Below are 144179 nucleotides of genomic sequence, written 5' to 3' on the forward strand. Positions count from 1 at the left end.
TAACGCTGTAGGACAAGTGTGGAAGTGATAACAATCCCAAGAGTAAAAACATTTTGTTGCTCTTGGGCACTCACGGCGAGTCATCTACGTAGGTATTTATTGGGTGCTGGTATTCATATAACTTTTGGTGACCGTTTTTGCTGATTTTCTTCTAGAGAATGTTATTGCGAACACGTTGGTACCAAAATGAAATACATAGCTCGAGAACTAAGGTCAGGAGAGTAAAAAGAGTATACACATTTTTGTTTTGACGCTTAATTAAGGTTATTGTGAGTACTCATCGCCTGCCTAGAAACTGGAACTAGTAATTCCATCTATCATACATATCATACAAGAGGAGCCACACATCTATGGATCATCCAATAAAATCAGTAGACTTCTAGATGTTACTACTGCTCGGCTTAGACTCGGTTACAAGTATCTCTGGGAATTCTCATTATCTGCTGATGTAGACCTGACCAAATGTAAACTGTGTCAACAAAATTATTCGCACACCCTCCGTCACTATGTGATGGAGTGCGAAAAGATACATGAATTTAGAGACAATTCTATAACCAATGTTCCAGCGATGTGTCAATATTTCATTCAAAATGATCTGCTACCAGAAATTTTAGCCAAATATCCCCAGTTTGCTAACTGTAGATAACAACTAAGTGATTGTAACCTATCCACCGCTGCCCACTGGATGGGGGACGGTGTGCAGGACAAACATATAAATTTTGATACTAGCTCTCCACATATGTCAGTTGCTTAATTTAGAACCTGTACTTGAGGTCGATCTCGAACCCATTGTTGATGTGATGACTTATATTGAATTTTGTAACTAGCTCATCAAGATTGTAACTTGCTTAGCTAAATGAATTGTGGGGTTCAGTCCCTGAGCCCATTATGTGCCTCTGTAACCCTTTCCACAACCGCCCACAAGATGGGTATGGGGTGCATAATGGGGTGGGGTGTCTTGGCCAAACGTGCCACATCAAAACCACAAGTTGACATTGAATGTGAATTAACAATGAGACAAGTAAGATTTATACTAATACATTTATACTAACTCTGTTGAGCGTTGACCATTTATACATCAAATCTGTTGATGTGAGCACTTTAGTTTAGTCTGCCGTTTAAAGAAAAAAAGAGCATATCAATGGTATATCACAGAAAACGAATTTATCATAAACTCATGTATTTGTCTTATCATATTGAACTGCATTCATATTTTTAATATATAACAATATGAATATACAAATTTCTGTAAATCCCCTACCTTGTTGGAATCTGTGGAAATGAATGAGCAAATGTGCTGGCTGAAGGCGCTGAAGGAAACCACATTGGTTTCATTTTGGATACAAATGTCCATGGAAATTCAAAATGGAAACTAATTATATAGTTGAACCTGCAGAGACGAGTTTAAGAATCTGTGTTGAGAGTGATGGACACAGCCTTCACAATTATACTTCAGAGAATGTAAACATCTAAGAGTCATTAGAAATATGTGTAGAATAATAAACCCTACATTGTTTGAGTTAGGGAAAACACCATTTGTGATATATAGATACTATAGCTGTTCCTAAAGATTCACCCTTTTTTGCACCAGCAAGATAACATATAAGATTTTAAGAGTTGACGAATGTTAATATTCTTGTTTGATAAACTGTGAACTTGAGACATAGTTAATAAGAACATATTAACACAACAAAATGTTTTCAAAATCCTTAACACCACTTTCCAGCAACTTATATAATTTATATAAATTATTTTAGAGAATAATACATAAATTATATATTTAAACATGATATAGTGTTTAGTGGAATGTATAAGGAGTCAAATTGTGTTAAAAAGAGCAATTTTTAGAAAATTTGGAAAAATACTTTTTTCTGTTCAAATTATAACTAAATGGATTATAAAGGTTTCACTCAGCCAATATATATCATTCACAATTTATTAATGAATTTTACAAAAAAACACCATAAATTTTATATTTAAACATGTAAAAACTATTTGTTTTACATTTGGAAGAAAATAATTGTAGAAAAACAATTTATAATTAAACCTTTGTGTTTGGATTTTTTGAGTAAAAGTTTCTCAAAGGCTCTCCTGCACCATTCTCAATGCAAATCATTCCCACACCTATGGCAAGAGATAGGCGAACGTTGTGTAGATGATTTGTGTTTGCTGGGTAGTTCCAGACCTCCCCCCCTTTAGTGGCAGGGGGTTGGTGCTGGACCTGAAACTGCAGCCCCCCCTCTACTGGAAGGGGGTGGGTTCTGGACCTGTAGCTCCAGTCCCCTTCTACTGGCAGGGGGTTGGTGCTGGACCTGAAGCTCCAGCCCCCCTCTACTGGCAGGGGATTAGTGCTGGACCTGCAGCTCCAGCACCTCCCCCCCCCCACTACTGGCAGGGGGTTGGTGTTGGATGTGTTGACCCAGCCCCTCTCTACTGGCAGGGGATGCTGCTGAACCTGTAGCTCCAGCCCCCCTCTACTGGCAGGGGGTTGTTGCTGGACCTGTAGCTCCAGCCCCCCTCTACTGGTGGGGGGTTGGGGCTGGCCTTATAGCTCCAGCCCTCCTCTACTGGCAGAGGGTAGGTGCTGGACCTGTAGCTCCAGCCCCCCTCTACTGGCAGGGGGTTGGTGCTGGACCTGTAGCTCCAGTCCCCTCTACTGGCAGGGGTTGGTGCAGGACTAGTAGTTCCAACCCCCCTCTACTGACAGGGGGTAGGTGCTGGACCTGTAGCTCCAGCCCCCCTCTACTGGAAGAGGGTTGGTGCTGGACCTGTAGCTCGAGCCCCCCTCTACTGGAAGAGGGTTGGTGCTGGATCTATAGCTCCAGCCCCCCTCTACTGGCAGGAGGTAGGTGCTGGACCTGTAGCTCCAGCCACCCTCTACTCGCAGGGGGTAGGTGCTGCACCTGTAGCTCCAGCCCCCCCCCCCCCTCTACTGGGAGGGAGTTGGTGCTGGATCTGTAGCTCCAGCCCCACTCTATTGGCAGGGGGGGGGGTGGGGCTGGACCTGTAGCTCCAGCCCTCCTCCACTGGCAGGGGGTTGGTGTTGGACTTGCAGCTCTAGCCCCCTCTACTGGCAGGGGGTTGGTGCAGGATCTGTAGCTTTAGCTCCCTTTACTGGCAGGGGGTTGGTGCTGGACCTGTAGCTCTAGCCCCCTCTACTGGCAGGGGGTTGGTGTTGGACTTGTAGCTCCAGCCCTGCTCTGTTGGCAGGGGGTTGGTGCTGGACCTGTAGCTCCAGCCCCCCTCTACTGGCAGGGGGTTGGTGCTGCACCTGTAGCTCCAGCCCCCCTCCACTAGCAGGGGGTTGGTGTGGGATCTGTAGCTCCAGCCCCCTTAACTGGCAGGATGGGGGGGGGGGGGTTGGTGCTGGACCTGTACCTCCAGCCCTCCTTTACTGGCAGGGGGTTTGTGTGGGATCTGTAGCTTCAACCCCCTCTACTGGCAGGATGGGGGGGGGGGGGTGCTGGACCTGTAGCTCCAGCCCCCCCTCCACTGGCAGGGGGTTGGTGCTGGACCTGTAGCTTCAGCCCCCCTCTATTGGCAGGGGGATGGTGCTGGACCTGTAGCTCCAGCACCCCTCTACTGGCAGGAGGTTGGCCCCTGGACCTGTAGCTCCAGCCCCCCTCTACTGGCAGGGGGTTGGCGCTGGACCTGTAGCTCCAGCCTCCCTCTACTGGCAGGGGGTTGGCGCTGGACCTGTAGCTCCAGCCCCCCCCCCTCTACTGGGAGGGGGTTGGTGCTGGATCTGTAGCTCCAGCCCCACTCTATTGGCAGAAGGGGGGGTGGGGCTGGACCTGTAGCTCCAGCCCTCCTCTACTGGCAGGGGGTTGGTGTTGGACTTGCAGCTCTAGCCCCCTCTACTGGCAGGGGGTTGGTGCAGGATCTGTAGCTCTAGCTCCCTTTACTGGCAGGGGGTTGGTGCTGGGCCTGTAGCTCTAGCCCCCTCTACTGGCAGGGGGTTGGTGTTGGACTTGTAGCTCCAGCCCTGCTCTGTTGGCAGGGGGTTGGTGCTGGACCTGTAGCTCCAGCCCCCCTCTACTGGTAGGGGGTTGGTGCTGCACCTGTAGCTCCAGCCCCCCTCCACTAGCAGGGGGTTGGTGTGGGATCTGTAGCTCCAGCCCCCTCAACTGGCAGGATGGGGGGGGGGGGGTTGGTGCTGGACCTGTACCTCCAGCCCTCCTTTACTGGCAGGGGGTTGGTGTGGGATCTGTAGCTTCAGCCCCCTCTACTGGCAGGATGGGGGGGGGGGTGCTGGACCTGTAGCTCCAGCCCCCCCTCCACTGGCAGGGGGTTGGTGCTGGACCTGTAGCTTCAGCCCCCCTCTATTGGCAGGGGGATGGTGCTGGACCTGTAGCTCCAGCACCCCTCTACTGGCAGGAGGTTGGCCCTGGACCTGTAGCTCCAGCCCCCCTCTACTGGCAGGGGGTTGGCGCTGGACCTGTAGCTCCAGCCTCCCTTTACTGGCAGGGGGTTGGCGCTGGACCTGTAGCTCCAGCCCTCCTCTACTGGCAGGGGGTTGGTGCTGGACTTGTAGCTCCAGCCCCCCTCAACTGGCAGGGGGTTGGTGCTGGACTTGTAGCTCCAGCCCCCCTCTACTGGCAGGGGGTTGGTGCTGTACCAGTAGCTCCAGCCCCCCTCTACTGGGAGGGGGTTTGTGCTTGACGTGTAGCTCCAGCCCACCTCTACTGGCAGGGGGTTGGTGCTGGACCAGTAGCTCCAGCCCCCCCCTCTACTGGCAGGGTGTTGGTGCTGGACTTGAAGCTCCACCCCACCTCTACTGGTAGGGGGTTGGTGCTGGACCTGTAGCTCCAGCCCCCCCCTCTACTGGTAGGGGGTTGGTGCTGGACCTTTAGGTCCAGCCCCCCCCCCTCTACTGGCAGGGGGTTGGTGCTGGACCTGTAGCTCCAGCCCCCCCTCTACTGGTAAGAGGTTGGTGCTTGACCTGTAGCTCCAGCCCCCCTCTACTGGAAGAGGGTTGGTGCTGGACTTGTAGCTCCAGCCCCCCTCTACTGGCAGGTGGTTTCGTGCTGGACCTGTAGCTCCAGCCCCCCTCTACTGGGGGGGGGGTAGGTGCTGCACCTGTATCTCCAGCCCCCCCCCCCTCTACTGGGAGGGGGTTGGTGCTGGACCTGTAGCTCCAACCCCCAATATACTGGAAGTGGGTTAGTGCTGGACCAGTAGCTCCAGCTCCCCTCTACTGGCAGGGGTTTCGTGCTGGACCTGTAGCTCCAGCCCCCCTCTACTGGGGGGGTAGGTGCTGCACCTGTATCTCCAGCCCCCCCCCCTCTACTTGGAGGGGGTTGGTGCTGGACCTGTAGCTCCAGCCCACCTCTACTGGCAGGGGGTTGGTGCTGGACCTATAGCTCCAGCCCACCTCTACTGGAAGAGGGTTGGTGCTGGACCTATAGCTCCAGCCCACCTCTACTGGCTGGGGGTTGGCGCTGGACCTGTAGCTCCAGCCCTCCTCAACTGGCAGGGGGTTGGTTCTGGACCTGTAGCTCCAGCCCCCTTTACTGGCAGGGGGTTGGCCATGGACCTGTAGCTCCAGCCTTCCCTCTACTGGCAGGGGGTTGGTGCTGGACCTGTAGCTCCAGCCCCCTCTACTGGCAGGGGGTTGGCCCTGGACCTGTAGCTCCAGCCTTCCCTCTATTGGCAGATGGTTGGTTCTGGACCTGTAGCTCCAGCCCCCCCTCTACTGGCAGAGGCGTGGTGCTGGACCTGTAGCTCAAGCCCCCCTCTACTGGCAGGGGGTTGGCCCTGGACCTGTAGCTCCAGCCTTCCCTCTACTGGCAGGGGGTTGGTGCTTGACGTGTAGCTCCAGCCCCTCTCTACTTTCAGGGGTTTGGTGCTGGACCTGTAGCTCCAGCCCCCCCTCTACTGGCAGTGGGTTGGTGCTGGACCTGTAGCTCCAGCCCCCTCTACTGGCAGGAGGTTGGTGCTGGACCTGTAGCTCCAGCCTTCTTCTACTGGCAGGGGGTTGGTGCTGTACCTGTATCTCCTGCCCCCCCCCTTTACTGGGAGGGGGTTGGTGCTTGACGTGTAGCTCCAGCCCCCCCCTCTACTGGCAGGGGGTTGGTGCTGGATCTGTAGCTCCAGTCCCCCTCTACTGGCAGGGGGTTGGTGCTGGACCTATAGCTCCAGCCCCCCTCTACTGGCAGGGGGTAGGTGCTGAACCTGTAGCTCCAGCCCCTTTTTACTGGCAGGGGGTAGGTGCTGCACCTGTATCTCCTGCCCCCCCCCCCCCTCTACTGGGAGGGGGTTGGTGCTGGATCTGTAGCTCCAGCCCCCCTCTACTGGCAGGGGGTTGGTGCTGGACCTGTAGCTCCAACACCCCCCCCCCCCCTCTACTGGCAGGGAATTGGTGCTGGACCTGTAGCTCCAGCCCCACTCTACTGGCAAGGGGTTGGTGCTAGACCTGTAGCTCCAGACCCCTCTACTGGCAGGGGGTTGGTGCAGGATCTGTAGCTCCAGCCCCCTCTACTGGGAGGGGGTTGGTGCTGGACCTGTAGCTCTAGCCCCCTCTACTGGCAGGGAGTTGGTGCTGGACCTGTAGCTCTAGCCCCCTCTACTGGCAGGGGGTTGGTGTTGGACTTGTAGCTCCAGCCCAACTCTACTGGCAGGGGGTTGGTGCTGGACCTGCAGCTCTAGCCCCCTCTACTGGCAGGGGGTTGGTGCTGGATCTGTAGCCCCAGCCCCCCCTCTACTGGCAGGGGATTGGTGCTGGACCTGTAGCTCCAGCCCCACTCTACTGACAGGGGGATGGTGCTGGATCTGTAGCTCCAGCCCCCCCTCTACTGGCAGGGGATTGGTGCTGGACCTGTAGCTCCAGCCCCACTCAACTGACAGGGGGATGGTGCTGGATCTGTAGCTCCAGCCCCCCTCTACTGGCAGGGGGTTGGTGCTGGACCTGTAGCTCCTGCCCACCTCTACTGGCAGGGGGTTGGCGCTGGACCTGTAGCTCCAGCCCCCCCCCCCCTCTTCTGGGAGGGGGTTGGTGCTTGACGTGTAGCTCCAGCCCCCCCTCTACTGGCAGGGGGTTGGTGCTGGACCTGTAGCTCCAGCCCCCCTCTACTGGCAGGGGGTTGGTGCTGGACCTGTAGCTCCAGCCCCCCTCTACTGGCAGGGGGTAGGTGCTGGACCTGTAGCTCCAGCCCCCCTCTACTGACAGAGGGTAGGTGCTGCACCTGTATCTCCAGCCCCCCCCCCTCTACTGGGAGGGGGTTGGTGCTTGACGTGTAGCTCCAGCCCCCCCCTCTACTGGCAGGGGGTTGGTGCTGGACCTGTAGCTCCAGCCCCCCTCTACTGGCTGGGGGTTGGTGCTGGACCTGTAGCTCCTGCCCACCTCTACTGGCAGGGGGTTGGCGCTGGACCTGTAGCTCCAGCCCTCCTCAACTGGCAGGGGGTTGGTTCTGGACCTGTAGCTCCAGCCCCCTTTACTGGCAGGGGGTTTGCCCTGGACCTGTAGCTCCAGCCTTCCCTCTACTGGCAGGGGGTTGGTGCTGGACCTTAGCTCCAGCCCCCCTCTACTGGCAGCGGGTGTGCTGGACCTGTAGCTCCAGCCCCCCTCTACTGGCAGGGGGTTGGTGTTGGTGTAACAAACTAGGCTGTTGTAAGAATTATCCAGAGTGGTTTATCGACAAAAGAGAATGGGAAGCTGAGCCCTCATGGTGACCTGAGAACCTGACCCCAGGGGAATTCGCGGTGGAAATAACCGACGCTTTGTTCATAGCTGCGTATAATGAACCATCCTATAGTATTCAGTAATTTAGAGAATTACTGAATTAGCCTTTATTCATTTTGCATTAAAATTGTATTGTATAATAGTACTGGATACAATATCAAGAGTATTCTAATTATTGAGTTTGTCACCATCAGTGACGTCACGAATCAGATCTAACTTGTAAGGCGGTGTGACCGGCGGTCATAGGTCATCAGGGTTGACAGGTCTACTATTTCTCAAAGTTCAATTAACCATTTTTGGGGGATCGGGAACAGCTCTGCTGTTAGATGTTTGTGTAATTTAATTTCAGTAAAATAATTCAACCAGTCTGGATCAATTCAGTACAAACAGAGGTTAATTGTTATAACTTAAACCTTGCTAGTAACTTGGTGAAACTTTGACTAAGCGGAAGGTTACAATGCTCTAGCCTGGGCTAGGCCAGACGAGGAAGAGATCAGTGTGGTCTCCAGAGCAGCTGGGAGAGGTCAAACATCTTACCTCTCCCCAAGACCAGCCCAACATCTTTAGCTGGTTGCCCAAGGTATAGTTGCTATTGTTATGTATAAGAACAGTCAATTCATTGCCATTCAGGTCAAGTAGGGAGTGTTAAAGTGACAGGGAGTGAACATATTTAGATTTTTGTTTTAGTTTTTCTTTTAATAAATTAATTAAGTTAATAATTTGCATTTTTTTGTTTCCATTTGGTTATGTGTATACTTGTCCTGGTCACGTGGTCCACACGAGACAGAGTTGGATTGGGCGCCGATTCTAACATCGATTCTAACATCGAATCATTCCCGTGTAATTAATTTCACACTCTTAAGTTTCCACGGTCATCGGTTATAGTGGGGATCAAGCCCCAAGGTTGATTAATTAGCGTGATCGATCCAGACCTCGATCATTGCTCTTGTGTTACTGGTCTGGTGGTGGCAGCGTAGAGGCGACTCTAGGGTTTTGCTCAAAGCCTAGGTCACGCCATACTGGTTGTAGAATCCTAAGTCGGTCAATCGTCTTAGGACCACGTGGCGTGGAGTTGGCTTTGGTAAACGTTTTGGAGTCCCTTGGTAGAGAATAAAAAGTAAGAATACGGGTAGAGGGAAAAGAAGGAAGTAGAGAGAGAGGAACCCTAACCCGTGTTACAATGGTGCACAGCGGTGGTTTCAACAATTTTGTTTGAAATTGTTGAAAGGCTCACGCGTCTAGCCGTTCGAACACGTGCGCGGATGCTAAGGAGACAGCCGCGGGCCAGGATTAGCAGTGCGCCCCACAACAGTGCGTTTGAGTGGGGACTGGCGAATCTTGGGTCATGCAGGCTGATATGATTAAGGTTTAGTTAGTAAGATTAGGCTGTTAAAATAGATTTATTGAAAAGGAGACCGCTCCGAGTTGATTGGACTGGGTACCATACTCGACCCATTGCAATTAATTCAGAGGTGTTGGGAGCCGCCATACTCTCAACAGCAGTTCCTTGAGGGCTGTCAGGGGCGGATATATCTGTGGGACGCCAGTAGATAGTCCGAGGGCGTTATTAGACGACCCAAAACGCTAGGAAAAACGGAAATCCGTGAAGGGCGTTGCGGCCTCCGAGGAACGGACTAGTAACCTACCTAGCAGCGATTCAACAATTAAGTGATCGCACACTTAGTGGAGGTTGAGTCGTCCCTAGTCATAATTGTTGCTGAAAGCTGCGTGTCGCTCTGTTGGAACCTAGATGGTCGAGGCCCCTAGGCTAGGTGTGGTACGGCGAGCCGGTAGGAACAATTATAAGATTAAGTCGAGTGCATTTTTGAATTAAGTATACTTCAATTTATAAAGTAATTTCAGTTCATTTTCGTTGTTCTAGAGATTAATTTTTTTTCCCTTACATTCAATCCCCGGTTAAAAATTTTTTTTTTATCAAAGTGTTTAGCATTTTCTTGCATATTAGGCTAAGTGCGTACATTAAGCTTTGCTATTCCCTGTTGTATTAGTCTAAGTCAGAGGCGTTGTTACTAGAGTGTAGTTAATCCTCTGGAATTAGGGCTATTGGTCGGTCACTATAGTAAGTGAAGGAGTTTAAGGGATAGTAAGTTGCGTGTAAATGTTATTTGTCCGTGGAATATTTCTAAGTATTTTGGGATAAGTTTTCGGCTAAGTCAATGTCGGAAAGTCGTTAACTGTAATTAATTTGTATTCGTTGGTCACGTGTATGTTCTGGGCGTCATTAGGATTCTCCAGTCGATGCGGATGATATTTTCTAGTTTTTACCAGTAAGACGGTAGAATTGTGTTTGTAGACATAGAATTCTGTTTTCAGTAGAAACGTAGGTGGAAAATTTTCTAAGTCCAGCTTGGGCTAGAATCTGACTTTTTGGCGGAAATTCTAATTTTCAGGTTTCGTGTATATCCTAGGGTCAGTATTACTCTCTAGTGCGCGCAAGGGACGTAATTCTGTTCGTAAAACATAAAACAGTGATAATTACATTTTTGCCGAATTTAGTTATTTTTCGAGAAAATCGTGTTGTAATTTTGTCAGAGTCCATTTGAGGTGAAAATCTCGGATTTTGACGAAAAGTCGAATTAGTGAGTGTTGAAACCGCCCGAAGTGTCGGTATTGTTCTGCATACAACGTCAGTAGTAAATAATAACGTATTTATATCTGGGAACGAGAAACCCAAATTTTTGTGAATTAAAGGAGTTTTGTGATATTTGGGGTGATAGAATATTTTTCCCTCGGAGTCAGGAAAATTTGGCAGAGTCCAGCAATTGAGTAAAAACGCAATTTTTTGATAAAAAGTCAATTTTGGTAAGCAAATATATGTCCTGGGTGTCTATATTAATCGCTAGAGCGGTTTATTAACGTAAAACTAGTTATTTTCCTTCAGAACAAAAATTTTGATTTTTCAGCGTTTAAGCGAAAAAGCGCGGGACTTAGTTTTTTCAGCGCAGCTGGTCCCGCTCCATCAGTCATCAGGGGCCACGCTGCTCACTTCAAGTGCGTTTAGTATTCAAGTACAGTAAATATTCTTTATTACTCCATCACGAGTGCTGCGCGTTAGTTGCGTTATCATTTAAATTGTTTTATATAAATTAGATTCTTTAATTTTTTTAACGTAAAGGACTTAGGTTTCAGCAATAGAACTGCGGGATATTTCACGGGCATTCACGAGTGCGGGGCAGACACTCATTCATTGGATTCACTTCAGCGATTCTCTCGATAAATCGTTGTATTTCCTATTTTGGAAATTTAGTAGTTTTCTCTTGGAAAAGAGTTGTGATTTTTTTTTATTGTATAAGGTTACGGTTGTAGTGAGTCCGGGTCGAGGGTGCACTAAAGGGTAGTTTAGAAGAGACGTGGCACACCAGGAATCACAGAAAATGTTTAACCCAGACAGTGACCAGTCAGTAGGGACCAGTGGGAGTGGAAGTGGAAGTGTAGAGGACAGCACCTCTTCCGACACCACTGGGGACCGCTCAGGTACACCTCATCCACCACTACAACAACCCCAACCCCATCCTCAATTCCCGTACCAACCCCATCCTCAATTCCCATACCAACCCCATCCTCAGTTCCCATACCAACCCTTCCCCCAACCCCAGGCCACTCCATACCCATTCCAACCCCAGGCCACCCCATACCCATACCCATTCCAACCCCAGGCCACCCCATACCCATACCCATTCCAACCCCAGGCCACCCCATACCCATTCCAACCCCAGGCGACCTCATACCCACCTCAACCTCAATCCACACCCCAACCTGAGGTCACCCACACCATACCTCAACCCCAACCTCAATCCACACCCCAACCCGAGGCCACCCACACCATTCCTCAACCCCAACCTCCATCCACACCCCAACCCGAGGCCACCCACACTATACCTCAACCCCAACCTCCATCCACACCCCAACCCCAGGCCACCCACACCATAATTCAACCCCAACCCCAGGCCGCCACAGCCTTAGACAGGCAGATGCGCACGGAGACGCCGGGCACTCAGTTGTTGCCATACGTAGAGGCGTTAAGTAAAGGCGAGGGAGCCAAGCCGAGGAACTGTGGCGCGGGTTCATCAGGCGGGAAGCAGCCCACAGCTGCAAGTTCGAGCCACCCTGCGCGGGGTACCAACAGAGATCCGCGGAGGTGTTACTCCTGCTGGAAGCGCGGGCATATACAGAGGGATTGCGAAGTCACTCCTACGAAAGCATGAAAGCAGGCTCCTAGTGATGGTAGGCCTACTTTTGTGGTGAAAGTGGAAGGTGTGAGATTGACAGCTTTTGTTGATACAGGAAGCCAGGCAACGGTAATTAAAAAGTCAGCCTTCAGCAATTTTAAGTATGCACGTCTTCAACGTTGCGCAAAGACATTAACAGCAGTCAATGGGGAGAAGATTGAGATCGTAGGTCAAGGTACAGTTAATTTTGAGATTGATGGGGAATTGCAGCCTCATATATGTACGATCGTAGAGAACCTTGATTTTCCTGGTCACATCTTAATGGGAACTGATTTTCTGTCGCGATTTGATTATTCCTTGTCTGCTCAAAAAGGGGCTAGGAACTGCAGGTTGCAGTTGGGACAGACTTTCTACCCAGTGGAGATGATCGACCATCCCCCAGTTGTAGCTTCAATTAAGAGGAAGCTGAAATATAATGCGCACTATCCAAAATTGATTTTTAAGTCTCTTCCAGACACAGTTAAGAGGTCATGCGCATTGCATGCATTGACCAAACAGAGTTGCCCACCACATTCTGTTAAATTTATTAAAGTAGCCGTGGGACGTCACATTCAACCAGGTACCACCCTTCAGGTGGCTGGGAGATGTGATAGTTTATTAATTCCTCATCACTTAGTTGTAGTGCTCGATAAAGGTGCACTCATTCCAGTTGTCAATCTTTCACACAAGACTTTTCGCTTCAGGGCAGGTGATAGGGTATCTCAGGGAACCATGGTGGAGGACACAGAAATCTTTCACCATGAGTCAGCTGAGACGCCAGCCGTCACTGCACAATGTAGTGCACTGAATATGTTGAACACTAAAACACCATCCAAAGTACAATACGAGACGAGAAATGTTGCACAGAATGTAGAGGAAGTGGAAAAATTAATTTCAGCACTTGATTTGCAACATGTTGCACAGGCAGATAGGAAGGCACTGAGAGGAGTTTTACGAAAATTCCCGAAATTGTTTGCGACAGAGGATGACCAGATTGGTCTCCTTGATAAGATCGAGCACACCATTCCAACTGGTGACCATTTGCCTGTGTACACAAGACAGTGGAGGTTGCCAGAACAGGCAAAGAACATTATCAGGGAGGAGTGCCAGAAAATGTTGAGACAGGGCGTTATAGAGCCTAGTACGTCACCGTGGCTCTCTCCTGTTGTGCTAGTTCGGAAACCGGACGGTAGTTATCGTTTCTGTGTAGACTACCGGAAGGTGAACGAACTAACTAAGGGTGATGTGTATCCGTTGCCCCGAATACAGGAGATAATAGATCAATTTGGTGCTGCTAAGTATTTCTCAACTCTTGACGCAAAATCGGCGTATTGGGCGATTCCGGTGGCAGAACAGGATAGGGAAAAAACAGCATTCTCGGATGGTAGGCACACTTATCAATTCCGTAGGATGCCGTTTGGTTTGAAGACAGCGCCTTCGTCGTTTCAGAGGGCCATCAACTTTATCCTTAGTCCGGTACTGGGTAGGCATTCTTTAGCGTACCTGGATGATGTTGTGATATATTCCAGGACGTTTGAGGAACACCTACAGGACTTGACTGAGACTTTGAAGTTGTTAGATCAGGCAGGTTTCAGGCTGAATGTTCAGAAGTGCACCCTGGCAGCTCAGAAATTCAAATTTCTGGGGTTCCAGGTGTGCCCAGACGGTATCCGACCTGACCCAGATTCTTGCCGCGCCATTGCTGACATGCCTACTCCAAGGACAGCAAAGGACGTGCGTAGGTTTTTGGGGGCGGCCGGATATTTTCGTCGTCATATTGAAGGTTTCGCTGGCATTTCAGCACCCCTGACTGATCTGACAAAGAAAAATGCGAAGTTTGTGTGGAAATCCGAACATGACGAGGCCTATCGCAAACTGAAAGACCAACTAATCACGACACCGGTATTAGCTATTCCCGATTTTGAGAAAGAGTGGGAAGTGCACACTGACGCCAGCGGTATAGCTATTGGCGGGTGCTTAATTCAGCGAGATGCGGATAATTTACCCCATCCAGTAGCCTATTTCAGTAGGAAGGTCAAAGGACCTGAAGTTCGTTATTCAGCTACGGATCGGGAGGCACTGGCAGTAGTAGAATCAGTTAGGTATTTCGAGCCTTACCTATTTCAGCGGCATTTTGTAATCTACACAGACCATCGAGCATTAACACACATATTTAAAAAGCGAACGAAATGCCCACGAATGTCACGCTGGTCTCACGAACTTTCGGCCCACTCATTCCAGATCTTGTACAAGCCTGGTCCAGCACATGTTGTGCCAGACACGCTAAGTAGAAATATAGCGGCAATGCAGATTAATGAAAATATTGAAACCATTCCATCGGATAAAATGAGAGAATACCAGATGAACGAGCCGAGATGGAAAGAGATTATTGAGTATTTAGAGGGAGGAAAATACCCGAAAAAGAAAAAGAATTTACTTATTCATGATTTTGAAATGAAACAGGGCGTCCTGTATTATGTTAATAGCCAGAATGATAGGGCAGTATTTCAGCTAGTTATTCCGGACGCGTTGCGGTCATCAGCGTTAAAGCTTGCGCATGCTTCAAAAATTGCAGGGCATCCGGGGATCTTTAAAACGCACTTAAAAGTAAAGTCTCTATTTTATTTTCCAGGATTACTTTCTGAGGTAATCAATTTCGTGAAGTCGTGCCCTCGTTGCCAGAGGAGGAAAGGCACCCTTAAGGTACAAGCCCCACTTCAGGAATTTCCTGAAATTCGTGAACCGTTAGATCGTGTGGGGGCCGATCTGATTGATTTACACCACAGTCATTCAGGTAACAGATATGTGTTGGTGCTAGTTGACCATCTGTCTAGATACACTACACTAGTTGCATTACCTCAGAAGGATTCTCGTACGGTTGCAGATGCGTTCTTGCGTAGGTTCGTTACTGTATTCGGACCTCCTAAAGTTTTAGTCTCTGACCGGGATCAAGAATTCAATGGGAATATATTTAGAGAAGTTTGTAAGATTTTAGAGACAACTTCGGCTTTTACAACAGCCTACCACCCACAAGCAAACGGAATGACGGAACGGACTAATCGTTCAGTCAAGGATATGCTTGCAATCCTTGCTGAACATGATGCAAACACCTGGGATGAACACCTACCCTATGTTCAGTTCGCCTTGAATACTGCCATCCACCAATCAATTAACACCCAACCACTTCATTTGTTTACTGGTAATTCATGCAATTTCCCCTCAGGTCTGCTTAACAGACATAATGTTGCATACGGGGAGGACTATCCTTCAGAGGTCCTTGGAAAAATGAGAAATGCATGGAATATTGCAGCCGAAGCGTCCAAGAAGGCACGGACTCGGTATGCTCATTTTTATGACAAGAAAGTGCGCCCTCTTGAGTTGAAGGAAGGAAGCCTCGTATTGAGAGTGAATGAGGCTGCGCCCGCCAATCAGAGCAGGAAACTAGCTCCGAGGTGGCGAGGACCCTATAGAGTAATTAAAAGGGCGGGGCCGGTTAATCTTGTTATAAAAGGAGTGTTCGAGGACCAGGTGGAAAGGACAATTCATGTGAATAAATTGAAACATTATCATGCTAGAGAGGAATTAGAACTGCCTTCAGCGGGTCTAGTTCCTGACTCAGCAGTGCTGACTCATGGCTTCACCGACGAGTCAGAAGATGAGGATGACCCTCTGTCATCGCTCATCAGTAGTCAGGTGCAGTCTCGCCACCCTATGGTGACGAGATCTCGCGCTATACAGTAAAGTAACTTCCTTGGTTAGTATAATTTAGTATTCATTAGATTTTCCTGTAAAGGCAATGAGGTGTACTATGTCTATACTTGACTCAGGTAGCAACTTTTACCGTGCTCTTGGGTTCCACCCCTACCAAACCCAGAGTATATCTATGCTTCCGCTGTGTTGTGTCTGTCTGTTCCCAGGTCTGATTGGTACACCGACCTAGTTGTTCCAGCCACACGTGAACCCTTGTCTGTAAAGACCGAGGGGGGAGGCACGTTACACAAAGCCCTCCCCCCACCAGACCCAGTAACCCATACATCAGTTACTTTGGGGATGAGTGACTGTCCAAGAGTCACCCGGCCGACGCCTCACGTCACTAACGAGGTTGTCAGGGCCAGCGAGCTGTCCACATTATAGCAGTCACCGGAGGTGCCATACAACGCCGGGGTAGCTGTCTCGAGATCACCACTACCCACCTGCTGCGTCATCAAGACTGCAGCCATTCCAGCAGTGTTGGAGGAGAGGTCAAGAAATGGAAAGCACGTAGCAGTACTCAAGAATTTCGCCGGAAGATTAATGATTACGTCATCTGAAGTAACAAGAAAGCGGAAGTAAGGCGGTCACAGGTGGAAGGCACGGTTTCCCTACAGAGTACCGGGACTCGCCAATAGAAGGTCGCAAAATTGTCTCCTTTGGCCTAAAGTCGGCGGTACGAGGGTATACACAGTTGGTGTTTACGGCCTAGTAACCTGGTGACATCAAGAAACGCCTGAGATGACGTGAGCAATGATGGAAGACGAGATTCACCTGTTCTGCAAACAAGCAACCCGCCTCTACGACCTTCTGACACCACTCCTGCTAAGAGACACCGTTGGTACATCCAGTCCTGCTCTGCTGTGGTCATCTGCGACGTCAAGTTTAACATCAAGACTGCCGTGTGAACTGTGATTGATACGAAGGCGTGTGGACTGTCGAGAGCAAGATTAATGGCCGAAGTAACAGTATTCTACAGCTGTCACTTGGCACTCCGCTCTACTACACTCTGTCGTCATTCAAGAGTACCGGATGGGAGTACAAGAGGACCAGGTATTGATGTCTACACATGGGGAGAAGCAAGATCGACACCGTCATCGTCAGCGACTACATTCAGCATCCAGCAGCATCGATTTTTTTTTCTCGTTTACTCAATATGAACAATTGATACAAACAACAAAGTGGCTCTGAACATCTGTGTAAAGAATATCTGGACACTTTTGTTTAAATGTTGAAAAACAGATTTAGAATCAATACTTTATAAATGTTGAAAAACAGATTTAAAATAATTCTGGTATAATATATGACTTTTACTCTATAAATTGGTCAGTAATCAAAATCGAAGCCCCTGTGTAATTGTCTCAGCCCAGAACAAACGGTTATGGAAAATTATGTTGTGATATTTTTGCAGAATGTTTGAACACAGGAGAGGCGGACCAATATAAACATTGATACTTCTAGTGAGTGAGAACACTTGGCTGTACAGTCAGCTGAAACCTGTGATATAGTATAGGATTTTTTTTATATTTTTAGATACATGTAATAAACATTAGGTGTGTTCCTTAACATGTCAAGGTTGACATTGATGGGGAGTGGTCAGTACACGGATGTGAACTTGATAGTTCCATAGTACGCTCCCGGATGACTGAAAGTTCAGTCTGAAGATATAACTTTAATGTTTGTTTGAGCACGGTGTGGCCGGCTCTAGAGGACACATGGACTTGGCTAGTGAAGAGCCAAGAGAGTTTAATAGCTAGTCTTTGATGGTAGAGTAGGGACATGTTATTTAGCTATGTCAGTAAGGATAGGATGTATGTTTCTTGATGTTAGACGATTGCTGTCAGTTGACAGCTGAGAAATTTATGAATTTAAACATGTTGATGTTGGACACTCAAATATTTGTCAAATTTTATCAGTTAGGTTAGCTTTTGTTTGAGGCATGAGTTGAATTGTGGGTTTGGATACTAAACCTCGTGATTTTTAACAAATTAACAAGGTTTACTAAGTGCTTGTGCAGGGGGGTTGTAACAAATTAGGCTGTTGTAAGAATTATCCAGAGTGGTTTATCGACAAAAGAGAATGGGAAGCTGAGCCCGCATGGTGACCTGAGAACCTGACCCCAGGGGAATTCGCGGTGGAAATAACCGACGCTTTGTTCATAGCTGCGTATAATGAACCATCCTATAGTATTCAGTAATTTAGAGAAAATTAGCCTTTATTCATTTTGCATTAAAATTGTATTGTATAATAGTACTGGATACAATATCAAGAGTATTCTAATTATTGAGTTTAAGTCACCATCAGTGACATCACGAATCAGATCTAACTTGTAAGGCGGAGTGACCGGCGGTCATAGGTCATCAGGGTTGACAGGTCTACTATTTCTCAAAGTTCAATTAACCATTTTTGGGGGATCGGGAACAGCTCTGCCGTTAGATGTTTGTGTAATTTAATTTCAGTAAAATAATTCAACCAGTCTGGATCAATTCAGTACAAACAGGGGTTAATTGTTATAACTTAAACCTTGCTAGTAACTTGGTGAAACTTTGACTAGGCGGAAGGTTACAATGCTCTAGCCTGGGCTAGGCCAGACGAGGAAGAGATCAGTGTGGTCTCCAGAGCAGCTGGGAGAGGTCAAACATCTTACCTCTCCCCAAGACCAGCCCAACATCTTTAGCTGGTTGCCCAAGGTATAGTTGCTATTGTTATGTATAAGAACAGTCAATTCATTGCCATTCAGGTCAAGTAGGGAGTGTTAAAGTGACAGGGAGTGAACATATTTAGATTTTTGTTTTAGTTTTTCTTTTAATAAATTAATTAAGTTAATAATTTGCATTTTTTTGTTTCCATTTGGTTATGTGTATACTTGTCCTGGTCACGTGGTCCACACGAGACAGAGTTGGATTGGGCGCCGATTCTAACATCGATTCTAACATCGAATCATTCCCGTGTAATTAATTTCACACTCTTAAGTTTCCACGGTCATCGGTTATAGTGGGGATCAAGCCCCAAGGTTGATTAATTAGCGTGATCGATCCAGACCTCGATCATTGCTCTTGTGTTACTGGTCTGGTGGTGGCAGCGTAGAGGCGACTCTAGGGTTTTGCTCAAAGCCTAGGTCACGCCATACTGGTTGTAGAATCCTAAGTCGGTCAATCGTCTTAGGACCACGTGGCGTGGAGTTGGCTTTGGTAAACGTTTTGGAGTCCCTTGGTAGAGAATAAAAAGTAAGAATACGGGTAGAGGGAAAAGAAGGAAGTAGAGAGAGAGGAACCCTAACCCGTGTTACATTGGACTTGTAGCTCCAGCCCTGCTCTATTGGCAGGGGGTGGGTGCTGGACCTGTAGTTCCAGCCCCCCTCTACTGGCAGGAGGTTGGTGCTGGACCTGTAGCTCCAGCCCCCCTCTACTGGCAGCGGGTTGGTGCTGGACCTGAAGCTCCAGGAGCCCTTCTACTGGCAGATGGTTGGTGCTGGACCTGTAGCTTCAGCCCTCCTCTACTGGCAGGGGTTGGTGCAGGACTAGTAGTTCCAACCCCCTTCTACTGTCAGGGGGTAGCTGCTTGACCTGTAGCTCCAGCCCCCCTCTACTGGAAGAGGGTTGGTGCTGGACCTGTAGCTCCAGCCCCCATCTACTGGCAGGGGGTTAGTGCTGGACCAGTAGCTCCAGCCCCCCTCTACTGGCAGGGGGTGCGTGCTGGACCTGTAGCTCCAGCCACCCTCTACTGGCAGGGGGTTGGTGCTGGACCAGTAGCTCCAGCCCCCCCCCCTCTACTGGCAGGGGGTTGGTGCTGGATCTGTAGCTCCAGCCCCCCCCCCCCCCCCCTCTACTAGGAGGGGGTTTGTGCTTGACGTGTAGCTCCACACCACCTCTACTGGCAGGGGGTTGGTGCTGGACCTGTAGCTCCAGCCCCCCCCCCCTCTACTGGCAGGGGGTAGGTGCTGGACCTGTAGCTCCAGCCCACCTCTACTGGAAGAGGGTTGGTGCTGGACCTATAGCTCCAGCCCCCCTCTACTGGCAGGGGGTAGGTGCTGGACCTGTAGCTCCAGCCCCCCTTTACTGGCAGGGGGTAGGTGCTGCACATGTATCTCGTGCCCCCACCTCTCTACTGGCAGGGGGTTGGTGCAGGATCTGTAGCTCCAGCCCCCTCTACTGGCAGGGGGTTGGTGCTGGACCTGTAGCTCTAGCCCCCTCTACTGGCAGGGGGTTGGTGTTGGACTTGTAGCTCCAGCCCCCCCTCTACTGGCAGGGGGTCAGTGCAGGACCAGTAGCTCCAGCCCCCCCTCTACTGGCCGGGGGTTGGTGCTGGACCTGTAGCTCCAGCCCCACACTACTGGCAAGGGGTGGGTGCTGGACCTGTAGTTCCAGCCCCCCTCTACTGGCAGGGGGTTGGTGCTGCACCTGTAGCTCCAGCCCCCCCTCTACTGGCAGGGGGTCGGTGCAGGACCAGTAGCTCCAGCCCAACGCTACTGACAGGGGGATGGTGCTGGACCTGTAGCTCCAGCCCCTCCCCCTCTACTGGCAGGGGTTGGTGCTGGATCTGTAGCTCCAGCCCCCCCTCTACTGGCAGGGGGTTGGTGCAGGACCTGTAGCTCCAGCCCTCCTTTCCTGGCAGTGGGTTGGTGCTGGACCTGTAGCTCCAGCCCCCCTTTACTGGCAGTGGGTTGGTGCTGGACCTGTAGCTCCAGCCCCCCCCCCTCTACTGGCAGGGGGTTGGTGCTGGACCTGTAGCTCCAGCCCCCTCTACTGGCAGGTTGGTGCTTTACCTATAGCTCCTGCCCCCCCCCCCTCTACTGGTAGGGGGTTTGTGCTGGACCTGTAGCTCCAGCCCCCTTCTACTGGCAGGGGGGTGGGTACTGGACCTATAGCTCCAGCCCCTCTCTACTGGCAGTGGGAGTTGGTGCTGGACCAGTAGTTTCATCCCCCCTTCTACTGGCAGGGGGTTGGTGTTGTACCTATTGCTCCAGCCCCCCTCTACTGGCAGGGGATTGGTGCTGGACCTGTAGCTCCAGCCCTCCTTCTACTGGCGGGGGTTTGGTGCTGGACCTGTAGCTCCAGCCCCCCTTCTACTGGCAGGGGGTTGGTGCTGGACCTATAGCTCCTGCCCCCCTCTTCTACTGGCAGTGTGTTGGTGCTGGACCTGTAGCTCCAGCCCCCCCTCTACTGGCAAGGGGTTGATGCTGGACCTGTAGCTCCAGCCCCCCCCTCCCATCCCTCTACTGGCATGGGGTTGGTGCTGGCATTGTTGTGGAGTTCGTTGGCAATTTTAAGGCTTCACTTTCTTCGTACCCAGCAGTGGTCTGATTTGGTTCGCTGTCTTACTGGATTCAACGTCCTCCCAGCGAGCATAAGAAATATTGCCGGAAGAACCGTACACATCTTCAAGTGGAAACTAGATTGTTTCTCCTAAGGAGTGCTAGATCAACCGGGCTGTGGTGGATATGTGGGCCTGCGGGCCGCTCCAAGCAACAGCCTAATGGACCAAAGTCTCTCAAGTTAAGCCTGGCTTCGGGCCAGGCTTGGGGAGTAGAACAACTCCCAGAACCCCAACAACCAGGTATACTTTTTTGGAAAGGTTGGTGGAGTGTCTCCCGGTCTCTGCGCCTCTGTGGGGGGGGGCCAGGATCGCGGGTTCAATAGAGGATCATGGGTTCAATCACCATGCAGGCCAGAAATGGTTAACATGTTTCCTGTTGCCTCTGTTCACCAACCAGTAAATATTTATCCAGGAGTTAGGCAACTATTGTGGATTGTATGTTAAGGAAAGTCAGTAGTTGACCTTGGGGAACCCCGATAAACCTAGGAACAGGCTTCCTCTCCTCAAAACTCAACTCTTTATCTTGTGGTATGACCTATGAGAGAAAATAAAAAACTTACTGTTAATTGCTTCTGAGTGATCTCTCCAGTGATTTCCTGAACTTTATCCATGATGCTGGAGGCTGAGTCTCCCAGGTGTACGGGGTCAGCTGTGGCACCTGTCTCAGTGGTCGTTATCTCCAGGGCCTCCCTGATGGTCTCCTGCACCTGTCATTACCAACACAAACATTAATGGTGGAGGCTGAGTCTCCCATGTGTACGGGGTCAGCTGTGGCACCTGTCTCTGTGGTTATCATCTCCAGGGCCTCCCTGATGGTCTCCTGCACCTGTCATTACCAACACAAACATTAATGGTGGAGGCTGAGTCTCCCAGGTGTACGGGGTCAGCTGTGGCACCTGTCTCTGTGGTCATCATCTCCAGAACCTCCCTGATGGTCTCCTGCACCTGTCATTACCAACACAAACATTAATGGTGGAGGCTGAGTCTCCCAGGTGTACTGGGTCAGCTGTGGCACCTGTCTCTGTGGTCGTCATCTCCAGGGCCTCCCTGATGGTCTCCTGCACCCGTCATTTCCAACACAAACATTAATGGTGGAACCTGGACTATAATGAAGCATCAGGCTCTGAGTAAAGTAACTGGACTATAATGAAGCATCAGGCTCTGAGTAAAGTAACTGGACTATAATGAAGCATCAGGCTCTGAGTAAAGTAACTGGACTATAATGAAGCATCAGGCTCTGAGTAAAGTAACTGGACTATAATGAAGCATCAGGCTCTGAGTAAAGTAACTGGACTATAATGAAGCATCAGGCTCTGAGTAAAGTAACTGGACTATAATGAAGCATCAGGCTCTGAGTAACGTAACTCGACTATAATGAAGCATCAGGCTCTGAGTAAAGTAACTGGACTATAATGACGCATCAGGCTCTGAGTAAAGTAACTGGACTATAATGAAGCATCAGGCTCTGAGTAAAATAATTTCACAATATAAGTAATGGTGTTTCTCTACACTGACCACAGTGTAGAGAAACACCAAGATGCAGTTGACTTTATTAATAAAAATGTTTCCTATCTATAAAGTCAACTCTCATCTTGATGTGTCTCCATGTCAAAAGTGTTTATATAGAGGCCATACTACACTCAGTTGGGTGAGAACAATGTGATCTTCGGTAGTGTACCTTCACCGAGGTGTGGACAGTGTTGACATCTGGGAAGAGTTCCTGGCACTTCCGGAGCCAATCTTCTACCTTCATCTTGCACCCATCAGCTGTGTCTATGGTTGTGCCAACCTCCTGTGGGGTGTTGACTGTGTCGAGGCTCCCCAACATGGCCTGCAGCTGAGTCTTCCCTTCCTCTCCTTGTGTTGTCATATCTACCACACTGGTATCCTCCAGTTCCAAGAGCTTCATTGCTGACTTGTTCTGCTCTACCAGAGCATAGAGTCTGTCCTGGAGCTGGAGGTGGTGGTGAGTCTTCCAGTCCCCCAGCTCTCCCCGGTACTCCCCCAGCTGAGACAGTACCTCTTCACAGCTAGTAATGAGGCTGCTGATGATGCTCTTCTGCTCCTGCACCATGGAACGTAATGTCTTACTGATGCCTCTGGCGGGACCTTCATAAGGTTTTGCTGGCACTACTTCCTCAGTTGTTAGCTGAATATTTTTGAGTTTCCTAACAAAAGCCTCCACAGCATAGCTAATTGGGAACTGAGTAGAGGCTGTGGCAGCGTGCTCGGCACGGCAGCTGGGGCAGGTCAGCTGACCATTCTTGATAGCATTGTCAATACACTGGGAGCAGAATGTGTGGCCACATGGCAGTGTGCGAGGTCGTAGCTGATTGTCATCATAATCGTTAAAACACACTGAACATTCCTCTGGCTTGTTATCCTGTGGAAAAGAATATTTAGTTTGCTAGATGTATTTACATTTAAAACTAATATTACAGTACTTTATTTACTAATACAAATTACATAATATTTACTTACATGCTTTGCATTAGCTATTTCAAAGCAGGGTTAATATTACTGACAGATTAACACATTCACAGCAAGGCCAATATTTTTTATAAACATATCTCGGAGTATGGGATAATATATTTAGGTAACATATTGCAGCAGCAGGGCTGTTTGTAAGCCATACCTGAGAGTACAGACTAACAAAACCCGTCCTTACTTTATTATGAATAATGGAAGGAAATGTATGTATCGTATGTGATAATGGGGAAAGGATCAAGTATTCTTAGTCTAAGTTGGACAATAAATACACTGTGGGTTACATCTTAACACATGGGTTTTATTGAATAACTCTGGATTATTTTACACTTACTATGGGAACACACAATTACATTACAGGATTGTTGAGATTGAGTGATACTCTTCCCCAAACATAACCATGATAGATAAATTGACTATTGGTCTCACACAAATCTGGGCTTAGTTGATTTGGTGGTGATAAGACCACCAAATCTTATGAGTTCGAACAGCAACGCAAATCGCTGTTCCAGCCTTCCTGTCCTCCTTATCAGCATCCGATGACCTTGTGAAGGAAATTCTACCTGCCCACTTACATCAGCTGGCAGGTGTACATGATCCCAATTTTACACGCTGTGCCCCAGAGTGGGCCTCTCGTGCAGGCCAATCACCTCAACCACCATCCCCAAAAGCCCACAAGCAATCCAGCTGGGATGGCCCCATTGTAGACCAAGTTGCTGCAGAGTGCCTGGGTGCTGCAACAACACAACACGACATTGCTCGCCTCACAGCAGTAGCAGCACCACATGCAGGGGATTTCCTGTTAGCAACCCCAATGTCAGCAACTGGCACGCGTCTCACACTACACGCCCTCCGAATTGCTGTGGCCCTCCGCCTTGCTGCCCCAATCCACACCAGATATAGGTGTATTTGCGGTGAGGTGGTGGCTGACAGGTACGGCCACCATGGCCTACTCTGCCAAAGCTCAGGGGGATGGCACTCGAGGCACAATGAAGTTAACGACATAATCAAGAGGAGCCTCACCACAGCTGGATGCCCAGCTGAAAGAGAGCCCCGTTACCTAACGCCCCGTAACTCTGATGCTCTTATTGGTCGCCCAGATGGTATCACAGTGAACCCCTGGAAGAATGGCAAGCAGTTGGTATGGGACTACACGTGCGTATCAACCCTGGCTAACACCTACATTAACCTCAGTGTTGCACAACCAGGTGGCGCTGCCACCCACAGGAAAGCAGCCAAATCCCGTAAGTATAGTGAACTGGATCACCACTACAATTTTGTCCCCATTGCTTCTGAGACACTCGGCGCCTGGGGTAAAAGTGCTACCAGTTTTTTGAAGGAACTGGGTTCTAGGCTCATTGAAACAACATGGGACCCAAGAGCTGCAAGCTTTCTTTTCCAGCGCCTCAGTGTGGCGATACAGAGGGGAAATGTGCACTGCATCCAGGGTTCCTGCCCGCCATCTGAGGAGCTGGAGGAACTCGACAACCTATGATAACCATCTTTGTAACCCATATGTAACTCCTTTTTTGTAACAAAGTTCAAATAGAGTAAATATATATGTGTACATACAAAAGAATGGGGGTGGTAGGAGAAGATAATATTAGTGTTCAGTGAGAAACCACAAGGTCTCCTCTGAATACTTTTTATTTTCTTCTCCGAGGCTATGGGTCCCCACATTGGCACCAGAGGTGGTACCCTCACAAACAAAAAAATATAATATTATATATATATATATATATATATATATATATATATATATATATATATATATATATATATATATATATATATATATATATATATATATATACACACACACACAATGGGGCCTCGACTTCCGATGCTAATCCGTTCCCAGAGATGGATCGTAAGTCGAAGCGATTTTTCCCATAAGAAATAAAGGGAATTGAATTAATCCGTTCCCCACCCTCCAAAATATTAACATACAAATACATTTTATACTGAATACAATGTTTTTTTCTAACTACAATACAGTACCAAAGTGTCTCTTACCTTTATGGAGGGGTCTTTATGGCGTATGGAAGATGGTGATGAGCGGGGAAGAGGAGAGTTGTACCTGTTTGGAAGGGGAGTCCCCTTCCATTATCACATCAGGCAGTGATGTTTTCTCTAGGGTACTCTCTCTCCTACGTTTTGTCTGAATACCACTAGAACCTGGTTATGATTCAGTGCTTGTTTGTCTCACTACAAATTTGTCAAGAGACATTTGTTTTTCCCTTTGTTTTAACATTTGTCTGTAATGATGCATCAGTGTCATTGAATAGGTTAAGGCAACGACCTACTGCAGCTTGATTTGGGCGAGTCGTTTCAGCAAAGGTTTGCAATTCTTCCCATGCTGCACACATTTTCTTAATTGTTGAGGAAGAGACATTCTGTACTCTTGTATCTGCTATATGCTCATCCTTACATGGGTTTTCATATGTTGAGCCTTACCACTGACTTTCCTGGGACTCATGGCGTGATATATAATAATTACTTTAATGTTCAAAATGCAAAAAATCACCACAAACGCGGAATTTCGTATAGGCGCGATTGTCACTAAGCGGGCAGCTGTAGTAAACTGAGGCAGGTCGGCCGCGTGACTGGGAACCACTCGCTCTGTCGACCCGAACGTGTACCAACAAATATCGTAAGTCGACGACACCATCGGATGTCGAGTCGCATTTTTCGATGAAATTCACATCGTAACTCGAAATTATCGCAAGTAGGGGCAATCCTATGTCGAGGTGCCACTGTATATTTTATATATATATATATATATATATATATATATATATATATATATATATATATATATATATATATATATATATATATATATATATATATATATATATATATACAGTGGTACCTCGAGTAATGAATTTAATCCGTTCCATGTTCGTCATGTGAAACGGACGTCATACAAAACGAGTGTCCCCCCATGTAACCAGTGTGATGCACTGTGTTTATTGTGAAATTCCCCTAGTATGCATGACATCAAATGTTCCCCAAAATATCATTTTTCAGTGTAAAATGAAAAATTACCTTCCCTGAACATGTCTATGTAAAAATAATTACCAAATTCCATTTACTTTGGCTGTGAGGGCATAGACAAGGTGCACTGTGACGTCATCAGGGGCTGGCCGCCCGTGTGTGAAGCTCCCAGACACGGTCACGCAGGCCATTCAAGCACCGCGTGTTGCCACAAATATATTTTCAAATATTTTTTCTATGCATTTCCAATGCGGTTTTATTTGTTTCTTTTATCGTATATGATGCATATTTGTGACCTTTACAATATGTATACAGTAGAATGTTCATAATTTTCCATGGAACTGTGATACATGTGTCAGTAATGTGTCCACAATAAATGTTTATTGTCACAATATTACATGGTAAAAATTCACTAAAATTACAATATGTACAGTTTCACATACTATTTACACAGTAACACACTGTATTACACACTCAGTACCTTGGAGGTGCATAATAGTCAACGAAGTAGTCCATGGTACACAGCGCGACTTTGCTCTCCTTGCACCAGCTACAGATAGATTTTCGTTTCCTGTTTCATCGTTCTGTGTGCTTGCAAATAACGCACTCGCGTTCACCCTTGGCTTTAGTACTTGTAGGTGGTATGTAGCCAAGCTTGTAAAGCATAAGGTAGTATTGAAACGATAATAGGAAAAGCTCAATTTTTAAGGTAGTCTTGAAAAGATCGCTTTGTAAGGTCCCACACAGGAAGAGATTCAGCCAGCCTCAAAGAGTGTCCATCAGTCAGGAAGACATTCAGGTATTCTTGAAAATATCAATGAACAACACCACCATGGAAGCCGCTAACACTGTTCATCTATGCTACTTGTATCAGATGCATCATCACTGAACGCAGACAACAATTCATCAATGTATCTATATAAATTGGAGATGGCAAGGGTGGGGCTCAGAGCTACAACTGGATACGCTCACTGTATCATCCTCATAGGTGCTGTATCACTGGCATCCGACTATTGTGTTAAGCCCTTATTGCGCCTAGCTTCACCTATGTTATGACCCTTATGTTCTTCAAACAATAGGGTCTGAATTGCACCGACTGAGCGCAGTCTTTCAACACTGTGTGGGACAGGTGTTTGAGAGCCAGAGGCACGTGTGCTACAAATGGTTGCTCACGCACTACTAACCCAGCCAGCAGCCCTTGTCTTTCATATTCATTATAGCAAAAGGTTCGTTCAGTGTTTGTTGGGTAGGCTGCTCCATTATGACAATCTTTGCTTCAAATGTGTTCCATTTGTTTTGTATTTGTCACTTACGTCTCAATAATGGAGCAGCCTACCCGACAAACACTGAACGAACCTTTATAGCATTTGTCCATTTTTCAAATTGTTTCAACAGTTCTTTTATTTTTTTTTTATTTAAGAAACATGGAGCAGCCGACCTGTAGACCACCGAACGAACCTTTTTGACGTTTGTACTGGTTTTCAAAATTCTTATTTTTTTTATTATTATTTACGTTTTTTGTATGTAAGAAACATGGAGCAGCCTACCTGATGACCACCGAACGAACCTTTTGCTATAAGACAAATGAAAAATAAATATTGAACACATTTGAAGAAAGGAAAATGTCATAATGGTTTGTTGAGTGTATATGTAAGGTAGGCTGCTCCATTATTGAGACATAAATGACAAATACAAAACAAATGGAACACATTTGAAACAAAGAAAGATTGTTATAATGGAGCAGCCTACCTGCTGAACACCGAACGAACCTTTTTGACATTTGTTGTATATCAGACATTTCATTTCTTTTTTCCTACAAAAACGTCAATGCTTTGCAACATCTCAGCAGTCACCCTTTTATATCCCAGCATCATTAGCATCTTTAAACAAGAACAACATAATTTATGTGCATCGTCGGAGGCGTCTAAGAATGTGCAAGCAGCAGCGCGACCCCACCATGTGGTGTTGACGTTACTCAAACCAGCGTTCGTCATACGGGACGATTTGACGCCGATTGGGCCGTTCGTTACCCAAAATATTCGTCTTTTGGGGCGATCGTTATGCGAGGTACCACTGTGTATATATATATATATATATATATATATATATATATATATATATATATATATATACACATATATATATATATATATATATATATATATATATATATATATATATATATATATATATATATATATATATAGCGGGCAGAGTGTATCGTGATCTGGCCTGTACTCCTCTTGACATACCAGAAAACATTCTAAGGAAACTACTCCATGCTTGTACTAAAGAGGCATCCTTCTTGAGCCTGGATGGGCACATGTATAAGCAAGTAGATGGGGTCGCCATGGGTTCTCCCCTAGGTGTTCTGTTTGCGAACTTCTACATGGGTACCATCGAACAAAAGGTCTTTGTCGACATGAACTTGAAACCGGCCATATACTGCAGATATGTTGACGACATTTTTACTCAGGTACCTGAGGTCAGACATCTGCAGGAGCTGAAGGAGGCATTTGAGCAGAATTCTGTGTTGCGTTTCACTTACGAGATGGAGAAGGATGGGAAGCTGCCCTTTCTAGATGTAACAGTCATGGAAAGGAGCGGAGGTTTCCACACTGCAGTCTACACTAGAGAAACATAGGAATGTGCCTCAATGCCAATAGTGACTGCCCAGACAGGTACAAGAGGAGTGTTGTTAACGCTTATGTCGACCGTGCTCTCAGCCACAGCTCAGGATGGAAGCAAGTCGATGAAGAACTTTGTAGGGTAAGGCAGGTCCTAGTCAACAACGGCTTCTCCAATGGTTTCATTGAAGACATCATAAGATGGAAAGTGAAATGCCATGCAACCTCTGAAGAGACAACTAACACAACACCTGTACCCCCTATTAGACTATTTTACAGGAACTTCTTTTCCACAGCTCATAAAACGCAGGAAAGGGTCCTGAAAGATATTGTTAATAGAAACGTTACCCCTACAGACAAAAATCAGAAGATACAAGTGACGATTTACTATAAAACCAGAAAAACGGCCAACCTACTCATGAGAAACTCTCCAGACACAAAGCAGAACGCTTTGAAAGAGACCAATGTCGTCTATGCCTTCAAATGCCCACTTAGGGACTGTAAGCCTCAAAGAACTCAGTATATAGGCAAGACAACAACATCTCTTTCCAGGCGATTAACGATACATAAGCAACAGGGCTCCATTAAGGAACATATAATCTCTTCCCACAACCATACCATCACCAGAGAAGTCTTAACAAAAAACACAGAAATCATCGATAGATACACCGATAGCAGGCAGCTTGATATCTGCGAGGCACTACACATTAAGAAGTCAACACCAGCAATCAACAGCAAATTAATGCACAACTATATTCTACCCACTTCAAGACTCTGCACCAATATAGAAGCATCAAGAAATATGGGCCAATAGGCCTTTTGCATTTACTTCCATTCTTCCCCTTTAACTTTACCCATTATTTCGTGTTCTATCTTGTGTTGAAAGTTTGTTTTCACCTCATCCAAAACTGTTGTAACATATCACCTCACCCAAATGCAGGTATATAAAATGAAAAGCCATTTGAATTATAGCATAGTAAGAAATCTGTTTAGTGTTTGCAGGTTATAGTTGTGTGTGTGTAAACTAAAGTCTTTGAAAGTGTAATAAGTTATTACGAAACGTGTTCAAGTGTGGCGTCAGACTAGAAATAAAAATGAATTTTGGAGAACTGATTTTTCAATTACCATCGACAGTGAAAAGAAACATAAGAAATATTGAGAAAATTTGTGTTAGAATTATTAATCTTACTTTTTCGGTCATATTTAATAATATATGTCTACAGGAAAGAATGCTACCAAAATATACTAATATTATATATATATATATATATATATATATATATATATATATATATATATATATATATATATATATATATATATATATATCAACCCGTTCTCACACAAGACAGCACATAAATGACTTAATGCTTAAAGTCAATATGTTGAATATGAATTAGTAAATATGTGATATATTCCCAGTTACTTTTTTTCTAAGGCCCAAACTCTTCCTCATGTACCAATTTACGTCTCACAGTATCCATCCGTCAACCTAGATAGCAGAATAGTCGTGATTGGTTCAATTATAAGGAAAATTGTAGTTTTCAGATCCCACATGGGTTGTGAAATTTACCTACTATTGTCCATGCTCTTAGAATATTACAGATCAGCTACTTCCTATTGAAGGCTCGTAGTTTTGTTTTGAGAAATATTAGTTGTTCTTAGTAAATTATAATAAGCACTAAAAATTATTACATAGAATAACAGTGCTTCACCAATCAATATTATATACCATAGTTTGTGCTTTACAAATCTTTAAAGGATGTTTTGTAGGAACGCTAACAGAAAACGATGTTACGTTGGAATGTCTATGGGGTAAACTACTGCAAACAGGATATTATTGTGTCTACTATACCAACTATAGCTAGGATGGGTATATTGTCCACTACCACCTGTTAGGTGGGTAAGGGGTCCAATACCACCCACAGGATGGGTATGAGGGTCACATCCACCCACAGGATGAGTATGGGGACCACATCCACCCACAGGAAGGGTATGGGGTCCAATACTACCCACAGGATGAGTATGGCGCCCACTACAACCCACAGGATGGGTATGGGGCTCCAACCACCCATAGAATGAGTATGGGGCTCCAACCACCCATTGAATGGGTATGGGGTCCAATAACACCCACTGGATGTGTATGGCGTCCATTGTCGCGCGTCGAGCTCGAAAACCGCAGCATTCATCTCAGAACCATGCCTATTTCACGCAGATTCCTTAATAAACGTAAGAATTTTATATGTCACAAGAAAGATAGAAATATAAGCTTCATTCTAAAAATCTTACCATGGGTACATTTAAATTTAAAGCGAAGATACGTGTATTTTTATAATAGCCGAGCTCCGACCCCAGACAGATCGATCGACCGAGCAACTCTCTCGCAGAACAATGTTTATTTTACGTGAATTCGTTAATAAACATATGTGTTTTATATGTCTCAAGAAAGGCAGACATATAAGCTTCACTTTAAACACTTTACCATAGACATATTTAAAGTTCTAATGAAGATACATGTATTTTAAAAATTACGGAGTTCCCACCCCGTACAGACTGAACGACAGAGCAACTCTCTCTCAGATCAATGTTTATTTCACGTAAATTCGTTAATAAACACAAATGTTTTATATGTCTTAAGCAAGATAGAAATAAGAGCTTCATTTTAAATACATTACAATAGACATATATATAGCTCAAGTGAAGATACATATGTTTTTATAGTAGCGCTCAGTAGCTTGTCGGGCATGGAGTGCAGACGCCTACGCACTTGCCGATATATTGTATAATTAACAAAGATACGCTAATAAAGCCTAAAATCTTATATGCCTCCAGAAAGACCGAGATATGAACATTATTATGATTGCACCAAATGAAATATATCATGTTCGAGAACAAAGATATATCAATTTTAAATTAAGTTTCGATTCTTGCTCGGGCGAGAGAGATGGGGCGACTCTCGCCCCATCTATTGGGGATTCTGTCCACTAAAGACCCAAAGCTACTCAAACCCTCCTAGCAATATTTAGGTAATGAAGTAATATGGTATATATACTCACTTTAATGAGGGTGTTGAATGCAGAACATGAGAAAACATATATTTACTCCAAACTAATGTAATTTCATTATGAAATAATTAAATAAGTAGCATCAAAGGAAGTCGACGGTCCAAGCGTCAATGTTGTGGAGCGACTTATCCAAGATATATCGTTGTTTGGAAAGTGTTGGCATATCCAGTTGTCGCACTTCTCTGCACAAATTATCACAAATTTCAATTATAATGTTAACAAGTAGAATACATATTTTTAATAAAATCTAACATAACTAGTCAGAAAACATTTAACATTTATTAAAAAATATATGTTTGGAAGTTAAATTTATTTATTTTATTTATTTATTTATATATATACAAGAAGGTACATTGGGTTTGTCAGAATACATTGGAGAGTACAGTATTTACACTCTTGTAAAGCCACTAGTACGCGCAGCGTTTCGGGCAGGTCCTTAATCTAACAGATAATTTTAAGTAGGTAATTTCTATCAGAATTGATAAATGACAAAGATACATTGCAAGAGAAAAATGAGATGAGAGAGCTTAGTAAGTATATTAAAGCACATTGTTATATTAAAGCTCTGATTGATTACATTGACAGCTGGATTAGTAATTTAAACAAGATTAATAGACACCATACAGCAGATTGACAGCACATATAAGACAGCAATGATCACAATGGTAAAGATGTTCAGATTGGGTACATAAAGATTGGGAGACTGGGTAGCAAAAGATACAGATAAACAAGATTTATAAACACCATACAGCAGATTGGCAGCACATATAAGAAGACAGCAATGATCACAATGGTAAAGATGTTCAAATTGGGAACATGAAGGTTGGGAGATTGGGTAGCAATAGATACAGTGCAATTTTAAGGCAAAAAGTGAAAAACTATGAAGATGAAATTAGATACCTTTCAGTATTGATTTTGAATGATGTAAAAGTTGGACAGCTTTTCAATTCAGTAGGGAGTGAGTTCCATAAACTGGGTACCTTTATTTGCATAGCGTGTTTACACAGATTAAGTTTAACTCTGGGGATATCAAAGAGATATTTATTTCTTGTGTGGTGATAATGAGTCCTATTACATCTGTCCAGGAAGAGTTTCAGAGCAGGATTTGCATTTAAGAACAGGGTTTTGTAAATGTAGTTGACACAAGAGAATTTATGGAGTGAGATTATGTTTAGCATGTTTAGGGAGTTAAACAAGGGGGCTGTGTGTTGTCTGAAAGAAGAATTTGATATTATTCTGATAGCAGATTTTTGCTGGGTGATGATGGACTTGAGGTGGTTTGCAGTATTTGAACCCCATGCACAGATACCATAGTTGAGATAGGGATAGATTAGTGCATAATATAGAGAGATGAGAGCAGAGTTAGGTACATAATATCTGATTTTGGAGAGTATACCAACTGTTTTAGAGACTTTCTTAGTTATGTGTTGTATGTGGGTACTGAAATTGAGTCTCTTGTCCAGGAATAGGCCAAGAAACTTTCCATCATTTTTATTGCTAATGTTTACATTGTCTATCTGAAGCTGAATTGCATTTGTAGATTTGCTTCCAAATAGGATGTAGTAGGTCTTTTCTATGTTAAGTGTTAGTTTGTTGGTTGGCATCCATAAGTGGACTTTTTTTAGTTCATTATTAACAACATCATTTAGTGTATGTGGGTTGGGGTTGGAGTAGATGAGGGTAGCATCATCAGCAAACAAAATAGGTTTCAGAATGTTAGACACATTAGGCAGACCATTGATGTATATAAGAAATATTAGAGCCCCCAAGATGCTGCCCTGTGGCACTCCAACGGTTATTGGTAGAATGGGAGAGGTTATATTATTGATGGCTACACATTGGTGTCTATCACTAACTTCAAATCGATTTCATAGGACAATAATTTTGTTATATGTTTATATGTTATATTAATGCCCGAAACGCTTTGCGTAATAGTGGCTTTAGGCATTGTATGTACTAGCTCTTATCTATAAAGCCAACAAACTTTGTAAAATCTCTTTATGTATGTACCTTTGCCTAAATAAAAATTATTATTATTATTATTATTATATATACTCGCTATTCGTTGACATGCGTTCGCTACTTAAACTACCATGTACTGTACTTATGTAAAATCTCCCATGTCTCTTCGCTCATCTCACCGAACCCTACAGGCTCTGTGATATATTGTTTAATTAAGTTGACCAGACCACACACTAGAAGTTGAAGGGACGACGACGTTTCGGTCCGTCCTGGACCATTCTCAAGTCGATTGTGAATGATCCAGGACGGACCGAAACGTCGTCGTCCCTTCAACTTCTAGTGTGTGGTCTGGTCAACATACTTCAGCCACGTTATTGTGACTCATCGCCTTGTTTAATTAATTGAGATTCACAAATAAAGCTTATAATTGTATATGTTATCAAAAAGGCAGAGCTTAGTTTAGTTCATTTATTATGCACCCCATACCCATCCTATGGGCGATAGTGGAGTGTTACAGAGGCACATAATGGGCTCAGGGACTGAGCCCCACAATTCATATAGCCAAGCAAGTTATAATCTTGATAAGCTAGTTACAAAAGTTAATGCACATTGTCACATCAACAATGGGCTCGAGACCGACCACAAGTACAGTTTATAATTTAAGCAACTGACATATATGGAGGGCTAGTGTCACAATTGATATGTTTATCCTACACATAACCCCCTCTCCCCCATCAAATGGGCAGCGGTGGATAGGTTACAATCAAGTCGTTTTTTGCGTTTTATTCAGAGATTAGATCTTATTGGGTGAGGAAAGATATTCATATTTTAAAGAAGGCTTCTTGGCTGATGCTCTCCATTGATGGAAAATATACAACCTTTTGAAAATCAATGTTAGTTTGATCTAGATATTGTAATTAACGAAAGTATTTGTCATCAGAAAGGTAGAAATATAGGCTACATTTAAAATCCTTTGTCATAAATATAACTGAAGTGAAAACGAAGATATATGCGTTTTGATAGTTACTTGATGGCTAGCTCTGAGAGTGTGAAGCCCTGCACACCAGCCAATAAATTGCATAATTAGTTTCCATATATTTTAATTAATCTTAAAAATCTATATGTCAGAAGAAAGGAAGATGTAGCCGTTAATGTGACAACATTTAAAAATATATATCTCTTAAGTTAAATAAATAATACCACCTTATCGCCTGTGTCCGGACACATGAAAACTACCTAGGTATCAGTATCCAGCCAGGCGGGGATCACAGGCTGCACAATACTGATAAATTATGTAATGCACTACTTGTGGTCGATCTCGAACCCATTTATGATGTGACGACTTATAGTGAATTTTGTAACTAGCTCATCAAGATTGTAACTTGCTTAGCTAAATGAATTGTGGGGTTCGGTCCATTCATTTTCTTTCTTTATTATGCACCCCATAATACCCATCCCATGGGCGGTGGTGTAAAGGTTTACAGAGGAACATAATCGGTTCAGGAACTGAACCCTCTAGTTCGTTCAGCGAAGCAAATAACTATCTTTTGACGCTAGTTACAAAATTATTAATGTACACATACTTATGCATACATGTACATATACATATATACATACACATGCATATTTAATCACCCACACAAATACACACATCAGTAATCTTTTGTATCACAAGTGATTCAACAAGAGGCTCACAACAGTAACTATACAAGGCACTTTACATCTATGAAGAGTCGCACAGTTACTAGTCTTGCTCCACACCCACCCAACTGGGCGGCAGCTTTACAGTCATGTGCTCCACACCCACCCAACTGGGCGGCAGCTTTACAGTCATGTGCTCCACACCCACCCAACTGGGCGGCAGCTTTACAGTCATGTGCTCCACACCCACCCAACTGGGCGGCAGCTTTAGTCATGTGCTCCACACCCACCCAACTGGGCGGCAGCTTTACAGTCATGTGCTCCACACCAACCCAACTGGGCGGCAGCTTTACAGTCATGTGCTCCACACCCACCCAACTGGGCGGCAGCTTTACAGTCATGTGCTCCACACCCACCCAACTGGGCGGCAGCTTTACAGTCATGTGCTCCACACCCACCCAACTGGGCGGCAGCTTTACAGTCATGTGCTCCACACGCACCCAACTGGGCGGCAGCTTTACAGTCATGTGCTCCACACCCACCCAACTGGGCGGCAGCTTTACAGTCATGTGCTCCACACCCACCCAACTAGGCGGCAGCTTTACAGTCATGTGCTCCACACCCACCCAACTGGGCGGCAGCTTTACAGTCATGTGCTCCACACCCACCCAACTAGGCGGCAGCTTTACAGTCATGTGCTCCACACCCACCCAACTAGGCGGCAGCTTTACAGTCATGTGCTCCACACCCACCCAACTAGGCGGCAGCTTTACAGTCATGTGCTCCACACCCACCCAAGTAGGCGGCAGCTTTACAGTTACCTGGTGTTATTCTTCACCTATATCTTTTTCTGGTTAATCCCTATTTACATTATGCAGTTCAGGTTTTGTCGCCATACTATAGTTTTTAGTTTAGTAATTTATCACATAATGGATTCAGGGACTGAACACACAATTTATTTATCTAAGCAAGTTACAATCTTGAGGAGCTAGCCACAAAATTCATAACACATCGTCACTGATTATCGTCATCGGCATTGATTAACACATTGAACAGAGTACGACTGAGGACACCTCCGTGTGGAGTGCCAAGTTCAAAATCTCTCGTTACACGCCTATGCCCTTGGAACAGTACAGATGACTTCCTGTTGGATAGATAGCCTCTTATCCACCGTAGAAGCCATCCTCCTACATTCATTTTAGCAAGTTCTCTCAGAATGACGTGTGGGTTAGCAATGTCAAAGGCTGACTTAAGATCTAGGAAAGTGGTATATGACCTATCAGTATGCAGGGTGAGGAATGTGGTAATACAGTGATGTACACTTTTTCCATGCGTAAAGCCATATATCTGGGGAGACAACATATTATTAATTTTGTAAAGGAGACGGTTGAGAACATCCTCTCAAGACACTTATAGAGACAACTAGTGAGGGAGATTGGGCGAAAAGCACTCGGCTGGTGAGGTTTAGGAATGGGAATAATAACACTGTTGGTCCATGACTTATGAAGCTCCCCAGTAACATAGCTCATATTATACAATTGAAGAAAGGTATTCCCTGGAACTAACAGAAGCATATGCAGTATGCCGTCAGTAACTCCATCCTCCCCGGGTGATGTAGCTTTGCCTTTATGTAGAGCAGAATCTAGTTTGTATTCAGTAAAAAGCATGTCACAGTCATCCTCTTGATGACGCATGACGTCAAGGAGCCTTGCCCTATCAGTATATCTATCATTTAATTCATTCTGTGAGGGTAGAGGAAGACTGTCAAAGCTGGAAGTCGTGGCCCAAGCACCAACAAGCTCATTTGCTCTGTGCAGATGATTAGGGTACGAGATCTCTGCAGCATTTTTCCCTTTGATCTTGTTGATATCCTTCCATGCCCGACTTAGTGGCGTGTGAGAATTGAGACCACGGACAAAAGTTTCCCAGTCTGTCTGCCTCAGCTCCACCATACGTTCCCTGGCCTTAGCCAGAGCCGCTTGAAAGAGCCGAAGCATTTCAGCAGTGCGGGTCCTTCTATAAGCTGGTCCAATTATTCTGGCAGTGCGTTTTAGTGCATGCAATTTAGAATCATTATAATAAGCATAAGTGCTATGACCAGTGTAATTTGGGTTACGTGGCCTGGACGATGGATCAAGTGATTCTATAAACTGCTCGATAGTACCTGTGAGCTCATTGTTAAAATCTTCAACTGATGAAGGCTCAGATGAACTGCACCAATCTGACACATGGGCAACAAAATTGTCTCGTTGATCGATGGGCACAGCCAGCCTCTTCCGCTTGAACGCTCCACCAGGGAGGATAGAGCTGCCAATGCTTATAGTGGCTAATATGGTCAGATGATCAGACGCCATATCTGGCACTATTGACGAGGCGCACACGGTGTGGGAGACGTTGACACCAAGACATAGATCAAGAATACCCCAGTAGATATTCGTCGGTTCAAGGTCACCCACAATCTGTGCATCATCGTGGCTACCTAATAGTGACAACAGTTGGTTGCCGTTACGATTATTGAACTGCGAATTACCAATATTCCTATGCCTAGCGTTATAATCACCTATAATGATGGTAGGCACAGTCTGAATGCAGATAGGAAGGTCAGCATAAATTAAAGTTACAAGGAGTTGATTATTTAGTACATAGTTGTTTTTTCTTTTTAATTGTATGATAGAGGAGGAGTCTTTAACGTGATTGGGAATACATACACACATACATACATACATACACATACATACATACATACATACATGCGTACATACATTCATACATTCATACATACATACATACATAAATACATACATACATACATACATACACGTCCAGTCAGCATATAGCTATTTCGGGACAAAATCCAATACAGTTTATATTGGTGAGACGCCACTGTGATGAGTTTAATTATCACAGGAACTGTAGGTTAATGTGTGACATAGGTGAGGTTAGATGAGGCATCTACAAGCATCAGCTGGAGGCTGATGGAGTGTTGTGGAGGCTGGTGGTACTATGCCCAGATGTTGGAGGGTGGATTTGACTCTCCCACCCTCCCTCGCCCCCCACATTGACCGCAGAACGTGTAAGGTTACTTTTCACTCTCGCTTACCAAGGGTATACCCCCCCCCCCAACACACACACATGCATCAGATTCTTAACTTACAATATTTATGATTTACCAATTTATGTTACAACACTGACTCTCAATTTCACAATATTGTATAAACTTTGATGAATCGCAAGCCTATGGGTCATCCAATAATGCTAGCAGACTTCTAGATGTTACCACTGCTAGGTTTAGGCTCGGCTACAAGTACCTCTGGGAATTTGTAACATCTGATGATGTAGATTTGACTAAATGTATACTCTGTCAGCAGAACTATTCGCATACTTTGCGTCATTATATAATGGAATGCGAAAAAATCGCGGAATTTAAAGATAACAACATCAATAGTGTCCATGAAATGTGTATAAGTACTTCATTCATAATGATGTGCTGCCCGAAATCTTAGCGAAGTATCCAAAATTTGCTTACTGTAGGTAATACAGTGGTACCTCCCATAACGAATTTAATCCGTTCCATGTTCGTCATGTGAAACGGACGTCATACAAAACGAGTGTCCCCCATGTAACCAGTGTGATGCACTGTGTTTATTGTGAAATTTCCCTAGTGTGCATGACATCAAATGTTCCCCAAAATATAATTTTTCTTTGTAAAATGATAAATTACCGTCCCTGAACATGTCTATGTAAAAATAATTACCAAATTCCACTTACTTTGGCTGTGAGGGCGTGGACAAGGTGCGCTGTGACGTCATCAGGGGCTGGTCGCCCGTGTGTGAAGCTCCCAGACACGGTCGCGCAGGCCATTCAAGCACCGCGTGTTGCCACAAATATATTTTCAAATATTTTTCCTATGCATTTCCAATGCGGTTTTATTTGTTTCTTTTATCGTATATGATGCATATTTGTGACCTTTACAATATGTATACAGTAGAATGTTCATAATTTTCCATGAAACTGTGATACATGTGTCAGTAATGTGTCCACAATAAATGTTTATTGTCACAATATTACGTGGTAAAAATGCACTAATATTACAATATGTACAGTTTCACATACTATTTACACAGTAACACACTGTATTACACACTCAGTACTTTGGAGGTGCGTAATAGTCAACGAAGTAGTCCATGGTACACAGCGCGACTTTGCTCTCCTTGCACCAGCTACAGATAGATTTTTGTTTCCTGTTTCATCGTTCTGTGTGCTTGCAAATAATGCACTCGCGTGCACCCTTGGCTTTAGTACTTGTAGGTGGTATGTAGCCAAGCTTGTAAAGCATAAGGTAGTATTGAAACGATTATAGGAAAAGCTCAATTTGTAAGGTAGTCTTGAAAAGATCGCTTTGTAAGGTCCCACACAGGAAGAGATTCAGCTAGCCTCAAAGAGTGTCCATCAGTCAGGAAGAGATTCAGCTAGCCTCAAAGAGTGTCCATCAGTCAGGAAAAGATTCAGGTATTCTTAAAAATATCAATGAACACCACCACCATGGAAGCCGCTAACACTGTTCATCTATGCTACTTGTATCAGATGCATCATCACTGAACGCAGAAAACGATTCATCTATGTATCATCTATATACATTAGAGATGGCAAGGGTGGGGCTCAGAGCTACACCTGGATACGCTCACTGTATCATCCTCATAGGTGCTGTATCACAGGCATCCGACCGTTGTGTTAAGCCCTTATTGCGCCTAGCTTCACCAATGTTATGACCCTTATGTTCTTCAAACAATAGGGTCTGAATTGCACTGACTGAGTACAGTCTTTCAACACCGTGTGGGACAGGTGTTTGAGAGCCAGAGGCATGTGTGCTACAAATGGTTGCTCACGCACTACTAACCCAGCCAGCAGCCCTTGTCTTTCATATTCGTTATAGCAAAAGGTTCGTTCAGTGTTTGTTGGGTAGGCTGCTCCATTATGACAATCTTTCTTTGTTTCAAATGTGTTCCATTTGTTTTGTATTTATCACTTACGTCTCAATAATGGAGCAGCCTACCCGACAACCACTGAACGAACCTTTATGACATTTGTCCATTTTTCAAATTGTTTCAACAGTTCTTTTATTTTTCGTTTTTTTTTTTTTTTTTTTTTTAAGAAACATGGAGCAGTCGACCTGTAGACCACCGAACGAACATTTTTGACATTTGTACTGGTTTTTCAAAATTCTTCATATTTTTTATTATTTACGTTTTTTGTATGTAAGAAACATGGAGCAGCCTACCTGCCGACCACCGAACGAACCTTTTGCTATAAGACAAATGAAAAATAAATATTGAACACATTTGAAGAAAGGAAAATGTCATAATGGTTTATTCAGTGTATGTAAGGTAGGCTTCTCCATTATTGAGACGTAAATGACAAATAAAAAACAAATGGAACACATTTGAAACAAAGAAAGATTGTTATAATGGAGCAGCCTACCTGCCGAACACCGAACGAACTTTTTTGACATTTGTTGTATATCAGATATTTCATTTCTTTTTTCCTACAAAAACGTCAATGCTTTGCAACATCTCAGCAGTCACCCTTTTATATCCCAGCATCATTAGCATCTTTAAACAAGAACAACATAATTTATGTGCATCGTCGGAGGCGTCTAAGAATGTGCAAGCAGCAGCGCGACCCCACCATGTGGTGTTGACGTTACTCAAACCAGCGTTCGTCATAAGGGACGATTTGACGCCGATCGGGCCGTTCGTTACCCAAAATATTCGTCTTTTGGGGCAATCGTTATGCGAGGTACCACTGTACATGCACATGACTGTAAAGCTGCCGCCCAGTTGGGTGGGTGTGGAGCACATGACTGTAAAGCTGCCACCTAGTTGGGTAAGTATGCAGCAAATGACTGTAAAGCTGCCGCCTAGTTGGGTGGGTATGGAGCACATGACTGTAAAGCTGCCACCCAGTTGGGTATGTGTGCAGCACATGACTGTAAAGCTGCCGCCCAGTTGGGTATGTGTGCAGCACATGACTGTAAAGCTGCCACCCTGTTGGGTAAGTATGCAGCAAATGACTGTAAAGCTGCCGCCCAGTTGGGTGGGTGTGGAGCAAGACTAGTAACTGCGACTCCTCATAGACGTAAAGTGCCTTTTATAGTGACTGTTGTGAGCCTTTTGTTGAATTACTTGTGACAAAAGATTACTGATGTGTGTATTTGTTTGGTTGATTAAATATGTATGTGTATGTATATATGTATACGTATGTATATGTACATGTATGTGTACATTAATAATTTTGTAACTAGCGTCAAAAGATTGTTATTTGCTTAGCTAAACGAACTAGAGGGTTCAGTTCCTGAACCGATTATGTGCCTCTGTAATCCTTTACATCACCGCCCACGGAATGGGTATTATGGGGTGCATAATAAAGAAAGAAAATGAATGGACCGAACCCCACAATTCATTTAGCTAAGCAAGTTACAATCTTGATGAGCTAGTTACAAAATTCACTATAAGTCGTCACATCATAAATGGGTTCGAGATCGACCACAAGTAGTGCATTACATAATTTATCAGTATTGTGCAGCCTGGGATCCCCGCCTGGCTGGATACTGATACCTAGGTAGTTTTCATGTGTCCAGACACAGGCGATAAGGTGGTATTATTTATTTAACTTAAGAGATATATATTTTTAAATGTTGTCACATTAACGGCTACATCTTCCTTTCTTCTGACATATAGATTTTTAAGATTAATTAAAATATATGGAAACTAATTATACAATTTATTGGCTGGTGTGCAGGGCTTCACACTCTCAGAGCTAGCCATCAAGTAACTATCAAAACACATATATCTTCGTTTTCACTTCAGTTATATTTATGACAGGATTTTAAATGTAGCCTATATTTCTACCTTTCTGATGACATACTTTCGTTAATTACAATATCTAGATCAAACTAACATTGATTTTCAAAAGGTTGTATATTTTCCATCAATGGAGAGCATCAGCCAAGAAGCCTTCTTTAAAATATGAATATCTTTCCTCACCCAATAAGATCTAATCTCTGAATAAAACGCAAAAAACGACTTGATTGTAACCTATCCACCGCTGCCCATTTGAAGGGGGAGAGGAGGTTATGTGTAGGATAAACATATCAATTGTGACACTAGCCCTCCATATATGTCAGTTGCTTAAATGATAAACTGTACTTGTGGTCGGTCTCGAGCCCATTGTTGATGTGACAATGTGCATTGACTTTTGTAACTAGCTTATCAAGATTATAACTTGCTTGGCTATATGAATTGTGGGGCTCAGTCCCTGAGCCCATTATGTGCCTCTGTAACACTCCACTATCGCCCATAGGATGGGTATGGGGTGCATAATAAATGAACTAAACTAAGCTCTGCCTTTTTGATAACATATACAATTATAAGCTTTATTTGTGAATCTCAATTAATTAAACAATATATCACAGAGCCTGTAGGGTTCGGTGAGATGAGCGAAGAGACATGGGAGATTTTACATAAGTACAGTACATGGTAGTTTAGGTAACGAACGCATGTCAACGAATAACGAGTATATATTTTTTTTTTTTTTTGTAATATAACAAAACTATTGACCTATGAAGTCGATTTAACTTCCAAACATATATTTTTAATAAATGTTAAATGTTTTCTGGCTAGTTATGTTAGTTTTTATTAAAAATATGTATTCTACTTGTTAACATTATAATTTAAATTTGTGATAATTTGTGCAGAGAAGTGCGACAACTGGATATGCCAACAAACACTTTCCAAACAACGATATATCTTGGATAAGTCGCTCCACAACATTGACGCTTGGACCGTCTACTTCCTTTGATGCTACTTATTTACTTATTTCATAATGAAATTATATTAGTTTGGAGTAAATATATGTTTTCTCATGTTCTGCATTCAACACCCACATTATAGTGAGTATATATACCATATTACTTCATTACCTAAATAATGCTAGGAGGGTTGAGTAGCATTGGGTCTTTAGTGGACAGAATCCCCAATAGATGGGGCGAGAGTCGCCCCATCTCTCTCGCCCGAGCAAGAGTCGAAACTTAATTTAAAATTGATATATCTTTGTTCTCGAACATGATATATTTCATTTGGTGCAATCATAATAATGTTCATATCTCGGTCTTTCTGGAGGCATATAAGATTTTAGGCTTTATTAGTGTATCTTTGTTAATTATACAATATATCGGCAAGTGCGTAGGCGTCTGCACTCCATGCCCGACAAGCTACTGAGCGCTACTATAAAAAACATATGTATCTTCACTTGAGCTATAAATATGTATATTGTAATGTATTTAAAATGAAGCTCTTATTTCTATCTTGCTTAAGACATATAAAACATTTGTGTTTATTAAAGAATTTAAGTGAAATAAACATTGATCTGAGAGAGAGTTGCTCTGTCGTTCAGTCTGTACGGGGTGGGAGCTCCGTAATTTTTAAAATACATGTATCTTCATTAGAACTGTAAATATGTCTATGGTAAAGTGTTTAAAGTGAAGCTTATATGTCTGCCTTTCTTGAGACATATAAAACACATATGTTTATTAACGAATTCACGTGAAATAAACATTGTTCTGAGAGAAAGCAAATCATCAAATGCAATTCAGCTACAGAGAGACAACATTAACATCAGTAATAAAAATGATGGCAAGTTTCTTGGCCTATTCCTAGACAAGAGACTCAACTTCAGCACCTACATTCAACACATAACTAAGAAAGTCTCTAAGACAGTTGGTATACTCTCCAAAATCAGATATTATGTTCCTAACTCTGCTCTCCTCTCACTATATTATGCACTAATCTACCCCTATCTTAATTATGGTATCTGTGCATGGGGGTCTACCACTGCAAACCACCTTAAGCCCATCATCACACAGCAAAAATCTGCTATCAGAATAATAATTAACTCTGCTTTCAGACAACACTCAGCTCCCTTGTTTAAATCCCTAAACTTGCTAAATATTAACTCCCTCCACACATTCTCTTGTGTCAACTACACTTACAAAACCCTGTTCTTAAATGCAGACCATGCTCTGAAACTCTCCCTGGACAGATGTAATAGGACCCATTATCACCACACCAGAAATAAATATCTCTTTGATATCCCAGGGTCAAACTTAATCAGTGTAAACACTCTATGCAAATTAAGGGACCTAGTCTATGGAACTCACTCCCTAGTGAATTGAAAAACTGTAAAACTTTTGCCTTATTTAAAAGCAAAACCAAAAAGTACCTAATTTCATCTTCTTAGTTTCCTACACTGAGCTTTAAATTTGCTCTGTACCTAGTGTTACCCAATCTCCTAATTTTTATGTAGTATCAAACAACCTTATCATTGTGTTCATTGCTGTCTTCTTTATGTGCTAGCCATATGCTGGATTGTGACTACCAATTTTTGTCAACTACCATTCAAGCTGTCATTGCAATCAATCTTATATTGTTTCTGCTGTATTGTGCCTACCAATTTTTGTCAACTACCATTCAAGCTGTCATTGCAATCAATCTTAGCTACCTATGTGCTTTAATATACTGTACCTACAATTTTCTCTCATCTTATTTTTTTCATTCCACGTAACTGTTATCATTTTTTTGTCTATAAATTTTGCAAGCATTTACCTTCTTAAAATTTTCTTTGATTAAGGACCTGCCCGAAACGCTGCGCGTACTAGTGGCTTTACAAGACTGTAATTACCATATTATGTATCCTCCCATTCTCAATGTACATTCTTGTATATGCATAAATAAATAAATAGATAAATAAATAAATAGTTGCTCGGTCGATCGATCTGTCCGGGGTCGGAGCTCGGCTATTATAAAAATACACGTATCTTCGCTTTAAATTTAAATATACCCATGGTAAGGTATTTAGAATGAAGCTTATATTCTATCTTTCTTGTGACATATAAAACTCTTACGTTTATTAAGAAATCTGCGTGAAATAGGCATGGTTCTGAGATGAATGCTGCGGTTTTTCGAGCTCGACGCGCGACAATGGACGCCATGCACATCCAGTGGGTGTTATTGGACCCCATACCCATTCTATGGGTGGTTGGAGCCCCATACTCATTCTATGGGTGGTTGGAGCCCCATACCCATCCTGTGGGTTGTAGTGGACGCCATACTCATCCTGTGGGTGGTATTGGACCCCATACCCTTCCTGTGGGTGGATGTGGTCCCCATACTCATCCTGTGGGTGGATGTGACCCTCATACCCATCCTGTGGGTGGTATTGGACCCCTTACCCACCTAACAGGTGGTAGTTGACAATATACCCATCCTAGCTATAGTTGGTATAGTAGACACAATAATATCCTGTTTGCAGTAGTTTACCCCATAGACATTCCAACGTAACATCGTTTTCTGTTAGCGTTCCTACAAAACATCCTTTAAAGATTTGTAAAGCACAAACTATGGTATATAATATTGATTGGTGAAGCACTGTTATTCTATGTAATAATTTTTAGTGCTTATTATAATTTACTAAGAACAACTAATATTTCTCAAAACAAAACTACGAGCCTTCAATAGGAAGTAGCTGATCTGTAATATTCTAACAGCATGGACAATAGTATGTAAATTTCACAACCCATGTGGGACCTGAAAACTACAATTTTCCTTATAATTGGACCAATCACGACTATTCTGCTATCTAGGTTGACGGACGGGTACTGTGAAACGTAAATTGGTACGTGAGGAAGAGTTTGGGTTTTGGAAAAAAAGTAACTGGGAATATATCACATATTTACTAAGTCATATTCAACATATTGACTTTAAGCATTAAGTCATATATGTGCTGTCTTGTGTGAGAACGGGTTGATATATATACAGTATATATATATATATATATATATATATATATATATATATATATATATATATATATATATATATATATATATATATATATATATATATATATGCGAACAAGCCTGAATGGTCCCCAGGACTATATGCGAATGAAAACTCACACCCCAGAAGTGACTCGAACCCATACTCCCAGAAGCAACGCAACTGGTAACTACAGGGCGCCTTAATCCGCTTGACCATCACGGCCGTCAAAAGGAAGTGATAGCCGAGGCTATTTGAGCCACTTCCCCGACGGCAACTCGGATGGTAACTTGGGCATAGCATTTCACCAAATCACCTCATTCTTTGGGGCACACGTGAGGAACACAAATGCGAACAAGCCTGAATGGTCCCCAGGACTATATGCGAATGAAAACTCACACCCCAGAAGTGACTCGAACCCATACTCCCAGAAGCAACGCAACTGGTAACTACAGGGCGCCTTAATCCGCTTGACCATCACGGCCGTCAAAAGGAAGTGATAGCCGAGGCTATTTGAGCCACTTCCCCGACGGCAACTCGGATGGTAATCTTGGGCATAGCATTTCACCAAATCACCTCATTCTTTGGGGCACACGTGAGGAACACAAATGCGAACAAGCCTGAATGGTCCCCAGGACTATATGCGAATGAAAACTCACACCCCAGAAGTGACTCGAACCCATACTCTTACCATCCGAGTTGCCGTCGGGGAAGTGGCTCAAATAGCCTCGGCTATCACTTCCTTTTGACGGCCGTGATGGTCAAGCGGATTAAGGCGCCCTGTAGTTACCAGTTGCGTTGCTTCTGGGAGTATGGGTTCGAGTCACTTCTGGGGTGTGAGTTTTCATTCATATATATATATATATATATATATATATATATATATATATATATATATATATATATATATATATATATATATATATATATATATTAGTATATTTTGGTAGCAGTCTTTCCTGTAGACATATATTATTAAATATGACCGAAAAAGTAAGATTAATAATTCTAACACGAATTTTCTCTATCTTTCTTACATTTCTTTTCACTGTTGATGGTAATTCAAAGATCAATTCTCCAAAATTCATTTTTATTTCTAGTCTGACGCGACACTTGAGCGCGTTTCGTAAAACTTATTACATTTTCAAAGACTTTAGTTTACAAACACACAACTGAAACTGAATAGAGCTTATACATCTTCGAAGTTTATATCTACATTTGGGTGAGGTGGATGAGGTGAAAAAACGAACTTTCAACAATGGGTATAGTTAGTTCAGGCACTACGAGTCGTCGCTATACACAGATGGCGGCTGGCGGCTCCCTCACTCATTCAAGGTCACACGCACTAAACTTTCTCCCCCAACAATACTGTTTGCAGTGTTATTACCCTATATACACATATTATATATAAGTATCTACATGTTTTATGCACCGTAACTGTACACCTAAGCTTGTAGTGCGCCCAAAGAGCGTAGTGGCCACCCTCTAAACAGCTAGACAAATCGTGCAGACGACGTCACCTCCGTCACCCAAATGGCTCCTCCCAGCATAATCCTTTTGCTGTTATTACACTAATACACACACTGTTACTCCATCTTCCCTGACAACTTCCACCACTGACACAACCAGCCTCCCCTGACACCACTATTACTCCAGCTTCCCTGACAACTTACACCACTGACAACCTGCCTTCCATGAGAATAACTTACACCGCCTGCCTCCCCCCTAACAATAAACCCTAACTACTGACACCACTTGCCCCCGTGACAACAACTCTCACCAATGACCCTTGATACCATTTTATCATCCTTCAACCATTTATCCCTAGAAACAATGGGTAAGCATAATAAAACACTGTATAACTGTTTACACTTTGGCGAATCATAGTTGATGACAGCCACCTTTGACGCTCGGTCTCGGTGACTGCTTGGATGAACAATCCTCGCTTAATCAAACATTTGTATGTTCCACTGAACATTTAGTACCTAATTCAATTTGTTCGGATCTACTGGGAATTCGCTAGAACGGGGTTCATTAGTGAGGATGAACTGTACTCTTTTCAGCTTTCTAACCTCAATTTTATGCTACGTCATTCATTTTGCTATCAAACTGTTCACAATATAAAGGGGCACATTTAAAACCAGTCCCATAATATTCAGACAATAAATGGGATTTTTAAAAATGCATTAATTGATGATGGCATTACCTTCATCAGGGACTCAGCGTGTTTTGGTTTTATGATGTCGATACCCTCATCAGGCCGCGAAACCCCTGATATTATTAGTTGGTTTTTGTTAACCCTTGGGCTGCTCTCTTGCGATTTTAGCCTGCAACACGTCTTAATAAGAGTGTTCATTTGTGTTTCCTGATCATGGGAAAAATAGAAAATAATTTGTGACATATTTTGACCACAATAGGGCGAGGAAGTCTGGCAAAAGTGAGGCGTTGACAGAGTAATCATCGGAGGCAGTCAGCTCCACCCGAGCTGTCAGGCGGGATTTGCCACAAAAATATTATTACTTAATTATTTCAATGTCTTTGATTTTTTTTTCTGTTTTTTTCGAGTAATATTATTCAATAGTGTGTAGTGTGATATATTTTTATATAATAAAATGTGATCCATCGCTATACTCAAAAAGTATTGTGAGCATATTAGTGATTCAATTACAGTGCATCCTCACTCTAACGAACCCTACTCTAAAGCATTCCCGGATAATCCGAACAAATTGCATTTGGCGCTAAATGTTCAGTAGAACATACAAAAAATCATTTGTGTTGTTCCACTGATGGTGATGACCTAGGCCGGTATGGCAGGGCTGTGAGAGCTGTGTACTGTACACACTCTCCACATCGTTCACTTCAATATCCGTATCACTAGTATCAGACACCTGTCTTTTTCCAGATTTGAGTTATCAAAATCACTGGCATGCTCATCTTCAAGGAATATGCCCTGTATTTCAACATCAGAGAGTGTTTTCTCAAAAACATGGCCAATTAGAGACTGGGAGCTCAATATGGATACATACAAAATGGTTGCTACCTTGAATATGAGCCTGCCCACAACCGTGGGGAATGCTGGGAATTTTTTTCAAGCTGGCAAACACCTCAGGAATCCATCTTGTACCCAAGTTTTGAACCCTACAATATACCTACAAGTGCCTTAACCACTGTGATGCGCCGAGTTTATTGTGACATTCCCCGTGCACATGAAATCAAGTGTTCCCCAAAAAATGTTTTTTTAACCCTGAACATGTATGTTTATGTAAAAATAAATACAAAATTCCACTTACTTTGGCTGTGGGGAAGTGGACAAGGTGCGCTGTGACGTCATCATGGCTGGTCGCCCGTACCAGAAACTCCCAGAAACAAGCGTGCAGGCCATTCAAGCATTGAGAGTTGCCACAAATATATTTTCAATTATTTGTTCTATGTATTTCCAATGCGGTTTTATTAGTTTTTTTATTGTATATGATGCATATTTTTGTTATTTACAATATGTATACAACAGAACGTTCATAATGTTCCATGGAACTGTGATACTGTGTGTCAGTAATGTATCCACAATATTTATTGTTGCAATATTACTTGCTAAAAATTCACTAAGATTACAATATGTATAGTTTCACACACTATTTACACACTAACACACTGTATTACACAATCAGTACTTCGGAAGTGAGTAATAATCAATGAAGTAGTCCATGGGACAAAGCGCGACTTCGCTCTCGTTGCACCAGGTACAGATAGATTTTCGCTGTTTCTTTGTTCTGTGTGCTTGCAAATAACGCACTCACGTACATCCTTGGCTTTAGTACTTGTAAGTGGTATGTAGCCAAGCTCGTAATGCGTAAGGTAGTCTTGAAAATATCGCTTTGTAAGGTCCCTGACTGGAAGATTCAGTCATTTATAGCAAGTGTCAGTCAATCTAGAAGAGATTGAGCCATTCTGGAAGAGATTCAGCTAATCTTGAAAATATCTATGGAAAACACCACCATGGAAACCGCTAACACTGTTCATCTATGCTACTTGTATCAGATGCATCATCACTGAACCCAGAAAACGATTCATCTATGTATCACCTATATAAATTGGAGATGGCATAGGTGGGCATGGGTGGCGTTCACAGCTACAACTGGATACGCTCACTGTATCATCCTAATAGGTGTGGTATCACTTGCATCCGACCTTTGTGTTAGATCCTTATTGTGCCTAGCTTCATCAATATCATGACCCTTATGTTCTTCAGGCTATAAGGTCTGAATTTTTCAACATCTTTCAATTTTTCAGCGATCTTTCAACACTGCGTCGGACAGGTGTTTGGGAGCCAGAGGGGCGTGCACCACCCCATGGTTACTCACTCAATACTAACCCAGCGAGCAGCCGTAGGACATTCTGGGAATTTTTTTCAAAGAAAGCTGCCTCTCACTGGGGGGTCCCAAGAGTTCATTTTGTATCCAACCTACCGCGAGCGTGTTTTGACCGTGTACAAAAAAAAAAACTTGTCGGTGGGGACAGTTATTGGTGAAAAGCATTTGTCGTTTGGCACAGTGCAGTGGTTAAGGTGTTATGCGCGCCCCTTGATCGAGCGAAATTAGGCGCTAATGCATTTCAGAGGGTTAATACACTCAACAAAACTGGTTAATAATACCATGACTAATACAATCCACATCACTGGGTAATACCAATATGATGAATACACTCACCATCACTGGGTAATGAAAACACCAAGAATAACCATTGTATGGCTCCGGGCTATTTAGTATTTGTCACCCACAGGCGCATACCAAAAAAAAAAATATTTTTTTTCCTAACCTGTTAAGTCGTGTTCCCTGACCATGAGAACAAAAAATTCAATTGAACTTACCGACGACGTAATTGAGCCGACAAGATGGGCGATGACGTCACACCATGCATGATAGCTCATGCACGGTGTGTCCCAGAGGCGGCGCGCGCGGTCTTCAAGCAGCCAGAGTTGCCACGAATTTATTTTCGCTGCATTATTTACAGTGTCTAGGCCTATTTTATTAGCAATATTAGTCACTAATTGTGTTGCACATAACGTTACATCACAGTCATTGTCAATAAATGTTACATACATCGAGTATACACATGTGCACACAAATGTTTTCCATTACGCCATTATATTATGTATCACAATGTTCATTATTATATGTACACACAAGCATGCACTATGTACAGGTTTTTGCACTATTATTGCACATTTAGAATTCTTGGAGAGATTGGTAGTCGTTGAAGCAGTCGACAGCACACAATAGAACTGCACACGCTTCACACCATGTTTGCACCACTTTACGTTTCTGTACTCTCCTTTTTGTTGTTTTACATACTAGGCATTCACGTTGGCCTATTGCACGCTTTCCAGCTGGTGGCAAATGTTTTAGTCTGTGTTGCTGAAAGGCCTCCATGTGAGCAAGCCTGGGTGTTGCAGCATGCTGCAACACTGGGTTCATGATTGGTCTTTGCATGCCAGGGACATCTTTACCAAACTTTGCTAATAACTGTGTTGCAAGTGTAAAAGCAAACGCACGGAAACTAGGTTTACGTCCAGTTTTCACCAGATACATATTATAGCAGGTCAACATGCTCAAGTCAACATGATGGAAAAACACTATTTTCGTCCATTTCAATGTTTTCCGCACACACTCGATAGTGCCAACCATCATGTTAGCCTTATCAAACGCATGTTGATATTACAGTATAGTCAAGAACACAATCTGGCTTATATACTGGTTCTTTCGTTACACAGTTCACCTTGCCACTGTTCACCATTGTACCCTCATGAATGGTTGTCAGCATGTTCACTTCTCTCTTGTCTTTCCACCGAACCGAGAGTATTTGATCACATTTCCGTAACTGGCACTCACCAACTGCAAGTCTACCGTCAAACACTGGCATTTCCCTCCTTCGTGCCTTTACTGTGCCAACCAATCCAGTTCTATTTTCAACCAAAAACTTAGTTAGCAATGGACTTGTATAGTAATTATCTGTGTATAAGATGTGGCCCTTGTTCATCCATGGTGCCATCAGTGACTTCACCACACTACCCGAGAAACCATGTTCGTCGTTACCGGGAATGTCTACATCGCTAGCTGAATACAGAATCATGTGTAACACGTATCCTGTTTCACAGACACACAGTACAAAGAATTTCAATCCAAATCTGTTTTGTTTGGAGGGAATATACTGCTTGAATGAAACATATCCTTTGAAAAGCACAAAGGATTCGTCAATCACCAGCTTCTGTGCTGGTACGTAAAAATCTCTGAACTTATCAATCACTTCATTCATATAGTGCATCACTCGCCAGAGTCTATCATCCTCTGTCCGGTCCTCATTACTTGCAAAATGCAGACACCTGAGGAGTATCTGAAACCTATCTCGGGATATATATTTCCCTAAGAAAGGTGTTGAAATAGTCAGATCTTTGCTCCAGTAATCTGTGATAGCGTGTTTGACACAGTGCTTCATCAACATACATATTGCTAAAACACATACATTTCACCTACATTGGTGGTTTTCCAATGTTGCAATCGTGAAAATTCTGTTATCTCTCTTCTAATGAGATGAGCCGCATGAAGGTTCGTTTGGTGTACAATATATTCCATGAGCGGCTCATCATAGAATGCTGTAAAAAAAAATAGGATATGAGTGTAAAATTCACTCATATCCTCTCCATTATCAGGAAAAAGCTCGGTAATCCCATCTTTATTGTCAAAGGCAGGAATTCGAGGAATAAAACCAGCACCATCACTCCACACTAGTACACCTGGTGTCCTGCGAGACGCAACAGGGGCACGACGGCGACGAAGTGATGTACACAGTGGACCAGGAGCTGAAGCCCGTCTACGCACAGTACGGCCGCTACGTGCACATAAGGTGGAAGCACGTGAACATCACCACACTACACAGTACCCCATAAAAGGTTGATGCATAAGCTGGAGAAACAGGCAGGAGTAACTGGTAGGGCGCTCCAGTGGATAAGGGAGTACCTAAACAATAGGAAGCAGAGAGTTACAGTGAGGGGTGAGACCTCAGACTGGCGTGAAGTCACCAGTGGAGTCCCACAGGGCTCTGTATTTGGACCTATCCTGTTTCTGATATACGTAAATGATCTTCCAGAGGGTATAGACTCATTCCTCTCAATGTTTGCTGACGACGCCAAAATTATGAGAAGGATTAAGACAGAGGACAGTTTGAGGCTTCAAGAGACTTCTTGAAGAGGACAGTTTGAGGCTTCAAGAGGCTTCTTCTTGAGGGCTTCAAGAAGACCTGGACAAGCTGCAGGAATGGTCGAACAAATGGCTGTTAGAGTTTAACCCAAGCAAATGTAATGTAATGAAGATAGGGGTAGGAAGCAGGAAACCAGATACAAGGTACCATTTGGGAGATGAAATACTTCAAGAGTCAGAGAGAAAGACCTGGGGGTTGATATCACGCCAGACCTGTCCCCTGAAGCTCATATCAAGAGGATAACATCAGCAGCATATGCCAGGTTGGCTAACATAAGAACGGCCTTTAGAAACTTGTGTAAGGAATCTTTCAGAACATTATATACCGCATATGTCAGACCAATCCTGGAGTATGCGGCTCCAGCACGGAGTCCATATCTAGTCAAGCATAAGACTAAAATGGAAAAGATTCAAAGGTTTGCCACTAGACTAGTACCCGAGCTGAGAGGTATTAGCTACGAGGGGAGACTACGGGAATTAAACCTCACTTCGTTGGAAGACAGAAGAGTTAGGGGGGACATGGTCACCACATTCAAGATTCTCAAGGGAATCGACAGGGTTGATAAAGACAGGCTGTTTAACACAAGGGGCACACGCACTAGGGGACACAGGTGGAAACTGAGTGCCCAAATGAGCCACAGATATATTAGAAAGAACTTTTTTAGTGTCAGAGTGGTTGACAAATGGAATGCATTAGGAAGTGATATGGTGGAGGCTGACTCCATACACAGTTTCAAGTGTAGATATGATAGAGCCCAATAGGCTCAGGAACCTGTACACCTGTTGATTGACAGTTGAGAGGCGGGACCAAAGAGCCAGAGCTCAACCCCCGCAAGCACAACTAGGTGAGTACACTACCCGAGAACATCACCATCACTACACTACTCTTGGTGCCTCATGTTGTTCCATGCGGCGGCGCTTGGCTGGGCGAGACGCTGACGTAACAAATTCTCGCCCAGTAACACCACTGGTACTGGCACCAGGCTCGGTAACACTATGTTCTGATTCCACTTCACTAAAACCAGAAAAAGAGTCACCTTCCTCTGACTCGTCACCGAAAATATCCTCAGACTCTAAATAATCACATGAACTGTGTGGTCGAGGGTGAATTGGAGTAGACACTGGGCGAGGTGGTATGGGTGAGCATATAGGCCTTGCCATGGGAGGCGGCTGTATCTCATTTTCACTGTCAGTGCTACTATCATCGGTCAATTGTGTGTAGTCTTTATCAATATCAGTTATCAAAATCACTTTCCTCACCATCAGAAAATAATTCACTGGTTATTTGCTCTTGGGCGAGTGATTGCGTGGTGCGCGCCCGATAAGCGTTCGGCCGTGCGCTCGACATGGTGGCTGCTGGGTAACTGATGCCTCCCACGCGATGGTAGCGTGAGCTGGATTTTTTTTTACAAAATGGTGTCTGTTTACTATAACCCATAAGCAGCGTATGGGAGTCCCCTCTACCTTTCAAATTTTTATCTCTACCTTTTTATCTTTCAAATCTTGCGTTGTACTCCAATGCATCATATGATGTGGAGCGCAAGTTACTGCAAGTCACTCAACCCATCATATGATGTGTTGCGCACTTAAAGGGTTAATACGCTCAGCATCACTAGTTAATGACAACATAATAAATATACTTACCATCACTAGTTAATAACAATATGATACACACACACACACTGATAGTACAGTAAGAATAAAATTGTCCTTACCATCATTAATGGGCAGAAGTTGTGTCTGCTATCGTCCTTGGGAGCCGAGCAGAGATGGAAGCAGTATTACCTATTAGGCAAAATAAAACAAATTTAAGGTTTCTATGACTAAATTTTTCCCACCAAAACATAGTAAATTTTTAGAAAAATTTAATAATATTTTTTAGGTATTGTACTTTGAGCAAAAGTAAGGAGGGTGGGCAGGAGTAAGGAGGGTGGGCAGGAGTATGGAGGGTGGGCAGGAAAAAGGAGGGTGGGCAGGAGTAAGGAGGGTGGGCAGGAGTATGGAGGGTGGGCAGGAGTATGGAGGGTGGGCAGGAGTATGGAGGGTGGGCAGGAGTAAGGAGGGTGGGCAGGAGTAAGGAGGGTGGGCAGGAGTATGGAGGGTGGGCAGGAGTAAGGAGGGTGGGCAGGAGTAAGGAGGGTGGGCAGGAGTAAGGAGGGTGGGCAGGAGTAAAGAGGGTGGGCAGGAGTAAGGAGGGTGGGCAGGAGTAAGGAGGGTGGGCAGGAGTATGGAGGGTGGGCAGGAGTATGGAGGGTGGGTAGGAGTATGGAGGGTGGACAGGAGTATGGAGGGTGGGCAGGAGTAAGGAGGGTGGGCAGGAGTATGGAGGGTGGGCAGGAGTAAGGAGGGTGGGCAGGAGTAAGGAGGGTGGGCAGGAGTATGGAGGGTGGGCAGGAGTATGGAGGGTGGGCAGGAGTAAGGAGGGTGGGCAGGAGTAAAGAGGGTGGGCAGGAGTAAGGAGGGTGAACAGGAGTAAGGAGGGTGGGTAGGAGTATGGAGGGTGGGCAGGAGTAAGGAGGGTGGGCAGGAGTAAGGAGGGTGGGCAGGAGTATGGAGGGTGGGCAGGAGTAAGGAGGGTGGGCAGGAGTAAGGAGGGTGGGCAGGAGTATGGAGGGTGGGCAGGAGTAAGGAGGGTGGGCAGGAGTAAAGAGGGTGGGCAGGAGTAAGGAGGGTGAACAGGAGTAAGGAGGGTGGGTAGGAGTATGGAGGGTGGGCAGGAGTAAGGAGGGTGGGCAGGAGTAAGGAGGGTGGGCAGGAGTATGGAGGGTGGGTAGGAGTATGGAGGGTGGGCAGGAGTAAGGAGGGTGGGCAGGAGTAAGGAGGGTGGGTAGGAGTATGGAGGGTGGGCAGGAGTAAGGAGGGTGGGCAGGAGTAAGGAGGGTGGGCAGGAGTATGGAGGGTGGGCAGGAGTATGGAGGGTGGGCAGGAGTAAGGAAGGTGGGCAGGAGTAAGGAGGGTGGACAGGAGTATGGAGGGTGGGCAGGAGTAAGGAGGGTGGGCAGGAGTAAGGAGGGTGGACAGGAGTATGGAGGGTGGGCAGGAGTAAGAAAGGTGGGCAGGAATAAGGAGGGTGGGCAGGAGTAAGGAGGGTGGGCAAGAGTAAGGAGGGTGGGCCGGAGTACGAAGGGGGGACAGGAGTAAGGAGGGTGGGGCAGGAGTAAGGAGGGTGGGGCAGGAAAGGGGAAGGGGGTATGGGTGGGTTCTCGGCTGCCTCCCCTCCCTCTCTAACAGCCTACGTAATACAAACCACGTGCATTAACCCTAAAGCTGCTACAGCCTGGGCTGTACAAGCTGGGGCTAGGCAAAAAATATTTGAATTATGTGAAAATTAATATTAAATGTTAGACAAATCTCCAACTTATTGGCATAAGCATCATGCAAGTTTCATCCTAATATTTTCAAAAATGTATTTTAAGACAATTTTTTTTGAAAGGAGAACATTTTGTTGATAAGGAGAACAGCTCCTATTAACTGGAACTGAGGGATAATGCAGTAATAAAGAGATGCAAACACTTGTCCAATGTACAAAGAAGAAGAATAGTAGCAAGAAGTGTCCACAAAGTGGATATGTAGCTGGTGCCTGTATAGCATTGCTGAGTGATGCATCATAATACCAATAATAATGAGTATGTTATCATGCTCTATTTTGTTAAATATCATAAAAATGTATTGCCTAATGTTAATATCTGTTACTGTCACCAATATCCAAAAAATATATATATTTTTTATCTCCTTTGTTTGTTATCTCATTTTGATGTAACCTCTACATCCTGGAGAGTGCATACCCATCCCTAACTATGTCAAGATAGAATGAAATTGGTCACCCAATAAATCAATCACAACTGGCAGAACTTGGGACTTTGAATTTTTTTGACTGAGTTTTTCACAGATTTCAAATTCTATTTTCTTTGTCTCTTTAGGCGGTTTTTGATGATCAGGGCTTTATCACTTTTATAAAGTACAGTAGCACCTCGATTAACGAGCGGCTGTATCTAAGATCATTTCGAGTAACGAGTGAGCCACTCACAGCAAATTTGTCTCTATTGACGAGCTTCACCTCTATTAACGAGCAAAACCACATGGTGCTTCCTAGCGTCTCGCGGGTTCTCACAAATTCTCGGACGCCTCCGACACCAGTGTTGTTGTTGTATCGCGCATGACAAGCATCCCTCTGCATTTATTTGTGCTTTTCTTTCGGTATTTTGTGGTTTTGTGACAACAATTTGTAACGCAAGATGTCGCCAAAGAAGCTGCTTGTTAAAGATAGACTTGTCAAGAGGAAGAAACACACAATTACTATGGATTTGAAGAAGGAAATTATAGCAAAGCATGAGCGTGGTGTCTGTGTGACTGATCTCACAATGGAGTATGGCAGATCCTCATCAACAATTTGCACCATTAGTAAGGGAATGAGGAGGTAAGGGAGAATGCTGCCTCTTTCAGTGAGATCAGGGAAGTGTTTGGAATGTTTGAAAAGATGACCGCATTCTTGAAAAAGCTGCCCTGATAAAGCAGTGACAACCTTGTGTGTGAACATGTTTAATGACAATTTGCTGACTCGTTTTAGGAACATCCTAAAACAAAGACAAAAGCAATTGTCAATAGATACGTTCTTTGGAAAAGTAGAGAAAAGAAGAGCCAGTGATAGTGAACCACAATCCAGTCCCAGTGGGGAGAAATTTCCAAGAGAGCCCCCCTGATTCAGAGGTGGATTCTCCTTCCACACCATAACCCCTCTCCTCCTTCCCACCTCCCCATCGTCTCATTCAAGCAAGCAACGACTCTTCATAAGGTAAACATGAAAATAGTACAATAAAACATTCATAAATACATGTGCAATATTATATTTACATTATAAAATGTCATACAAGTATGGATACTTTTGTGAGTGGAACGGATTAAATTTATTTCCTTTATTTTATATGGGGAAATTTGTTTCTAAAGACGAGTTTTCCACATAACGAGCTCGGTGCCAGAAAGGATTAAACTCGTTAATCGAGGTGCCACTATATACATTTTTATCCCCTAAATCATTATAATTTTTCCTATACAGTATTTAGTTGTTTTTTTTTGGGGGGGGGGTATTTTTTTCTTGACATCATTCCAACACATATTGACCTACAACTTTCACATATTTGAGTACGAATGTCAAACAACGTTTATTAAAACATATAAGTAAATTAATGAATTAGAACTACCTTATTCATTGTCAATAAATTTAACTTCAATTATCTCTAAAACTTTGAGTCAGCTTCAAAAAATTCAGTTTCTGACCGATTCTCACGATTTTTACAAATAATGTTCACAGTTGTCTGTTCTACAATCCTATTAGAATGGATTTTTCACAAACCCTAAACATTTGTAGTTATCAATTTTTTTCTAAATTTGGTGCATAATTCAAATGCCACATTGATGATATTTTTTACAGTAAACTAAACTGAAAACATATATTCTAAATCTATGAAAATGAAGATCATATACTATTCTGAGAGCATAATAACACCAAATGAACAATTAGTGATAGTTTATATATTTGCAGCTGATCTCAATATCTGAAGTTTTCAATATTCAATTTTATAATTATTTTTTATTTTCTTATTTTTCAAGTTACGTTTGTGATCATTTAGACAAAGTTGCAGGATTTGCTAGTATGCACAAAAAATTGGAAAGCATTAGAGCAATTTTGAGAAATTGAACTTTGCCATCAGATCCTGTCGTATATGTATGCCATGCACAGCTTAAGGGTTAATACAGAACTGTACTGTATAAAATGCATAAAACTTCAAAACTAACAATATTTCACTAATTATAACAATAATAATATTTTAAATAAAACAATTTGTAACAGTCAATATGTACATTAAATTTTGAGTATGCCTATAAAATAAGCACAGGTCATGTCAACACGTTGGGCCTGAGTGAGATGGCTGGCACCATGTGCTTCTCCTCTTCCTGGGGTAAAAACGTCGGGCTCGCACGCGAAGGATTTTGTGATAAATTTAAAAAAATTTACTGTTTGAACTCATTTAATCTGTCAAGATGTCTCAGAGCAGCATTCATGGTATTAAAGGTATAAAACAAAAGAGAAAATATTTGTCAATTGATTAGAAAGTTGACTTGATAGAGAAAGCAGAGCGTGGATACTCTGTCACTCGACTCACCCAAGAATTCAACATTGGTAAAGATACAGTTTGTGATAAAAAAAAGCAGAAGGATAATATTAAGAAATTCTTTGCTCAAACTCATGCAATAGGCAACAGGAAAAATTGAGGCCTGCTAAGTACACAGATTTGGACTCGTCTGTATTTAAATGGTTTACACAGCATGGTGCGAAAGGAACTGCTGTTTCAGTTGATTCTATTAGAAATGCAGCTGAAAGACTTGCTGTAAAGTTAAACATAGACAATTTCAAGGCTAGTGCTGAATGGGTATGTCGATTTAAAGAGAGGTATGGCATCATTAACAAGAAAATTTGTGGCGAGGCATTAAGTGCAGGTGTTGGAAGTGCTAATGCATATAAGAATAAACTTTTTCAGCACATGATATCTAATAATCTAAGCTGGTTTTAAGTGTACAATGCAGATGTAACAGGCTTTAACTGGAAATGCCTTCAAAGAAACACTTTGGCCTTCAGGCTTGAGAAGAGTATTCCTGGTTGCAAGGTAAAGAAGGAAAGAATTTCAGCATTATTGTGCTGTAACGCAGATGGCAGTCACCGAACAAAGTACGCAATTGTTGGGAAATCTGCCAACCTCAGAGCATTGAAAAACTGCATGAACAAACTACCTGTCATCTACTACAACACAAAAAATGCCTGGTTCACACAGATTATTTTTGAGGATTGGTTCCAGAATCACTTTTATAAATTAGTAAAAAAGCAGCAGATCAATGAGTGTAGAATTCATCCTGCTGAGGTAAAGGTAATGTTGTTGACTGATAATGCCCCAGCTCACCCCATTGCTAAATTAACATCGCCTGATGGCAAAATAACATGTATGGCTTTACCACCAAACACTACATCTGTAATACAACTCATGGATTAAGGGTTATCTATGCTCTCAAAAGGCTTTGTCTGGCTAATGCCTGAGCTATGAATTTAGACATTACGGAAGTTCTGCTCTCTGAGGAAGACGAGATACTTAACCACTGCACTGCGCAACGAGCTTGTAGGCGCTCAACGGGTGGTGCGTAACACACCTCAGGGATCTTATAGGTATAGCGTATGATTCAAAACTCCCGCAGCTACATGGGGTTCACATCAGCCTCCTCAGGGCTCTTATAAACAGACGTCATTTAAAAAAAAATCGTGGGCAACATTCCCGGGTGTAAGAGCCTCAGTACTGAGTGAGCAACCAAGGCTGGCGCACACAGCATGAGCTCACAGCACTGCTGTTCAGCTTGTGACCACGGCATTGCCAAATAATGTGAAAATATATATGTAACTGGTATTATTTAGCCATGATAGTATTACAGAAGAGCCTGAGTGTGATAATGACTATGTTCAAATGTCGGTGAATCAATGCTCTTCAAGATGTTCACAGCGCTAGCCACAGCACAACAGCATTAATTTGTCCATCTAGGAATCTTCAAACGACTTCATATGTTCCTTTACAAAATAAACGTGTGGTCTATTATTCATTTACAGGATTTAGTGACCAGGATTATGATAATAGCAGGATTGTGGCGCTCTTATAAACAGACGCCATTTAAAAAAAAAATCGTTGGCAACATTCCCGGGTGTAAGAGCCTCAGTACTGAGTGAGCAACCAAGGCTGGCGCACGCAACATGAGCTCACAGCACTGCTGTTCAGCTTGTGACCATGGCATTGCCAAATAATGTCAAAATATATATGTAACTGGTATTATTTAGCCATGATAGGACGATAATAGCAGGATTGTGGTGATAATTAGTGCTGTGCATAGTATTGTGGGAGGTGGAATTTTGGTGAGGGAGGGAGGGAATCGAGGTAGCGTCAGTGTGTGGCAGCCAATCTTGTTTTGCTCACCATACTAGCTTAGTGGTTCACTATGGTGAACACAAATGTAGATACATATATATAATGTGTGTGTATACAGTGTAATAACAGCAACAGGAGTATATTGGGAGGAACCATTTTGGTGAGGGAGGTGGCGTCGTACTCGTAGCGTTGTCTTCTGCTGTGTGACTTGTCATGCAGTGTATGGTGGCCACTGTTCTGTTTGGACATAATACGAGTTTAGTTGTATGGTTATGATGAATAAAACATGTTGATATTTATACATAATGTGTGTAAATAGTGTAATAAAAACAATAACAGTATGGTGGGAGGAGGAATGTTGGCGAGTAAGGTGTTGGAGAAGTGAGGGAGGGCTGGCTGGGTGTGGCAGCTCAATCTTGTTTTTTGGGCTCACCATACGAACTTAGTGGTTCGTTATGGTGAACACATATGTAGATGGTTATATACAATGTGTGTATATAGTGTAATAACAGCAAAAACCAGCGTTGAATGTAATGAAACGCCATTTTCTGGGTGAGCCCCGGAGGCTCCCTGGAGCTTATCGGGCTAATGTATGTTATGTTAGACCGGGACATTAGCTAAGGAGTTCAGACCTACCAGGGACCAGCGCCAGAACCTGGCCCCTTCAGAGAGGTTTCAGGGAGCAATGGCCCTGGAAAACCCCATATGGTTGGGGGTTTTCCTTATCTGCCATCGACCGGGGTTAGGCACCCAGAAAGGTAGGCGTAACAAAACAAACCCCAGATGGTAAGAAACTACAACAAAAACCGAACAGAGAGGTAGAAAACTCCCTACAATCCCAAGGAAACAAGGAAACAAGCAAACATCACACTTTACTGCCGCGCCGATCGTCCGCGCAGCCCTCCCCACCCCGGGAGGGGGAGGGGGGAGCCCCGGACCTACCGCGCCGGCTGCCAAGCTCCAGTTCGGAAGCTAAGCTTCAACCAACGCGAAAAAACCGCCGACCGGTGGGAGGGAGGGTTTCCAGGGAGCCTCCGGGGCTCACCCAGAAAATGGCGTTTCATTACATTCAACGCTGGTTTTCTGTGAGGAGCCCCTACGGCTCCCTGGAGGCTGCATACCCAAAGAGAAGGAAAAGAAAGGGCTAACCCGGGAGGCCGCCGCCACAAACTCTGCAACGCAAAGCCAAGACAACCGGTCGCAAACCTGTGACCCAAGGCAACAAGAACGCCCAAGAACAGACGCACATATGGATGGGCGGCCAAAAACCTGTGCGACCCACAAATCCCTGCGCCCGAAACGAGCCCAAGACATCACCAACACAGCAGCAAATGCTGCAAACGTCTGAACAGCACGGGTGCAAAGACAGACCGCAGGAAGAAGGAAAACACTGCGGACGACCTGGGAGACCCGAGCCCTGAAAATAGGGAACGAAGGAACCGGATCAACCACAGCGCATCCCCAGGCACGGTACGCTGGCAACAGCAAAAAGCACAACCGGACAACACAGGACGCACCCCCCGGCCAAACCAAACAAGTACCAATACCCCAAGAACCCCTCCGGAAAGCAGCCGTCTCGACCGTCGCCAGGACAGAGAAAGGCTGCACACCAATAAAACTACCACCAGTACCAAAGAGGAGGAAACTGAAACCGAAGGGGCTACCACAAACTGAGGGGAAGATAAGAAGGCACCCTGAACAAGGACCAGGATGGCTCAGGCGACTCATGAGCAGGCCGGAGGGGAAACAAAACGCAAGAAAACGTAATAAACGTCATACTGTCTCCAAGACGAAGCTCGCAGGTGGGACACCGTCAACAAAGCCACCTGAACACCATAGAGATGGTGATACCTGCGTCAAAATACCAGACGCGAAGAGCCAAAGAGAAGGCCGAACCAGTCACGGTCAGGACCGATTCGGCCTGCTGAAAGAGGCGAAGCCTCAGGAAAAACGCCCCGGGTACGGACACCTATCAAGCAGCGTCTGAAAAGAAGGCCGGGCCAGCCACCATGGAACCATAAGGACTGTTCTCGTGGGAATGGGCTGCAACCGAGCCAGAACCCGAAGCAACAGCTGGACCGGGAGAAGAGGAACAGGTACCCCCCACCTCGACCAGGCCTGCCGAAAGCCTCCACCGTGAAGTCCTCGCAGGTGGGAAGGGCGCCACAAAACGGGCGACGCCTAGACCACGCCGACCCGAAGACGTCCATGGCCAGGAGTCCATAAGCCCAACAGAGCCAACAAAACGAATCGGCGACGACTGGCCAACTCACGAAGAGGAATGAACCGAGACAGCTGTCCACCAGGACGCAGGACACACCCCGGACACGAACCACACGGACACGAACCTGTGGTTCCGGCAAGAACCACCAGAGAACAGTCCAAACAGAGCTGAATGGTAGAGTACCTAGTGACCCAAACCCTCCGAAGCGCAAACCAGACAGCCATGAACACCTGAACCGGGCTGTGAGCCCGACGGACAGACTCAATCAACCTCGGCCGACCTGGTGAGCACTGGTCACAAAGCCCCAGCCGAGAGACGACCCGTCCGTGAACACATCGAGCGAAGGCTCGGGGAGGTGCCAAGGCACGGAACCCCGGAAACCCCAAAGAGGAAGCTGGTGACGCAGCACCAACACCAGATCCCCAGAGGAACCCAAGGAATGCAAGAGGCGGAAGGGGAGTCTCCGTAGGAACCAACCGACGCCGGAGCCAAACCCGACTCCGCGGGCAGACAAGCACGCCGAAGTGCAAACTCCCGCACAACCGCCCAAGCAACCGCCGAGCAACCCGGGACCCCTCTCCTGAACAGCCAAAGGCGGGACCACAGCCGCAGTAACACTTCTGGAGGGAAGACAATGAGGGGCCCAAGAGCCTGAAGCAAGGCCCAGGTCCGAACCCGGGACGGAAACAGAAGGAAAAACCTCCAGATCACCAGGAAACCAAACCCAGCGATCTGGAAAGAACCATCCCCTGGCGAGCAGACAAGCGGACTGACTGGGAGCCCACTCCAGCCAGTCGTCGAGGTAGGCCAGACACCGAATCTCAGACGCAGACAGGGCACTAAGATCCGGTAAAGATGCAAAGAGTATACAAAGTGCCCTTTACAAAATAGGGAAGGCAATAAAAACAGCAAACCTGAAGCCCCACCACCAAAGCATTATATGACAATCATATTAAGACATTATGACAATATGACAATTATAATCAAAGCATTATATGACAGAGAGCTGGGAAGACGGGACACCACGAGAGTAGCTCTCATCCTGTAACTACACTTAGGTAAGTACACATAGGTAATTACCAACCGTGCTAGCCCCAGAAAAACTGGAGAGGAACGTGCCAAGAAGTGACCTGGAGGTCCAGGTCCACCATCCATGCACCCGGCCCTAACAGAATCCGAACAGGAGACAACAGTCCTCCGAGGAGGGCAGAGGATCCAGGGCGCAGACTGAAGTAGTCCAGAAGAACTGCAGACTGGAAAAGCTCATGACTGCAAAGAGCAGACGGGAAAAGCTCATGACTGCAAAGAGCAGACGGGAAGCCCAGAAGGATGGGGCGGATCGACCACGCCCCACGCACCCACGAAGAGGAAATGACGAAGCGCAGGGGAAGAAGCCCACCCCGCCAGCTCTGAACCCCCCTCCCCAAGGGGGAGAAGCCGTCCTCCGACGCCAGCAGAGGCCGGAAGACAACCCAAAGCGCCCACTAACAGCAGGACCAAGCGAGAGGCAACAGAGCAAGCTGCTACCCCAGCGCCCAGTCAACAGAGAAGGGAACAGAACCCCTTCCGAAAGAAAAAGTACACTACCGAAGTCATGAGGAGAGACTACGGGAATGAAACCACACTTCGCTGGAAGATGAAGTGAGGGGAGACCTGATCACCACATTCAAGATACCCAAGGGAATCGACAGGGTTGATAAGGACAGGCTATGTAACACAAGGGGCACACGCACTAGGGGACACAGGTGGAAACTGAGTACCCAAAAGAGCCACAGATAGAATTAATTTTTTTTTTTTTTTTTTTTTTTTTTTTTTTTTTTTAGTGTCAGAATGGGAATGGGAAAGCACTAGGAAGTAATGTGGCGACTCCTCACACAAGTAACGAGGCTGACCCCCATACACTGTCACATGTAGACATGACAGAGCCCAAGAGGCACAGGAACCGATACACCTGTTGATGGACGGTTGAGAGGCAGGACCAAGGAGCCAGAGCTCAACCCCCACAAGCACAACTAGGTGAGGACATATATTGTAAAAGCACAAGCCGCCGACTAGTGACAGAGAGCACTACGCCGGCCAGGCAAAGAAGGCACCAAACTGCATCAAAAGGCCCACCTCGACAGCAAAACCACAAAGTCCCAGCACAACCACAACATGTGCAAAGACCCAAAAAGCTCAGTCTGCAAGCCAGGAAGACCCCGGAACCCCAACAGGCAGAACCGGGTCACACGAGGAAACAAAGTCCCCTGAACCCACAAAAGGGGGCCCAAGAGGAAGAAACCTCCAGAACGAAACCAAGGAACCCAAAGGAACCCAGAATCGAACCAGGGGGAGCCCAAACCACCACATTTGCCGGCGGAGAACACCACTGAAAGGCAAAGCACAGACCCCAGCAGAACGCCCTGGGAAAACGGTCCCAACAGACCGAAAACCGAGGGGCAAGGTGTGGGAGCAAGCATACCAGCCAGGGGCACTGAGCCTAAACCCATAGGCTCAGACCCAAAATCAACACCCAAACGTTCCCAGAGGAACAGGCAACGGCAAGAAAACACCAGAAAAACAAAGAAACGACAACAGGAGAACAAAAAACCCTGAAAAATGTTTGAAAACTCACCAGAGACGCTCGCTCGCACACCCAGACGCATGTAAACAAACCGCAACGCCGCCCTGGTGGCCACGCCGTGAAACCGGCAGACGAAAATGGCCGCCAGCAGGGGCTGTGACTGACGCTAAATACACAAAAACACGCCAGCAAATGTGGGAAGCTAGCAGACTGGAAGGGCGAAAAACGCCGCCCAACAGCAGAAAAACCCCTGAAGGGGCAAAACCGCCCCAGAACTGCTAGCAGGCAACCCCCACAGCCCCGGGAACCAACAACAGAGGCCCCGGGGCAGAGCCGTCCTCCAAGCCCTCCGCCCTTAAAGAAAAGCAAGAACCCATGGGAAAGGCAACAAGAAAGGGCCGCTGGTAAGACCCAGAAGCCTTGGCAGGAGGCACAGGCTCAAACCTCCGTCCCCAACCCGAACGAGGGCAGCCCCCAAAAACCGCCCGAGTCTCTGCCGCAACTAAACCCCGCCCCGACCCCGAAACCCGCAGACGGTCCGGAGCCGGGAACATGGAGAGAAAGGGGCGAGCAGCACCTAACCAAACGGGGCGGCCACGGGGCATTCGAGTGGGAAACCAACCTAGCATGTTGCAGCAACCTAACCTAGCTTGCAACATGGATGCCGCCTGTACTCTGAACAGTAATAACATCAGGAGAGTACTGGAGAACAAGCAGAGAATCACTCGCAAGACTCCGGGTCAAGGTGTCAGTGACCCAACAGGCAGCACAACGGAGGTAAAATTGGCGACTGTCACCCGGAGACAAGGGAACAGCAACCAACGATCCCGTACAAGATGGGTTGGAACCCGGAAGACACAGTCAATGGTCCCCCGAGCCCAGACAGGGGTTTCCAGGGCCCGTAGGGTAACAACTACGGGAAGCCCGGGCAAGGTGTTGCTAACCGGTTAAGAAACCCAAACATAACAAGAGGGTAGATTATAGCACTGAAAACCCCTGAGACGTGTACAAGCACGGGGGCCTAGCAGAGGGCCGCCAAACACTACCAGTGGAACTATAACCACCTTAGGCAGATCCCCACCAGGCAAGAAAAATGAAAAACAAAAGAAAAACCCCGCAAAAGTACACCGTCTCCAGAGGCAACAGAAACCGGCCGCCGCTTAGGTGGCAGGCTGCGCAACACCTTGACGCCCTAACCAGCACAATACCAATCCCTACCCAGGGCCAAACAAGGGCCCCAAGCCCCAGCTGGCCCCAAGGGCGAGGCAAATGCCGAGCAGCAAGAACCTCTACGGGAATGGTTCCCGAACGCCCCAGGGAAGAGAACCCTGTTACGCAAGGGCAGTACTCACAGGGCGCTTAGGGAAGTCAGCCACTAAGCACATGCAGCCCCGGCACTGATGAAGTACTCCTGGCCACCGCACACCACAACACACGGCAGTGAACGCCACACAAGGCAAACACCGCCTAGGAAACTGAGACCAGAGAAGCGTCAATCCCGGTTGACATTAGCGAACGAACTGAAGCTTGGCAGCCGGCGCGGTAGGTCCGGGGCTCCCCCCTCCCCCTCCCGGGGTGGGGAGGGCTGCGCGGACGATCGGCGCGGCAGTAAAGTGTGATGTTTGCTTGTTTGCTTGTTTCCTTGGGATTGTAGGGAGTTTTCTACCTCTGTTCGGTTTTTGTTGTAGTTTCTTACCATGTGGGGTTTGTTTTGTTACGCCTACCTTTCTGGGTGCCTAACCCCGGTCGATGGCAGATAAGGAAAACCCCCAACCATATGGGGTTTTCCAGGGCCATTGCTCCCTGAAACCTCTCTGAAGGGGCCAGGTTCTGGCGCTGGTCCCTGGTAGGTCTGAACTCCTTAGCTAATGTCCCGGTCTAACATAACATACATTAGCCCGATAAGCTCCAGGGAGCCGTAGGGGCTCCCCACAGAAAACACTGTTTGATCGTAGAATATAATATACACCTTACATCTGGTATAATCTATGACTGAACAACTGACCACTATCGTACCTTCCTCATAGTAAACATGGACATAACTCCACCAGAAGCAAACTCTCATTCAGGCTACACAGTGAATCAGCTTTAGGCAATCTCTCAAATGCACTTCACAATATTAACTGGGAATCTGAATTCAAGAATACACAGGATATAAACTCATTAACTAACCTCTTTCTCTCCAAAACTCTAAACTTCTTCAATACTCACTGTCCCCTCCTTATCAAACAAGTAACTGACAAAAGAATAAACAATCCGTGGCTCACAAGTGGCATACTCAAATCAATCAACAAAAAACTTGAATATGAAAAGAAATCTAGGATTGGCCTAGTTACAAAGGAAGTAGTTAAAAGGTACTCATTAGTGCTTACCAGTATCATAAGAAAAGCTAAACTTTCATATTATGAGAATAGATTCAAAGAAGCAAAAGGCAACATGAAAAACACATGGAAAACCATCTCTAATATCCTAGGAACAAAACGACACTCCTACAACCAGATAATACTCTCTAAGGATAGCTACACAGTGTCAACTGATTTCAAAATGGCAAATGAATTTAATAGCTTCTTTTCATCGGTTGGTGCTAACCTTGCCTGTAAAATCCCACAGACTCAGACACATATCAATACATATCTCTCAGGCAGCTATCCAAACTCTCTTCTCCTTTCACCAGTCAGCCCAACAGATGTTGTGTCCATCATACACTCACTAAAAACCAAAGCTGGGAACATCAGTGAAATCCCATCCATTGTATACAAGAGAGCCTCCCATGCCCTTGCGCCACCCATAGCTCTGCTGTTCAACAAAACCCTAGAGTGTCATAGCTTCCCTGATATCCTTAAAAAAGCAAGAGTAACACCAGTTCATAAAAGAGGCAATCCGGCAGACATAAACAATTATAGACCAATATCAAACCTACCCATACTATAAAAAATATTTGAAAAAATTATCTACAAACAGCTCTACTCCTACCTCGTAAAATTTGACATACTCAGCCCCTGTCAGTTTGGCTTCTGCTCCCAAAAGAGTACCAATGATACAATTATTAGCCTCCTTGATATAATTTACTCAGCCCTTGACAAAAATGAGTTTCCGACTGGACTCTTCATTGACCTGAGAAAGGCCTTTGATACTGTTAATCACAACTACCTCTTACGTAAACTCCGTCATTATGGTGTAACGGGGGGTGGGGGAAATAGCTCTCTTTAGTCCATTAGTTCACCTCCAGTTAGTCAACTATTCTAGTTTCCCCCAGAGTTCCTACTGCAACCTCTCTTGTTCAACACCTTGTAACCCAGGTATTTGATTACCTAGGTGTTACAACTACAAGGCACCGTAACTTGATCAGCTACCCGCAAACTCTAGAGAAACTCCAGAACCATTTCACTGCCACAAACGTATACGAGAACCAAAAGGAAAGAAATGGATAATGAAGTAATGAGTGAGGGTTTGGGGTGAGAGAGGTAGGGAGGTGGGAGGAGCGAGGAGGGTTGTCAGTTGAAAGGGAGAGTTTGGAGAGGGGCGGAGGGAGAAGAGAGAGAGTACGGAGATGAGTGGAGGTAGAGGTAGAAGGGTAGGTAGGTAGAAGTACAAAAGTAGATAGTAGAAGTAGTAGTGCTGCCACCATCCATTCTAGACAGTACATATATGACAAGGAATGGAACTTGTCTGTATCAAAAGATGTTATTAGCATATGTCAACTGGAATCATGTTCCAGGCAAGATTCTTTAATCCCATAGTCTCAAGAGTACTCTACACTTAAGTTTGCATATTGTATCCAAAAATCCCAAATCTAGGAACAATTAAAATCAGATTAAAAATAAGTGAATTTCTCAATAAATTCATCAAGTATATTTAAAAGGATAGATATCATAATTCAAGCAAACAAACTGAAGGTTCACTATTAAATTACAAAGTGAGCCACTACCCAAGAATTTGAGACCATTACGACTGTCTGCCCCCTGCTAGTCACACAACACTAGTAAACACGACTAAGTCACCTTCCATGTTCAACTCACCAAGTGTCTGCCAATAGGTGGATAGAGAGGGAGGGGGGACTGTAGTTGACAGGAACAGTCCCGCCCCGTCCGGCTGACAGCCTCCCTGGCTATGCTGTCCTCTGTTCTGCTCTGCTGGCTGTTCTGCTATTGCTTATCCTCCCGAATCTACAGCTCTCCGAGTATATATTGGGAAACCTAGTAGCAAACTCCGCCACAAGTAGATAGCCCCAGGCACTCTACCAAGCCACAACTAAAACTGGCAACTTGTTTGAAGGCTATCAGGCTACAATTATCAGATTAGCAGAAGCAAGTGAAATTTGCTTGAGCTGACCTCAGGTCAGCTTGAGGTCATTAATGCTTAGAGGTGTGAGTTTCAGGCCGACTGAATGGCGCCTTTCAAATCCTTGTCTGTGACTCATGAACTATATATATATATATATATATATATATATATATATATATATATATATATATATATATATATATATATATATATATATATATATATATATATTAAATACAACAAAACAAAACACCTTTACGGTGTTACAATGGAATCCGAGGCCATGCCCTGGACTATATCAAATCCTATCATAGTGATAGATACCAATGTGTAGCCATCAATGATATAACCTCTCTCACTCTACCAATAACCGTTGGAGTGCCACAGGGCAGCATTTTGGGACCTCCCCTATTTCTTATATACATCAATGATCTGCCTAATGTCTCTAACATTCTGAAACCTATATTGTTTGCTGATGATACTACCCTCATCTATTCTAACCCCAACCTACATACACTAAATAATGTTGTTAATAATGAACCAAAAAAACCAGCGTTGAATGTAATGAAACGCCATTTTCTGGGTGAGTCCCGGAGGCTCCCCGGAGCTATCCCTGGCTGATATGCTAATGTCAGACTTTGGCATCAGTCATGTGTATGGAGTTCTTAGGCCTACCGGGGACCACGGCCAGAACCGGGCCCCCTCAGAGAGGCAAGGGGAGCAATGGCCTATAGAAGCCCCTGTGTAGTTGGAAGCATTCTATGTCTGCCATCGACCGGAACAGGCACCCAGAAAGATAAGCGCCCCAAAACAAACCCCTATTCTGGTGAAAATTGCTACCAAAAACCGAACTAGTGGATAGAACTCCCCAACCGAAAACAAGCAAACTAGTGTGACGTCACACACTGCCGCGCCGCTGTCTGCGCAGCTCCCCTCTCCCCGGGAGGGGGAAGGGGGAGCCCCAGACCCCCCGCGCCGGCTACCCACACCTCAGTTCTTGAGGCTGGATGTCAAAAACGCGAAAAACCGCCGACCGGAGGGAGGGAGGGATGCCGGGGAGCCTCCGGGACTCACCCAGAAAATGGCGTTTCATTACATTCAACGCTGGTTTTCTGGGGGGAGCCCCGTCGGCTCCCCGGAGCTAACTACCCACAGACAGAAAAAGAGGGACTTACCCGGGAGGCGGTCGTCGCTCACCCCTCAACTCGAAGCCGAGACAACTGGCTGCAACCGCCGACCCAAAGCAACACAGGCCCGACGAGGCCCAGGGACATTCACAAGGTAACGAGCAGCCAGGACCCTGTTCGACCGCCAAAATCCCTGCGCCCGAATATCAGACCAAGACATATTCCCAAAGACGGCAGCAAGAGCCGCGAACTTACGAACGTCATAGGCACGGGGATAGACCGCAGGCTGGCTGGACCTAATAACCCTGCGGACGACCTGAGAGACCCAAACCCGCGAACAGGGAAGAAGGGAAACCGGATCAACCCACAGCGCGTCCCCGGACACAGAAGCTGTGGCGCGCAAATAACGGTGAAGCGCCGCAACCGGACACAAAACATGATGCACCCCCGGCCTGACCAACCAAGCATCAACCACCCATGGACCCCTCCGGAACGCAGCAGTCTCATTCTTCGCCAGAAAAGAAGGAGACGGCTGCAAACGAACAGAAGGGGAAGGACGAGGAGGTGCGGACTGAACCAGGATCGAAGCGACCCCCACCCCCAAGTCCGGGTCTCGAAAAGCAAAGCGGGGCAGCCCCGGGGCATCCGGGGAAGCAACCAACCGAGCGCGTTGCAACAGACGAAACCTAGACTGCAACACACGTGCCGCCTGTACCCGAATAGAATCAACAGAGGATTGGGTAAATTGAGTCACAAGCAAGCAGCAACACTCACAGGACTCAGGGTCGAAAGTATCACCGACCCAACAGGCAGAGTGGCAGAGGCAAAAACAATGAGGGTCACCCTGAGACAAGGGGACCGAGCAACCCTCAAACTCGCACACAGCGAGTGGGGACTCCCGGGTCACATCCATCGGACCCACGCGCCCCCTAGGAGATTCCCAGGGTCCTGAGCGTTTACTTTAAGAGGACTCGCGCTCAGGTAGTCCCAGGCAGGGTGCTGCAAACCGGCGCCCAAAACTACCAAGCAAACTTCTAAAGCTGAACCCCAGGGACGTGTACACTCACGGGGGCCTAGCAGGGGGCGTCACCGAGGAGAACAGTGGAAGGGCAAAAACAAACTGAATAAAATGACAGAACCCCCCACCAGGCAAAAACAAAAAGAAAAACAAAACCCCGCAAGAGGACAGCGAACCCCAAGGAACAGAGCCGGCCGCGATGTCGGGAAATACAAGCTGAGCAGCACCCTGCGCCCCTACCAGTGCAAACTGCCTCTTACCTGCCGGTAACAAGGGAGAACAGAACACCCAAGAGCCCAACAGGCGGCCGAAAAACCGAAAGGTAAAACGGACCAGCAGAGGCAGACCCCGAGGAGCCTGTGGAAGGTGGCTCCAAGCCCCAAGGGCAGTACTTACAGGGCACCTAGGGAAGGCAGCCCTAGGCGCATGCAGCCCGAGTACTGAAGATAACTCCTGGCTCTCGCACCCACAAAACTAACACCACACACAAAGCACAGTGCAGTAGCGACACCGGAGCCAGAGCACACGACCATCGCCTATAGCATCAGCCTCAAGAACTGAGGTGTGGGTAGCCGGCGCGGGGGATCTGGGGCTCCCCCTTCCCCCTCCCGGGGAGAGGGGAGCTGCGCAGACAGCGGCGCGGCAGTGTGTGACGTCACACTAGTTTGCTTGTTTTCGGTTGGGGAGTTCTATCCACTAGTTCGGTTTTTGGTAGCAATTTTCACCAGAATAGGGGTTTGTTTTGGGGCGCTTATCTTTCTGGGTGCCTGTTCCGGTCAATGGCAGACATAGAATGCTTCCAACTACACGGGGGCTTCTATAGGCCATTGCTCCCCTTGCCTCTCTGAGGGGGCCCGGTTCTGGCCGTGGTCCCCGGTAGGCCTAAGAACTCCATACACATGACTGATGCCAAAGTCTGACATTAGCATATCAGCCAGGGATAGCTCCGGGGAGCCGACGGGGCTCCCCCCAGAAACGTCCACTTATGGATGTCAATCAACAAACTATCACTTAACATACAAAAGACCTACTACATCTTATCTGGTAGCAAATCAACAAATGCAATTCAGCTTCAGATAGACAATGTTAACATTAGTAATAAAAATGATGGAAAGTTTCATGGCCTATTCCTAGACAAGAGACTCAACATCAGCACCCACATACAACACATAACTAAGAAAGTCTCTAAAACAGTTGGTATACTCTCCAAAATCAGATATTATGTACCTAACTCTGCTCTCATCTCACTATATTATGCACTTATCTATCCCTATCTTAATTATGGTATCTGTGCATGGGGTTCAACCACTGCAAACCACCTCAAGTCCATCATTACCCAGCAAAAATCTGCTATCAGAATAATAACCAATTCTGCTTTCAAACAACACTCAGCCCCCTTGTTTAACTCCCTAAACATGCTAAATATAATCTCACTCCACACATTCTCTTCTGTCAACTACATTTACAAAACCCTGTTCTTAAATGCAAATCCTGTACTGAAACTCTCCCTGGACAGATGTAATAGGACCCATTATCACCCCACCAGAAATAAATATCTCTGTAATATCCCCAGAGTCAAACTTAATCTGAGTAAACACTATACAAATAAAGGGACCTAGTCTATGGAACTCACTCCCTAATGAATTGAAAAGCTTTCCAACTTTGGCGTCATTCAAAAACAAAACTAAAAAGTACCTAATTTCATCTTCATAGTTTTCTACCATGTTGCTTTAAAATTGCACTGTATCTAGTGCTACCCAATCTCCCAATCTTGATGTACCCAATCCAAACAACTTTACCATTGTGATCATTGCTGTCTTTTTATGTGCTATCAATTTGCTGTATCGTACCTATTAATCTTTGTTTAAATTACCAATCAAGCTGTCAATGCAATCAATCAGAGCTTTAATATACCAATGTGCTTTATCATTTTTTTCTTGCAATGTATCTTATCATTTTATTAATTCTGCTAGAATTTACCTACTTAAAATTATCTGTTAGATTAACCCTCAAACCACTAGGGGCCCAAATGGAATTCACACCCACAGGCGCAACAAAAAAAAAATTCAAAAAAAATTCTTTCGTCTTAAAGAAGTGTTCATTTTTGTTCCCTGATCACGGAAAAAATAACAAAAAATCGTAGGTGGCATATTTTAGCCGCAATAGGGTAGGGAAGTGTGGCAAAAAAGGGGCATTGGCAGAGCCTTCGCCAGATGAGGTCTACTCCGCCCGAGCTGTCAGACGGCAGTTGCCACAAATATATTATTACCTAATTATTTCAATGTCTCTGATTGATTTTTTCTTAGTTTTTTTGCAGTAATATTATTCCATACAGTGAATTGTGGTATATTTATATTATAAAATGTGTGAACCATCGCTGTACTCAAAATTATGGTGTGCATATTAGTGATTCAATTATTATGTTCATAAAACAATAAACAAATAGTTTTGCTGTTGTTACACTATATACACAGGTTATATATAAGTATTTGCAATGTTTTGTACACCATAACGAACTACTAAGTTGGTCTTGTGAGTCAAAAAGCAACGAGGAGTGACCGCCAAACACCAGCGAGCCACTCACTGCCACTCCCTCCCTCAACACCACCTCACTCACCCTCATTCACCTCCTACAATACTCTTTCTGTATTTATTCACTATACACAGACGTTATATATACGTATTTACATGTTTTGTTCACCATAACTGTACATCTAAGCTTGTATGGTGAGTAAAGGCCACAAAGACGTAGCTTCTCACACAGTCAGCTGATCGGCAGCCGCCCTCAAGGCCAGACGCACTAATATTTGTCCTTCAACAATATTGTTTGTGGTGTTATTACGCTATATACACATATTATATATAATTATCTACCTGTTTTATTCACCATACCTGAACAAATAAGCTTGTATGGTGCCCAAAGACCATAGTGGCCATCAGTAAACACCATGCCAAGACGTGCAGACGACGCTCCTCCCTCACCAAAATGGTGGCTCCCAACCTACTCCTCTCGCTGTTATCACACTCTATACACACGTTATATATAAGTATCTACATTTGTGGTCACCATATCGAACCACTAAGCCGGTATGGTGAGTGCAGTCAATAAATGGTGGCCACACACAGTCAGAAGACGACGCCACCCTCCCTCCCTCGCACAGCCTTACGCCTCCCTCCATGGAACACAGCGCAAAATATCACCACAATCCTGCTATTATCAGAATCCTGGTCAGTTTTATCACAGTCAGGGGGCTTCAGTAATACTATCACTGCTAAATAATAGCAGTATCATATATATTATGGTATTTGTAGGCGATGCTGTGGTCACAAGCTGAACAGCGGTGCTGTGAGCTCGTGCTGCGTGCGCCAGCCTTGGTGGCTTGCTCAATACTGACGCTGTAACATCCAAGAATGTTGGCCTGGATTTTTTTTCTAGGTGGCATCTGGCAACTATCAGTCGTGGCTGTACTATAGCTGCCCCTATCCAAGGCAGGGAGTTTAAATTATAGCGCTAGACACGAAATCATATATAAATGATGTGCGCGGTTTCGGTTTTGTCACTGATATCATTTATATATGATATGCGCGGTTTGAGGGTTAAGGACCTTCCCCGAAACGCAGTGCGTATTAGCGGCTTTACAAGACTGTAAATACCATGCTATGTATTCTCACAAACCCAATGTACCTTCTTGTATATAAATAAATAAATAAATATATATATATATATACTGTATAGATATCACATATATAAGCCCCATAATTTTGAACATAGCGATGAACCCTGAGTGCTCCATCGCCTAGTGCCCAAAATTTGCTCAATTTCCCAGCTCCATCACAGCTAAAGTATGTCACATACAATATTTATTTTTTAGTTTCCCGTGATCAGAGACTTTATTTTAACATTAGAAGATAAAAAAAAAATTTGCCAAGAATTTATTTCCTGCACACAGGGGGGGGGGGGGGTGCCATATTTGGAGCCCGAGCAACACAGTGACTAATAAGGATACAAAGTATGCTCTCGGACGCAAGTTCGAATCCTCGTCACAGCCCTTGTGGATTTGTTCATACAAAGGCTAGTAGAACATTAGAAAACTTCAAGAAATATTCAATTAAAGATGAAATTTACAACTAGGCCATAGAATGGAGCGAGTTAAAGGTCACCACATTAAAGAATGCATGGAATAAAATTCTGAGTCCGGTACCTGGTTAGAATGAAGATGAAGATTACTATGATTTTGAGGGCTTTGATAATGAGATTTTTGAGACATTCAGAGATGCATGTGAGGAAGATTTGCAACTTTCTGATGTGAATGCATGGTTAGATAATGATGCTGATGATCCAGGTTATGGTGAATTAACTAATGATGAGATTATCTAGTCTGTTACTGGTAATAATGATGAAGATGTGGAAGAGGAAGATGATAATGTGTTACCTATTCCATATGCTGCATCATTGCAAAAGGTTAATGATCTGCTTGATTTGGTTGCTGTAACTGATAATGAAGAGCTGACAAATTATTACCTGCACCTAAAGGACATGACAGATATTATAACGAAGCACACGACAAAGAAATAATCTAAGATTCCAAAGTTTTTGGTACGATTTCACAGTAGGCCTACAGGACCAGCACCCAGCACTAGCAAGGACACACCTTCTGAGGATGCCCAGGCAACTGGACCAGCACCCAGCACTAGCAAGGACTCACCTTCCAAGGATGCCCAGGCAACTGGACCAGCACTCAGCACTAGCCATAACTTACCTGGGAGTACCAATTGAGCTGTACAGCACAGTTCTAATGACATTAAATGTACAAAGTGTAGTTTATATGATATAAGTGTACTGCAGTAGTGTGATTCTAGTGGTCTGTACTTTATGTACAGACTGTAGTGTATAATGTACATTTGTTAGAAAAGTTACTGTTCTTTAAACAATTTATATTCATATGTGTGGCACTCTCAGGATATTGAGGCTAACAAAGTTTGCACTACACAACTCAACTGGTAAGGTAAGTACAGTACTGTAACATGCAATATAAATTTATTTCATTGCAATACAAATTCTTTGTTATTTAAATTTTTCATAAGGCAAATGTGGACTGGTATATGCATTAATGTAATTGTTTTTTTTTTTTTTTGGGGGGGGGGGAAGGGGGTTGCTGGGGCGGAACGGATGGAATGAATTCCACACTGGAATGAATCAGCTATGCCCCATATAGTTCATTCAAGCGAGTACACACATTTAATTTCTACATTTACTGTCTACATTTAATTTCATGCATTTCTTTGATAAAGTGTTTACTCATGTCCTTTATGATCTTGGTTATTTGAAAGTGTTGGCCAAATTAACCTTAAATTATAGTATGTTACTCTATGTTCTGATATGTTCAAAGAAAATGTTATGAGGAATAGTTCACTTGCTTTTCTAAATTACACCTTGTATTTCCATTCTATAATTAATGTAAATAAACTACTGTACTGTTGCTAGAACTACTGACTCCATAATGTAATAGTCTATGCTTGTCATCCTTAAGTATCACCTTCTTTGTACTAATTTTTTATTTTCCTTGAACATTCTCATTTTGTTAGCTTACTTCTCTAATAGTATTAAGTGTTTTATCCCGTCACAACTTTAATTAAAAAATTTCTATATTATTATTAATTTTGCCCGAAACGCTTTGCGTAATAGTGGCTTCATTAGTATGTGTAACTTCTGTCCCTTCAATTGAACAATATTCTTATGTTCTTTGTACACACAATCTTTTGAATAAATAATAATATTATTATTATTATTTACACAGAAAATCACACTAAAGTGATATACATCAATGAGAAAATTTCCTCGGGCTGTGAGATGATGCAAACCTGCAATGTTTGCATCACCTCACAGCCTCAGTGGATTGTTCATTGATGTATATCACCTTAGTGTGATTTTCTGTGTATCTGAAGTTGAGCATACAATGTTGAACTACAGTACTTTATCCTTCACCTGAGTGCTTGGGGTCTTACATAAAACTTGGACTGGCTTCAGGACTGTGATATCAGGATATCACAGACTTCCTGTGATATTAGTAGAAATCCGATTGTAAGAAAGTCAGTGGTGGTACAGTAGTAGAGTATGCAGCTGGCAATGCGTTGGTCATGGGTTTGCAACACTACACAGTCCCAGTGGTATTTCTCATTATTATTATTATTATAAAAGTTATCATTATTCGATAGGCCAATGTCCACACCCCAACAATGCCATTGGCATATAATTTACCCCAACAATTCTACTGGCCTACATCTACACCTCCAACAATTCCATAGTCCTATTTCCATACCCCAACATTTTTGTTGAAGAAAACAAAAATGCTGTTTGTTGACCAACTTGTATATTGGCTATTTTCTACCATGTTCCCCCCTTTTTTCATCTTTTATTATTTTTATTTTTTTCTTTCAATGCAATTATACTTTGAGCTTAATTACTATTAAGTTTTAGTCTAAGTGTTTTTTTTCCCCGCCTCACCTTGCCCGAAACGCTATGCGTACTAGTGGCTTTAGGTATTGTATGTACTACCTCTTATCTTTAAATCAAACAGAATGTTTGTACTGTAACTCTGCAATTATGTATGTACTTTTCCTAAATAAATTTTTATTATTAACAATTGTATGTTGGGGTGTAAGACAATGTTGGAGCAGACAATGGTGGAGCAGAAAACTCAGTACTCACTTTCCCCTTCAGAGCAGGAGAGATTGCTGAAATAGAGGGAATACAGAGAACATATACGGCACGCATCGTTGAGATAAAACACCTAAATTATTGGGATCGTCTCAAAGCTCTCCGAATGTACTCTCTAGAAAGGAGACGAGAGAGATACCAAATAATATACACATGGAAAATACTGGAGGGCCAGGTCCCAAATCTACACAGTAAAATAACAACGTACTGGAGTGAATGATATGGAAGAAAATGCAGGATTGAACCAGTGAAGAGCAGAGGTGCCATAGGCACAGAGAACATAAGAAAATAAGAACAAAGGTAACTGCAGAAGGCCTATTGGCCCATACGAGGAAGCTCCTATCTATAACCACCCAATCCCACTCATTTACATGTCCAACCCATGCTTGAAACAATCGAGGGACCCCACCTCCACCACGTTACGTGGTAATTGGTTCCACAAATCAACAATCAACAACCCTGTTACCGAACCAGTATCTACCCAAGTCTTTCCTAAATCTAAATTTATCAAATTTATACCCATTGTTTCGTGTTCTGTCTTGTGCTGATACTTTTAATACCCTATTAATATCCCCTTTGTTGTGTCCAATCATCCACTTGTAAACCTCTATCATGTCACCCCTAACTCTTCGCTGTATAAACATCAGAGGTCCACGGTTGTTCAACGTTCTCCCAGTGACTATAAGAAATATTGCCGGAACAACCGTGGACATCTTCAAGAGAAAACTGGACTGTTTTCTAAGAGAAGTTCCGGATCAGCCAGGCTGTGGTGGGTATGTGGCCCTGCGGGCCGCTCCAAGCAACAGCCTGGTGGACCAAACTCTCACAAGTCGAGCCTAGCCTCGGGCCGGGCTTGGGAACTAGAAGAACTCCCTTGAACCCCATCAAGCAGGTAATGGACTCAAGTACTTACGGAGGATGATAAGAGTGCGAGGAACAAGGTGGTCAGGCGAAGCCAGTGACTCCTTCCTTCAACAGTTTTGTCTCTCCCTCGTGGTATATCCTCAATGTCTTCAGTGGTGTGGCCTCACCACACACTTACACTGCCATAAGTGTCCTGAGAGTACTGTGGGAGGGACAATTTGGCGGGTATTGTGGACACAGGTCTTTAAGACAGGCGAACTTCACGAGTCGTGGAGACGTCTATAGCAACCTTTGTTGTGATGACGTCACTCGCTTGCTCGCTTACTCGCCACGTCGCTCTTCCCATTTTCTTTGGTTACTGATCTTTGCCGACCTTTAATTAACCTGAGAGCCACTAATATTGGTGGCCTCAACGAGGACAGGAAGTTGGCGGCTTGTCAAAGGTCCTACCCATTTGCCTGGACGATCTTTTCTATCTGTATTTTAAAACCCAGTAGAGTTTTGGCGTTTACCTTATCCACTCTTTGGCGGGTAGGCTGTTCCACGGGTTTACTACCATACGGGTGAAAAAGCATCTACAATACAATACAATACAATACAATTTTATTTAGGTAAGGTACATACATACAATAAATATTTACAAGGATTGTTTGACTTATAGGTAGAGCTAGTACATACAATGCCTAAAGCCACTATTACGCAAAGCGTTTCGGGCATGATAAACTTAAATAACAAGCTTAATACTAATTGAGCATAATGAGTAGAATGAAAACAAGAAATGAAAACATAGATGAAAAAGCAGCACAAATACAATTATGTCGACAAACAGCGCTCTTTAAAGAAAAAAACAGACATTGGTTGACAATAGAAGGGTAAGGTAGGTTACAGGGAATTTATTAGGTATAGCTTCGCTTTTAACTTAAACTGGTTGAGAGAGGTACAGTCTTTAACATGGTTCTTTAACATCTCTTGTTTTCTGTCCTACATTATGGCTTGTTGAGCTTGAACCCGTCGCTCCTCGTTCGTGTTACATCTGCCCTTTTGAAGAAAGTATCCGGATCGACATCGTCCAAATTGTTTAGTATTTTAAGTGTTTCGATGAGCTCCGCCCTGTCATGCCTGGTTTGCATGTGTTGTTTGGCCAGTGGCCCTCAACCCTTCCTGATACGAGAGATGACTAAGCTCTGGTATGATTTTTGTTGTCCGGTGTTGCATCTTCTCCAGAGCAACTATGTCTTTCTGAAGATAAGGTCTCAATGCCTGTATGCAATAATCCAGGTGGGGCGCACCAGAGACTTATACAATTGAAGGACTACTTTAGTTTCCTTGAAGGTAAAGGCACGCTTGATTATTCCCAAGGTTTGGTTCGCTTTTTTTACTGCCGCTCCCACTTGTTGTGCAACTTTTAGTGAATGATGGATTCTGATTCCAATGTCGCATTCTTCATCTATCTGTTGTAAGGTAAAGCTGGCAATTTGGTAGTTGTGACGTGGAATGTTATGCCCTACAGGCAAGGTCTTGCATTTATCGACATTAAAGAGCATTTGCCAGTCATCAGACCATTGGCGGAGTTCATGTAGATCTCTTTGTAAGGTCTCAATATCACTTTCACTTCCTTCTTTATCATAGATCTTAGTGTCATCTGCAAATGTGTCATCTATAAATAAATAAATAAATAAGTAAATAAATAAATAAATAAATAAATAAATAAATAAATAAATTTATTTATTTAAATTAAATCTAAATAAATTTAAATCTGGCCAACATTCCATCTCCCAGGATGAACAGGACCAGCAAAAGCTGCTTGACTATGTTATTGTGTCGTCCCAAAATATTCCTGTGGAACGTGAAGGTGAAAAGTGTATTGAAATAGTTCATGCTCTCATAAAAGACGAATTGCGTGTCACTCTAAATAAAACCGACATTATTGCTGCCTACAGAGTAGGCAAAAAGAATCCATCAGGTCTAACCCAGCGAAAAATTCGCCTCAAGCTAGCTTCCCAGTCCATAAAATCACATCTTGTCCGGACAGCTGCATCCCAACGAAAGGGAATCTTCATCAACGAGTGCTTGACTAGAAAAAGACAGCAACTCCTCTACCGCCTGCGTCAAATCCGTCATCAAAACCCAGATGCGATTCATCAGTGCTTCGTTAGAGATGGCGTGATTAAAGTGAGAAAGACCTCAGAGGGTAAAATGTTTACAATTGCTAATGAGGATAACCTCAACACTTTCCTCTCCCAATGTGGTTTGTCTCACCTTATTATCCCTCTCATTGAGTCAACATAATTAACCCCCTTGTCACCTAGTGCGGGCTAGGTATCCTAATTCTCTTTGTTACACTTTTTTAAAGTAAATTTTAATTTAATGTATATTAGTCATTTATTGGACTTAATTAATTGAGTGCATTAATATTTTCTTTAGTTCTTATTAATTATAGGATCATAACTAAACTATTTATAGTTAATAATCATTAGATTAAACTTGCCTATGCTTATTATTCAACTTTATTCCTTGCTTTCATTTATTATCTAGGTTGCCTAGCCTCGCCATACTCCCTTACTCCATTGTACCCCTGGCTTTGTCTGTGTCTCAAAATGCTAATTATTACTTACAGTGTACCTGAGAGAACTTGTAAGCAATCTACCTCAATTTTCTTTTTTTTTGTTCATTTTGTGTTTGTCTTATATAGCTCTTGTTTATATTTTAATTTTCCCCCCTTTTATAAAAAAAAATTTGTTTCGTAATTGCCATTCTTACCTTGTTTTCCTACAACCAGCCTTCTTATGCAAACAAGTATAGACCCAGAACTAAACTTCTTATCCACTATCTATGACAATCATCATTTTAATGATCAAAATTGCAGATATTTTACAGCTCATGATGTAAACAATGTATTAACACATAATCACAATATCTCTGTAATTAACTTGAATGTAAGATCACTTAGCAAACACTTCGATGATGTTAGTGCCTTGATTGACACTATTGACAACAAATTCTCTTTTATTATACATACTGAAACGTGGTTAAAAGAGGATACTACTCAACTCTTTAACAAGCCAAACTACTCAGCAATTCACAACTGTCGACCAATGCAGAGAGGTGGTGGTACTGCTCTTTACTACCACCAAAAACTAACATGCTTAAAAGAAATTAGAACTAGAGACTGCTGTGGGGAGTATATCTTCGCCAGCTTCAGAGTCAAGGGTGCTGAGTCTGTCCTGTCTGTGGGAGCAGTCTATAGAATTCCTAACACTGATATGTCCGAATTCAACTCTAACCTTAGAAATCTAATATTCGATAACAGACTGAACAAAAACCATCTAATCATCGCAGAGGACTTTAATATTGACCTCTGCGAGCCTGAACACCCTACTGATGTTAGCTTCCTCAACTGTATGAATTCCTGCTTCCTCATACCCTTAATCACTAGACCTACTAGAATTACTGATAGTACTGCCACGGCTCTTGATCACATCTGGACCAACATAACCTCTCCACTTACTTCAGGGATAATCATCGATAGCACAACAGACCATTACCCCACATTTCTCTTAACTAACATTAACAAACCACCTCTAGAGACAAGAGAGTTAAGCTTTAGGCTGCACAATGAAACTGCTATAGGCAATTTTTTATAGCTGCTGCTGCTAATGTCAACTGGGAGTCCGAATTAGGTAACATAGGGGACATCAACCTAGCAGTGCAATCTTTTCTTCAAAAAACTCTCAGCCTTTATAACAACCACTGTCCTATGCTAACGAAACAAGTCACAACTAAAAGGCTAAATAATCCTTGGCTTACAAAGGGGATACTTAAATCTATTAATAGATCTATTAGTGATAGAGACGACTATTGTGAATATACCTTTGCCAAGTTCTCCAGTAAATCCCTTAAATCCTCCCTGATAATCGGTGCCATCTATAGATTTCCTAATACCAACATAGCTTTATTCTCTGACAATGTAAGGAATCTTATCATAAATAATAATCTCAACAAAAATCACATCATTCTGGGAGGTGATTTCAATATTGACCTGGGTCTTCAAAACACACCTCAAGTTGACTATTTCCGTAACAGCATGCACTCCTGTATGCTAATCCCCACAATCACCAAGCCCACCCGAGTCACTCAAACATCTGCCACTACCCTGGATCACCTATGGACTAATATAACAGCTCCCCTTACATCTGGGGTAATTTATGACAGAACAACTGACCACTATCCTACTTTCCTCATAGCAAACATTGACACATCACCAGCAGAAACCAAAAAACTTTCATTCAAGCTACATAGTGAATCAGCTTTAGGCAATCTCTCTAATGCACTTCACAATATTAACTGGGAATCTGAATTTAATAATTCACAGGATATAAACTCATCAACTAACCACTTTCTCTCCATAACTCTAAGCCTATACAACACTCACTGTCCCCTCCTTACCAAACAAGTAACTGATAAAAGAAAAAATAACCCGTGGCTCACAAGTGGCATAATTAAATCAATCAACAAAAAACATGAATACGAAAAGAAATTTAGGAGTGGCCTAGTTTCAATGGAAGTAGTTAAAAGGTACTCATCAGTGCTTACCAGTATCATAAGAAAAGCAAAACTTTCATATTATGAGACTAGATTCAAAGAAGCAAAAGGCAACATGAAAAGCACATGGAATACCATCTCTAACATCCTGGGAACTAAACAACACTCCCACAACCAGATAACACTCTCTAAGGATGGCCTTACACTGTCATCTGACTTAGAAATGGCGAATGAATTTAATAGCTTCTTTTCATCGGTTGGTGCTAACCTTGCAAGTAAAATCCCACAGACTCAGACACATATCAACACATATCTCTCAGACAGCTATCCAAACTCTCTTCTCCTCTCACCAGTCAGCCCGTCAGATGTTGTGTCTATCATACACTCACTAAAAACCAAAGCTGGGAACATCAGTGAAATCCCATCCATTGTATACAAGGGCGCCTCCCATGCCCTTGCACCACCTATAGCTCTGCTGTTCAACAAATCCCTTGAGTGTCATACCTTCCCTGATATCCTTAAAAACGCAAGAGTAACGCCAGTTCATAAAGGAGGTAATCCGTCAGACATAAACAACTACAGACCAATATCGAACCTACCCATACTATCAAAAATATTTGTAAAAATTATCTACAAACAGCTCTACTCCTATCTCGTAAAATCAACCCGTTCTCGCAAATTTAATAAGTGAATATTGACTTATTAAATATGTGCATAGGTGACATACTTAACATAATAGTTTTCCCTTGAAAAGCTTCATAGAAAACACCGACCTTACCTAACCTACTTAGTATGTTAAGATAAGCATCTTATTGCTTCGTAATTACAATTATTACCTAACCTATACCTATAATAGGTTAAGTAACAATTGTAATTACGAAGCTATAAGATGCTTATTTTAACATACTAAGTAGGTTAGGTAAGGTCGGTGTTTTCTATGAAGCTTTTCAACGGAAACTATTATGTTTAGTATGTCACCTATGCACGCAACTAATAAGTCAATATTGACTTATTAAATTTGCGAGAACGGGTTGGTAAAATTCGACATTCTTAGCCCCTGTCAGTTTGGCTTCCGCTCTCAAAAGAGTACCAACGATGCAATTATTAGTCTCCTTGATATAATTTACTCAGCCCTTGACAAAAATGAGTTTCCAATTGGACTCTTCATTGACCTGAGAAAGGCCTTTGATACTGTTAATCACGATTACCTCTTATGTAAACTCCATCATTATGGAATCCGAGGCCATGCACTGGACTATATCCAATCCTATCTTAGTGATAGATACCAATGTGTAGCCATCAATAATATAATCTCTCCCATTCTACCAATAACCGTTGGAGTACCACAGGGCAGCATCTTGGGACCCCTACTATTTCTTATATACATTAATGATCTGCCTAATGTCTCTAACATTCTGAAACCTATTTTGTTTGCTGATGATACTACCCTCATCTACTCCAACCCCAACCCACATACACTAAATGATGTTGTTAATAATGAACTAAAAAAAGTCCACTTATGGATGTCAACCAACAAACTAACACTTAACATAGAAAAGACCTACTACATCCTATTTGGAAGCAAATCTACAAATGCAATTCAGCTTCAGATTGACAATGTAAACATTAGCAATAAAAATGATGGAAAGTTTCTTGGCATATTCCTAGACAAGAGACTCAACTTCAGTACCCACATACAACACATAACTAAGAAAGTCTCTAAAACAGTTGGTATACTCCAAAATCAGATATTATGTTCCTAACTCTGCTCTCATATCTCTATATTATGCACTAATCTATCCCTATCTCAACTATGGTATCTGTGCATGGGGTTCAACCACTGCAAACCACCTCAAGTCCATCATCACCCAGCAAAAATCTGCTATCAGAATAATATCAAATTCTGCTTTCAGACAACACACAGCCCCCTTGTTTAACTCCCTAAACATTCTAAACATAATCTCACTCCACAAATTCTCCTGTGTCAATGTTATAAAAATAGATGTGGGGGCTATGGGGTACTGGTACTATTAAGGGGTAAGGGTAGTTAGAAGACAAGAGTATCAAATATGGGAGAGCTAAAAGGCCCGGCCCCCAAAATAAACTATCCACAGTAGTAATAACTTGCTACAAGACCAATATATGTTAGTCTAAGGGTTGATCAATGCGCTCCCATACTGGAAGAAGAGATACTCGGTAATTCAGGTACTTATTTATTAACCCCTTAACAACCCCCCATATACACTCACACCAATAACAATAATAATAATAACTTTACCACACTATCTTACGTTAAAAGCCTTGGTCCACATAGGCAGGATACAAGGTTACACTAATAACAAGCTAGGGTAAAGTACTACTGGATAAGCACTGAAGCTGGATGCAGCTTAGGGTAGTGAGACCATGTGGTACCCTAATACAAAACACAACACTTAGGGGTAAACAAAACACTGGCAAATACTAACCCCAGGTCTCACCAATATTTACTACCAGAGTAGGTTCACTTAATAATGCCCCGTACTTAACTTAAGGATACAGGAACTTCAGGTAAGGGAAATAAGTAAGAGGAGAAGGGAGAAGAGTAGGGGTGCAGCCACAGAGTAGGTCTTATCCGCACGACACCAGCCAGAGAAGAGAGAGCTCCTCGCGACCACCTGGCTTCCCTCATGTCGTGGTGCCGGAAGGAGCCTAATTGATCGTGCAGCTAAGCACATTAAAGATCTTCCCCTATGCAACGTATTGTTACTTTATGAATGATTAGAAAGTATTAGTAAGCAAAGTTGGTGCCTATGTTATTATTTAATAATCAACCCCCAGCTCAGTCTTTAAATGCTCTTTGAGAAACAATAATAGTCTTACGTCTGGCAGGGAAGATACAAACAATTGCCATTCGAGATAGACCAACTGTACTACTAGGAAGTTTAATAGCTCAATTTTGACCTCTGGTTTCCACTGGAGAACCCAGGGTCGTAACACTCAACTACATTTACAAAACCCTGTTCTTAAATGCAAATCCTTGTCTGAAACTCTTCCTGGACAGATGTAATAGGACCCATTATCACCACACCAGAAATAAATATCTCTTCGATATCCCCAGAGTTAAACTTAATCTGTGTAAATACTCTATGCAAATAAAGGGACCCAGTTTATGGAACTCACTCCCTACTGTACTGAAGAGGAAAAGCTGTCCAACTTTTACATCATTCAAAATCAATACTAAAAAGTACCTAATTTCATCTTCATAGTTTTTCACTTTTTGCCTTAAAATTGCACTGTATCTATTGCTACCCAATCTCCCAACCTTTATGTTCCAAATTTGAACATCTTTACCATTGAGATCATTGCTGTTTTCTTATATGTGCTGCCAATCTGTTGTATGGTGTTTATAAATCTTGTTTATCTGTATCTTTTGCTACCCAGTCTCCCAATCTTTATGTACCCATTCTGAACATCTTTACCATTGTGATCATTGCTGTCTTATATGTGCTGTCAATCTGCTGTATGGTGTCTATTAATCTATTATTAATCTATTCTATCTATTAATTATTATTAATCTATTCTAATCTATTAATCTGTCTATTAATCTTGTTTAAATTACTAATCAAGCTGTCAATGTAATCAATCAGAGCTTTAATATAACAATGTGCTTTAATATACTTACTTATCTCTCTCATCTCATTTTTCTCTTGTTAATGTATCTTTCATTTATCAATTCTGATTGAAATTACCTACTTAAAATTATCTGCTAGATTAAGGACCTGCCCGAAACGCTGCGCGTACTAGTGGCTTTACAAGAATGTAAATACTGTACTATCCAATGTATTCTCTCAAACCCAATGTACCTTCTTGTATATATATAAATAAATAAATAAATAAATAAATAAATAAATAAATTAATAAAAAACATGACCTTGAGAAGAAGTATAGGTTAGGAATCGTCTCCAAAGAATTTTCTAAGAATTACTCATCATTGCTATCTAAAATAATTAGGAGAGCCAAAATTAAATACTACGAAGATAAATTTACCCAAACAAAGGGCAACATTAAGAAAACATGGAGCACAATTTCACAAATATTGGGATCAAAGAAGATTTTAAATAACAAACCAATATTCCTGTCAAATAATGATGGTCTGCTTTCAGCCTCTGACACTGCTCTTGAGTTCAATAGGTTCTTCTCTTCCATTGGGTCATCCCTTGCAAATGATGTTCCATCTTCCAACTACAAATACAAATACAAATATTTATTCAGGTAAAGTACATACATACAAGGTGAGATACAAAAGTTGATGGATTTATAGATAGAGCTAGTACATACAATGCCTAAAGCCACTATTCCGCAAAGCGTTTCGGGGCAGGAAAAACACTAAGACTAAAACTTAATACTAATTGAGATTAAAGCATAAATTGTGTTGAGAGAAAATAAGAAAAAATGAAAAAAGGGGGGGGGGTAAACATGGAAGAAAAAAAAGCAAAAATACAATTTGGTCAACAAACAGCATTGTTTCAAGTAGTAGACATGGGTTGACATTTTGGGGTGAGGTAGGTTACATGGAGTTAATAAGGTAGTACTTTGTTTTTATCTTAAACTGGTTAGGAGAGGTACAGTCTTTAAGTCCAGTCGAGTTAAGTCCAAATTAGTACATTCCAGTACTAATATTCAGGACTATCTTACAGGTAACTATCCACAGTCTCTGTACCTAATGCCTACTAATTCCATTGATGTTACTGACATAATCCTTAACCTTAGAACCAAGTCTAGTGCCCTTGAGGAGATACCAACTCTTATTTACAAAAAAAGCCTCCAGATCTTTAGCTCCTGCTATTGCATTGCTCTTCAACAAGTCACTTGAACTCCAAACCTTTTCAGAAATTCTAAAAAAGTGACAGTAACCCCTGTTCACAAATGTGGTGATCCCTCTGATGTTAACAACTACAGACCTATATCAATTCTGCCAAACTTGTCTAAAATATTTGAAAAACTTATCTACAAGCACCTTTACTCTTATCTAGCCAAACTCAATATACTTAGCTCTTGCCAATATGGCTTCAGACCCCAAAAAACCACTAACGATGCGCTTATTTGTATGATTAACTTGATACATGCAGCTCTTGCTAAAAATGAGTTCCCTGTTGGGTTATTTGTGGACCTGCGTAAAGCTTTTGATACTGTCAACCACCAAAACCTTCTTCTTAAATTACAACATTATGGAGTCAGAGGTCACTCCCTGCAGTACCTTAAGTCTTACCTTACTGACAGGCTCCAGTATGTTTCTGTGAATAATTCAATTTCTCCCACCCTACCCATCAACATTGGTGTTCCTCAGGGCAGCATACTTGGCCCTCTCCTCTTTCTCATCTACATTAATGACCTTCCAAATGCCTCCCAACATCTCAAACCAATTCTATTTGCTGACGACACGACCTTCATTTACTCCAGTCCTGACCCCCTTGCTCTAAATGTCACAGTGAATACTGAGCTAAATAAAGTCCATCACTGGCTAACTGTCATCAAACTCACCCTCAATATTGACAAAACTTTCTATATTTTGTTTGGCAATAAATCCTCTAATCAAATAAATCTCAGGATTAACAATACCCAAACTTGTAACAAAGTAGATGGCAAATTCCTTGGCGTTCTCATTGACCGCAAGCTGAATTTCAAGGGACACATTCTAAATATATCCCAAAAAAGTTTCAAAAACTGTTGGCATTCTTCCTAAGATCAGATATTATGTACCACGCCCTGCCCTGGTGACGCTCTATTACTCTCTCATCTATCCTTATCTCAACTATGGTATTTGTGCTTGGGGTTCTACTACCCAAAATCATTTACGTCCTCTAATTACTCAACACAAAGCTGCTATTAGGACAATATCTAACTCTGGCCCCAGATATCACTCAGTACCCTTACTCAAATCTCTGAATATGTTAGATATTAAGTCACTGCACATCCTCTCATGTGTATTTTATATATATAAAACGCTGAACTGTAATGTCAATCCTGACCTTAAAAGCTTCCTAGAAGGTTGTAACAGATCCCATGAGCACCACACCAGAAACAAATACTTATTTGATATTCCAAGAGTACGACTTAGTCGAACTAGAAATGCTTTACAAATCAAGGGACCTCGAATGTGGAATGACCTTCCCAATTATGTTAAAGACTGTACCTCTCCCAACCAGTTTAATACATTGTTTACATCATGTGCTGTATAATATCTGCAATTTTGATCATTAAAGTGATGATTGTCATAGATAGTGGATAAGAGGTTTAGTTCTGGCTCTATACTTGTTTGCATAAGAAGGCTGGTTGTAGGAAAACAAGGCAAGAATGGCAATTACAAAACAAAATTTTGAAATAAAAGGGGGGGAAATTAAAATATAAACAAGACCTATACAAGACAAACATAAAATGAACAAAAAAGAAAAATGAGGTAGATTGCTTACAAGTTCTCTCAGGTACACTGTAAGTAATAATTTGCATTTTGAGACACAGGCAAAGCCAGGGGTACAATGGAGTAAGGGAGTATGGCGAGGCTAGGCAACCTAGGTAATAAATGAAAGCAAAGAAAAAGTTGAATAATGAACATAGGAAAGTTTAATCTAATGATTATTAACTATAAATAGTTTAGTTATGATCCTATAATTAATAAGAACTAAAGAAAATATTAATGCACTCAAATAATTAAGTCCAATAAATGACTAATATACATTAAATTAAAATTTACTTTAAAAAAGTGTAACAAAGAGACTTTGGAGACCTGACCTGACCTTTGGCCAAGCATACTTGGCCCTCTCCTCTTTAACATCTACATTAATGACCTTCCAAATGCCTCCCAACACCTCAAACCAATTCTATTTGCTGACGACACAACCTTCATTTACTCCAGTCCTGACCCCCTTGCTCTAAATGCCACAGTAAATACTGAGCTAGAGAAAGTCCATCTTTGGCTAACTGCCAACAAACTCACCCTTAACATTGACAAAACGTTTTATATTCTGTTTGGCAATAAATCCTCTAATCAGATAAATCTCAAAATAAACAATACCCAAATTTGTAACAAATTAGATGGCAAATTCCTTGGCGTTCTAATCGACCACAAGCTGAATTTCCAGGGACACATTCTAAATATATAAAAAAAAGTTTCAAAAACTGTTGGCATTCTTTCTAAGATCAGATATTATGTACCCCGCCCTGCCCTGGTTACTCTCTATTACTCCCTCATCTATCCATACCTCAACTATGGTATTTGTGCTTGGGGCTCTACTACCCAAAATCATTTACGTCCTCTAATTACCCAACACAAAGCTGCAATTAGGACAATATCCAACTCTGGCCCCAGACATCACTCGGTACCCTTACTCAAATCTCTGAATATGTTAGATATTAAGTCACTGCACATTCTCTCTTGTGTATTATACATATATAAAACGCTGAACTGTAATGCCAATCCTGACCTCAAAAGCTTCATTGAAGGTTGTAACAGAACCCATGAGCACCACACCAGAAATAAATACAGTTTTGATATTCCTAGAGTACGACTTAATCAAACTAGAAATGCTCTACAAATCAAGGGACCCAGAATGTGGAATGACCTTCCCAACCATGTTAAAGACTGTACCTCTCTCAACCAGTTTAAGATAAAAACTAAACACTACCTAATAAATTCCCTGTAACCTACCTCACTCCTCTATTGTCAACCCATGTCTGTTATTTTTTTTTTTTAATCAACACTGTCGACCTATTGTATTTGTGCTGCTTTTTCAGTCATGTTCCCCCTTTTTTTATCTTTATTTGTATTTGTTCTCTACACTTTTTATTCTTTATGCTCAATTAGTATTAAGTTCTAGATATTAATGTTTTTCTTGCCCGAAACGCATTGCGTAATAGTGGCTTTAGGCATTGTATGTACTAGCTCTATCTATATATCAATCCATGTACCTTACCTGAATAAACATATTTATTTTATTATTTATTTACCTAGCCCGCACTAGGTGACAAGGGGGTTAATTATGTTGACTCAATGAGAGGGATAATAAGGTGAGACAAACCACATTGGGAGAGGAAAGTGTTGAGGTTATCCTCATTAGCAATTGTAAACATTTTACCTCCTGAGGTCTTTCTCACTTTAATCATGCCATCTCTAACGAAGCACTGATGAATCCCAGCTGGGTTTTGATGACGGATTTGACGCAGGCGGTGGAGGAGTTGCTGTCTTTTTCTAGTCAAGCACTCGTTGATGTAGATTCCCTGTCGTTGGGATGCAGCTGTCCGGACAAGATGCGATTTTATGGACTGGGAAGCTAGCTTGAGGCGAATTTTTCGCTGGGTTAGACCTGATGGATTCTTTTTGCCTACTCTGTAGGCAGCAATAATGTCGGTTTTATTTAGAGTGACACGCAATTTGTCTTTTATGAGAGCATGAACTATTTCAATACACTTTTCACCTTCACGTTCCACAGGAATATTTTGGGACGACACAATAACATAGTCAAGCAGCTTTTGCTGGTCCTGTTCATCCTAGGAGATAGAAATATAAATATCTCTTTGATATCCCCAGGGTCAAACTTAATCTGTGTAAACACTCTATGCAAATTAAGGGACCTAGTCTATGGAACTCACTCCCTAGTGAATTGAAAAACTGTAAAACTTTTGTCTTATTTAAAAGCAAAACCAAAAAGTACCTAATTTCATCTTCTTAGTTTCCTACACTGAGCTTTAAATTTGCTCTGTACCTAGTGTTACCTAATCTCCTAATTTTTATGTATATAACCCAAACAACCTTATCAGTGTGTTCATTGCTGTCTTCTTTTATGTGCTTTTGTGCAAGCTATATACTGTATTGTGCCTACCAATTTTTGTCAACTACCATTCAAGCTGTCATTGCAACCAATCTTAGCTACCTATGTGCTTTAATATACTGTACCTACAATTTTCTCTCATCTTTTTTTTCTTGCCATGTAACTGTTATCATTTTTTTTTTATAAATTTTGCAAGTATTTACCTACTTAAAATTTTCTTAGATTAAGGACCTGCCCGAAACGCTGCGCGTACTAGTGGCATTACAAGATTGTAATTACCATATTATATATCCTCACTTTCCCAATGTACCTTCTTGTATATGCATAAATAAATAAAGAGATATACATGAACTCCAGCAATGGTCAGATGACTGGCAAATGCTCTTTAATGTCGATAAATGCAAGACCTTGCCTGTAGGGCATAACATTCCACGTCACAACTACCAAATTGCCAGCTTTACCTTACAACAGATAGATGAAGAATGCGACATTGGAATCAGAATCCATCATTCACTAAAAGTTGCATAACAAGTGGGAGCGGCAGTAAAAAAAGCGAACCAAACCTTGGGAATAATCAAGCGTGCCTTTACCTTCAAGTAAACTAAAGTAGTCCTTCAATTGTATAAGTCTCTGGTGCGCCCCACCTGGATTATTGCATACAGGCAAAGTGACCTTATCTTCAGAAAGACATAGCTGCTCTGGTGAAGATGCAACACCGGACAACAAAAATCATACCAGAGTCATCTCTCGTATCAGGAAGGGTTGAGGGCCACTGGTCAAACAACACAGCAAACCAGGCATGACAGGGCGGAGCTCATCGAAACACTTAAAATACTCAACAATTTGGACGATGTCGATCCGGACACTTTCTTCAAAAGGTCAGATGTAACACAAACTAGGGGCAACGGGTTCAAGCTCAAGAAGCCACAATGTAGGACAGAAAACAGGAGAAGCTTTTTCACCCGTATGGTTGTAAACCCGTGGAACCGCCTACCCGCCAGAGAGTAGGTATGGAAAACGCCAAAACTCTACTGGGTTTTAAAATACAGATAGAAAAGATCATCCAGGCAAATGGGTAGGACCTTTGACAAGCCGCCAACTTTCTGTCCTCGTTGAGGCCACAAGTATTAGTGGCTCTCAGGTTAATTATGAACTTAATTATTGAACTTAATTGTTGGGGTGAACTTAAAATTATCTGTTAGATTAAGGACCTGTCCGAAACGCTGTGCATACTAGTGGCTTTACAAGATTGTAAATACTATGCTATGTATTTTTCCAAACCCAATGTACCTTCTTGTATATAAATAAATAAATAAAATAAATTAATTAATTAATTAAAGGTCGGCAAAGATCAGTAACCAAAGAAAACGGGAAGAGCGACGTGGCGGGTAAGCGAGCGAGCGAGTGACGTCATCACAACAAAGGTTGCTATAGACGTCTCCACGACTCGTGAAGTTTTTTTTTTTTTTTTTTTTTTGAGATATATACAAGAGTTGTTACATTCGTGTACAGCCACTAGTACGCGTAGCGTTTCGGGCAGGTCCCTGGAATACGATCCCCTGCCGCGAAGAATCGTTTTTTCATCCAAGTACACATTTTACTGTTGCGTTAAACAGAGGCTACAGTTAAGGAATTGCGCCCAGTAAATCCTCCCCGGCCAGGATACGAACCCATGACATAGCGCTCGCGGAACGCCAGGCGAGTGTCTTACCACTACACCACGGAGACTGCTATCGCCTGTCTTAAAGACCTGTGTCCACAATACCCGCCAAATTGTCCCTCCCACAGTACTCTCAGGACACTTATGGCAGTGTAAGTGTGTGGTGAGGCCACACCACTGAAGACATTGAGGATATACCACGAGGGAAAGACAAAACTGTTGAAGGTCACTGGCTCCACCTGACCACCTTGTTCCTCGCACTCTCATCATCCTCCGTAAGTACTTGAGTACTTTCTGCTCCACCATTGTCTTACACCCCAACATACAATTGTTGGGGCGTGGAAATAGGCCTATGGCATTGTTGGGGTGTGGAAACAGGCCTATGGCATTGTTGGGGTGTGGACATTGGCCTATGGCATTGTTGGGGGTGGAAATAGGCCTATGGAATTGTTGGGGTAAATTATATGCCTATGGCATTGCTGTGGGTGTGGACATTGGCCTATGGAATAATAATAGTTTTTATAATAATAATACGAAAATCCACTGGGACTGTGTGGTGTCGCAAACCCACGACCAAGGCATTGCCAGCCGCATATTCTACCACTGTACCACCACTGACTTCCTAAAAGTTTTACAATCAGATTTCCACTGATGTCACAGGAAGTCTGTGATATCCTTATATCACAGGAAGACTTGAAGCCAGTCCAAGTTTTACGTAAGACCCCGCAAGCACTCAGGAGAAGGGTTAAAGTGTTGTAGTTGAACACTGTACGCCCAACTTCAGATACTAAACTGAAAATCGCACCAAAGAGATATACATCAATGAGCAATCTACTGGGGCTGTGAGGTGACGCAAACATTGCAGGTTCGCATCACCTCACACCCCGAGTGAATTTTCTCATTGATGTATATCACGTTAGTGTGATTTTCTGTGTGTAAATAATAATAATAATATTAATAATAATATATTATTTATTCAAAAGATTGTGTGTACAAAGAACATAAGAGTAATAAATGAATAAATCCACAAGGGCCGTGACGAGGGTTCGAAACTACATCCGAGAAGATCCCAGACGCTCCTTAACCACTTAACTGCGCCAACCGAGAATACTCGGTTTGATTTTTTCGTACCCATTCTAAATTTGTGCGAGGTTGGTTGTGTACGAAATGGACTCTTAGGACCTCCAGTGCGAGGTAGCCATCTTGGAAAAAATTCCCCTTATGCCCTAGGGCTGCTGGCTGGGTTAGTACTGAGTGAGCAACCATGAGTGGCGCACGCGCTTCTGGCTCCCAAACACCTGTCCGACGCGAAGTTGAAAAATCGTGATGTGTCGGTGAAATTCAAACCTTAATGTTTGAAGAATATAAGGGTCATAATATTTGTGAAGCTAGGTGCAATAAGAACCTAACACAAAGGTCAGGTGCAAGTGATCCAGCACCTATGAGGACAATACAGCGAGCGTATCCAGTTGTAGCTCTGAGCGCCACCCTTGCCCACCTATGCTATCTCAAATTTATTTAGATGATACATAGATTAATCGTTTTCTGCGTTCAGTGATGATGCATCTGATACAAGTAGCATAGATAAACAGTGTTAGCGACTTCCATGGTTGTGTTTTCCATAGATATTTTCAAGAATAGCTGAATCTCTTCTTTACTGACAGACACTCTTTGAGGCTGGCTGAATCTCTTCCAGACTGACGGACACTCTTTGAGGCTGGCTGAATTTTTTCCTGTGTGGGACCTTACAAGGCGATCTTTTCACAACTACCTTACAAATTGATCTTTCCCTGTAATCTTTGCATGACTACCTTATGTTGTACAAGCTTGGCTACATACCACCTACAGGTACTAATGCCAAGGGTGTACGTGAGTGCGTTATTTGCAAACACACAGAACAAAGAAACAGGAGGCGAAAATCTATCTGTACCTGGTGCAACAAGAGCGAAGTCGCACTGTGTACCCTGAACTACTTCGTTGATTATTACTCACTTCCAAAGTACTGTGTAATACAGTGTGTTACTGTGTAGTGTGTGAAACTGTACATATGGTAATTTTAGTGAATTTTTAACAAGTAATATTGCTAAATAAACATTTATTGTGGACACATTGCTGACACATGTATCACAGTTTCATGGAACATTATGAACGTTCTACTGTATACATATTGTAAAGGATACAAATATGCATCATATACGATAAAAAACAACCAAATAAAACCGCATTGGAAATACATAAAACAGATAATTGAAAATATATTTGTGCCAACATCTGGTGCTTGAATGGCCCGCGAGACTGTGTCTGGGCGTGTCACGCACGGGCGACCAGGCCCTGATGACATCACAGCACACCTTGTCCACGTCCCCAGAGCCAAAGTAAGTGGAATTTGGTATTTATTTTTACATAGACATGTTCAGGGAAGGGAATTTATCATTTTACGAAGAAAAAAAGAATTTTTAGGGAACACTTTATTTCATGCGCACGAGGAATTTCACAATAAACTTGGCGCAGCATAGTGTAATTACCTAAGTGTAGTTACAGGATGAGAGCTACGCTCGTGGTGTCCCGTCTTCCCAGCACTCTTTGTCATATAACGCTTTGAAACTACTGACGGTCTTGGCCTCCACCACCTTCTCCCCTAACTTGTTCCAACCGTCTACCACTCTGTTTGCGAAAGTGAATTTTCTTACATTTCTTCGGCATCTGTGTTTAGCTAGTTTATATCAATGACCTCTTGTTCTTAACGTTCCAGGTCTCAAGGAATCTTCCCTATCGATTTTATCAATTCCTGTTACTATTTTGTATGTAGTGATCATATCACCTCTTTTTCTTCTGTCTTCTAGTTTTGGCATATTTAATGCCTCTAACCTCTCCTCGTAGCTCTTGCCCTTCAGTTCTGGGAGCCACTTAGTAGCATGTCTTTGCACCTTTTCCAGTTTGTTGATGTGCTTCTTAAGATATGGGCACCACACAACTGCTGCATATTCCAGCTTTGGCCTAACAAAAGTCGTGAACAATTTCTTTAGTATATCGCCATCCATGTATTTAAAAGCAATTCTGAAGTTAGAAAGTGTAGCATAGGCTCCTCACACAATATTCTTTATGTGGTCCTCAGGTGATAGTTTTCTATCTAGAACCACCCCTAGATCTCTTTCTTTATCAGACTTCTTTAAAGATTTCTCACATAATATATAGGTTGTGTGGGGTCTATGTTCTCCTATTCCACATTCCATAACATGGCATTTATTAACATTAAATTCCATTTGCTAAGTGGTGCTCCATATACTTATTTTGTCCAGGTCTTCTTGAAGGGCATGACAATCATCTAAGTTTCTTATCCTTCCTATTATCTTAGCATCATCAGCAAACATGTTTATATAATTCTGTATACCAACTGGTAGATCATTTATGTAGACAATAAACATCACTGGTGCAAGAACTGAACCCTGTGGTACTCCACTTGTGACATTTCTCCAGTCCAATACATTGCCTCTGATCACTGCCCTCATTTTTCTATCTGTCAGAAAATTTTTCATCCATGTTAGAAGCTTACCTGACACCCCTCCAATATTTTCCAGTTTCCAGAACAACCTCTTATGTGGAACTCTGTTGAAAGCCTTTTTTAGGTCCAGATAGATGCAGTCAACCCAACCATCTCTTTCCTGTAATATCTCTGTTGCTCGATCATAGAAATTGAGTAAATTCGATACACAGGATCTTCCAGATCGAAAATCACCAGATCGAAAAATGATCACTAGCAAGGTGCTAGCAGCACCTTGCTAGTGCTGGGTGCTGGTCCAGTGACCTGGACATCCTCGGAAGGTGAGTCCTTGCTAGTGCTGGGTGCTGGTCCTGTAGGCCTACTGTGAAACCATACCAAAAACTTTTGAATCTCAGTTTGTTTCTTTGTTATGAGCTTCATTATAATATCTTTCATGTCCTTTAGGTGCAGGTAATAATCCGTCAGCTTTTCATTATCAGTTACAGCAACCAAATCAAGCAGATCATTAACCTTTTGCAATGATGCAGCATATGGAATAGATAACACACTATCATCTTCCTCTTCCACATCCTCATCATTATTACCAGTAAGACACTGGATAATCTCATTACCAGTTAATTCACCATAACCTGGATCATCAGCATCATTAACCACTCATTCACATCAGAAAGTTGCAAATCTTCCTCATCTGCATCTCTGAATGTCTCAAAAATCACATTATCAAAGCCCTCAAAATCAGTCATCTTCGTCTTCATTCTAACCAGGTACCGGACACAGAATTTTATTCCATGCATTCTTTAATGTGGTGACCTTCAACTCGCTCTATTCTTTGGCCTAGTTGTAAGTTGCGTATTTAATTGAATATTTCTTGAAGTTTTCTAGTGTTCTACTAACCTTCGTATCCTTATTAGGCATCTCGTCTTCCTCAGAGAGCAGAACTTTCATAATATCTGAATTCATAGCTCTTTTATAAATCCTTTGAGAACATAGATAACCCCTAATCCATGGGCTGTATTACAGATGTAGTGTTTGGTGGTAAAGCCATACATGTTATTTCGCCATCAGGCGATGTTAATTTAGCATTGGGGTGAGCTGGGGCATTATCAGTCAATAACATTGCCTTTATCTCAGCAGGATGAATTCTACACATATTGATCTGCTGATTTTTTTACTTCTTTACAAAAGTGATTCTGGAACTAAACCTCAAAAATAATCTGTGTGAACCAGGCATTTTTTGTGTTGTAGTAGATGACAGGTAGTTTGTTCATGCAGTTTTTCAATGCTCTGAGGTTGGCAGATTTCCCAACAATTGCGTACTTTGTTCGGTGACTGCCATCTGCGTTACAGCACAATAATGCTGAAATTCTTTCCTTCTTTACCTTGCAACCAGGAATTCTCTTCTCAAGCCTGAAGGCCAAAGTGTTTCTTTGAAGGCATTTCCAGTTAAAGCCTGTTACATCTGCATTGTACACTTAAAACCAGCTTAGATTATTAGATATAATGTGCTGAGAAAGTTTATTCTTATATGCATTAGCACTTCCAACACCTGCACTTAATGCCTCGCCACAAATTTTCTTGTTAATGATGCCATACCTCTCTTTAAATCGACATACCCATTCAGCACTAGCCTTGAAATTGTCTATGTTTAACTTTACAGCAAGTCTTTCAGCTGCATTTCTAATAGTATCAACTGAAACAGCAATTCCTTTCGCAACATGCTGTGTAAACCATTTAAATACAGACGAGTCCAAATCCGTATACTTTGCAGCCCTCAATTTTTTCAGTTGCCTATTGCATCAGTTTGAGCAAAGAATTTCTTAATATTATCCTTCTGCTTTTTTATATCACAAACTGTAGCTTTACCAATGTTGAATTCTTGGGTGAGTCGAGTGACAGAGTATCCACGCTCTACTTTCTCTATCAAGTCAACTTTCTGATCAATTGACAAATATTTTCTCTTTTGTTTTATACCTTCAATACCATGAATGCTGCTCTGAGACATCTTGACAGATTAAATGAGTTCAAACAGTAAAAATTGTTCAAATTTATCACGAAAATCCTTCGCACGCGAGCCCGATGTTTTTACCCCAGGAAGAGGAGAAGCACATGGTGCCAGCCATCTCATCCAGGCCCAACGCGTTGACATGACCTGTGCTTATTTTATAGGCATACTCAAAATTTGATGTACTTATTGACTGTTACAAGTTATTTTATTTAAAATATTATTATTGTTATAATGAGTGAAATATTGTTAGTTTGAAGTTTTATGCATTTTATACAGTACAGCTCTGTATTAACCCTTAAGCTGTGCATGGCATACATATACGACAGGACCTGATGGCAAAGTTCAATTTCTCAAATTTTCTCTAATGCTTTCCAATTTTTTGTGCATACTAGCAAATCCTGCAACTTTGTCTAAATGATCACAAACGTAGCTTGATAAATAAGAAAATAAAAAATAATTATAAAATTGAATATTGAAAACTTCAGATATTGAGATCAGCTGCAAAAATATAAACTACTGTATCACCAATCGTTCATTTGGTGTTATTATGCTCTCAGAATAGTATATGATCTTCATTTTCATAGATTTAGAATATATGTTTTCAGTTTAGTTTACTGTAAAAAAAATAGTCAATGTGGCATTTGAATTATGCACCAAATTTAGAAAAAAAATTGATAACTACATACATTTAGGGTTTGTGAAAAATCCATTCTAATAGGACTGTAGAACAGACAACTGTGCACATTATTTGTAAAAATGGTGAGAATCGGTCAGAAACTGAATTTTTTAAGCTCACTCAAAGTTTTAGAGATACAATAATGGAAGTTGAAGTTATTGACAATGAAAAAGGTAGTTCTAATTCATTAATTTACTTATGTTTTAATAAACTTTGTTTGGCATTCGTACTCGAATATGTGAAAGTTGTAGGTCAATGTGTGTTGGAATGATGTCAAGAAAAAATAACCCCCAAAAAAACTATAATACAGGGGTAATTATAATGATTTAGGGGATAAAAATGTATACTTTATAAAAGTGATAAAACTCTAATCTGGTCCCTAATTATCAAAACAGCCTAAAGAGACAATGAATATAGAATTTGAAATCTGTGAAAAACCCAGTCAAAAAAAGTTCAAAGTCTCAAGTTTCACCAGTTGTGACTGATTTATTTGGTGACCAATTTCATTCTATCTTGACATAGTTAGGGATGGGTATGCACTCTCCAGGATGTAGAGGTTACAACAAAATGAGATAATAAACAAAGGAGAAAAAATAAATCCCCCCCCCACCCAAAAAAAATCTCCTCCCCTCCCCCCCAAAAAATAATATTTTCTGGGGGGAGCCCCTACTGCTACCCGAAGCTTACCAGGCTGATATGCTATTGTTAGACTTTGGCATCAGTCATGTGTACGGAGTTCTTATGGCCTACCGGGGACCACGAGCCAGAACCTGGCCCCCCACAGAGAGGCAAGGGGAGCAATGGCCTATAGAAACCTCCGTGTGGTTGGAAGCATTCTATGTCTGCCATCGACCGGGTTAGGCACCCAGAAAGGTAGACGTCCCAAAACAAACCCCTATTCTGGTGAAAATTGCAACCAAAAGCCGAACGAGTGGATAGAACTCCCCAAACAAAAACGAACAAACTAGTATGACGTCATTCGTCGTCGCGCCACTGTCTGCGCAGCCCCCCCTCCCCGGGAGGTTGAAGGGGGAACCCCAGACCTACTGCGCTGGCAATCCACACCCAGTTCTTGACGCTGATGCTATCGGCTCGGTTGTGTGCTCTGACTCCGGTCTTTTTGCGGCGCTGTGCCATGTGTGTGGCTGCTGTTCTCCAGGGATGCGAGAGCCAGGAATTATTCCTCAGTACTCAGGCTGCATGGGCCTAGGGTTCTCTTTCCTAGGTGCCCAGTAAGTACTGCCCTTGGAGCTTGGGGTTACCTTCCACAAGTTTCTCGGGGTCTGCCTGTGTGTGTCCGTTTTACTGCTCGGTTTCTCGGCCACTCTTTGGGTACTTGGGGGTTTTGTCTCTCGTGGTTTACCTTAGGGTAAGAGGCAGTTTTTCGCACTGGTAGGGGCGCAGGGTGCTGCGCAGCTAGTTGTCACCTATCACAGCGGCAGGCTCAGTTCCTTGGGGTACATTGTCCTCTTGCGGGGTTTTGTTTTTCTTTTTTCTTTTGCCGTGGTGGGGGGTTCTGCCCTCATTGCCACTGGTGTTTGGCCTCACCCTGATACCCGGTGGTGCCCCCTGCTTGATCCCCCGTGAGTGTACACGTCCCTGGGGTTCAGCTTTAGACAGTTTGTTTGGTAGTTTGGGTGCCAGTTAACAATAACCTGCCTGGGTTTACCTGAGCAAGAGTCCTCTTCAAGTAAACGCTCAGGACCCCGGGAATCCCCTAGGGGACGCGTGGGTCCAATGGATGTGACCCTGAGGTCCCCCCCTCACTTCGTGCGAGTTTGAGGGTTGTTCGGTCCCCTTGTTTCAGGGCGACCCTCACTGTTTTTGCCTCCATCATGCATCCTGTTGGGTCGGTGACACTTTCAACCCTGAGTCCTGTGTGTACTGTTGCTTGCTGGTGACTCAATTTACCCAGTCTATGGATGATGATCTTCGGGTACAGGCTGCACAAGCGTTGCATTCTAGGTTTCGGTTGTTGCAATGCGCTAGGTTAGTTGTTTACCCGGATGCCCCGTGGCTGCCCTGTTTTACTTATTGGGACCCAAACTTGGGGGTGGGGGTCGCTTCGACTCTGGTTCAGTCCGCACCTCCTGGTCCTTCCCCTCCCGTTGTGCGTTCTGGTCCCCCTCCCCCACTTCCAGCCCCAAAACGGCTGAGGGTTTCGGAGTCAGGGCAGGGGTTAGTTGGTCTTGAGACTCGGGCAGCCTCGGGGGATGCCCCTTCCGGTGTGGCGATGGAGGCATTCGAGTCTCCTCCCTCGGCCGAAGCCTCTGGGTCTGACTAGTGAGCCTCATTCTATCTGGCTTCTACGGCTGCGCCGGTCTTGTCTAGTGGGGTCGGTGCTTAGGGGGAGGACTTGGCCCCGGGTCCTGCCAGAGAGGACTCTGGGGCTGACTTGGGGGCCTTGGGCCCCGCTGGACCCCACCTGGGTTTTTGTACCCTCTGAGCGGGGCTTACTGTTGCAAGGAGTGGGGTTTTCTTTTCCCCCCTCATCGTACGAGTTGTATTTGGTGTCTGCCCCTTCCCTGGTTTGGTTCCGTGTTCCCCGGGTACTTCTGTTCTCTTTCCGGAGGTTTTCGGCTTATTGCATCCAACCTGCTGTGGTGTGGGCGGCCCTTGCGGCGAACCTCCTGGGTGACCCGGATTATGCCTCGGCAATGGATCCCTCGGATTTCAGGTTTGGGACTTCGTTCCCTTTCTGGCTCTGTTACGAGGTTCCGGAGTCGTCCTGACTGGCGGACTGTCCTGTCTTTGCCTCGAAGGGTTGGCACTCCTTCTGCTGTTCCCACACACTTGAGTGGCGGGAGGCTTCGACGGTGCTTCAGGTTTTCCTGGGGGGGCGACCTTGAGCACCTTAATGAGTGCTTCTTTGCTCCTGCCCTTCCCTGGGATGTTTGTGTCGTTCAGCTCCATGTGCAGGTTCCCCTCCTTTCGACGGTGCAGGTGGCGGAGGACTTGCGTGCTCGGGGCCTTTTGGTTGTGGCCTTGCGCGCTTTTTTTCCCTCCTGGAGCTGTCTTCTGACTGGCTCCCGGAGGATGTGGAGGCGCTTAGGGCTGTCCTGGGGTCTGGCGCCTTGGCCTTGCCGGCTCGCTCGTTGGCTGCCATGCTGAAGCTTTTCGCGCCGATCTTGCGGGATGCGGTAGCTCTGTTTTATGCCTCCCGGCCCGCGTGTCGGCAGGCGGTGCTTGCCTCCTCTGTGTAATCCACTTGGGCCTTGGCTCTTAGGCTTTCGTCCCCTTTCTGGGGGGAGCCCCTACAGCTCCCCGGAGCTATCCATGGCTGATATGAATACCCTAACTATTTTGCATCAGTCGATGTGGGTGGAGTTCTAGGCCTACCAGGGACCACGAGCCAGAACCTGGCCCCCTCAGAGAGGCCCGGGGAGCAATGGCCCATAGAAATGCACATGTGATTTGGAGCATTCTATATCTGCCATTGACCGGGACAGGCACCCAGAAAGGTAAGCGCCACAAAACAAACCCCTATTCTGGTTAACGACAAAAATCGACAAACGAGTGGACAGAACTCCCCCAGGAAAACGAACTAACAAGCATGACGTCACACGAGCCGCGCCGCATGTCTGCGCAGCTTCCCCCTCCCCGGGAGGGGGAAGGGGGAGCCCCAGACTCCCGCGCCGGCGATCTCCGCCCCAGTTCCTCGGCTGATGGGATAATGCACGGTCGTGTGGCTCCAGCTCCAGTCTTGTCTCTGTGCTGTGACTTGTTTGCAGTGCTGCTCTTACGGTGGTCGTGTGAGCTGGGAGTAGTATTCTCAGGTACTCGGGCTGCATGTGCTTAGGGTCACCTTCCCCGAGTGCCCTGTAAGTACCGCCCTTGGGGGCGCCTTCCACAAGTCACCTTGGGTCTACCTCTGTTGGCTTTTCGCTGCTTGGCGTTTGGCCGCCCCGAGGGTTTGGGGGTTTTACTCCCTTGTTTACCTTGGGGTAAGTGGTAGTTATAGCACTGGTGGAGCGCAGGGTACTGCGTAGCTAGTTTTCACCTATGACAGCGGCCGGCTCTGTTCCCTCTGGGTACGTTGTCAACTTGTGTGGTTTTTCTTTTATATTTGTTTTTGCCTGGTAGGGGGGTCTGCCTTGTGTTCCCCTCCCCTTATATTAGGTTTATTTGTGTGGTGGCACCCCCTGCTTTGCCCTCGCGAGTGGACACGTCCCGTGGGTTCAGCTTTAGTAGTTTGCTTGGTAGTTTGGGGTGCCGGTTAGCAGTGCCCTGCCTGGGATAACCCTTAGCAGACCCAGTCTAGGGGCCCTGGGAAACCCCCCGGGGGCTCTCGAGTCCGATAGTGGAGACCCTTGCGTCCCCTCTCGCTTTGTGTGAGTTGAGGGTTGCTCTGTCCCTTTGTCTCAGGGTGACTCTCCTTGTTTTTGCCTCTGTCATGCTGCCTGTTGGGTCGGTGACACATTCGACCCTTGAGTCCTGCAAGCTTTGTTGCTTGTTCATGACTCCATTCACCCAGTCTGCTGATGAATTCCCGTGGGTGCAGGCAGCTCGCGCGTTGCAGGGTAGGATGTTGCAACGAGCTCTGGTTTGTCGCTTCTCCGGACGCCCCGATGCTGCTCCGCTTGAGTAGGGACCCAGACTTGGGGTTTTGGTCGCTTCGGCCTTGGTTCTTCCACACCCCCCTTGTGTTTCCCCCTCCTGCTTCCGGCCCCTACGCATCTGCAGGCTTCGGGGTCGGGGCGGGGTTAGAGGTTCTGAGACTTGGGGGAATTTTTTAGGGTTGCCCCGTCCGGGGTAGCTGCGGAGGCATTCGAGTCTGTTCCTCCGGCCGATGCTCTGGGGTCTGACCAGTGGGCCCCTTCTCTTTCAGCTCTCTCGGCTGCTCCGGCTTTTTCTTGTGGGGCCGGGGCTTTGGAGGTCGACTCGGCCCCGGGGTATGGTGCAGAGGCTCCTGGGGTTGGGGAGGAGCGGCCTTGGGGGCCTTGGGCTCCATTGCACCCCGCCTGGATTTCAGTCCTTCTGAGCGGGGCTTACTGTTGCGAGGAGTGGGGTTTTCTTTCCCCCCTCTGCATACGATTTGGGCTTGGGTTCTGCTCCTCCCCGGGTTCGGTTCCGTGTTCCTGTGGTTTCTTCGGTTCCGTCTTCAGGAGGTTTTCGGCTAACCACATCCCTTCGCCTGCGGTGCGGTTGGCCTTTGCAGCTTACCTCCTGCGTGTCCTAGAGTTTGCCTCCATACTGGTTCCTTCTGTTCTGCACAGGTTGGGCTCCTTGTAACCAGTTGGGCTACTTCTCGCCTTGTTGGGCTACTTCTCGCTTTATTGGGCTACTTCTCGCCTTGTTGGGCTACTTCGCGCCTTGTTGGGCTACTTCTCGCCTTGTTGGGCTACTTCTCGCTTTATTGGGCTACTTCTCGCCTTGTTGGGCTACTTCGCACCTGGTTGGGCTACTTCGCGCCTGGTTGGGCTACTTCTCACCTTGTTGGGCTACTTCTTGCTTTATTGGGCTAGTTCTCGCCTTGTTGGGCTACTTCTCGCCTTGTTGGGTTACTTCTCGCCTTGTTGGGCTACTTCGCGCCTGGTTGGGCTACTTCGCGCCTGGTTGGGCTACTTCTCGCCTTGTTGGGCTACTTCTCGCCTTGTTGGGCTACTTCTCGCTTTATTGGGCTACTTCTCGCCTTGTTGGGTTACTTCTCGCCTTGTTGGGCTACTTTCTTTCACGTCCTGCGCATGCGCCGTGGGAGTTTGTTTTGGTTCCGGGCGGTGTGCACACATGTTCTGCTTCCATTTCTCTCGGGGGGCTTCGCCTCTTGCTCTTTTCTTAATCCAATCCGTGCCCCGTTGCTTTGGGGGTGTTCCGGAGTGCCGCTGTGGGGAAATCATGAGGTTTTTCCCTGCGTTCTCGGGTGGGGAGCCTCCTTCGCTGCTCCCCTCCTCTCCAGCATGGGCGCACCGGCCGCCTCCGGCGGATACGGACTCGAACGCTTGCGTCATGGCCCTTCAGAGCCTATGTTCTGCAGGTGAGTTGGAGCGGTTTTGGCGTCTCCTTCGTCCTGACGCTGTTTTTGTTTTTGGGAGTAGGAATGGGTGTACATACGTCCTTGAGAACGTGGACCGTATCACCCGAGGTGCCTACTGCAGGGCTATTAGCCCATACTGGGCAGCTCTTGTTCTCTCCACCTGATTCCTTCCTCGATTCACGGGTGTCTGCGGGTGGCCTCTTGTCCCTTCCGAGGCGGTTCCTGCCTGTACTCCTCCTGCCCCTCTCCTATGCTTGTCTAACCTTGCTGGAGTTCGGGGCCCCGCCTCCACCTTGTTCCACAGTGCAACGGTGGGGGTGACTGTTTGGTAGTACGTTTTCCTGTGTCGGAGGTTTTGTGTTCGCCTCCTTGTGCTTGCAGGTTGGGTTCTGGCCCTTTGTTTCCGCCTCTCCCCTGTCGTTTGCCTGTCGGGCGGATTCTGTGCTTCTTGGGCACTCTCATCTCTGCTCTTGGGGCTGTGTATGGGGTCAGCCCATATTGGGCTGCCTACTGTGTTCCTTTGATTGCCTGTTACACTGCACACGTTTCTTCTAATGTCCCTGTGGCTCAGTTGGGTGCTCGGTTTCTGCCTGTGTCCCCTTGTGTGCCACTCGTGTACGATTTATCTATCTTCTCTGTCGCTTCCTCTGGGAGTGTGGTGACGTTTTGCTGTGGTTTTGGTACTGCAGCTGCGTGTCTGGGTTGGTTGTGGCGTTATGTTCGGCCCTTCCGTGCTCCCTCTGGGGCTCTCCTTCCTTGCTGGTCTTGCTGTGCCGGGCCTGGTTTTTCCATGTTCCTTGGATTCTCTGTCTTGTCCTCGCCTCATTGTGCTGGCTGGGGATGAGCTTGGGGTCTTCGTCTCGCCTCTCGCCTATCCTCCGGTTTCGGTTCAAGTTCCAGAGCCTAGTGGGCTCCCTTCCTTCGTGTTTTTCACGGCTGCCCCGGGGTATTTCTTGACGCTGGGGCTTTGAGGGGACAGCTCGGCCCCAGGGCCTGCAGGGTGAGTTCCCGGGACTGGGGTGGGGCTCACGTGAGGGGCCTCTGGCCCCGTTGGTCCCCGCCGGGGTGTTTCTACCCCTCTGGGAGGGACTTGCAGTTTTGTGGTGTGGGGTTTTCCGTTCCCCCTCTCCGCACGTGCTTTGTGGGCATCGGCCCCTCCCTGGGCTCGCTTCCTTGTCCATTGTGCCCGTTTTCTGGTGCGTCTGTCGTCATTCGGTTGGGCTTCCCTCCGGGCCTTTCTAGGGCTTGTGGGTCCTCTTTCCGGCAGCTTCTGGGTGTTGGCCTTTTTGTTCTTTTGTGAATATCTCTTCTCTTCACACTGTCTTGGTGCTACTAGTTTTCCTGGGAGCGATTTTGCTCCTCTTAATGAGTCTTTTCGCTCCTGCCCTTCTGCGGGATGTTGGTGCGGGGCGGCTCCTTATGCGAGTTCCTTCCCTGTCAGCTGCACTTGTGGAGGTGGACTTGCACACTTGTGGCATTTTCGTTTTGGTCCTGCGTTTTCTTTTCCCTCCTGGGGCTGTCATAGGATTGGCTTGCGGAGGTTTTAGAGGCGCTTGGGGCCGTTCCTGGGTCTGGCACCTTGGTTTCTTCTGCTAGCCTTCGGTATCGATATTCCTTCTGCGCCATTTCGCGGGTTGTATCGTGCGTTGTTACACCTCCGGCCTGCTTATGCACTGCCTGTGTCGTCCTGGTCTTTGGACAGGGTGCTCTCCTGTTTTTCTTCTCCTTGGTTGTGGCTCCTTGGGGTCAGGTTTGCTTTGCCTTGGTTTTCTTTTTGTGTTGGCATTCGCCTCTGGGGGTCGTGTGGCAGAGCTTCTTGCTCTTCTCAGGTGCAGTGGTTTTTGGCTCCTATGGTCGTGATCATAGGTTTCTTCGTCTGCGCCGTTCTCCCTTTTTTCTGGCGAATGATATACCTTGGGTTGTTGTCTCGACTTCGTGTTGAGGAGTGATTCACCGACCGCCTGCCGGGTATGTCCCCTTGTTTTCTTAGGTAGTCTTTGGTGAGGTAGCTCCGGGGAGCCGTAGGGGCTCCCCCCAGAAAACCAGCGTTGAATGTAATGAAACGCAATTTTCTGGGCGAGTCCCGGAGGCTCCCCGGCACCCTCCCGCCCTCCGGTCGGCGGGTTTTTTTCGCGGTTTTGATATCCAGCCTCAGAACTGGGGCGGGGATCGCCAGCGCGGGGGTCTGGGGCTCCCCCTTCCCCCTCCCAGGGAGGGGGGAGCTGCGCAGACATGCGGCGCGGCTCGTGTGACGTCATGCTTGTTAGTTCGTTTTCCTGGGGGAGTTCTGTCCACTCGTTTGTCGATTTTTGTTGTTAACCAGAATAGGGGTTTGTTTTGTGGCGCTTACCTTTCTGGGTGCCTGTCCCGGTCGATGGCAGATATAGAATGCTCCAAATCACATGTGCATATCTATGGGCCATTGCTCCCCGTGCCTCTCTGAGGGGGCCAGGTTCTGGCTCGTGGTCCCCGGTAGGCCTAGACCTCCACCCACATCGACTGATGCAAAATATTTAGGGTATCCATATCGGCCATGGATAGCTCCGGGGAGCCTCCGGGACTCACCCAGAAAATGGAGTTACATTACATTCAACGCTGGTTTTTTGCCCTTTCTTGTTTGAGGCTTTGGCTGTTGCGCAGTTTATTCAGGCTGCTTTGGCTTCTTGCCATCATATGTTGGACTTGCTAGATCTCCGGGGGTCCCGTGGTGGGCCTTCCCGGAAGGGTCGTGCCAAGACTAAGGGTTCCTCTCGTCGTGGTAGGCCACTGGTGTCAGGTTTGGGTTCGGCGCCTCCTTCGTCTGGTCGGCGCGGTGTTTGCTCTGTGCGAGGTTCTGGGTCTCGTAAGGGGCGCCGGCCCCTTCGCGGTTTGCCCCATTGACGGGGCGATGGGGGAGGCTTGTGCTGTTCGCTCACGCCTGGTCCCACGATTTGTGAACGATTCGGGTCGTTTTGCACGGCCTCCGGTGGTGTTGGGTGGCCCCTTCCCCTGCGGGGGGTTTGGGGCTGGCGGGGCAGGCTTCTTCCCCTGCGCTCTGTCTAGTCATCTTGGAGTGGGTTTGCTTGGGTGTGGTCGAAACGACGACGTCCCTCAGATGGATTTCCTGTCTGTTTACCGAGCCAGTCCCTGAACCCCGGATGAATCGGAACGTGCCAATATGCGTCCCGGAGGTCCAGGGACACCATCCAAGCGCCCGGCTCCAACCGGAGGCGAACCTGGGACAGTGTGGTCATCCGAAAGGAGGGGCAATGAACCCAGGGGTTCAGACAGGACAAGTCCAGAATGAACTGCATGCGTGGAAATGCAGTTCATTCTGGACTTGACCTGTCTGAACCCCTGGGTTCATTGCCCCTCCTTTCGGATGACCACACTGTCCCAGGTTCGCCTCCCGTTGGAGCTGGGCGCTTGGATGGTGTCCCTGGCCCTCCGGGACGCATATTGGCACGTCCTGATTCATCTGGGGTTCAGGGACTGGCTCGGTTTTGTTGTGGGGCTTCGTGCTTACCACTTTCGTTGTCTTCCGTTCGGTCTGAACCTGGCACTTCGCGTTTTCATGCACCTCACACAGGTCGTGGTGACCTGTCTGCATCTGTTAGGTGTTCGGGTGTTGGCCTACCTCGACGACTGGCTGGTTTGGGCTCCCAGTCAGTCCGCTTGTCTGCTAGCCAGGGATTTGATTCTTTCTCAGCTCGCCGGGTTCGGGTTCTTGGTGAACTGGAGGAAGTCGCAAGCTGTCTCGGGCGTTGTTTCACCTCCGGCCTGCACATGCGCCGTCTGAGCCGTCCTGGTCTTTAGACAGAGTGCTCTCTTTTCTTCTCCTCGTTTTGTTGTGGCCCACTCGGTTCCGGATTGTTTTTTGAAGGCTCTATTCCTGTTGGCATTGACCTCTGGGGGTCGAGTGGGTGAGCTTCATGCTCTCCTCCGGTCCAGAGGTTTCTGCTCCTTTGGTCGGGGTGATCGTTTTGTTCGTCTGCAGCCTTCTCCTTCTTTTCTGGTGAAGAATGAAACTGCTGCGTTCCGGAGGAGCCCTTGGGTTGTTGATGCTAGGTTGGTTCGGCCAGGGGTGCATCATGTTTTGTGTCCAGTTGCAGCTCTCTGCCGTTATTTGCGCGCCACGGCTTCAGTGTTCGTGGATGCTCTGTTGGTCGATCCGGTTTCCTTTCTTCCCTGTTCGAGGGTGCGGGTCTCCAAGGTCGTCCGCAGGGTTATTAACCACTGTGCTGCGCAGAGTTTATTGTGAAATTCCCCCAGTGCGCATGAAATAAAGTGTTCCCATAAAAATTTTTTCTTCATAAAATGATAAATTCCCTTCCCTGAACATGTCAAAGTAAAAATAAATACGAAATTCCACTTACTTTGGCTGTGGGGACGTGGACAAGGTGCGCTGTGACGTCATCAGGGCCTGGTCACCTGTGCGTGAATCGCCCTGACACGGTCGCACGGGCCATTCAAGCACTGGGTACAGAACAAGCACAGACCCCGGCAATGTGATGTTATAGTAGCCAGAATACGCCTGGGATATAGACGTATCTGGCAGCTTTCTCAAAACCCAAATGTCGAGTACACAATGTGTCAACTTTGTGAAAGAGAAAACATGCACTCTCTTGAACATTATATTGTAGAATGTCCCATACTGACTGACTTTCGCCCTCCTGGGCTAAGTTATGCTGAACTCTGCAATTACTATATGAGTACTAGAACACTTGATGATATATTGGACTTGTATCCAAGATTGACCATGTAATATATCAATCATACAATGTATATATATGATGTAACTATATAACCTGAGCTTGTAAAAGCACCTTCATCACCTTCAGTGATTAAGTGCTTAATTGCACACTAGTTTCTTTATCAGCTATCTCACTCTGTCAGAGTAAATGAGACAAATGTATGTGAATGCATGTACTCACCTAGTTGTGCTTGCGGGGGTTGAGCTCTGGCTCTTTGGTCCCGCCTCTCCTCCCGTGTGTGTGTATATATGTATGTATATGTGTGTGTGTGTATGTATATGTATGGGTATAAAGTATATATGGAAGCTGATCATAATTACATTTCACCTTTGTGAATGTACATTAATGACACTTTGTAAAAGACACATCTAACACTTTATGTAGGGCATACGTAAATCTGTGTATCTATGTATTTACGTATGTAGGTTAGCTTAGCATTTTAAAAGCACCAAATCACCTGTGTTTGAGTGTTCAATAAACCCTTGAACTATATGTTTAACACTTCTCTAACACTGTCCATGGAGGACAGAAGGAAATGTATATATTCTGGTTAGCATTGTAAATGTGTGGCCACGTCTGTGGTAGAAAAAAAAAATAGCACTGGGTGTCATGACAAATATATTTTCAATTATTTGTTTTATGTATTCCTAATGCGGTTTTATTTTTTTTTATCGTATATGATGCATATATGTGTCTTTTACAATATGTATACAGTAGAATGTTCATAATGTTCCGTGGAACTGTGATACTGTACATGTGTCAGTAATGTGTCCACAATAAATGTTTATTGTCGCAATATTACCTGTTAAAAATTCACTAAAATTACAATATGTACAGTTTTACACACTACACAGTAACACACTGTATTTTTTTTTCAGCATTCCTCTTCAACTGATTTTTCAGGCATCCCTGTTTACAGGAGTTGTAGCTGATGTGTGGAAAAAGGCTAACATAGTTCGAATCTACAAAAGTGGAAGCAGGGAAGACCCCCTTAATTATAGACCGGTATCATTGACAAGTGTAAGAGTCAAAATATTGGAAAAAATAATTAAATCTAAATGGGTAGAACACCTGGAGAGAAATGATATTTATTTATTTATTTATTTATTTATTTATTTATATATATACAAGAAGGTACATTGGGTTTGTGAGAATACATTGAATAGTACAGTATTTACATTCTTGTAAAGCCACTAGTACGCACAGCGTTTCGGGCAGGTCCTTAATCTAGCAGATAATTTTAAGTAGGTAATTTCAATCAGAATTGATAAATGATAAAGATACATTACAAGAGAAAAATGAGATGAGAGAGATAAGTAGGTATATTAAAGCACATTGTTATATTAAAGCTCTGATTGATTACATTGACAGCTTGATTAGTAATTTAAACAAGGTTAATAGACACCATACAGCAGATTGACAGCACATATAAGACAGCAATGATCACAATGGTAAAGATGTTCAGATTGGGTACATAAAGATTGGGAGACTGGGTAGCAAAAGATACAGATAAACAAGATTTATAAACACCATACAACAGATTGGCAGCACATATAAGAAAACACCAATGATCACAATGGTAAAGATGTTCAAATTGGGAACATAAAGGTTGGGAGATTGGGTAGCAATTGATACAGTGCAATTTTAAGGCAAAAAGTGAGAAACTATGAAGATGAAATTAGGTACTTTTTAGTATTGATTTTGAATGATGTAAAAGTTGGACAGCTTTTCAATTCAGTAGGGAGTGAGTTCCATAAACTGGGTCCCTTTATTTGCATAGAGTGTTTACACAGATTAAGTTTAACTCTGGGGATATCAAAGAGATATTTATTCCTGGTGTGGTGATAATGGGTCCTATTACATCTGTCCAAGAAGAGTTTCAGACAAGGATTTGCATTTAAGAACAGGGTTTTGTAAACGTAGTTGACACAAGAGAATTTGTGGAGTGAGATTATGTTTAGCATGTTTAGAGAGTTAAACAAGGGGGCTGTGTGTTGTCTGAAAGCAGAATTTGATATTATTCTGATAGCAGATTTTTGCTGGGTGATGATGGACTTGAGGTGGTTTGCAGTGGTTGAACCCCATGCACAGATACCATAGTTGAGATAGGGATAGATTAGTGCATAATATAGAGAGATGAGAGCAGAGTTAGGAACATAATATCTGATTTTGGAGAGTATACCAACTGTTTTAGAGACTTTCTTAGTTATGTGTTGTATGTGGGTACTGAAGTTGAGTCTCTTGTCTAGGAATATGCCAAGAAACTTTCCATCATTTTTATTGCTAATGTTTACATTGTCAATCTGAAGCTGAATTGCATTTGTAGATTTGCTTCCAAATAGGATGTAGTAGGTCTTTTCTATGTTAAGTGTTAGTTTGTTGGTTGACATACATAAGTGGACTTTTTTTAGTTCATTATTAACAACACCATTTAGTGTATGTGGGTTGGGGTTGGAGTAGATGATATAATATCAGACAGACAGTATGGTTTTCGATCTGGAAGATCCTGTGTATCGAATTTACTCAGTTTCTATGATCGAGCAATAGACATATTACAGGAAAGAGATGGTTGGGTTGACTGCATCTATCTGGACCTAAAAAAAGCTTTCGACAGAGTTCCACATAAGAGGTTGTTCTGGAAACTGGAAAATATTGGAGGAGTGACAGGTACACTTCTAACATGGATGAAAAATTTTCTGACTGATAGAAAAATGAGGGCTGTGATCAGAGGCAATGTATCGGACTGGAGAAATGTCACAAGTGGAGTACCACAGGGTTCAGTTCTTGCACCAGTGATGTTTATTGTCTACATAAATGATCTACCAGTTGGTATACAGAATTATATGAACATGTTTGCTGATGATGCTAAGATAATAGGAAGGATAAGAAACTTAGATGATTGTCATGCCCTTCAAGAAGACCTGGACAAAATAAGTACATGGAGCGCCACTTGGCAAATGGAATTTAATGTTAATAAATGCCATGTTATGGAATGTGGAATAGGAGAACATAGACCCCACACAACCTATATATTATGTGAGAAATCTTTAAAGAAGTCTGATAAAGAAAGAGATCTAGGGGTGGTTCTAGATAGAAAACTATCACCTTAGGACCACATAAAGAATATTATGCGAGGAGCCTATGCCACGCTTTCTAACTTCAGAATTGCTTTTAAATACATGGATGGCGATATACTAAAGAAATTGTTCACGACTTTTGTTAGGCCAAAGCTAGAATATGCAGCAGTTGTATGGTGCCCATATCTTAAGAAGCACATCAACAAACTGGAAAAGGTGCAAAGACATGCTACTAAGTGGCTCCCAGAACTGAAGGGCAAGAGCTACAAGGAGAGGTTAGAGGCATTAAATATGCCAAAACTAGAAGACAGAAGAAAAAGAGGTGATATGATCACTACATACAAAATAGTAACAGGAATTGATAAAATCGATAGGGAAGATTTCCTGAGACCTGGAACTTTAAGAACAAGAGGTCATAGATATAAACTAGCTAAACACAGATGCCGAAGAAATATAAGAAAATTCACTTTCGCAAACAGAGTGGTAGACGGTTGGAACAAGTTAGGGGAGAAGGTGGTGGAGGCCAAGACCGTCAGTAGTTTCAAAGCATTATATGACAAAGAGTGCTTTGAAGACGGGACACCACGAGCGTAGCTCTCATCCTGTAACTACACTTAGGTAATTACTCAGTACTTCGGAAGTGAATAGTAGTCAACGAAGTAGCCCATGGTACACAGTGCGTCTTCGCTCTCAATGCACCAGGTACAGATAAATTTTCGCTTCCTGTTTCTTCATTCTGTGTGCTTGCAAATAACGCACTCACGAACACCCTTGGCTTTAGTACTTGTAGGTTGCATGTAGCCAAGCTTGTAAAGCATAAGGTAGTATTGAAAAGATTATAGGAAAAGATCAATTATAGGAAATAGGAAAAGATAAAAAATTTGTAAGGTAGTTTTGAAAAGATTGCTTTGTATGGTCCCACACAGGAAGAGATTCAGCTTACCTCAAGAGTGGTAAGACTTTTGCCCAGCCCCCGTCAGTCAGAAAGAGATTCAGCTAGCCTCAAAGAGTGTCCATCAGTTAGGAAGAGATTCAGGTATTCTTTAAAATATCTATGGAAAACACCACCATGGAAGCCGCTAACACTGTTCATCTATGCTATTTGTATCAGATGAATCATCACTGAACGCAGAAAACGATTCATCTATGTATCATCTAAATAAATTGTAGATACCATAGGATTGCAAGGGTGACGCTCAGAGCTACAACTGGATATGCTCGCTGTATCGTCCTCATAGGTGCTGTATCACTTGCATCCGACCTTTGTGTTAGGTCCTTAATGCGCCTAGCTTCACCAATATTATGACCCTTATGTTCTTCAAACAATAAGGTTTGTATTTCACCAACAGAGCGTTATCTTTCAACACCGCGTCGAACAGGTGTTTGGGAGCTAGAGACGCGTGCGCCACCCATGGTTGCTCATTCAGTACTAACCCAGCCAGCAGCCCTAGGGCATTCTGGGAATTTTTTCCAAGATGGCTGCCTCTCACTGGAGGTCCTAAAGAGTCCATTTCGTACACAACCAACCTCTTACACATTTAGAATTGGTACCGAAAAATCAAAAAAGTTTTCTCGGTTGGCGCAGTTTCCCACCGACCGAGAATACTCGGTTGGCGCAGTTAAGTGGTTAAGGCTAGCCAGCCTGCAGTCTATCCCCATTCCCATGACGTCCGCAAGTTCGCGGCTCTTGCCGCCGTCTTTGGCAATATGTCCTGGGCTGACATTCGGGCGTGGGGATTTTGGTGGTCGAACAGGGTCCTGGCTGCTTGGTACCTTGTCAATGTCCCTGAGACCAGTCGGGCCTGTGTTGCTTTGGGTCGGCGGATGCAGCCAGTTGTCTCGACTTCGGGTTGAGGAGTGAGCAGCAACCGCCTCCCGGGTAAGTCCCTATTCTTTCCCTCTGTGGGTAGTTAGCTCCTGGGAGCCGTAGGGACTCCCCCAGAAAACCAGCGTTGATTGTAATGAAACGCCATTTTCTGGGTGAGTCCCGGAGGCTCCCCGGCGTCCCTCCCTCTGGTCAGCATTTTTTTCGCGTGTTTTGACATCCAGCCTCAGAACTGGGGTGTGGATCACTGGCGCAGTAGGTCTGGGGCTCCCCCTTCCCCCTCCCGGGGAGGGGAGCAGCACAGACAGTAGCGCGACAACGAATGACATCATACTAGTTTGCTGGTTTTTGTTTGGGGAGTTCTATCCACTCGTTCGGCTTTTGGTTGCAATTTTCACCAGAATAGGGGTTTGTTTTGGGGACGTCTACCTTCCTGGGTGCCTAACCCGGTCGATGGCAGATATTGAATGCTTCCAACCACACAGGGGTTTCTATAAGCCATTGCTTCCCTTGCCTCTCTGAGGGGACGAGGTTCTGGTTCGTGGTCCCGGTAGGCCCATAAGAACTCTGTACACATGACTGATGCCAAAGTCTGACATTAGCATATCAGCCTGGTAAGCTCCAGGGAGCCTCTGGGACTCACCAAGTAAATAGCATTTCATTACATTCAACGCTGGTTTTTTGGACATTAGTGAAAGTAACAGATTAACATTAGGCGATGCATTTTTTATCATGCTCTATTTTATAACAAAATAGAGCATGATAACAAATTCTTTATTATTGGTATTATTATGTATTACTCAGCAATGCTATACAGACATTAGCTGCATATCCACTTTGTGGAAACTTCTTGCTACTACAGTATTCTTCTTCTTTGTATATTGGACAAGTGCTTGCATCTCTTTATTACTGCATTATCCCTTATTTCCAGTTAATAGGAGCTGTTCTCCTTATCAACAAAATGTTCTCCTTTAAAAAAAAATTGTCTGAAACACATTTCTGAAAATATTGGGATGAAATTTTCTTGGAGATTTGTTTAACATTTAATATTAATTTTCACATAATTCGAATGTTTTTTGCCCAGCCCCAGCTTTTACAGCCCAGGCTGTAGCAGCTTATTGGTCAATGCATGTGGTTTGTATTACGTAGGCTGTTAGAGAGGGAGGGAAGGGAGGCAGTCAAGAACCTACCCATACCCCCTTCCCCATTCCTGCCCACCCTCTTTACTCCTGCCCACCCTCCTTACTCCTGCCCACCCTCCTTATTCCATCCCACCCTCTTTATTCCTGCCCACCCTCCTTTCTCCTGCCCACCCTCCTTACTCCTGCCCACCCTCCTTACTCCTGCCCACCCTCCTTACTTCTGCCCACCCTCCATACTCCTGCCCACCCTCCTTACTCCTGGCCACCCTCCTTACTCCTGCCCACCCTCCTTACTCCTGCCCACCCTCCTTACTTCTGCCCACCCTCCATACTCCTGCCCACCCTCCTTATTCCTGCCCATCCTTCTTACTCCTGCCCACCCTCCATACTCCTGCCCACCCTCCTTACTCCTGCCCACCCTCCTTACTCCTGCCCACCCTCCTTACTCCTGCCCACCCTCTTTACTCCTGCCCACTCTCCTTACTTCTGCCCACCCTCCTTACTCCTGCCCACCCTCCTTACTCCTGCCCACTCTCCTTACTTCTGCCCACCCTCCATACTCCTGCCCACCCTCCTTACTCCTGCCCATCCTTCTTACTCCTGCCCACCCTCCATACTCCTGCCCACCCTCCTTACTCCTGCCCACCCTCCATACTCCTGCCCACCCTCCTTATTCCTACCCATCCTTCTTACTCCTGCCCACCCTCCATACTCCTGCCCACCCTCCTTACTCCTGCCCACCCTCCTTACTTCTGCCCACCCTCCCTACTCCTGCCCACCTTCCTTACTCCTGCCCACCCTCCCTACTCCTGCCCACCCTCCCTACTCCTGCCCACCCTCCTTACTCCTGCCCACCCTCCTTACTCCTGCCCACCCTCCTTACTTCTGCCCACCCTCCCTACTCCTGCCCACCTTCCTTACTCCTGCCCACCCTCCCTACTCCTGCCCACCCTCCCTACTCCTGCCCACCCTCCTTACTCCTGCCCACCCTCCTTACTCCTGCCCACCCTCCTTACTTCTGCCCACCCTCCCTACTCCTGCCCACCTTCCTTACTCCTGCCCACCCTCCCTACTCCTGCCCACCCTCCATACTCCTGCCCACCCTCCTTACTCCTGCCCACCCTCCTTACTTCTGCCCACCCTCCCTACTCCTGCCCACCTTCCTTACTCCTGCCCACCCTCCCTACTCCTGCCCACCCTCCCTACTCCTGCCCACCCTCCTTAATCCTGCCCACCCTCCTTACTCCTGCCCACCCTCCTTACTCCTGCCCACTCTCCTTACTCCTGCCCACCCTCCCTACTCCTGCCCACTCTCCTTACTCCTGCCCACCCTCCTTACTCCTGCCCACCCTCCCTACTCCTGCCCACCCTCCTTACTCCTGCCCACCCTCCTTACTCCTGCCCACCCTCCTTACTCCTGCCCACCCTCCTTACTCCTGCCCACTCTCCTTACTCCTGCCCACCCTCCCTACTCCTGCCCACTCTCCTTACTCCTGCCCACCCTCCTTACTCCTGCCCACCCTCCCTACTCCTGCCCACCCTCCTTACTCCTGCCCACCCTCCTTACTCCTGCCCACCCTCCTTACTCCTGCCCATCCTCCTTACTCCTGCCCACCCTCCCTACTCCTGCCCACCCTCCTTACTCCTGCCCATCCTCCTTACTCCTGCCCACTCTCCTTACTCCTGCCCACTCTCCTTACTCCTGCCCACCCTCCTTACTCCTGCCCACCCTCCCTACTCCTGCCCACCCTCCTTACTCCTGCCCACCCTCCCTATTCCTGCCCACCCTCCTTACTTCTGCCCACCCTCCCTACTCCTGCCCACCCTCCTTACTTCTGCCCACCCTCCTTACTCCTGCCCTCCCTCCTTACTCCTGCCCACCCTCCCTACTCCTGCCCACCCTCCTTACTCCTGCCCACCCTCCTTACTCCTGCCCACCCTCCTTACTCCTGCCCATCCTCCTTACTCCTGCCCACTCTCCTTACTCCTGCCCACCCTCCCTACTCCTGCCCACCCTCCTTACTTCTGCCCACCCTCCCTACTCCTGCCCACCCTCCCTACTCCTGCCCACCCTCCTTACTCCTGCCCATCCTCCTTACTCCTGCCCACCCTCCCTACTCCTGCCCACCCTCCTTACTCCTGCCCAACCTCCCTACTCCTCCCCACCCTCCTTACTCCTGCCCACCCTCCTTACTCCTGCCCACCCTCCTTACTACTGCCCATCCTCCTTACTCCTGCCCACCCTCCCTACTCCTGCCCACCCTCCTTACTCCTGCCCACCCTCCTTACTCCTGCCCATCCTCCTTACTCCTGCCCACCCTCCCTACTCCTGCCCACCCTCCTTACTCCTGCCCACCCTCCTTACTCCTGCCCACCCTCCTTACTCCTGCCCACCCTCCATACTCCTGCCCACCCTCCATACTCCTGCCCACCCTCCTTACTCCTGCCCACCCTCCTTACTCCTGCCCACCCTCCTTACTTTTGCTCAAAGCATAATACCTACAAAAATTATTTAATTTTTCTAAACATGTACTATGTTTTGGTGGGAAAAATTTAGCCATAGAAACCTTAAATTTATTTTATTTTGCCTTAATAGGTAACACTGCTTCCAGTCTCTGCTCGGCTACCAAGGACGATAGCAAACAACTTTTGCCCATTAATGATGGTAAGGACAATTTTATTCTTACTGTACTGCCAGTGTGTTTACCATGTTGATGTCAATAACCAGTGATTGTGAGTGTATTAATCAAGATATTTTCATTAACTAGTGTATCAATGTTGGTGTTGTCATTTTCCAGTGATGGCGAGTGTATTAATTTAATTATAGTCATTACCCAGTGATGGTGAGTGTATTAATCATATTGTCATTACCCAGTGATGGTGAGTGTATTAATCATATTGGCGTGACCCAGTGATGTTGAGTGTATTAACCCATTTGTTGCTAAGGGCTATTTGTCCCTTGTCACCCACAGGTGCATAACAAAAAAGAAAAAAAATTCTTCCTAACCTGTTAATTTGTGTTCCCTGACCACGAGAGAGAGAGAAAAAAAATAATCGTACCTACAAATGACATAAATGAGCCAACAATATAAGCGATGACGTCACACCCTGCATGCTTGCTCATGCAAGGTGCGTCCCAGAGGCATTGTGCGCAGTCCTCAAGCAGTCAGAATTGCCACCAATTTATTTTCGTTGCATTATTTACAGTGTCTAGGCGTATTTTATCACAAATATTATTGACTAATTGTGTTGCATGTAATGTTACAAATGTTGCATACATTGAGTATACACATGCGCACAAAAATGTTTTCCCATTATGCCAATATAATGTGTATTCACATTGTTCATTATTATATATACGCACATTCACGCACTATTTACAGGTTTTTGCAATAATATTGCACATTTAAGAAGTCTTGGAGAGAGTGGTAGGCATTGAAGCAGTTGACAGCACATAATGGAACTGCACACGCTTCACACCATGTTTGCATAAGTTTACGTTTCTGATCTCTTTTATTGTTCTACAAACTAAGCAATCTCGTTGGCCTATTGCATGCTTTCCAGCTGGTGGCAAATGTTTTAGTCTGTGTGCTTGAATGCCCTCCGTGTGAGCGAGCCTGGGTGTAGCAGCATGCTGCAACACTGGGTTCATGATGGGTCTTTGTGTGCCAGGAACATCTTTGCCAAACTTTGCTAATAACTGTGTCCCAAGTGTAAAAGCAAACGAATGGAAACTTGGTTTACGTCCAGTTTTCACCAGATACATATTATAGCTGTTCAGCATGCTCGTGTCAGCAAGATCGAAAAACACTTTTTTCGTCCACTTCAATGTTTTCCGCACACACTCGACAGTGCCCACCATCATGTCAGATTTATCAACCAAATGCATGTTGATATTATAGTCAAGAACACAATCTGGCTTATTTACTGGATCTTGCATTATTCGGTTCACCTTGCTACTGTTCACCATTGTACCATCATGAACTGTTGTCAGCAAATTCACTTCTCTCTTGTCTTTCCACCTGAGCATATTTGATAACTTTTTCTTAGCTGGCAGTCAAGTTTATTGTTAAACACTGGCATTTCCCTTCTTCTTGGCTTTACTGTGCCGAACAATCGAGTTCTATTTTAAATCAAGAATCTAGCTTGCAAAGGACTTGTATAGCAGTTATCTGTGTATAAAATGTGGCCCTTGTTCATCCATGGTGCCATCAGTGACTTTACCACACCACTTGAGAAACCATGTTGGTCGTTACCGGGAATGTCTACATCACTAGCAGAATACAGAATCGTGTGTAACACGTATCCTGTTTCACAGTCACAAAGAACAAAGAATTTCAATCCAAATCTGTTGCGTTTAGAGGGAATATACTGCTTGAATGCAACACGTCCTCTGAAAAGCACAAGGGAATCGTCAATCCTCAGCTTCTGTGCTGGTACGTAGAAATCTCTGAACTTTCCAATCACTTCATTCATATAGTGCCTGACTCGCTAAAGTCTATCATCCTCTGTCCGGTCCTCATTACTTGCAAAATGAAGAGACCTGAGGAGTATCTGAAACCTATCTCGGGATATATATTTCCTGAAGAAAGGTGTTGGAATAGTCTGGTCTTTGCTCCAATAATCTGTGATAGCATGTTTGACACAATGTTTCATCAACATACATATTGCCAAAAATACATACATTTCACCTACAGTAGTGTTTTTCCAACGCTGCAATCGTGAATATTCTGTTATTTCTTTTCCAATGAGATGAGTCGCATGAATGTTCATTTGGTGTACAATATATTCCATGAGCGGCTCATCATAAAATGCTGTAAAGTAATCCATTTCACACATGTCCTCACCATTATCAGGGAAAAGGTCTGTAATCCCAACTTCTTTATTGTCAAAGGCAGGAATTAGAGGAATAAAATCGTCACTATCACTCCACACAAGTTCACCTGCTGTCCTGCAAGACGCAACAGCGGCACGACAGCGAGGAAGCGTTGCACACCGTGGACCAGGAGCTAAAGTCCGTCTATGCAAAGTACGGGCGCTATGTGAACGTGAGGTGAAATCACGTGAACATGAGGGTCTTGGTTCCTCATGTGGTGCCATGCGGCGGCGCTTGGTTGGGTGAGACGCTGCTGATGCGACAAATTCTCGCCCGGTATCACCACTGGTACTAGCAACAGTCACGGTAACACTATGCTCTGAATCCACTTCACTAAAACCAGAAAATGAGTCACCTTCCTCTGACTCATCGCCCAAAATATCCTCGTACTCTAAATAAGCACAAGAACTGTGTGGTCGTGGGTGAATTGGAGTAGACACTGGGCGAGGAGGCACGGGTGAGCATGTAGGCCTCGCCATGGGAGGAGACTGTATCTCATATTCACTGTCTGTGCTACTATCATCGGTCAATTGTCTGTAGTCCTTATCAATTTCAGGGTCATCAAAAATCACTTTCCTCACCATCAGAAAATAATTCACTAGTTATTTGCTCTTGAGTAAGTGATTGCGTGGTGCGTGCTCAGGAGGCATTTGGCCATGCGTTCGCCATGGTGACCGCTGGGTAATTGAGGCCCTCCCACGCATTGGTAGCATGAGCTGGATATTTTTTACAAAATGGCAGCTGATTTACTATAGCCCCTGAGCAGCATATGGGGGGCCCCCCTACCCCGCTGGCCATTCATATCTTGTGTGGTATTCCATCACGTCATATGACATGATGCACAATTTATAGCAAGTTACTCAACACATCATATGACGTGTTGTGCAGTTTAAGGGTTAATCATGGTGTTATTACCCAGTTATGTCGAGTGTATTTACCCTTTGAAATGCAAATAGCGCATAATTTTGCTCAATCAGGGTGCGCATAACACCTTAACCACTGCACTGTGCCAAACGACAAATGCCATTCGCCAATTACTGCGCCAACTGACAAAAGTATGTTTTATTTCTTCGTACACAGTCGAAGTGCGCTCGCGGTAGGTTGGGTACAAAATGGACTCTTAGGACCTCCAGTGAGAGGCAGCCATCTTGGAAAAAATTCCCAGAATGTCCTAGGGCTGCTGGCTGGGTTAGTACTGAGTGAGCAACAATGAGTGGCACACGCGCCTCTGGCTCCCAAACACCTGTCCAACGCGGTGTTGACTTAGGTACAAGATGGATTCCTGAGGTGTTTGCCAGATTGAAAAAAATTCCCAGCATTCCCCACGGTCATGGGTAGGCTCATATTCAAGGTAGCAACCATGTCGTATTCATCCATATCGAGCTCCCAGCCCTAGTCGGCAATGTTTTTAAGAAAACATCATCTGATGTTGGAATACAAGGCATATTGCTTGAAGATGAGCATGCCAATGATTTTGATAACCCAAATCTGGAAAAAGACCTAACACAGGTGTCTGATACTAGTGATATAGATAGTGAAGTGAACGATGTGGAGAGTGTGTACAGCACACAGCTCTCACAGGCCCTGCCATGCCGGACTAGGTCATCACCATCAGTGGAACAACACAAATGAAATTTTGTTCCACTGAACATTTAGTGCCAAATGCAATTCATTTGGACCATCCGGGAATTCGTTAGAGCGGGGTCTGTTAGAGTGATGATGCACTGTATTTGAAAAGAAAAAATGCAAGAATAGAGAAGTGATTGCAAATATTATTCAGCAGATATGTAAGTAATAAAATTTATCAGATACTGCATATAAGTAATAAAATTTACCAGGTATAAAGTAAAAATAATGAACAGAAGAGTGGGAAATTAGATAATTAATCAAATTAAGATTTCTAGAGTAAACAAATTGAGATTCAAATAATTAATCAATTAGAATATAAATAATTAGCTAAGTTAAGAATTAATTTAATATTGTAATACATGAATATAATATGGTAATAATACAAGAAGGGCAAGGATATGTAATATAAACAGGCAAAAAAAAAAAAGAGAGAGAACAAAGTTAGAATTAGACAATTAGATTAAGATTATGAATAAACAAATGGATTCAGATTCAAAATAATTAATAAAAAAGGAAACATAGTTAATCAAATTAAAAATTCAGTAATCTCTTAATTGTAATACTGTACAGTAATATCATATGGTAATAAGACAAGTTGGATAAGGGTATGCAATAGAAACAAACACATATGGGCTGGAAACACTGATGTACTTAAAGCTTAAGAATCCATTAACAATACTGGAATATTAGACAACAAACAAGACTAGTAGCTAATATTAATGGGCAGATATATAAGTAAGAAATTAAATTATTAATTTTTAATTTACAAAGTAATGAATTAAACATTCAGATAATTTGACAAGTTAAGATTTCTAGGTTTATAACATTTTGGGAAATTGAAGTGTTAGTATCAACAGATAAATGGGTAAGTTGCAAATATTGTAAGCTAAGAATCTGATAACTAGACAAATTAAGCATTCAAAAAATTATTATATTTTATAAAATTGAAGTCATTGTAGTAATAGTTATAAGAGGGTAAATTACATGTATTTGAAACCAATTATATTAAAAAGAAGCATATATTAATTGATATAAAAATATAAAATAACTAAATTTAAATATGGTTAGGCTAGGTAAGGCTTGGTCACTCATGTGTTAGTTTCAGCAATGACATTGGAAGTTTGCTGGTTTCCAGTTATGTCACAATCAACAAAGAAAGACAATAATTGTTGGGCACTTTTTATTTCACGTCTTTTGCCTGTTCTTTCTTGCCAATGATTGTTCCATTCCTGGTGTAGCACTGCTTGATAAGATTTAGGTTTTGTTTGTGAACATGATGCAGTCTGTAGAGGAGGATTAACGCTGCTTGGTAAGGCACTCATTAATATAAAGGTTGGTTTTATATTTATAGCTGATTTAATGAGATCTTACTTATCATTGGGATAAGCTAGTTGTCATTGGGATAAGCTTGGGCTGAGCCCAAGTCGTTATTTACGGAACTCCGTTATTTCCGACGTTAAGTTGGGTCGGGTAATTTTTCAAGTAACATTCAGGTAGGATATATTTTATACTGTATAACTAAAATTAAATAAAGTTCATTGTGTAATTGCATTCCAATTTAGTGCACGGCCGACGATTAAGCCAGTTGCTGGCTGCTGCATGGATGATGTGTGAACACATCATCCATTTAGCATCCGACGATGCAAATAAATTATTTTTCTTTGTTTAACATTATACATTAATAGCTGTTTTAGTGTTTAGTTCCTTAATTTAAACACCCTGCATAGGATAGGGGGCAGCTATAGTGCAGCCACGACCGATAGTTGACAGACACCACCTAGAAAAAAAATCCTGGCCAACATTCCTGGGTGTTAGAGCTTCAGTACAGGGCGAGCCACCAAGGCTGACACATGCAGCATGAGCTCACAGAACCACTGTTCAGCTTGTGACCACAGCATCGCCTAAAAATGTCAAAATATATACAGTTCATGCTATTATTTAGCGATGATAGTATTACAGAAGACCCCCCTGATTGTAATCAAACTTACCAGGATTCTGATAATAGCAGGATTGTGGTGACATTACTCCTCCATGGTGGGAGGAGTAATGTTGAGGGAGGAGGGTTGTGGCGTCATCTTCTGACTGTGTGTGGCCACCTTTTATTGACTGGAATTACCACACCAGCTTAGTGGTTCACTATGGTGAACACAAATGTAGATACGTATATGTAACGTGTGTATAGCGTGTAATAACAGCAATAGAAGTATGTTGGGGCCACCATTTTGGTGAGGGAGGTGCGTCGTCTACAAGACATGTCTTTTTTACTGGTGGCCACTATGGTCTTTGGGCACCATACCAGCTTAATTGTACAGGTATGGTGAATAAAACATGTAGATACTTATATATAATGTGTGTATATAGTGCAATAACACCACAAACAGTATTGTTGGAGGAGAAATATTAGTGCATCTGGCCTCAAACCAGTGAAGGCGGCCGCCACCAGCTGACTGTGTGAGTAGCTATGTCTTATTGTCTTTACTCATCATACATGCTTAGATGTACAGTTTTGGTGAACAAAACATGTAAATACTTGTATATAAAGTCTGTGTATAGTGAATAAATGCAAAAACAGTAGCGTGGGAGGAGAATGTGGGCAAGTGAGGTGTTGTTGAGGGAGGGAGTGGCAGCGAGTGGCTGGCTGGTGTGTGGCGGTCACTCCTCGTTGCATTTTGACTCACAATACCAACTTAGTGGTTCGTTATGGTGAGTAAAACATGCAGATACCTTTATATAACCTGTGTATATTGTATAATAACAGCAAAACTATTTGTTTATTGTTTTATGAACATAATTGAATCACTAATATGCACACCATAATTTTGAGTATAGCGATGGTTCACACATTTTATTATATAAATATATCACAATACACACTATTGAATAATATTACTGCAAAACAACAAAGAAAAAATCAATCAGAGACATTGAAATAATTAGGTAATAATATCTTTGTGGCAACACCCCGCCTGACAGCTCAGGCAAAGCAGACCTCGTCTGGCAACTGCTTTGTCAACGCTTCTTTTTTGCCAGACTTCCCCACCCAATTGTGGCCAAAATATGCCACCTATGATTTTTTTGTTATTTTTTCCATGACCATGGAACACAAATGAACACTTTTATAAAACAAAATAATTTTTTTATTTATTTATTTTGTTGCGCCTGTGGGTGTTGAAGCCATTATGACCTTTAGCGGCTCAAGGGTTAATGATGCTATTGATGCTGGGATGTTGTAAAGCATTGACTTTTTTTGTAAAAAAAATGAAAGTAATTAAAAAAAAGAACAAATGTCAAAAAGGTTCATTTATTGGTTGTCAGGTAGGCTGCTCCATGTTTCTTAAAAAAAAAAAAAAAAAAAAGTTGAAAAACTTTGAAAAAGGACAAATGCCATATAAGTTCGTTCAGCGTTTGTCGGGTAGGCTGCTCCATTATTGAGAAATAAATGAAAAATACAAAACAAATGGAACACATTTGAAACACAGAAAGAGTGTCATAATGGAGCAGCCTATCCGACAAACACTGAACGAACCTTTATGGCATTTGTCCGTTTTTCAAAGTGTTTCAACTGTTTTATTTTTTTATTTTTATTTTTTTTATTTTAGAAACATGGAGCAGCCTACCTGCTGAACCTCGAATGAATCTTTTTTGACATTTTTTCTGTTTTTAAAAATTCTTCATTTTTTTTTTTTTAAGAAACATGGAGCAGCCTACCTGACAAACACCGAACGAACCTTTTGCTATACACAAAAAAAAAGAAGAAAAAAAATTGAACAAATTTTGAGAAAGAAAAATGTCATAAAGGTTTGTTCAGTGTATGTGAGGTAGGCTACTCCATTATTTATAACATCGAATATCATACTGATGTTTTTTGGTGGTAGAACGGAATATTTTTATTTACATTATTTTCAATGGGGAACTTCGTTTTGAATGACGTCAGTTTCACATGACGACCACGGTGCCAGAATGGATTAAATTCGTTATTCGAGGTTCCACTGTACTACCTACCTAACTACACATACTGTATTGCATAATAATGGGTTATAAGCCAGTCCAGACAGGGTATAAGTATGGAATACTATAACTCTCATACTGGGTGGGGTGGATATTATGAGGGACTGGTGGCTCATAACAGTTGTTGCTAACGTGTGTTGGTGAGTGTATTAATATACCTGAGTCTTGTCTGCCCTTACTCATAACCTTTGTGTACAAGAGTCTTGTCTCCCCTTACTCATAACTTTTGTGTACCTGAGTCTTGTCTCCCCTTACTCGTAACCTTTGTGTACAAGAGTCTTGTCTCCCCTTACTCATAACCTTTGTGTACCCGAGTCTTCTGTCTCCCCTTAATTGTAACCTTTGTGTACCTGAGTCTTGTCTCCCCTTACTTGTAACATTTGTGTTCCTGAGTCTTGTCTCTCTTTATTCTTAACCTTTGTATTCCTGTGTCTTGTCACTCCAGTAATGTGAGAGTATGTTAAATTGAACATTAGTAAATGTGTATGATTGTGTGTGTTAAGTTTTCCCACAAATTTTCGTGAGAGTACCGTCCCAGCACTCTACGAGGACAGAGAGGGAGGAGCAAGACTTCACACGCTGCGGGTATGTGGTGTGTGCTGGTGAGGAGTCCACCTCACTGTGTGGGGTTATTTACCTCCATTATATCTCTGTGACTGGAATACTGTCATTAATGGTGAGCGAGATGTTATTCCTTGGTAGTGTATTGTCCCATTTCCTGTGTTTTAATAAATGTAATGCATGTACTGTACTTTACCTGGTTGATACCTGGTTGATGGGGTTCTGGGAGTTCTTCTACTCCCCAAGCCCGGCCCGAGGCCAGGCTCGACTTGTGAGAGTCTGGTCCACCAGGCTGTTGCTTGGAGCGGCCCGCAGGGCCACATACCCACCACAGCCTGGCTGATCCGGAACTTCTCTTAGAAAACCATCCAGTTTTCTCTTGAAGATGTCCACGGTTGTTCCGGCAATATTTCTTATAGTCGCTGGGAGGACGTTGAACAACCACGGACCTCTGATGTTTATACAATGCTCTCTGATTGTGCCTATGGCACCTCTGCTCTTCACTGGTTCAGTCTTGCATTTCCTTCCATATCGTTCACTCCAGTACGTTGTTATTTTACTGTGTAGATTTGGGACCTGGCCCTCCAGTATTTTCCATGTGTATATTATTTGGTATCTTGTCTTCTTTCTAGAGAGTACATTTGAAGAGCTTTGTGACGATCCCAATAATTTAGGTGTTTTATCTCGTCCATGCGTGCTGTATATGTTCTCTGTATTCCCTCTATTTCAGCAATCTCTCCTGCTCTGAAGGGGGAAATGAGTACTGAGCAGTACTCGAGACGGGACAACACAAGTAATATAATAACCCATGGTTTAATAGACAGTGTCAGGAAGCAAAAATGGCCAGCAGGCGGGAGTGGAGGAAGTACAGAAGACAAAGGACAGAGGACAACAGGATCAGATACAACAGAGCTAGGAACGATTACATTAACATAAGACGAACATCGGAAAGGGACTATGAGAACGATATTGCAATCAAAGCGAAAAAACAACCTAAGTTACTACACAGTCATATAAGAAGAAAAATGTCGGTGAACGACCAAGTGACAAGACTAAGGAAGACAGAGGGGGCATATACTGAAAGTGACAAGGAAATCTGCGAGGCACTGAATGCCAGTTTCCATGGAGTGTTCACTACCGAGCCTGAGCAGCTCCCATTGTTGGAAGGGGTTACCATAGATGAAAGACTATCAGATATAGAGGTGACAGCAGAGGAGGTAATGAAACAGTTGACAACTAGATGCAACTAAAGCAGTTGGACCAGACAAAGTATCACCGTGGATACTAAAAGAAGCAGCACAGGCCCTCAGCATGCCTCTGGCAATGATCTTTAATGAGTCACTTATGTTAGGAGAATTGCCCAGTTGCTGGAAGAAGGCAAATGCCATGCCGATCTTCAAGAAAGGTGATAGGGAGGAGGCACTTAACTATAGACCTGTATCACTGACAAGCATCCCCTGTAAAATACTGGAAAGAATAATTAGGCTACGACTGGTTGCACACCTGGAGAACATTAGGTTTGTGAACAAACATCAACATGGGTTCTGGACAGGGAAATCGTGCCTAACATACCTTCTGGAATTCTATGATAAAATAACGAGGATAAGACAGGACAGAGATGGTTGGGCAGACTGCATATTTCTGGACTGCCAAAAAACCTTTGATACAGTACCGCACATGAGACTGCTGTTCAAGCTCGAGAGGCAGGCGGGGTTGGGGGGAAAGGTCCTAGCATGGATAAGGAACTACCTAACAGGAAAGAGCCAAAGAGTTACGGTAAGGGGCGAGAAGTCGGACTGGCGAACAGTAACAAGTGGAGTACCACAAGGATCGGTGCTGGGACCAATTCTATTTCTTGTATATGTTAACGACATGTTTACAGGCGTAGAGTCCTACATATCGATGTTTGCGGATGACGCAAAGTTGATGAGAAGAGTTGTGACAGATGAGGATTGCAAGATCCTCCAAGAGGACCTGAACAGGTTGCAGAGATGGTCAGAAAAATGGCTACTGGAATTCAACATGAGCAAATGTAAAGTTATGGAAATGGGACTAGGAGATAGGAGACCAAAGAGACAGTACACAATGAAGGGGAGCAGCCTACCTGTGACGACGCGTGAAAGAGACCTGGGGGTGGACGTAACACCTAATCTATCTCCTGAGGCACATATAAATAGGATAACGACAGCAGCGTACTCTACACTGGCAAAAGTTAGAACATCATTCAGAAACCTAAGTAAGGAGGCATTTAGGGCGCTTTACACTGCCTACGTGAGGCCAGTCTTAGAGTATGCCGCCTCATCATGGAGTCCCCATCTGAAGAAGCATATAATGAAACTGAAAAAGGTTCAGAGGTTTGCAACAAGACTCATCCCAGAGCTACGAGGGATGGGGTATGAGGAGCGCCTGAGGGAACTGTGCCTTACGACACTAGAAAGAAGAAGGGAGAGGGGGGGACATGATAGGAACGTATAAGATACTCAGAGAGATTGACAGAGTGGACATAGACGAAATGTTCACACGGAATAGTAACAGAACGAGGGGACATGGATGGAAGCTTGAAACTCAGATGAGTCACAGAGATGTTAGGAAGTTTTCTTTTAGCGTAAGAGTAGTGGGAAAATGGAATGTACTTCAGGAACAGGTTGTGGAAGCAAATACAGTACTATTCATAATTTTAAAACCAGGTATGATAGGGAAATGGGACAGGAGTCATTGCTGTAAACAACCGATGCTCGAAAGGCGGGATCCAAGAGTCAATGCTCGATCCTGCAGACACAACTAGGTGAGTACAAGTGACATGAAGAGTACAACCATTGTGATGGGCTCCCTGGATTTGAAAGTTCTCGTAATCCATCCGATCATTTTTCCGGCTGAAGCGATATTTGCTTTGTTATGCTCCCTAAATGTTAGATCGTCGGACATCATTATTCCCAAATCCTTGACATGCTGTTTTTCTACTATGGGAAGATTCGATTGTGTTTTGTACCCTGTATTATGTTTCAGATCCTCATTTTTGCCATACCTGAGTACAGTGTACCTGAAATTTATCACTGTTAAACATCATGTTATTATCTGCTGCCCAATCGAAAACTTTGTTGACATCTGCTTGTAGTTTTTCAATGTCTTCAGCAGAGGTAATTTTTATGCTGATTTTTGTGTCATCTGCAAAGGATGACACGAAGCTGTGCCGTGTATTTTTGTCTATATCAGATATGAGAATAAGGAACAGTAGCAGTGCAAGGACTGTACCTTGAGGTACAGAGCTTTTAACATCGCTTGGACTCGATTTTATTTGATTGACTGTTACTCTTTGTGTTCTGTTCGACAGGAAATTGAGTATCCAGCGTCCTACTTTTCCAGTTATTCCCATTGACCTCATTTTGTTAGCTATCACCCCATGGTCACATTTGTCGAACGCATTTGCAAAGTTTGTGTATACAACATCTGCATTTTGCTTTTCTTCTAGGGCTTCTGTGATTTTGTCATAGTGGTTGAGTAACTGTGACAGACAGGATCTTCCCGCTCTAAATCCATGTTGTCCTGGATTGTGCAATTCATTGTTTTCCATAAAACTAGAAATTTGATTCCTAATCACTCTTTCAAACACTTTTATTATGTGTGATGTTAGTGCAACTGGCCTTTTTTTGCCAAGGCTGTACTCCTCCCCTTGTGCAACGGAGCTATATCTGCAGATTTAAGTGCTGCTGGTATCTCCCCTGTATCCAGGCTCTTTCTCCATATTACGCTGAGTGCTCTCGCTACTGGTACTTTACAATTCTTTATGAATATTGAATTCCATGAGTCAGGCCCAGGAGCTGAGTGCATAGGCATAGTGTCAATTTCTCTTTCAAAGTCTTCCGAGTTTGTGGTAATATCTGTTATATTATCTGCAGCTTGAATGTCGTTCATAAAGAAGCTGTCTGGGTCATCAACTTTCATGTTGTTTATTGGTGTGCTAAACATAGCCTCATACTGGCCTCTTAGAATTTCACTAATCTCTTTGTTGTCTTCTGTGTACATACCTTCATTTGTAATTAACGGTCCAATACTGGTTGAGGTTTTGGATTTTGATTTTGCGTATGTGAAAAAATATTTCGGATTTTTCCTTATCTCTTGTATAGCTTTCTGTTCCAATTCCATTTCCTCAGACTCATATGATCACTTCAATGTTTGTTCTATTTCTTCGATCTCCCTGCTTAGGCTTGTTTTCCTTGCTTGTGATAGTTGTGTCTGCCGAAGCATTTCCGTTATTTTTTCCTTCTCCTGTACAGTCGTCTGCGTTCTCTTTCTAGAGTGGTCCTCTTTCTGCCCCTCCTCACAGGCACGTGCTTCAAGCAGACCTTGTAAGCTTCAGCTGTCAGTTGAGCTATTCCCTGTGTGGGAGTTTTGTCGCATAAGACCGTCTCACATTGAATGGTTGCAAGGTCTACATTTATTTTTTCCCAGTCAATCCTCCTATTGTTGAAATTGAATTGATTGAATATTCCTTCTCACTTGTTGGGTCTCTTAGACCTACTACCGTTTTTTATGCTAGTTCGCACTTCAATGAGCTTATGATCTGAGTATGAAGTATCTGAGATTGTGATGTCTCTGATTAGTTCATCATTGTTTGTGAATAACAAGTCTATTAACAAGTCAATAACAAGTCAATAACAATAACAAGTCTATTAACAAGTCAATAACAAGTCTACTTTGATTGTCGAGTTCTGCCAATTCAAAAAATATGGTACCAGCCCCATGTTGTTACTCTTGTGTTTTAAGGTTTGAAGTGTTTATAAATGCACATTGGCTCTACATCCCTGTTTTAAAGTAACATATCTACACTATAAGTAAGGAAGTAAAGGATTGGTTTTGTGAGTTCGTACTCTAGGGTGCGGCTTACAAGTTCATGCCCTTATACTCTTTATTTTTAAACTTTGTATACCCGAGTCTTCTCTCCTACTTGTTCTTAACCTTTGTAAAGAATGTAAAGAAAGTTTTTAATCTCTTCATCAGGGACGTTCCTAATTCCATGGATTGTTTTTGTCATCCTTCTCTGTACATGTTCATCAGGGAGGTTCCTAATTCCCAGGATTGTGTTTGGCATCTCTGTTCATGTTCAAAAGTTTGTTTGCTCAATACTGTACTGAAGTTCTGTCCTCTGCGATGTTTGTCAGCAAATTAACCCATATCTCAGATGTTTCTCAGAATGTTAATCTAGCTGTGGGATGTTATTCAGAATATTAACCCAGCTCTGGGATGTTTCTCAGAATATTAACCCAGCTCTGGGATGTTTCTCAGAATATTAACCCAGCTCTGGGATGTTTCTCAGAATATTAACCCAGCTCTGGGATGTTTCTCAGAATATTAACCCAGCTCTGGGATGTTTGTCAGAATATTAACCCAGCTCTGGGATGTTTCTCAGAATATTAACCCAGCTCTGGGATGTTTGTCAGAATATTAACCCAGCTCTGGGATGTTTCTCAGAATATTAACCCAGCTCTGGAATGTTACACTCCCCAACCTAACTGCCGGACCTCAATCTTTCGTTTATTCCATCTATTCGTTTGCTGTTTGGTTCCAAGCGGCGCCTCAACTCATGAGAGGCTTATGTAGTTTAACATCCGACCACTGCGTTGTAGCAGCGCAACCTCTCCACCTGCTCGACGACCCTGTATTGCTTCTGTGGCTAACTGCGGTGTGCAAAAACTTTTCCCCTCTTACCTGGGCATATTTATTTATATCTGGGCATATTTTTGGGGGTAGACCCGTCGGCTTCTCGGAGCTATCCAGGCTGATATGGATATATATTTGACTTTGGCATCAGTCAAAATGCTACTCAAAAAGTATGTTAAAAAGTACTCAGAATGGAGTACTTAGGCCTACCAGAGACCACAATCCAGAACCTGGCCCCCTTAGAGAGGCATGAGGAGCAATGGGCTATAGAAATGCACATGTGGTTTGGAGCATTCTATGTCTGCCATCGACCGGATCAGGCACCCAAAAGGTAAGCACCCCAAAACAAACCCCTATTCTGGTTAAAACTGCTACTGAAAGTCAAATGAGTGGACAGAACTCCCTAAATGAAAACGAGTAAACAAGCATGACGTCACCATGTGCCGCGCCGCTGTATGCGCAGCTCCACCCCTCCTAAAAAGGGGACAAGGGGAGCCCCAGACCCCAGTTCGTAAGCTGATGTGATAGGCAATGGTCGTGCGACTCTGGCTCCAGATTTGTCCTCTAGCTCTGTGCCTTATGGTGTGGTGCTGTTCTTTGGTATGTGTGAGCCAGGAGTAAGTACTGCCCTTGGGACTTAGGGCCACCTTCCACAAGTCACCTAGGGATCTACCTCTGCTTGGTCTTTTGCTGCTCGGTGATCTGCCACCCTTAGTGTGCTGGGGTGTTTTCTGCACCCTTGGTTGCCTTTGGGAAGGGGTAGTTTGCACTGAAACTGCACAGCTAATTATCACCTCTCATAGCGGCCGGCTCTGTTCCGCTTGTGTACGTTGTCCTCTTGCAGGTTTTTTTCTTGTTTCCCAGCCTGGTGGGGGGCTGCCCCTTGTGTTCGGTTATTACCATTGAGTCTTAGTGGTACCTCCACTAGTTCCCCATGAGTGGACATGTCCCGAGGGTGCAGCATTTAGTGGTTTTCTTGGCAGACTTGGGTGCCGGTTCGCAGTACCCTGCCTGGGCTTTCTTTAGCGATACCAGTCTAAGGGCCCTGGGAATCCCCATGGGGCACTTGGGTTCAATAGATGCGACCCCTGGGCCCCCTCTCGCTTTGTACACGTTTAAGGGGGGTTGCTCTGTCTCCTTATCTTCGGGTGACTCACCGTGTTTGCCTCCGTCGTGCTGCCTGTTGGGTTGGTGACACCTTCGACCCAGAGTCCTGCAAGTTTTGTAGCTTGTTTGTGACTCGGTTCACCCAGTTCACTGATGATTCTATTTGGGTGCAGGCAACTCAAGCATTGCATGCACAGTTTAGGTTGCTGCAATGCGCTCTTTTGATGGCTGCCCCGTTTCGGTTATAGAGACCCGTACAGTGGTACCTTGGCTTATGAGCGACTTTGGTTACGAGTTTTTTTGGGTTACGAGCAGGATTTGCTTTGGAAAATTTGTATTGGGATACGAGGGTTGCCTCAGGATACAAGGGTGTTGACACGCGTACGGGTCGACTAGCGCGTGGTGGCACGGTGATCACCGATCAGTTTACCAGTGCCTCTCGCCTAGTGTCTATCTTGCCTCAATTCTTCACCAGGATTTACAATGTTTTGTTGGATATTTGGCCATTTGAACATAAATGTTGTTATTATATATCTTGCAATGGGTCCCAAGAAAGCCGGTGTTAAGGTTCAACCTAAGAAAATAGTTGAGTAGAGGATGTTCCTTCCTCATTAACCCTTTAACTGTGCGGCCTATAAATGACATCCCCCCCCCCCCAGTGCGCAAGAAATAAATTCTCGGGAAAAAATTCTTGTTCTGAAAGTGTCAAAAACCCCTCCCTGAATATGGGTATAGCAACGGAATTTCGAAATTGTACTTACTTTGGCTGCTATGGGGTCCGTAAGGTGGCATGTGACGTCATCATTCCCTGTGCGCCCGTGCCGTAAGCTCCCCGGGCCGGTGGGGCGCGCAAGTTGCCACGAATATATTTTTGTTCATTTTTTGCGCACAGTTCCAAATACATTTTATTTGTTTTTACATGCTAATCCTATGTATAATGAACACGTACACTATATTATGGCAGTAAAACATCTGTACTGTCCAAGGACACTGTGTTACGTGCATGACACTTGTGTACACATATGTTGCACATATTTACCATGTATCATGCTAATTTATGTATATATACAATCTATTTACAGACTATACACTGTCACACACTATATACATTTACCATCAACACATTCAGAACACCGCGATTGTGAGCAGCCACACCCACCCAGCTCTCCCTCACTCCTCCAACATTGTATTCGCTGCCAACATTGCTCCTTCCATCATACAGTTATTCACACCAATGTTTCATGTTCATTTATGTATATTTACAACATATATACACACTATCACACACTTTATACATTTACCATCAACACATTCAGAACATCGCGAGTGTGAGCAGCCACACCCAGACAGGCCCTCACTCCAACATCTTACTTGTCAACATTGCTCCTCCCACCATATTGTTATTGTTTTTATTACACTATTTACACACGTTATATATATACCTATCTACATGTTTTAGTTACCAGAACTATGCAAGTAAGCTGGTATTGTGTCCAAATAGTACAGTGGCCACCATACACTGCATGAGAAATCACACAGCAGACAGCAGACGACGCTACGATTACGACGTCATCTCCCTCACCAAAATAGCTCCACTCAACATACTCCTGTTGCTGTTATTACACTATATACACACACACACTGTATATACCCCATGTATATGTGTGTTCCCCATAGCGAACCACGAAGCTAGTATGGTGAGCAAAACAAGAGTGACTGCTACACAGTGAGGCTACCTCAATTTTCTCCCCTCCCTCCCTCACCCAAATTCCTCCTTCCACAATACTACGCACAACGCTAATTATAACCACAATCCTGGTCACTAATTCCTGTAAATGAATAATTGACCACAAGTTTATTTTGAAAAGAAACCTAAGAAGTCGTTTGAAGATTCCTAGATGGATGAAATAATGCTGTGGTGCTGTGGCTAGTGCTGTGAACATCATGAAGAGCATTGAATCACTGATATTTGAACATTGTACCCAGTCATTATCACACTCAGGCTCTTCTATAATACTATCATGGCTAAATAATACAGGTTATATATATATTTTGACATTATTAGGCGATGCTGTGGTCACACGCTGAACAGCAGAGCTGTGCGCTCATGCTGTGAGCGCCAGCCATGGTTGCTCACTCACTACTGTGGCTCTCACACTCGGCAATGTGGACCATGATTTTTTTTAAAGATGGCGTCTGTTTACAAGAGTCCTGAGGAAGCTTATGTGAACCCCAATGTAGCTGCGGGAGTTTTGAATAGAACGTGAAAAATAAAAACACCCGGAGGCGCATTGCGCACCCAAAGCCTGGGCTTGCAGGCGCGTTGTGCAGTTAAAGGGTTAAGAAAATGTGTAAAGTATGGGAAGAACTGCAAATTTTTGTTGAAAAAACTCGCCCAGAGAAAGCTGTAGCAGGCTGTTGCATTGATTTTTTAAATGACAATATGATGTCTTACTACAGACAAGTGTTAAAATATAGGGAAAAACAAGTGTCTTTAGACAGATTCTTAGTAAGACAAGCAAGCAGTGAGCTACAAGCAGGTCCAGGTGGTATGCAGGCAAAACGTGCCAGAGAGTGCACACCAGAGAAGTCCTCACTGCCTAATGTTATAATGGAAGGGAACTCCCCTTCCAAACAGTAACACCTCTCCTCCTCCCTCCTCCTCACCATCTTACATACTCCAACAGCAGTCATCAGCAAGGGTAAGTAATAACTTGAACATACTTTTGTAGTGTAGATTTCGATGAATTAGGCATAAAATTTAGTTTGAAGTGAGGTTTTTAGGTAGTCAGGAATGGATTATTTCATTTCCCATTATTTCTTTTGGGGAAATTAGCTTCGGTTTACGAGCCATCTCCAGGAATGGATTAAACTCTTAAACTGAGGTACCCCTGTACTTGGGGGTGGTAGTCACCTCGACTCTGGTTCAGTCCGCGCCCCCTCGTCCTTCCTCTGCTCTGGTTCATTCTGGTCCCCCCCCTCCGCCCTGCTTCCGGCTCTGAAGTGTCTAAGGGCTTCAGGGTCGGAGCAGGGTTTAGCTGGTTTTGAGACTTGAGCAGTCTCAGAGGATGCCCCTTCCGGGCTGACGATGGAGGCATTTGAGTCGGTTCTTCCTGCTGTGGCATCTGTGTCTGACCAGTGGTTCCCATTCCTTCCTGCCTTTCCAGCTGCTCTGGTATTTCTTTTCAGGCTGGGGCGTTGGAGGACGACTCGGCCCCGGGTCCTGATGTGGAGGTTCCCTGGGCTTTGGGGCCCTATTGGACCCTGCTTGTTTCTTTTTTTACCCTCGGAGCAGGGATTGTTGTTACTAGGAGTGGGGGTTTTCTTCCCCCCCCCCCTCTGCATACGAGTTGGTTTTGTGTAATTACCTAAGTGTAATTATTTAAGTGTAGTTACAGGATGAGAACTACGCTCGTGGTGTTGGAAATTCCCAACACTAAATACAACACTGTTGTATTATTATTAATTATTACTAAATCCACTAATCACTGTAGTAATTAAAATTAACCAAACGTAGAGTTCACATGTACTAATAATTACATCTGTACAATAAGGCTAGAATTCTTACGTCACCAGACGCCAGTATTGCGTCAAATTCCCTTATAATAAACACAACTATATCCAGTGTGTCTGAGAATTGAATTTGATTCTCTATAAAACAACGGTGTTCTGTGTGATAATTATTTACAGATAAACTGATCCACAACTAATGCCAAATAGAGCGTTTATAGTTATAACTGTTATCTGTTAATAAATTTAACGTCACGCGTGAATGCCCTGGAGAGACTTTAATTCATCTCCATTGCTCGTTTACCATCATAAAACGGGCAAATAATAATATTTAACTCCTCTGAATAATAAACCCGTCCTTATCCGAGCATTTCAATCACAACTGCGAGAAATGATAATATTCGAAGTAAATAATTTGTGTATCAAACGCGGGACGGGGAGCGGGGCAGGGGAGACGCTAGTACACGAGGCGACGCGCTGAGAGAGAGATGCCATTACCCCAGCCACCAGGGTAGACGCCACCAAGGGCTCCAGATGAAAGTCGCCACTGTGAGGTGTGAAGAACCTTTGCAGACAATAACTTAGCTGGTGTCAGTGTCACTTTACACAACGTGTTAAATTGTCAAGAGATTTAATTTGACATTTGGCCAGAAACCTGTTAAATCTGGTTCCGTGTAGCCCAACGTGACTGGCCAGTGAAGCGCGTCAACATCTAGGCTAGGCTAGACACCACGTGTTCGTTACAACGAAGCCTGAACCTAGGACGCGAACTTCGGCAAGCCTTAACTTACACAGTGCCCTATTAGCTAAGTACCTTTATTCTTATTTGATGCATCATCTAGGAGGGGGTTATAGCTGGGTAGCTTGTCGTTACGCAGAGCGACTATAAAAAAACCACAGGTTATTATTTACCTTCATTATTTAATTTAATTTTCTTGAACATAGATGTCTAGCAGCTTAATCTGTTGCTACTGAATATAATTTGATTTACAGCGTGTGTGAAGAATTCTCCGAGCTGTCATTTCCCGTGTTAATCATCTCCCAGTGTTCCATGATGAGTCCAGGAGATTCCGAGGATGAGTCGTAACCGACTTCTTGGAAATCGTCTTCAAGCTAAGACCCTTTCCGTATTCCTTAAATTCCATTATCTGTAGTATTATTCATGCAGAGCACTGTTTCTTTGGATTAACATGTGTTTATTATAATTATTAATTTCTCATGTTCATAATCTATGTTCTTATTGGTGACAAATACAATGATTCTATAATTGGTCATAGGATTAGATTATTGTATAATGAACTGGTGCACGAACCACACTAGTTCCTGGACATATATGAAGTTCCAGTAATAACCCCCCAATGTAGGTGTTTGAGGCTTTGATTCAGTTAATTATACAGCCCATTAATTATATAAGTGATCATATTCACTAGTATTTTATCCATAGTTACTGGTTCATCTAGGAATTTTCTAATGATCACATTTTCTTAGTTTCCCTCTTTACTATAAAAGCGGGTGGTCCTTCGTAATAGAATTTCATTACATTAATATTTAAATAAATAGTCAAGCCCCAAATGTCCCACATTATGGTCCTTTTCGAACCGGATAAACATAAATTATAATTATAAATACTAATTATTAATAACTAATCCTTGTGTGATGTAATCTAGATTAACCATTTAATTAATTGTCTGCCAACAGCGTAACACATAAGTTAGTCTAAGTCACACCAACACATCGCTACTTTCACTTCATGTATAAGGTAGCCTTAGTGGGACACAGTCAATTACCCACAACACTTAGACCTATACCTCATACAGAAGTAAGAATCTTTAGGTCACCAGGAGCATCAGCTCATAACCTTTGTATGTTTTCACTTGTGTGTGCAAGTGCACCCTTTTAAAAACAAAAACCCAAAAATACAGCACAATTATATTCACCTTACTGCACCACAATAATCTTTACCAATCTTATTAGGTAGAATTTAGGCTGAGATTGTGCTGAATTTGGTACAAGCCCAGACTAAATAAATTTATAGTTCTTAGTTAGGAATTATCACGACTAGACTTAAGCTAGTCAGTAGTGTATGTATTATACTATTTGTGCTGACCCTAAACAGGGTGGGATTAAATTTTGAGATAACTCTGATTGGAGTGTCTCCATAATATTTCTCTTGTACTCATTATTTTATGTATCTATTTTGTGTATTGCTGGATAATCCCCATTACCTCTGATGGTGATATAGAAGAGCTAACTGGACGAGAACTAATGGTGAAGTTCAGACAATACACAAAATATCTAGCTACTTGTTGTTAGGTAGGTACATTTAACCTCAAGTGAGGTAGAGTATAAATTAGCCACCTTAAATTAGGCTACATTTAATGTTACTAGTCTACTAATGAGCAAGTACCCAAGCTTCATTAGTAATACATATACTAATTCCATGAAGTTTGGACCCAAGCCCAACATGGCTACTCCTGAACAATTAAGGAGAACCTACATTGGCCTTAAAGGTCATTTGACCAGACTAATTAACAAGGCTGAGGGCTTATCTAAAGATACTCCCATTGACTCTGATCACTTAGAGACATCAGTAAGAGTAGCTGATCTGAAATTTGATCAAGTCAAGTCTGCAAGTCAGTCTTATCTTACTCTACTGAATACCACAGAGACTGATCCTGAGGAAGTAAGTCAAATTGTAGACGATATCTCCCAGTATGAAGATGAGACTCAAGATAAACTTTACATGCTATCTAAATTAGCAAAACAATCTGGATCCAATACCAGTAACACAGGGTCTCAATTCAGTACCCAACTACCAGAGGTTCGTTTACCTACTTTAGACTTACCTACATTTTCAGGATTAGATACAGAAAATTGGGACAATTTTTGGACTTCATTTGAAGTTCATATACATAAGAAACCGTCTCTTGACAAGGTTTCTAAATTCTCATACCTGCTTAGTCTTCTCAAAGGAGAGGCTAAAAGGGTGATACATAACCTAACTCTCAATGAGAGTAATTATGAGGAAGCTATAAAACTTTTGAAGTTGAACTATTGCAACAAAGAGTTAAGTATAGCTACCCTCTATTACCAATTACTAGATCTGAATGCACCAAATAGTAGACCAGAGTCACTTCAAAGCTTCAGACTAGAAGTAGAGTCTCTAGTAAAGGCCTTAGGTACTAAAGTTGATATACCAGCTTCAGAATGGTCAATCAAGTTACTTTTGCAGAGGAAATTACCTCGAAATGTCTTAATAGAGCTCTGCTCACACTATAATACCGAGTTTCTCACTCTTGACCAAATATTCGAAGGATTGAGAATAACGGTTAACAGGTTGAAGACTAATGATAAAATTAAACCTGAGTCTAAACCAACTAATACTGACACTTCAGTCAAACCTAAACAGACTTTGAATAAGTCTAGTAAATATAAATCCAAGACTTCTCCATCCACTGGGAAAAGAAGTGGAAATGTAAGTACTTATTCGGTGTCTCCTTCTGAGATAACCAATGACTTGTCCGCTAAAGAGACTAAGTCAATTAACCAAAGAAGGTGTCTGTTCTGTAATCAAGGACATGCCACTTACCAATGCTCTGTTTATCCTACTTATAATACTAGGATTAAAAGGTTGCAAGAAATACACAAGTGCACCAAGTGCATGGGCTCTCATGATCCCAAAAAATGTGTAGTGCAGCTACGTTCCTGCAACAGATGCAACCAAGGTGTACATCACTACGCCTTATGTAGAAAATCTTCTACACCAACCATGACCACTGGGGAGAATTCCACGAATTCTACCGCAGTGCAATATTGCAAAGTGCATCAAGAAGTAAATTTACTTGCTACTGAGTCAAGCAATAATACCACTCTGCCTACAGCTCAACTTAGACTAATAAACCGAAGATCTAGAGTTAACACTAGAGGTCTTTTTGATCAAGGATCACAGAAAACCTTCATTACACAACATTTAGTAGAACAGTTAAATTTAAAACCTGCCAAAAGTGTGAGGTTAAATATTTCTGGTTTCTTGACCAATAGTGGACCTCGTGAATACCAAGTAGTTAAGGTATTAGTGAGACTCGGATCTTCCACTAGTCCAATACAAGCGGTAGTAGTAGATAAACTTCCTACAGACCTACAGGTCACAGGGTTAGCTCGCACTGCGAGACATCTTAAACGAAACCGCATGAGGCTAGCAGATTATAAAATAAATTCTGACTGCCTCACTGATGTTGGAATACTTATAGGCGCG

The 144179-nt window shown here is 43.8% G+C and overlaps 1 protein-coding gene and 1 long non-coding RNA gene across 2 annotated transcripts; both read right to left on the minus strand.

The window, feature by feature from the left end:
- Positions 1-7616: 7616 nt before the first annotated feature.
- LOC138365074 (uncharacterized) lies at positions 7617-22933 on the minus strand. The gene is made up of 3 exons (XM_069325183.1): positions 22655-22933; positions 21537-21683; positions 7617-7748 (listed from the first exon to the last, which is right to left on the minus strand). The coding sequence occupies exons 1-3, from the start codon at positions 22883-22885 to the stop codon at positions 7617-7619; spliced, it is 510 nt and encodes a 169-aa protein (XP_069181284.1). The 5' UTR covers positions 22886-22933.
- Positions 22934-23026: 93 nt separating this feature from the next.
- On the minus strand, positions 23027-80917 carry LOC123759178 (uncharacterized). The gene is made up of 3 exons (XR_011228674.1): positions 80685-80917; positions 55595-55664; positions 23027-23359 (listed from the first exon to the last, which is right to left on the minus strand). It is a non-coding gene; the product is annotated as an uncharacterized lncRNA (long non-coding RNA).
- Between the last annotated feature and the right edge of the window lie 63262 nt (positions 80918-144179).

This window comes from Procambarus clarkii, chromosome 15 (assembly GCF_040958095.1).
Source record: "Procambarus clarkii isolate CNS0578487 chromosome 15, FALCON_Pclarkii_2.0, whole genome shotgun sequence".
In the NCBI taxonomy this organism is placed as follows: domain Eukaryota; kingdom Metazoa; phylum Arthropoda; class Malacostraca; order Decapoda; family Cambaridae; genus Procambarus; species Procambarus clarkii.

Coding starts and splice junctions, on each gene's coding strand:
- LOC138365074 (XM_069325183.1), bottom strand. CDS start 22,885: ATGAAGCTCTTGGAACTGGAGGATACCAGTGTGGTAGATATGACAACA. Junction 21,684..22,654: donor CTGTCCACACCTCGGTGAAG/GTACACTACCGA, acceptor TGGTAATGACAG/GTGCAGGAGACCATCAGGGA. Junction 7,749..21,536: donor TCACTCAGAAGCAATTAACA/GTAAGTTTTTTA, acceptor TGAATACTATAG/GATGGTTCATTATACGCAGC.